General features: G+C 54.7%; 4 protein-coding genes and 1 non-coding gene across 18 annotated transcripts; 2 read left to right on the plus strand and 3 right to left on the minus strand.

Moving 5' to 3' along the window:
• The first annotated feature begins 10,817 nt into the window (after positions 1-10,817).
• On the plus strand, positions 10,818-37,570 carry RHBDF2 (rhomboid 5 homolog 2). Of its 7 annotated transcripts, none has more exons than XM_060133290.1 (19): positions 10,818-10,930; positions 23,368-23,569; positions 27,288-27,453; positions 28,462-28,589; positions 29,232-29,427; positions 29,511-29,717; positions 31,079-31,207; positions 31,555-31,673; positions 31,833-32,027; positions 32,979-33,090; positions 33,312-33,386; positions 33,570-33,731; positions 34,082-34,191; positions 34,340-34,403; positions 34,498-34,592; positions 34,822-34,897; positions 35,049-35,149; positions 35,328-35,481; positions 36,185-37,570. In XM_060133290.1, the coding sequence occupies exons 3-19, from the start codon at positions 27,310-27,312 to the stop codon at positions 36,602-36,604; spliced, it is 2,487 nt and encodes an 828-aa protein (XP_059989273.1). In that variant the 5' UTR covers positions 10,818-10,930; positions 23,368-23,569; positions 27,288-27,309; the 3' UTR covers positions 36,605-37,570. The 7 variants fall into 7 exon arrangements, with proteins under 7 accessions (XP_059989273.1, XP_059989278.1, XP_059989274.1 ...); XM_060133295.1 differs by having other exon boundaries at positions 10,903-10,926; XM_060133291.1 differs by lacking the exon at positions 10,818-10,930 and adding an exon at positions 11,334-11,423.
• An 870-nt stretch (positions 37,571-38,440) lies between these two features.
• Positions 38,441-40,137, minus strand: AANAT (aralkylamine N-acetyltransferase). Its single transcript, XM_060135758.1, is given in 7 exon segments — positions 38,441-38,499; positions 38,502-38,672; positions 38,675-38,738; positions 39,025-39,032; positions 39,131-39,283; positions 39,621-39,830; positions 40,080-40,137. Coding segments are annotated over 7 exon segments (723 nt in total).
• A 9,782-nt stretch (positions 40,138-49,919) lies between these two features.
• Positions 49,920-106,155, plus strand: UBE2O (ubiquitin conjugating enzyme E2 O). Of its 2 annotated transcripts, none has more exons than XM_060132871.1 (18): positions 49,920-50,426; positions 92,763-92,822; positions 92,950-93,060; positions 95,040-95,137; positions 95,879-95,942; positions 96,610-96,753; positions 97,086-97,195; positions 97,332-97,482; positions 97,703-98,175; positions 98,530-98,684; positions 98,933-99,045; positions 99,139-99,267; positions 99,884-99,973; positions 100,736-101,432; positions 101,671-101,807; positions 103,417-103,620; positions 103,718-103,775; positions 103,922-106,155. In XM_060132871.1, exons 1-18 carry the CDS (start codon positions 50,010-50,012, stop codon positions 104,590-104,592), a joined length of 3,882 nt encoding a protein of 1,293 aa, XP_059988854.1. In that variant the 5' UTR covers positions 49,920-50,009; the 3' UTR covers positions 104,593-106,155. The 2 variants fall into 2 exon arrangements, with proteins under 2 accessions (XP_059988854.1, XP_059988855.1); XM_060132872.1 differs by having other exon boundaries at positions 97,332-97,407.
• Positions 106,156-107,006: 851 nt separating this feature from the next.
• Positions 107,007-112,382, minus strand: SPHK1 (sphingosine kinase 1). Of its 7 annotated transcripts, none has more exons than XM_060135841.1 (6): positions 110,854-112,382; positions 109,265-109,468; positions 108,776-108,928; positions 108,580-108,674; positions 108,384-108,499; positions 107,007-108,085 (listed from the first exon to the last, which is right to left on the minus strand). In XM_060135841.1, the coding sequence occupies exons 2-6, from the start codon at positions 109,272-109,274 to the stop codon at positions 107,284-107,286; spliced, it is 1,176 nt and encodes a 391-aa protein (XP_059991824.1). In that variant the 5' UTR covers positions 109,275-109,468; positions 110,854-112,382; the 3' UTR covers positions 107,007-107,283. The 7 variants fall into 7 exon arrangements, with proteins under 7 accessions (XP_059991824.1, XP_059991826.1, XP_059991821.1 ...); XM_060135843.1 differs by lacking the exon at positions 110,854-112,382 and adding an exon at positions 110,422-110,444; XM_060135838.1 differs by lacking the exon at positions 110,854-112,382 and adding an exon at positions 110,171-110,388.
• Positions 112,383-119,205: 6,823 nt separating this feature from the next.
• On the minus strand, positions 119,206-119,278 carry TRNAR-UCU (transfer RNA arginine (anticodon UCU)). The gene has a single exon. It is a non-coding gene; the product is annotated as a tRNA-Arg (tRNA).
• Between the last annotated feature and the right edge of the window lie 12,434 nt (positions 119,279-131,712).

Raw genomic sequence — 131,712 nt, forward strand, 5'->3', positions numbered from 1 at the left:
TCACACCTGGAGTACATCACACCTGGCGTACATCACACCTGGCGTACATCACACCTGGAGTACATCACACCTGGCGTACATCACACCTGGAGTACATCACACCTGGCGTACATCACACCTGGAGTACATCACACCTGGCGTACATCACACCTGGCGTACATCACACCTGGCGTACATCACACCTGGAGTACATCACACCTGGCGTACATCACACCTGGCGTACATCACACCTGGCGTACATCACACCTGGCGTACATGTACTGCGTTTTTTATTAAGTTGGGATCATCTGGCACGTGTTTGCTTCACAGCAAGATCTCTTTGCTTACATGGAGCCTCCTGGAGCTCTTACCCAAGTAATGGTTTATGTCGGGGTCACACAGTGACAACAATGACAGCTGACTCCATGGTGGCACGTGTGCTAGACATGTTCCCAGGGATTCTGGCTGGTCCCCTGTTTGAAACGACCCAGGGAAGGAGCCCACCATCTCCTCCCAGGCAACCGCAAGGCCTTCTCTACAGCCTGCACCTTCCACTCCTGCCCCCTGCGTCCTCTTCTCCACTCAGCACCCAGCGGATGCTTTTACATGTGAATAAGATTGTGTCAGCCCTCTCCCCGCCCCATCAAAACCCTCCACAGTTTCCCACAGTCACACTCAAACAGAATGCAGAGTCCTGGCCTGGCCCACTGGGTGGCACGATTTAGCCCAGGGCCCATCTCTCCAGCCTCAGTTTCCTCTCTGTGCTCCAGCCGCACTTGCCTCCTTGCTGTTCCTGAGAGGCACGTGCACATTCCTGCCCCAGGGCCTTTGCATCTGCTGTTCCCTGTGCCAGAATGCTTTTCCCCTGCATCATCCCATGGCTCTGTCCCTCCCTTCACTCAGGTCTCTGCTCAAACATCACCTCCTTAGAGGAGCCTTCCCTGACCACCCCTCCAACACAACAGCCCTGTCTCATCCCTCTCTCTTTGCTCTGGTCTAGGTTTCCTGTGGCTCTGATCATGACCTGATATTGCACTTTTGGACTGTCCGCTTCCCTCATTAGCGCAGCCTGCCATGAAGGCGTGGACCTCGCCTGCCAGAGCTGGCCTAGGATGAGATGAGTGAGGCACTCGCCTCAGGGGCAAAGCTTACAGGGGCACCCCAAACCCCCAAGAATCAAGAGAAATCATATTTTAATGCAATTGTTTGGTTTGTTTTTGGCCTTGCCCCCTCGGCTTGTGGGATCTTAGTTCCACGACTGGGGATTGAACCAGCGCCCTCAGCAGTGAAAGCACGAAGTTCACTGGACCGCCAGGGAAGTCCCCCCTTTTTTTCTTTTAATTTTTGGCTGCGTCAGGTCTTCATTGCTGCACCCAGGCTTCCTCTAGTTGTGGCGAGTGGGGGCTACTCTTTGTCGCGGTGCGCGGGCTTCTCATTGCGGTGGCTTTTCTTGTTGCAGAGCACAGGCTCTAGGCGCGCGGGTTTCAGTAGTTGTGGCACGCGGGCTCAGTAGTTGTGGCTTGTGGGCTTAGTTGCTCCGCGGCATGTGGGATCTTCCCGGACCAGGGATGGAACCCGTGTCCCCTGCATTGGCAGGCGGATTCTTAACCACTGCGCCACCAGGGAAGTCCCAATATCTTTTAAAATAGAAATTAATGCCCACAAAATCCACGATGAAACAATATCAACATTTTTAATGAAGACAGCATCTGTCTTCCTTGCCCTTCTGTCCTGTTTAGAATCGTCCAGCCACAGCTGATGCTCGGAAACAGTCCCTGGATGAGTTAGGAACAGCAGGGGAGAAAACAGTGCTGGGTGAAAGCAAAAGACCAGAAGCAGGTGGGCAGAGGGAGGAGGGACAGAGAGGAGGGGTCTCCCCCGAGAGGGGCCAGGCTGGGAGTCCTGAGGAGCCCCCTGCCTGGGGAAGCAGTGGGGGGAAGAGGTCAGGTGGGTCCCTGAGAACAGGGCAGGGATAAGAGACAGTGAGTTTGTTACCCGAAAACTGGGTTCGCCTCTTTGTGGGTGTTGAGTCAGAAGATACAACCAAGTCAAACAGCAGGAGAAGGAAGGATTTATTACTTCCAGCAAGTAAGGAACACCAGGGATCTTTCCTAAAGCGCAAAATCGGGGAAGTTTTAAGCTAAGCGTTCATGCGTATTCATGAAGGGGGTTGGGTGGTGTATGCATATTCATGAAGGGGCTCGAGCGGAGAAGAATTAAAGCATCCAATGGGGGCAAAGGACAACAGAGTCCAAGCTTTAGTTGATTGAAGTCACCGGGGTCAGAAACGGACACCAGCATCATTCTTTAGGTTCTGGTTCATCTGGTGGCTGAGCGCTCCAGGTGGGTTAAATTCTGCAAAACAGCTCAAGAAAGTGCTGCAGGCTCATCTTTACCATTGGAACAGAACCGGGAGTCTTTACAACTGATTCATTTTCTTTGCTATTGTTACTTCTCTTGCCTGATAATGTTTTCCTGCATTCTTTTGTTCCCTTAAAATCATTACTTACTGAGACCCGTTGAAGCGCAAGCATCGTGGCCGGGCTTAGATCGCAAAATGGCGTAGGCCAAAAATGGCTTCTCTTCTGTCAAGAAAGCCATGCCTGGTTCTCTTTCTCCGGGGACCCCCTACCCTATCTGCTTATAAGTTGGGGTTCTTCCAGGAGAGCATGGAGCTCTGGTGAGGAAGGTCAGAGCTAGAGCCGGTGGTGGTTGGGAAATTTGAATTACTCATCATGTTGGTTTCCTGTAGCAGCTGGAACAAATTACCACAAACTGGGTGGCTTCAAACAGCAGAAACGTCTTCTCTTGCAGTTCTGGAGGCCAGAAGTCCGAAAACAAGGTGTGGACAGGGCCGCACTCCCTCTGATGGCGCTGGAGGAGAATCTGAATGTTGGGTCCCCCCCAAATCAGTATGTTGAAACCTAATCCCCACGGTGGGGGGACTTGGAGGTGGGGCCTTTGGGAGGTGATAAGTCATGAGAGTGGAGCCCTCATGATGGGACTAGTGTCCTTATCAAAGGGACTCCAGGAGCTGCCACCCGCTGCAGTCTGTCTCCGCCCAGCAGCCCAGCAACGATTTCTTAATCATGGCCGCAGCTCAGACCTGTCAATGGCCTCTGGGTCCTAGATGGGTCCTGGGACCCCACAAAAGAAGGACCCCACTTGGGACTTCTCTGGCAGTTCAGTGGTTAGGACTCCGCATTTCCACGGCAGGGGGCGTGGGTTCAATCGCTGGTGGGGGAACTAAGAGCCCACAAGCCATGGGGCGGGGCCAAAGAGGAAAAAGAAGGACCCCACAAAAGAAGCAGCTGATGGGGGAGGTTAAGGAAGTCGAGTAGGGACCTGGGATCTGAGAGCGAGGGGAGCTGGAGGGAGAGCGGGAGTGTTTCTAGACTTCACGTACACAGCTTCTTACTCCCGAACTGAGATCTGGGCCATGGTGGGGAGCCCAGGTGTTCACACACAGGAGGAGCAGTGGGTCCCAGCTCAGCTTCACTTCTACAGGAGAGGCCCGAGGCCACCCATTTCTGGGACCTGGAAAGGCCTTCGGGAGCCTTGAGACAGGAAAGCTCCTGGGAACAGTCTGTTTCTCAGGGCCAGATGGTGGGTGGTACCATTTCAGACCAGGGTCAGGGGAGGCAGGCTATTCCCGTCTCCCCTGACTTACTGTGCAACCGCGAGCAGGTCTCACCCTCAGTTAAGCCTCAGTTACCACGGTCGAAAGTGAGGGGCCAGATGACCACTGGGACCCTGCTGGCTCTTGAGTTGTTCCTTCTTCTGCTGAACCGAGTCTGCTCTGGGAGTTACTTCAAGAGGCCCCAGGGGGGCGCAGTGGTTAAGAATCATCCTGCCAATGCAGGGGACACAAGTTCGAGCTCTGGTCCGGGAAGATCCCACATGCCGCAGAGCAACTAAGCCCGTGCACCACAACTACTGAGCCTGAACTCTAGAGTCCTCGCGTCACAACTACTGAAGCCCGCGCACCTAGAGCCGGTGCTCCGCAAAAAGAGAAGCCACCGCAATGAGAAGCCCGCGCACCACAAAGGAGAGTAGCTCCTGCTCACCACACCTAGAGAAAGCCCACGCACAGCAACAAAGACCCAACGCGGCCAAAAATAAATAAATAAAAATTTTTAAAAAGTTATAAAATATAAAACTTTTTCCTGGTGTTTTTTATTTGCTATTTAATGTCATTTATGAATGCCATTTACTTTAAAACAAAAGTTTAGGGACTTCCTGGGCGGTCCAGTGGTTAAGACTGCACCTCCACTGCAGGGGGTGCAGGATAGATCCCTGGTCAGGGAACTAAGATCCTGTATGCTGCATGGCTTGGCCAAAAATTAAATAAAATAAAATAAAATAAAAGTTTAAATTATTAGCATGAATTTTAACAGTTCATCTTCATATTGTGCACTGCCAGGTTTTTTTTAGTCTTTTTTTTTTTTTTTTTGCGGTATGCGGGCCTCTCACTGTTGTGGCCTCTCCCATTGCAGAGCATAGGCTCTGGACGCGCAGGCTCAGTAATTGTGGCTCACGGGCCCAGTTGCTCCGTGGCATGTGGGATCTCCCCAGACCAGGGCTCGAACCCGTGTCCCCTGCATTGGCAGGCGGACTCTCAACCACTGCGCTACCAGGGAAGCCCTTTAATACTTATTTTATTTATTTGGTTGCACCAGCTCCATAGTTGTGGCATGCGCGTGGAATCTAGTTCCCTGACCAAGAATAGAACCCGGGCCCCCTGCATTGGGAGAGCGGAGTCCTATACACTGTGCCACCAGGGAGGTCCTCTACTGCCAGTTTTTAAATGCTACTGGAAGAGCACGAAACTCACCTGCAGAATCATCAAACTTACACAATTGGTAGCTCATAGTTTGATACATGCATATGACTGTGTGTCATTCTTACTAGAATGAATGGTGAAACACTGCACAGAACTAAATAAAGTGTTTTTTATTTCACGTTATTTTGTTTTTTGTTTTGTTTGGCCACACGGCATGTGGGATCTTAGTTCCCCCATCAGGGATCAAACCTGTGTCCCCTGCATTGGAAGAGCAGAGTCTTCACCACTGGACTGCCAGGTAAGTCCCTATTTCGCGTCTTGATGCTACTAAGACTCCGTATGGAAGCCGGCGGCTCCCTCAACACACCTTGTACTCATCAAGATATTGGTTTAGTAGCTGCCTCAATGGGGTCCCAAGACTTTCTCTGGATTTCTACTGTCGGAGTTCCTTAGGAGCACATGGCTTTTCATCAGCCTGATGTATTTCGATTGCCAACAATCATTTTTCTTTTTGAGCTTCAAATTGTTACAATTTGGCCAGTGGGACTCCCTTCCAGCTGGTTCCCGTGTCCTTCTGACATGACCCCATTAATCTTTGAAAGCTGCCTTGCTTTCTGCCCCAAACAAGATGTCCCAGGCTCCCCATGCACTTTCCCTGCCCCAGGCCTGGAGCAGCCATTTCTCCAGGGAGCCCTGGTTCCAACAGTGGCGCCTTCCTTCTAGACGCTGAGATCTGGATGCTAGGGGGCTCATCGTAGTTTTAATTGGTGTTTCCCTAATTACTGGTAAGGTTGGGCCTCTTCTCCTACCTTCATTGACCATTTTTACTGATTCTTCTATGAATTATCTGTTCCTAGGCTTTATGCACATTTCTCTTAGATTATTTTGCAATTTTAAGATTGACTTGTTGACCCATTTTTTTCGTTTCTAGATATTGGTCCTTTATCAGTTCCATGCAGTGGAAATATTTTCTCCCATATGCTTGGCTTTTAACTTTGTCTAGGGCGCCTTTTATGGCACAGAAGTTTGCAGTTTTTATGTCACCAGATCTGTCCATCTTTTCATTTATGGCTACTGGGTGGAGCTTCTGGGCAGGGTGTCTTCCTAGGGAGGCCTTGTTGCCTCAAGTTTAGGTAAACTGTCTAATGGCACAAGTCAAACAGCTAGTAAGTGGCGAGTTGGGTATACCTGAGTATTTCCACCAAAGCCAGTGCCCTTTCATCAGCCCACAGGGCCCTCCCAGGGGGGAGGGGGAGGGAAGATGCAGTAGCGATCCAAGGCCTGCAGATTGAGCCCTGCTGGGACGTGGGATGTAACATGGGCAATGGAGTAACATTCAAAGTCCATTCCCAAAGGTCAGTTGGAATGACCAAACCCTGGCTGAGACAAGGATAACCCAGAGGGTGACCCTGATGAGGGGTGAGAAGAGCATGTGCGTGGAGCAGGCTGCTGGGAGGGAGGTGGGGATTTCAAGGCTGCCATGGGGGAGGAGACGGCACCAGGAGGAGACAGCTGAAAAGTATCCCTGGGGCCCCAAGGCCTGACCACATCAGACCCTGGGACACTGGATGCCCCGGCGCTTCTTTTGGGTGGCAGGCAGCTCTCAGGGTGCCTGGGGTCTTGCAGCACCTGAGCGCCCCTATAGAGGGTCACATGATGACCTGAAAGGCAGGCAGGATGGCGGGGAGAAGAGTTACAGAGGCTGTAGCATCTTACTAAGACTCACAAGCCCTCTTAAGAGGGAGCCTGAGGGGCTTCCCTGGTGGCGCAGTGGTTGAGAGTCCGCCTGTCGAGGCAGGGAACACGGGTTCGTGCCCGGGTCCGGGAGGATCCCACATGCCGCGGAGAGGCAGGGCCCGTGAGCCGTGGCCGCTGGGCCTGCGCGTCCGGAGCCTGTGCTCTGCAACGGGAGAGGCCACAGCAGTGAGAGGCCCGTGTACCTCAAAAAACAAAACAAAACAAAACAAAAAAAAGAGTGAGCCCGAGGCCTTCTGCCTGTAACCTTTAGACGCGACTGCCAAGTTTTCTGCGGAGAAGGCAGGTAGAAGGAGGAAGAGGAAAAGTGGCTCCTCTGAGCTCTTGTGATCACAGGTGGCGTTCCTTGGTGCAGTACCCCTTATCGACACTAGGTGGCAACTCTGCACCATCAACGCCAGCTGCAGGTGAGCGGGAGATACCGGTTCCCTTCTCAGGAAAACCCCTCAGCTTCACCCCACCCAAGTCCGTTCTTTCCTGACTCTGTCCCGTGGAGCCCGTGGGTGAGAGGAGGTAAACCTGGAGCATAAATGGAAAGGAAATATGGGGTCTTGTGTCCACCAAATTCTGGAGAGAGGGGATGCCTTTCTCAACAGTCCTCACCATTTGGCTCTCCTGGCCCCCTCCTCCTGGCTGGGTCTCTGAACCCTTAGTAGCCTCTTCACTGGCCTCCCCATCTTCGTCCAAACCAGTCTGATATTGGATATGGTCCATGATGGCCGGAAAGAGGGTTGGCCTCGGGTCCCGCACCCGCCTCTGGGCTCCACCAGGTGTGTGGCCTTAGGCATAGCCCTAAACCTCTCTGAACCTTGACAAGAAAGTCAGCATCCCTTCATTCAATAGAACTTCATTGTGTTCTAAAAATTTTTAAATCTCAGCTAACAAAGAGACCCCTAATATTTTACTCCCCAGGACAAAAACAGGGACATCCTTGAAAGGTATGTCATCAGAGCCTTTTTGAGTTTGTGAACGTATGATTTCAGGGTCCTCTGCCCTTTTCTCTCGAGGGTCATGCTATCTCATCTTCTTGATCTGAATGTCACGAGGGGTCCTCGAGATTGCTCAGATATGAAAGGAAGCCTGTCATTCTGCAGAGCTGGGGAACCGGCCGGTGGCGGCTCCTCTCTGCTGCCTTCCTGCAAAGCAGTGCATACAAAGGACAAAGCTTCTCATTTTAAAACTGAGTGTGTGGCCTTTAGTCACAAAGCCTGTTTCCTCATTGTAAAACTCTCCCTACCTACCTTGCTGGATTGCTGTCAAGATTTAAAAATGTAATCATGTCTGACAAAGCACTTTTCACAGAGGGCTACATGAGTGTAAAAATATTAGGATGCAATTTCCCAGTTTAAAAAAACCCTCCATTGGGACTTCCCTGACGGTCCAGTGGTTAGGACTCCACACTTCCAATACATGGGGTGTGGGTTTGATCCCTGGTTGGAGAACGAAGATCCCACATGCCACGCAGCCAAAAAAAAAAACAACCAAAAAACAACCAAAAAATCTTCCATTACTTACAAGATAAAATAAAAACACCTTCCCCTGATCCATCAGAGCCTCCAGCACACGCCCACCTGCCTTCCCAGACTTGTCGCCGCCTGTCATCCTCCCAACACATCCTGTGAGGCAGCCAAACCGAGGGAGCAGACGTTTCCCTGCCGTAACCAGGGATTCCTCACTCCTGTGCCTTCCTTCTTGTTCTTTCCACCCGAAACTCCCTTTTCTCTTTCCTCTCTGTCAAGATCCTCCCTACAACTTCACACCTATTAAAAGAAGATTTTAGACTGTTTTTCAGTCAGTTATAAAAGTAATATGTGCACACGGTACGAAATAAAAAGCAAGTCTCTGTTTTTGTCTTCATCCTCCTCCTCCAAATGCGAGGTCATTGCACACACGTACTTCCAGAAAGTTTTTGTGGCTCTACCAGCATGTACATGTATATTCTCTTTAAACGTAGGTAAATGGAATTATACAGAACACACACTTGCTCTTTCCCACTTAACGTATCTTGGACGTATTCCAAATGAGCACAGAGAGAGTGGGCTCCCTGCTTTTAACAGCTGGGTGACATTAGTACAAATTATCCCCCTGCTCTATTTAGCACCCTTCTCTCGGGCTGGACAGGTGCTGTTGCAGCCAAGGCTGTGGTAAGCATCCCTCCACCCATGTGGCAGGGCAGTGTGCCATGTTCCTATGGGGAAAATCCATGACATCCCCCCCCACAGGAATCCCTCACCTCCTGGGCCTCCTACAGAGCTTTCCTTGGAGTTCCAGGGGTGAGCACAGAGCTCAGGTGTGTGGAACATTTGCCAGAGTCTACAGTCAGATGGTGGCTAGGTTTAAATCTCAGCTGCTCTCCCTACATCTCTCTCTGTCTCAGTTTTCTCATCCCTACAATGGAGATGATAATCATGGTATCACTTCTGGAGTTGTCTCAAGGATAACATGCGATAACCTATCACAGCACCTGGGTCACGGAAAGGACTCGGGATGGCTAGCTGCCTTAATCTTCCCGTCATAGTGCCTCCTGTACTCCATCTACCCTACAGAGTACCAGCTCTTTGCATGTGGGCCCTGGCCTTGTCCTCTCTGCGCCCCACAGCTTCCCGGGATGCGGATGCGGTGGGTGCACAATAAATGGTCCTTGCACGTGCTACAGAGGAGCAATCCTCCAGCTTTGCCCTTGGGGAGGGGAGGAGGCGAGATGCCTTTCTCTGGCTGTCCACAGCACTCCGGAGGCCCTCCCCCTCTTTCTGTTTCCTTACCTCCCACCCCCATCCAGGTCAGTGATGAACACCGGGAGGGTGGGGCGGCGGGGGTCTGGAGCTCCGTAAAGGGCCAGGGTCTTGACGCACCCTGAGACCAACACCACGGCCTGATTCTGGTCCCAACAGGTCCAGACCCTGTCCCCCTCCTGCCAGGCCTGAGTCTCACTCCAAATTCTGCTTCTCCAGGCCAGCCAGGCCTCCCCAAGGCTAGGGCGGGGGTGGGGGGAGATAAGAGCCTGCCCAGGGCTAAGAAAGGGGCATCTGGACCTTGGAGCTCACCCCAGGTCTCACCCCTCTGGCCCCCGCAATGGTTTTGTTCATCTAATCTGAAGCAGGAGGCTAGCAGGAGGGAGAAGGGGTCACCTGGGTAATCAGACCCCAGCCGAGTGGTGGGAAGGACAGAAGGACGGAATGATTGGGCATCAGCAGGGGTCAGCCAGGGCCCCACCCACCCAGCAGGTCCCAGTTAGGTGGGTCCTGTGGATAATGCCTTTGGGAGCAGGAAGGTGCAGGAAGGTGGCCCCGGCTGCTGGGCAGATGCTTGAGTGACACTACAGGGGTGGGCGCCTGGGGCCATGGGGACTATGCCTCTTCCCACCCCAGGGGAGCAGCAGGGCTAGGGGAGAGGCTGCAGCATAGGAGGGAGATCAGGAATCAAAGCTGAGCTTCTCTGGGCTGAGAGCAAGTAGAGAGACTGGCTCAAAGTTGAGGAGACATTAGGGTCCTCCTGTGATAATAGTAACAACAGCAGTAGTTACAATAGCAGCTGCTAACAGTTATGAGCCCGTGCCACGTGCCCTTCAAGGGGCTTCTTACAAGAGACAGGGCCTATTTTCACCCCCATTTTATTTATTTATTTGGTTTTGGCCGCTCTGTGCGGCATGCAGGATCTTAGCTCCCCGATCAGGCATCGAACCCAGGCCCCCAGCAGTGGGAGCACGGAGTCCTAACCACCGGACCGCCAGGAAATTCCCCTTACCCCCATTTTAAAGAGGAGGAAGCCTGAGGCCCAGGGAGGTTGAAGGATTTGTCCAAGGCCACATAGGTATTGATAGTAAGTGGCAGAGTCAGGATCTGAACTCAGCTCCGCTGGCTGTAGAGACCCCACCGCCCGTGATTTCACAGGTGAGAAGGCCGGACCTGGGTCACTACGTTGTTGAGAACTGCCTCAGACGGGCTAGGGCCTGAGCCAGGCGACCCCGTCCTGGAGGCTGACCCCGCAGCCGAGTCTCCAGATCTTGAGCGCTTTCCTCTGCGTCCGCTGCAGGCACCCGTGTGAACCAAGGTTCTGCCGCATCGGGAAGGTCTGTGTCGTGGGGACAGAGGCATCGCGGGTTTTTACCGGGTCTGCCCTAAAGGAGACTCCTGTAACTCCTCCAGAGACCCCGCCGCCCACACAGGCACTCAGTGAGGGCTTCTCCTAGTAGCAAAGCCTAGGCACCCTTCTGTCATCTGCGCCAGCTCTGCGCTTAGTGCCGAGGGCGGGTGGGGGCGGGGGAAGTTGAGCAATACCTGGGCTCAGCTTCGGAAGGAGCCTCCGCCTCGGGAGGATGCGGAGGAGGGAGCGTTCGCTGTAGAGGAGAGGCGAGGGCAGTGGCGGAGATCAGAGAAGGCGTCCCGGAGGCGGGAGCTGCAGCAGGACTTGTAGGTGAGACCCTCCAAATGTGTTTCAGGGAAAGGGTGAGGGCTAAAAGTTTTGAGGGAACAGGCCCGTTTGGCCTAAGGATGAAGGCTCTGGAGGGAGGGGTATGGAAGGTGGCTGTCATTTATTGGAGGGGTTCTTCTTGGGGGTTGACCTGATGATGGTACTTCAGACCTAGATTATACGCTTTGTCGGGGGAGGAGAGGACGGCGCCCGGAAGAGACCAGCTCCGGCGGAAAATAGGGCTCTGCCCAGTAGGGGACACCACTAGGCCGACCGCGGAAGGGCGGCGCGAGCCGGGAGCAGCAGAGCAGGACACTTGCGCCTGGGACCGAGCGGGGCCCCACGGGCCCCGCCCCCCGGCGCCAGGCCCCGCCCTCCCGCCCGCGCGCAGGTAGGGAAGAGGCGGAGCGCTGGGGCCCCGCCCCCAGGAGCCACCGCCCAGGCGCCAGCCGGCGCCGCTAGGAGCCGAGTCCCGGGAACTTGGGGCCGCAGGGAGGTGAGCGCGGGGCGACGGGCGAGGCCGGGTTCGCGGCAGCCGGACTCCGGGCCCCGGAGGGGCCGTGGGGTCGCGCCCGAGCATGCCCTGGGGCGGCGGTGCGCGGCCGGCGAAGGGGCCGGCGCTGCGGGGCACTCGGGCCCCACGTGGGCCGAGCCCGAGGCCAGAGGCCGGGGCTCTACTCGAACGGGGCCGCTGGACCGGGTCTCCCGGCCCCTGGGACTCAGCTCGGACAAGACGCCTCAGGGGTCCCTGGGCCACGGGTCACCAGAGGTGGGGGCATGCCGATTGGGCAGAAGTTTAAAGTCCCGGGAGGAAGAGAGGGGACCGCCCCAGGGCAGGACCGCGCAGTCCCGCCTTCCTCCCAGAAGCGCCTGGAATTCATACCTTCCCCTCCCCTCCCCTTTCTCCTGGGTGAGCCGCCGCGGTCGGGGCGGAGTTTGTCCCTTCAGTCTAGCTGAGGTGGAAACAGGTGCGGGAGGGTGGGCTCACAGCCAGGCTGGTCCAGAGCTCAGAAATTGGACCCAGGACTCCTGACTTCCGGACAGAGGGGCTTGGAAAAGCTGCCCCTCCTCCGTTCCCCCAGGGCACTGTGTTGGGTTAGAGAGGAGTATGTCCCTAGAGTATAAACCCACCACCCCAGAGCAGAGGGGAGCCCAGGTCTCAGCCTAACTGGGTGAAAGGCCAAGGGGGAGGCCTCGAATTGGAGCCCCTAAGAGGGAGTGTCTAAGGAGGGGAGGGCTTGCGGGTTTGACCCCACACGTGGACTGGCTTCTCTTTCCCAATGGCTATAGATTTAGGACCCTGTGTGGGTGGCATAATGAGCCCAGAGTCTGTGTTATGTTACTGTCACTTGCTGTAGGTAAAGCAGAGCAAAGAGTGGAAAGTGAAGCTTTTTTTTTTTTTTTTTTTTTTTTTTTTTTTTTTTGCGGTACGCGAGCCTCTCACTGTTGTGGCCTCTCCCGTTGCGGAGCGCAAGCTCAGCGGCCATGGCTCACGGGCCCAGCCGCTCTGCGCCATGTGGGATCTTCCCGGACCGGGGCACAAACCCGTGTCCCCTGCGTCGGCAGGCAGACTCTCAACCACTGCGCCACCAGGGAAGCCCGTGAAGCTTCTTTTAAAGCAGTGGTCCTCAGCAGGGGGTGACTTTTGCCTGCCAGGGGACATTCGGCAGTGTCTGGAGACATTTTGGTTGTCACAACTCCGCGGAGGGGGTCTAGGGTGTAGAGGCCAGGGATACTGCTAAACACCCCGCAGTGCATGGGGAAGCTCCCACCACGAAGAATTACTCAGCCCGAAGTGTCAGTAGTGCTGTGCTGAGGTTGAGCAACCCTGGCGCAGTACCCGGGCCACCAAGTTACTTCTCATTGACTGCCCCTCCCTGCCTCAGTTTCCCCAGGGGTTAGAGGAGGAACTTGGAATAAGCCTAAATGAGGTAAGCGGTAAGGAGGTGTGAGGGCAGTTACGCCCTAGCAGTAGGCCTCCCTTGGTGCCACAAGCCGGCCTCTTCCCTGCTTAAACCACGAGCCCTGCAGGAAGCAGTTCTCGGTGCTCTGGGGGAGGCACTGGGAACAGGGGCCCTCTCACAGCTCTGTCCTGGAGTGTTTCGCCCCTAGGGCACCTCCCACACAGGGTGAGCCAGGGCAACCCTGGAGGTCGAATACCCCTGTGGGGGGCCGGGGCGTGAGCTCTGTTCTCATAGGTTTTCCCAACGCTGGATTGCTAGGTGGGCCTGGACGCCTGACGCCATGTGACCAGCTGTAATTTTCCCTTCTGAACCCACACCTGACTCCTCAGTCACTTACACCAGGAAAATAACATCTGAGGAATAACAGGGCGCCTAATTCCTTGCAGCTCCCCAGTCTGCTTCCCTCCTGCAGTAGGAAGTTCCACCGTGGCTGTGGGAACCCTGGGTGAGACGAGAGGCCCGGGGTGGGCCCAGCTGCTGGTGGAGTGATGCGCCCCCTGCTCGTGGTGTTAGCTCAGCACCAGTGAGAGATGGAGGACAGCAGAGCCACAGGCCTGGGGTTCCCCCGGTAGGCATGACTTTGAATTATTTGGGTTGGACTCGAGGAGTATGCTCCCGCTTTGTAGGGAATTGGGGCGGGGGGCTGTCACAGAGGGGCAGGATGGGATGAAGCAGCCGTTCATGCCCAGGAGCCCAGGCCACCTCACTGCCCTCCCTTCCCACTTCCTGACAATATCCATCCCTCCTTCCCCCCACCACCCTGTTCACTTCTGGACCCTGGCCTCCTGACCTGGGAACCCTGGTGGGGTCAGAGGGCAGGTGGCAGTTTCTGGTTTGACTTTTGCTTTTGGGGGCTTCTTTTGGTCTTTTAAGTTTAAAAGGCTGGAGTGAGACTTTCATCTGTTCAGCTGAAAAAAAAAAAAACCCATAATAGTGACCCCCATCTGTTGTGTGCCTCTCAAGGCACAAAGCAGCATTCAGACTTGGACAGAGCTGTTCAGGAAGTAATTGTCAGGGCCTGACATTGAACCTGGGCTGTCTGTTCCCAGGCCCAGCCCTAAAACCTTCTGCCACCTACCAGCAAGAGTACCAGGTGACTCCTACCTGATGTGCTCATTTCTGAGCTGCAGCCATACCTGGTGTAACCCACACGCACATATGCACACAGGCACACGCTCATTGCCTAGATGGGGACTCCTGGCCCTCGAAGAGGAGGAATAATCACACCGGAAATGTACTGTGGGAGCAGCTGGGGTCCGAGCCCAGCTCTGGGTCAGTGGTGGTGTTTTCACTGTGGCCAGAGCTCTTCACAGGGTTCCTGTTGATTTGCTGTGCACACTTGTCCCCAGGCGAGACCCCAGATGAGAGCAGGAAGTCAGGGGTGTGTGTTTGTGCATGTGACTGGGATGAGCCACCTGGCGCCTCCCTTGGGGTCGGGATTGGGGTGGCCCCGGCCCCCTGCCTGCCACCTGGTGCAGCATCAGGGGAGATGTACTCTCCAGGTTGCGGTTCCCCTTGGGTCTCTGTGACACCCACTTTGGAGCAGGCCTCAGTTTTGCCCCGGCCAGTGGGGATTTCCAGAGTGAGCTCACGCCTCTGCTCCCAGTTTCCCATCCGGCTGGGCCAGGCCGGGGGCGGAGTGGCGGGGACGTCAGTGCAGGCTGACCTAGCGTGTGGGGACCCCGGCAGGGAGGCTGCCGTGCAAGGGCAGCTCTCAGGACTGGCATAAAGGAAACAGTTTCTTCTCAACTTCAGGGCAGTATAGACAGCCACTGTGTCCACATTCCCTCACGCGGTAAGTTTATCCAGGGACCCAGATGCAAGACTTGAGGTTTCAAAGCTACGGGAAGGCACATTCCAAGCCCCTCTAGGAAAGTGTTTGGAGCTAAGCGGGCAGGGCAGACGAGGTGGGCCATCAGGGTCGCTGGTCTGGAGGGTGAGGGGCAGCAGTGGGAGGGGGTGATTCCCAGCTTGGGGAGCCAGGCCCAAAGGCTGGCTGGCAGGCACCTGGGCTATGAGAGTGTGGTCGGTAGGATGGGGGTCACTTAAGTAGTCCGTACCTCAGTTTCCCCAGTGGGCTCACAGTAGTCTGCTTGGGAGGGTTGCTGTGAGGATTCCAGTGGTGACTCATGTAAAGCCTGGGCAGGTGCCCGGCTGCACTAAGAATGCAGTGGGCGAGCTGTCACAGTAACAGGGACGTGTCTGTGTGCCCCGGCACAGACTCACGGTGATGCCAGAGGTCTTACCTCGTCTCTTGAGCTGTTGGGAGGACGAGGTGAGAACACACTGCAGAACGGCAGCACTGCTGTTATCCTGCAGAAGTTGCTGTGTCTGGGGGGGAGGGGACCCCCAGCACCACGGAGGCCATGGGAACAGTGAGTGGGTTTCCATCTGGGAGTGGGGGATCAGGCTGTGAACTGCTGGCCCCCGCCCTCCAGCATGTGCGTCATGATGGTGGGGGTGGTGGTCGTGGAGGCCGTGTCCTTCAGCCCTTGCTCCCTCTGGCTGGGCTTCTTGGAGGTGGGAGCAGGGTAAGCTTGGTTTTCTCTGCCTCCCACGTGTGGCCCCGGAGCTTGTGGCGAGAGGGTCCTCAGGTGGTCCTGCCCGGCTGCCAGCAAGAAGCACCTTTTCCCCCTCCTGGTGGCTCTCCCCAGGTCATGCCTCTAGTGTGGGCCCCAAAGGCCTGGAAGAGAAGGTGGGAGAGCTGCCGTGGGACCGGGCAGAGGTAGGACTTGGAACTGCAGTCTGGCCTGAGCCCTGGCTGTTTAGCTCATGGCTTTATCAGCCAATGACAATCGTGAGATAAGGACAAGGGTGAGAGGATGCTTGTGAAAGTCCTTAGATAAGCTGGGAAGTGGCATCAGGCCTTAGGTGATGTCATTTCTGCTTGGCGGGCTGGGAGGGACTCGTGAGTCAAAGGCCTGTGCACCTAAAACTCGTCCGCAGCGCCTGAGTCACCACCCCACTGCCCGTTCTTTTGCCGCTTTGCCTGACCAGTTCCGAGGTGGCAGGAGGCCACAGCCCCACCACGTAACTATGTAACCTTGGACAGGGGACTTCACCTCTTTGAGCCTCAGTCTCCCCACCTGTCAAACAGAGATCTGTCACCTCTGGAACTCTTGGCTCAGATGTAGAAACCAAGTGAGCGATGGTGGCAGAGGTCAGCTGGGAATAATAGAAGCTACCAGTTACCAGCCACCAATTGTGTCCCAGGCACTGTTCACTCATGATCTCGTGTCATCCCTGGGGATGGGGGCTGCATCATATCATTTTGCAGCAGAGGAAACTGATGCTCAGAAGTGATAACTTGCCCAGTCTCCCAGCGGGTAGGTGGCCAAGCCAGGGTTTAAGCCCTGTCTCCAGCTCCCCAGCCCTCATTTCTCAACAAGAGAACCCATACAGCTCCAAAGCAAGATGGGGGGATGGGGTTAGTGACGTGTGTGGAGAGCTCCCTTGGTCTGAGTGGCCTGGATGGCCCACGTCCATGTACCCCGAAGCCCTCGCAGCAGCCTTTGGGGCTGGGGCCAGCCTCTTCCAGGGAAGGAGCAAAGCCCCAGGGCAGGATTCTGGGAAGTCTGGTTTATTAGCTCCTTAATGACTGTTTACAAGCTGAAAAGTGTTTGCCTGGCATGTTCCCTCCCTGCTGACAGCCGACCTGGGCCTCCAGCAGTGAGGGGCACCCAGCGCCCTGTCCTGAGTGTGTTGAGGTGAGGGACTCAGGGCCGCCCAGGGCCTGACTTCCGGCTGAGTGACGTTGCGTGAGGTGCTTACCTCTCTGTGAGATATGGCCAGACTTTGTCCCTCAGCTGCCTGTGCTCCCAGGGTGACCCCTGGCTAATGGTGACAAAGCCACCTAGATTTCAGACCCCTGGGAGGCTCCTTAGCGTCTTATGCATAAACACACTGAGGCTCAGAGATGCCAAGCGGCTTGCCCAAGATCACACAGCGGTCAGGGCTGGGACTCTGACCCTGTGCCTCCCCCAGCTGGACAGTGTTTTCATTGTCTGGAGCCAGGCCACGAGGAGTGGGTGGAAGTTGGGTGGACTCCACCCTTGCAAGCACGGGACAGAGGCCTGCTCTGTGTGCCGAGGTTAGTCGTGTCTGGAAACAGCCTGGTCGCACCTCGGGGTGTGGGAGCCCCAGCAGGAGTGAGGTGGGCCTCTCCTGCTCCCCCACCCATGCTGCACCCCATTCTCCCCCACCACTGAGCATGTGCTAAGCCTCTGCCTGTTCCAAGGTCCAGTGGAAACCCCACTCCCACTACTTCAAGATCCCAAGAGAGGCAAATCCTCATGAGTGTTTGGAGCAAAGCCTGGTTCACCTCACACCTGGGACAGCGTGGTGCCCAGAGGTGCTGATTCCTCTCCAGGATCCCTCCTGTGCCCTGGTGTCTGGCCTGGAAGGACCAGAGGCTTCTGGGCCCCTAGGGGCCACTTCTGACTCCTGTCCTTCACAGCAATGCTCAGGGAACAGCAGGGTTGGGACAGAATAGGCCACCTTCCCAAAGGAGGCCGGGCTGCTGGGTAGAAAATCCTAGGACCCGGCCGCTCTGCTCCCTTCCCGCTGTTGTCCTTAAGCTGCCATCGGCCCCCAGGCTCTGGAAGCCGCTACTGCCTGGGGTCTGGAAGGTCTCTGCTCAGCTGCTCTCCCCTGATCTGCTTCCATCAGCAGCTTCTGGAGTCCAGAGATTCCCAGAGGGGCCTCTGGGAGGGCAGCACGGTGGGCAGGGCCCAGCACTGTGGTCAGTTGGGGAGATCTGGTGCCGCTCCCACTTCCAATAATGCCTGTCCCTGTATGTTGCCAGCAGCTGCTACACCGTAGGCCGTGGGGACATGGGGCTCGGGCACTCCCAGCTGGGTTTCTGGAATTGGGGTCCCCACAGAATATGGGGGTATTCACATCGCCGCCAGCCCCGCTGACGTGTGGTCCTGAGAAAGCCTCCGGGCGGAACAGAGTGGGGCTGTGAACATGGCAACCCGTCCTCCTCGCACCCACACGCTCTTGGCGGACACTGGGCTCCAGGCTGCCACCAAGAGCATGTGCCCAGCTCCCACTTCCCGTGTCTGGGGTCGGCCGTGATGCCCAAGCCACTCTAACTGGGTCACGGGGAGCCCAGAGCCTGGGGTCTGATGGGGAAGGTCACCAGGTCCCTGAACCTGTCCCCAGGTTCTTTATCTTCTAGAGTTTGAGCAAAGCCGTTCAAGGTGGAGGAGAAATCGGGGCCTCCCCAGGCCGGGGCCCTCTGTGCGTGGGGCCTCTCCCTGCGGCTGGAGCACAAGCCCACAGGTGGTTTCATTTTTCCTCTCCATTGGGGGCAGCTGGGCTGAAGGGTGGGCGTGCGCTGGGGCAGCCTGTGAAGTGTGTCTGCCGACTGGCACCTCTAGGGAAGTGGCCGCTTGCCAGGAGGGAGAGCGGCCACAGGGACGGCTCCTGCCGGCTTCTGGAGATAGATAGGTGTCCCCTCCCCCCCTGCCTTCTCTAGCTCTGATGCTTGGGTCTGGCGCACTTTACTTCCCTCCCTCTTGGTCTGTCCGTTTTTTGTCTTCCTAATCCTGCGTGACCCCCAGCTGGGTGCCTTTGCTCCCTCCTGCCCGGCGCTCCTGTCCCCACCGGCTCTCGCCAGGGCAGGGAGGCGTCCTTGGTGAGTCACCGGCCGTGCCGGGCCAGCGGGTAGGGAGCCTGGGCGAGGTTGCAGTCTTTACATAAGCTGCTCCTGCCGGGCCTCGTGGCAGCCGGAGTGGCTCCGAGATCAGCAGAAACAGGGGTTCCGCTGGGGATTGCACCCTGGGCGAGGGCCAGCTTCCTCCTTGCTGCTTTCTAAAAATGACCCAGTTCCCAGAAGGGCTGTGGGGAGGGAAACATCGGGTTTCGGTTTCTGTGACAGGGAAGCCAGGGAGAGAGGCCACTTCCTTGCCCCCTGCCCTCACCCCGACATCCTGTGATTCAGCGGGGGACAGGCAGGTCCCAGCGGCCCTGGCCGCCTCCCTTCCCTGCAGACGGCCTGCCCACCGCCAGCTGGGCGGAACCTCTGGGCCAGGTGGTGGTTTCTTCCCTTCCTCTGTTCAGGGGGCCTGAGGCCCTCCCCGTGGGGGTCCCGTAAACTTCCTGACCATGTCTCGTGGTTCAGAAAGCCTGTTTCCCCTCCTCCAAGGACCCCTCCCTTCTCTCTGTCCCCATTTCTGACCACACGCAGGCTGAGTCCTCGTGTCAGTCGCCTGCTTCCGGCTCATGAGGTCCTCACAGCCGGGGGTATGGAGAATCCATCCACCGTTAGCCAGACCAGGGGAGCTTTCAGAAACCTGCTAGTGTGTCGGTGGCGGGCAGGTAGAGAGGGAAGGCGGGCGCCGGAGCCAGACTCCTCAGGACCGCGGAAGCACACGTGGGGGCAGGTGGGGAGGGGACAGTGGGCCCATGCAGCCTGGGGAGGGGGCACCCTGCCAGCGTGTGCCCTGGTAGTGCTCTGGCGGGGGACCCGCGGGGGAGGCCCGGCTCACCCTGGCCGTGGCTGCCGGGACGGGCTCAGCCGGCCGTGCCCAGCTCCACCCTCTGTGGGGAAACCGGCTTCCCCAGCGGCACCAGCCTGTAGTTTCTGAGTCTGCGTTTCTGCCACATGTGGCAGCTCCTGGCTGCTGCTAAAGGGGTTAGGCTACTGGGTGTGGGCATAGTGGTGGGTCAGACCCTGGGTCGGTCAACCCGTGGGTGCCTCGGGTGATGTGAACTCTCTACTGCACTGCTTCTTTGGATATGCACCCCTGCTACCCCATGCTGGACCCCCTCTCTCTACCCAGGGCCCTTTGGGGGTCTCCTAGGTATCCTGGGGCTGAAGGCTCTTTTCTGGGGAAGGCCCCACCGAAGCCAAAATTGTTGCGGGCAAGTGACAGTGGCCAGCCGGGTGGGCCAGGCCCTCAAACCCCGCCCCCCCGCCCACGGTCTGGGCGCCGCCGCAAGCCTGGGGGTCTCAGAGAGCAGCGGATGTGACTGGGCCAGGAGGAAGCCTGGTCCCAGGCTGTCACAGCTTCCTCTGCAGTGAGGAAGCACTTTGAGGGCGCGGGAGGTAAGGGCTGGGCGGGACGGTGCTCCCAGTGTTCCAGCACTTTTTCTGTCTGGTCTCTGCCGTCTGGGCTGCCCCATGCCCTGGACTTGGGTTACGCAGGTGCCCAGAGTGGGTCCGACGACCCCTGCATCTGCCCCGAGCACTTGCCGCCCCCTCCCCCTCCCTCCCTGAGCCCCGAGGCAGGGGCTGGGCTTCTGGTGCACCTGCCTACCATCTCTGCACAAGTTGGGGGCACGCGGCCTCAGGAGCAGGCCCTCCCGTCTGTGGTGGAGAGCGACTGGGGCAAAGTGGTGTGTTTTTGTGCATTTGTTTTTTGGCCGCGCCCTGCAGCATGCGGGATCTCAGTTCCCCAAACAGGGATCGAACTCGTGCCCCCTGCAATGGAAGCGCGGAGGCTTAACCACTGGACCACCAGGGAGGTCCCCAAAGTGGTGTTTTTATGCCAAATGTGTGGGCCTCACGTGTGTCAAAGCTGGGCCATCACCTCGTCCAATCCCTTCGCTTAACAGAGAAGGAAACTGAGGCTGTGCCGGTCATGCTGCTTACAGGCCAGGGCTCTCAGCACCGCCCTATGAAGATGGTTAAGTGGCTTCCCGGGAGAATGTGCCCCAGCCCTGCCTCTGCTCTCCAGGGCCGTGCCACTTCTCTTTGGGACCCCTAGGATTTCCCTGGGGTTGGTCCGGTCTCACCAGTCCTTTGGCCTTGGATTGAGTCTGCCCTTCTTCCCGTCAGAAGACTGGGACAGATGCCAGCAGCACGGCAAGTCCTGGGCTACGGGTCCCAGCCAGGGGTGGTATGGCCTTGGGATGGGAGGGCTAGTTGGGGAATCTGGGCTGTGCTGGAGAAGGGGGGAAACAGGAGGTCCTCTAGGGACTCATCCTGGGACAGCATCCTCCATCCTTGGCCGGGCAGTGGTCACAGAGCAGGGGTGGGGCAAGCAGCACTCGGTAGATCCTTCCAAAATGAGCCACTTCCTGGGCTGGCTGCAGGATTCCGGAAGACAGTTTCTGTTCAGGGTCAGTGTGGACTGACCATCTGCAGCTGTGCATGCGCCCACCCTCTCCCCCGCCTTCCATCCAGTTAGCCATTAACAGGGCTAACTGGGTTGTGGACCCTGTGTTGCCCAGGGGTGGGTGGGAGATACCTACATGTAGGCAGATCTCTGTAGGATGCTATGAGAAAGTGGTTGATTTTGGCTGGTGGTAACGCGACAGGCTCCCTGGAGGAGATGACACTTTACCCTCCTTAAAGCAGCTGGTAGGTGTTGGCCAGGCAGATGGGGTGGAGCCTGGTGGGCCAGGTGCAGGGCCTCAGATGAGAGGAAGCAGGAGCTTGGGGAGCTGTGGGGGATGTGGTGTGTCCAGTGGTGTGTGGGGCAGGTTTTGAAGGGCACTGGTGTTGACTGTGGGGAGATGTAATCAGCTGTGAGCTCCAAAAGGATCCTACCTGCTTGGTGACCTTACCCAAGCTCAAACCTGGCAGCTGCACGCTTACCACCAGCCTTCCTCCACTGCGTCCCTCCCTCCTTGGTGCCAGTTTCCAAGGGCAGTGCCCACCTGGTGCCTTCTCACCGTACCCGGGTCCCAGAGGAGGCCAAGCTGGAGAACTTTCTGTGCAGGCGTCCCAGGTGAGGCTGTTGTCTTGGAGCTGTCCACAGAGTGGTGCAGAGTGGCGTCCGAGGCGCCGGCCAGGCCAGCACCACGTCCTGTCTGTGATCTCCGAGTGGCTTCATCATCCACGGCCTGTCTGCCCCCTGGGATGAAGGGTCAGGACTCCCTGCACTAAGCGTAGAAGGGTGATGTCCAGGTCTTGCTCAGGCCTTAAGCAGGGAGCGTCCTGGGCCTCCAGCTCTGCCTCAGATCCCTCTCTGGCACCCCCTCCGCACCCAGAGTTCCTCTCACCTGTAGTTGGACGACTTCAGCAACCAAGTGAAAGACCCCGCTCTAATATGTAAAGCCAGAGGGGTGCTGCCCCATGGAATCAGAGGGGAGCCCAGACCCTCCCCCGGCCTCCAGTTCACCCCATGGCAGCCCCTTGGGCACCTCTGGGTAACCCCAGCCCGCTGAGGAACACAGTTTGCAAAGTGCTGAGATGCCCGACCAAGTTTCCCTCCAGGCTGGACTCTCTACTCTGTCTCCCTGATAGGAGGCTGTCCAGCCTGAAGTGTACCCCAGCTTTAAGGAGGGGGGGGCGCCTGTTTCCCGAGGAGACTTCAGGCCCTATAGCCAGAGCAGTTTGAGTCCCAGCTGCTCCCCTTCCTGGCTGTGTGAGCTTGGGCAAGTTACTCAACCCCTCTGAGCTTCCATTCTTTTTTTGTTTTGTTTTGGTTTTGGTTTTGTTTTTTTTACCATACGCAGGCCTCTCACTGTTGCGGCCTCTCCCGTTGCGGAGCACAGGCTCTGGACGCGCAGGCTCAGCGGCCATGGCTCACGGGCCCAGCCGCTCTGCGGCACGTGGGATCTTCCCGGACCGGGGCACGAACCCGTGTCCCCTGCATCGGCAGGCAGACTCTCAACCACGGCGCCACCAGGGAAGCCCTGAGCTTCCATTCTTATCCACAAAATGAAAGCGATGATAATGTCTATCTCGAAGGGTGTTTTGAGGACAAAGCGGGATAATGCACGCGAAGGGCCGAGGAAGGCCTGGCCCACCTGGGGCCCTGACCCTGTCCTGCCCCCGACGGCCCTCGGCGTTCTACCAAGCCGGGGCTGCCGAGTGCTCTGCTACACGGTAATGTCCCCTATGCGGGACTTCTCAAAAACAAAGGCTTGCCCTGGAGTTGTTCCCTTTTTTTGCACCAAGCTGCATATGTGGCATCTTAGTTCCCCGACTAGGGCTAGAACCCGTGCCCCCTGCCGTGGAAGCACAGTCTCTTAACCCCTGGACCGCCAGGGAAGTCCACAAGTTGTTCGCTTTTTAATCCTTACTTTTATGTTGTGTGGATTTTACCTTAAAAAAAATTAATTTAAAGAACCAAAACAACAGCAAAACATTTCCGAATCATTTGAACACTGCCTTGAATATTTGGCTTACTTTAATTGAAAACAGGTCTTAATCAGAAGATAGCCAATAATGCCTGCGTGTTTTAAAGTTAAATGTTTCTAGTAAAGTTCTGTAGAAACAGGAAAAGGAAGTAGGGACCATCTTGATTATGGTTCCCAGCCCAGAGCCCGGGTCTTTAGATGGTTTTATTAGGTAAATGCCCAGAGGCTGCTGGCCTCCAGGCACTCTGAGGCATCCAGCTCATCACCACAAGGGCCTTTACTCCAGGGGGAGGAGGAGGAGAATATATCTCTTAATCCCTCACCTATGAAGCTGGTGGAATTATCCCCATTTTATAGATGAGGAGACTGAGGTCAATAAGATCAAAAGGTGCAGTAGTCCTGACATGCACCCTTGAGCCTGCCCTCCCTTCCTTATAGGCTGTGAGCACCAAGGGAGCTGCCCTGCTTGACCTGGAGCCATCCGTCCATCTTTCCTTCTGTCTCTGCATCCATCCACCTCTCCGCAGAGCTGAGGCTTCACCCTAGAGCATCTGTGCAGAGTGAGGAAAGGACTAGAACATGCTCTAAAGCCCTCTGCAACAAGACCCAGGAAGGTGTGAGCTCAACCCAGACCCTGAAGGTAGGAATCTGGGTAGCCGAGTGGGCTGGACCCCAGGTACCAGCTGCTTTGCTTGCTTGCTTGCTTATCTGATTTTCAACAACTACGTCCTAATGCCGCATGGGGGCCAGCACTCTTCTGGCAGTGGAGATGCAGCGCGAATGAGTCAGAAAGAGGGCAGCGAGGGAGGTGAGCAGGGTGAAGTGATGGAGAGGCACATGGGGTAGAGGGGGAGCTGCCTCAGGCAGCCAGGGAGGGCTACTTGGAGGAGGTGGCGCTCAAGCTGGGACCAGAATGATGAGAAGGAGCTACGTGCTCTGCTGTGTGATGATCTTATCTGGGGAGGAAGGGACCAGCAGGGGCAGAGGCCCAACGTTTATGGAGCACCTGCTGGAGACTTTTTTTTAACCAGCTTTACTGAGATATAGTTCACATTTAACTTATGTAATTCACGTAAAACTCATCCATTTAAAGTGTACAGTTGAATGGTTTTTAGTATATTCACAGGTGTATGTAACCATCACCACTGTCAACTGTAGAACATTTTCATCATCTCAGAGTGAAACCCACGCCCCTTAGCTGTCATCCTCCAGCCCCCTCCCCCAGCCCTAAGCCACGACTCATCCTTCTGTCTCTATAGATTTGCCTCTTCTGGACTTGTACTTGGACCCCTGGAGTAAGTGGTCTCTTTGTGTCTGGCTTCTCTCACCTGGCGTAACATCCCCCAGGTTCATCCGTACTGTAGCCTGTCTCGGCGTAGCATTCCTGTTCGTGGCTGAGTAATTGTCCACTGTGTGGATTAACACATTTTTTTTAATCCATTTGTATGTTTTTTCCCACAGATTATAGTACACAAAAAAAATCTTAATATCATAGTTGATGTACAATGTGTTAGTTTCAGGTGTGCAGCAAAATGATTCAGCTATACGTGTACATTTATCTCTTCTTTTTCAGATTCTTTTCCTATATAGGTTATTACAGAATATTGAATAGAGTTCCCTGTGCTATACAGGAGGTCCTTGTTGATTATTTTATGCATAGTGGCCTGTGTATGTTAATCCCAACCTCCTGATTTATCCCTCCCCCCATCCATTTGTATGTCGGTGAGCATTTGGCTTGTTTATACCTTTGGGCCGCAATGAACAGGCCACTGTGAACATTCCTGAACAAGTTTCTGTGGCCATGCTGCCTGAGTGTGTGTCATGCGTACAGTCGTTTGATGCCCAGGACACCTCTCCGGCGGAGCGGGTTATTCCTCCCTCGTAAGGTGAGGACTTGGGTGACCCATGGTCAAGTGCAGGTCAAACTCTGGCCACCCGGCTCCAGTCTGTGCTTTTGACCACAAGCCCTCAGCACCTCCTCACAGAGGCTTGGCAGGTGCGGGGCGGTGAGGGGCCCAGGGTGGCCTGACGGGGTGGGGAAGGAGCAAGGAGGAGACAAAGCCACAAAGGGTCCAGAGGCCCCAGTGAGAAGTTTGGACTTTGCTTTAAGTGAGAGCTGGAGATCCTGGCCTAGCGTTGAGCAGGGAGTGACATGGTATGATTTGCACATTTCAAAGGTGGATTCTGCCGCCGTGTGGAAAATGGTCCCGGGGTGGGAGCTCGGGGGGCAGCAGGTAGAGGAATCTGGAGGCTGTGGTCCTTCAGATGAGAGGCAACGGTGGCTCTTCTAGGAGCTGGACAGAGAGTGGGGAGCGGACAGGCTGGGAACAGAGGTGGCTGCTGCCTTGCCCGGCCGTCCCACACCTCGGCGCCCGTCCCATGGCTGGAGGGCTCCTGTGTGACTCTCCCCTGAGTTGGCAGATGGATGTGAGATCCCTGGCCTTGTGCGAGGGGAGAGAAATCAAACCTGCCCCAGCAGCCTTGGGACGTGGGGAGAGGAAATAGTGAAGGGTTTTAGCAAGAAAAAAGTCACGTGCAGTGTGAGAGATGAAATGGAGAGCATAGATGAGGCGGAGGTGTTAGTTCTGGTGGGTCAAAGGGGGTGTGGGTGTCAGTGGCACCATGATGGCTATGGAAAAGCCCCAGGTGGAGGTAAACTGCTGCTTCCTCCTGGCTGGGCCATTTGGCAAGATCCATTGAAATTCAAGATGCAATTACTCTTCAATCCAGCAACTCCACTTCTAGAAGTTCGTCTTGAGATAATACCGGGACAAGTACACACGGTATAGGCAAGGGTGTTCGTTAACACTGGACATGAATCTAAACAACCATCAGTCTGGAATTAAGTAAATCTTGGTACATTCCACTCAGTGAAGCCTTTCCAGTCATCAAGAAAGATCAGGTAAAGCTATCTGTCTGCATTGACATGGAAGGATATCCACGCTATAGAAGAAAAGGTATGAGTGCGTGTAAAATGTTAAGTACACGTGTCCTTTTCCAAGTGCAGAGAGGCACCTGGAGAGGGGTGCACACCGAGCTCTTTCCTGGAACGTGGGGTGACAGGCGGGCCAGGAGTTCACTTTTCTGCTTTACAGTCTTCTGAGTCTTTTTTTTTTTTGGCAAGGTTCATATATCATCTTTATCATTAAGATATAATATTCTTCCTTTGTGAAAAGCAAAAAGTACCAGACAGGTGGCAGTTTCACTTTCCTTTGAAAGAGGAACCTGCCAACCCTGGGGGACAGGGACCAGTACGGTGGCTTTCTCATCTACCTGCGAATTAGGCTGAGCTGCTCCTTCCTTGCTCAAAGCCCAGGGATCTCTCCTCTGAGAACCACCTGCTCCCTGCACAGCTATGGGCCCCTTGTCTGTGGGCTGCCTGGAGCCTTTCCCCTTGTCCTCCCCCAAGCCCTGCCCCCAGGACGAAGGCAGGGCTCTTTGGCCAAGGAAGCTGCCTCCGGCCCCCTGGGCTGCTCTGGCCAGGCTGATGAGGTGGCCAAGATCACAGCAGCTCTGCATCCCTGGCCCTCAATGTTCCTTTCTGGGTGAGGTCCTTGCCTGAAGCAGAGAGACTGGAAATGGAACGAGGTGGTGAGCTGGGGACCTCCCAGACCCCTGCTGCCCTGGAATGCAAATGAAGGATGAAAATACACCTTCTCACCCTGCCCCACGCAGCCCAGAGTCAGTCTCTGCTTCATGGTTTAGTGTCCAGAGTTAGGTTTTTGTTCTGTTTTGTTCTTTCGTTGATATACTTTTATTTGGGAAAGTTTAAATCAATACAGAGAAACTAAATTTCAGAGACACTGAATATCATGAGTTTGGATATCATTACTTTATTGTAAAAGAAACACGGAAATTATTTACATGATGAAAGATTTCAGAACTTCAGTGGCAGCTTCACGTGATGACATTTCAATAGTGACTTATTTTAGTCGACGTATTTTCCAAGAATGTCACCATCTCTAAAGAAGAAATCATCCTTGTCGTCTAGAACTACTTTGGTGCCTTCATATTCTGGGAGAAGAGCTTTATCTCCCACTTTCACACTAACTGGTTGAATCTCTCCACCTTTTCCTTTAGAGCCGGATCCAACACTACTACCGTTGCTTGCAATACTTTTCCTTGTGATTTTTCTGGAAGCATAATGCCTCCTTTGGTTACAATTTCGGCTGCACTTCTTTCAACCTTCGCCTCCCTTCCCGGAAATCCAGAGTTAGGTTTGAACCAACTTTCTACAGGTTGTTCTCAGTCTGGGCTGCCTGCCCAGGCACCACCCTGACACCCTGGCCTGTCCCCGTGTCCCCTCCTGTCCTGCCGCCTCTTGACACACCTGTGCCCCCTCCCTGTTTCCATTCCAGCTGCCCCACCCCCCCGCCCACCATGGCCTCCGCTGACAAGAATGGCGAGAGCGTCTCCTCGGTGTCCAGTAGCCGCCTGCAGAGCCGGAAGCCACCCAACCTATCCATCGCCATCCCTCCGCCCGGGACCCCGGACCCCAGCGAGCAGGCCAGCATGCTGCCCCAGGTAAGGGAGCAGCTGGGCGCTCGGCGCCCTGCCGAGGGCCACCGCTGTGCTCCCATGACACCTTTCGGGCAGTTTCACTTCCCGGAGGAGGGCCTTCCGGAGCCACAGCTGCCCTGTGTCCCTGCTGTAGGCTGTACCCCGTCCTTCCTGACCCCACACTTCACGGGGCGTGGGCCCTGAGCTCAGTCTCTGTCTCATGGTGGGCCAGGGAAAATAAGAAACACTTGCCGGTTCCGCCTGGGAATTGGCTGTTTCCGTTCCCTTGCCCGAGCCCTGGCCCTTCTGCGGGCGGTGGGCTGCCTGTGACTTGGGGGAAGGGGCACAGCGCGCCTGCAGCACCAGCAGCTGGATCCCAGCGCCCAGCTCCTGCGGTGGAACGGGGGGGAATCAACGTTGCCAGCAGTCCGGTCCGGACCAGCGTTCCATAAAGAGCTCATTGAGAACTAGCTGCAAAGAGCGTGGGCTAAAAAAAAAAAAAAAAAAAAAAAAAAAAAGGGCTTCCCTGGTGGCGCAGTGGTTGAGAGTCCGCCTGCCGATGCAGGGGACACGGGTTCGTGCCCAGGTCCGGGAAGATCCCACATGCCGCGGAGCGGCTGGGCCCGTGAGCCATGGCCGCTGAGCCTGCGCGTCCGGAGCCTGTGCTCCGCAACAGGAGAGGCCACAACAGTGAGAGGCCCGTGTACCGCAGCCTGGGGCACCGGGGAGGCCGTCTCATGCCGCCCACTCATGCCAAGGGCTCTTTCAAACATGTAAAGCCAGGCGAGGCCAAGGCTTAGCCACGGCTAAGGCCTAAGGCAGGAGCGCTGGATAGGGAGCTAGGGAAGCGTGTGCTGGGAACGCCGAAGACACTAGAAAATGACGATTTGACCCTCGGAATGAAAGCAGCTTGGGGTAGACTCGGGTCGAGGTTTGTTCTGTCTGGGTCTTCACATTGGGAGTCAGAGCAGAGCCAGCCTGGGATCTGGGCTGCAGGCAGTCACAGCCCATGCTCCTGCCCGCTGTCCACAGAGGCCCAGGAACCCAGCCTTCCTGAAGAGCGTCAGCCTCCAGGAGCCGAGGGCACGATGGCAGGAGGGCAGCTCGGAGAAGCGCCCTGGCTTCCGCCGACAGGCCTCCCTGTCCCAGAGCATCCGCAGGTGAGCACGCCCGCCGTGTCCCCACCTCCTCCCCACCCACCCTGGGCCAGTCAACTCTTGGGACCTGGGCCCTGGGCCCTTCCCGGGAGGCACGGGCAGGCAGCCCATTGTCCAGGCGGGGAAACTGAGGCCCAGGCTGCTCTGTGCCTGGTAGGAAGCCACAGTGAGGAGGCTGAGGGGAGTCAGGGAGCTGGGGGTGGACCCCTGCCCTTCAGAGCAGCTCCCGGGGCCTTCCCAGCTCAGCCCTCAAGCTCTTGACTTGAATCCCCCTCTGCCCATCTGGTTCCTGGGCACCGAACCAGGTGTCAAGGGGAAGCTGATCTGCCCCTCCCACTGCGTACACACACACACGTGCCCCCTCACCTCCCCTGCACACACGCACATGCCCCGTCACCTCCCCTGTACACACGCACGTGCCCTGTCACCTCCCTTGTACACACACTTGTGCCCTGTCACCTCCCCTGCACACACACAGTGCCCCGTCACCTCCCACTGCACACACACACGTGCCCGTCACCTCCCCTGCACACACACGTGCCCTGTCACCTCTCTTGTCACCTCTCTGCGCACATGGCCTTTCTCTCACTGCGGTCGCTCCCCTGTCACACACCCGCCTGCTCCCCACCCCATCTGCTCCCGTAGGGGCACGGCCCAGTGGTTCGGGGTCAGCAGCGACTGGGAGCTGAAGCACCAGCACTGGCAGCGCAGGAGCCTGCGCCACTGCAGCGCCCGCTACGGCCGGCTCAAGCCCTCGTGCCAGCGGGACCTGGAGCTCCCCAGCCAAGAGGTGCCCTCCTTCCAGGGCGCCGAGTCTCCAAGACCCTGCAAGATGCCCAAGGTGGGCTCCAGCGGGGGTGCGGGGCGGCAGGCGACCTGGCCCAGGGCCCAGTTGACTCTGCTCACCACCTCCCTCCCGTCCAGATTGTGGATCCCCTGGCCCGAGGACGGGCGTTCCGCCACCCGGACGAGGTGGACCGGCCCCACGCCCCGCACCCACCCCTGACCCCTGGGGTCCTGTCCCTCACCTCCTTCACCAGCGTCCGCTCCGGCGGCTATTCCCACCTGCCCCACCGCAAGAGGATCTCTGTGGCCCACATGAGCTTTCAAGCTGCCACGGCCTTCCTCAAGGTAAAGACACCTCTGCCCAGCCTGCTCCCTCTCTCTCCCCAGAGTATCTCCCCAGGCATCTCTCTCCCCAGGGCATCTCTCTCTCCAGAGCATCTCTCTCCCCAGGGCATCTCTCTCTCCAGAGCATCTCTCTCCCCAGGCATCTCTCTCCCCAGAGCATCTCTCTCCCCAGGCATCTCTCTCCCCAGAGCATCTCTCTCCCCAGGCATCTCTCTCCCCAGAGCATCTCTCTCCCCAGGCATCTCTCTCCCCAAGCATCTCTCTCCCCAGAGCATCTCTCTCCCCAGAGCATCTCTCTCCCCAGAGCATCTCTCTCCCCAGGCATCTCTCTCCCCAGGCATCTCTCTCCCCAGAGCATCTCACTCCCCAGGCATCTCTCTCCCCAGAGCATCTCTCTCTCCAGAGCATCTCTCTCCCCAGGCATCTCTCTCCCCAGAGCATCTCTCTCCCCAGGCATCTCTCTCCCCAGAGCCTCTCTCTCCCCAGAGCCTCTCTCTCCCCAGGCATCTCTCTCCCCAGAGCATCTCTCTCTCCAGAGCACCTCTGTCCCCAGGCATCTTCCTCTGTGCCAAGGGCAGTGGTTGCTCCGGGATTCCTGGGCGCCAGACCCACATCCTTCTAGTGGTCCCACTAGAAGTGGTCCACTTCTAGTTGTCCCTAGTGTGGACAGCTGGTTTCTGCACTGACACATAAGGTGGAAAGTAGGAAGTGAAATGTGCAGGCACCACTCACTGACCTGTGTTTACTGAACCCCCTTATGTGCTGGGCACAGGGGCTACAGAGTGAGTTGAGCCAGTGTCACTGCCCTAGAGGAGCCCTCAGCTCGGGTGAGGGCAGGTGTCACCATTCAGTGTGATAAGTGCTGGGGCCCACCCATAGGAGAGGCTGGTGTCAGGGAAGGCACTTGAGAAATATAAGGAAAGGTTTGCCAGGAAGGGAACAGCATTGTCAGCAAGGGGAACGGCCTATGCAAAGGCCTGGAGGTAGGAGGGAGTAGCAGGTGGTTTTAGTGAAGGGTGTTTACAAGAGGAATGGCAGGAGATGGGATCAAAAGGTCAGCAGGGGCCTGGTGTGCCGTGCCAAGAAGCCCGTGGGAATAAGGGTGCAGGATGAGTGGTGGGGTGTCAGGTGCCCAAGCCAGAGGGCCGGAGGTCACCAGGGAGAAGTTAAGAGCCAACCATGTAGAGATTGCTGCAGTCAGGCTACGCAGGAGCCGGAGCCCGGTCCTGGCCTCTCTCGCAGATGCACATGCTCTGGGCAGGGTCCCACCTCCCCAGACGGATGGGCTTGACAGACTCCTTTGGTGTCAGGGGCAGGGGTACCTGACCTGGGCTTGACGCCCATGCTTCTGTCTGGCACAGGGGCGCTCGGTAATGGATGCCGCAGGGCAGCGGTGCTGGGTGGTCAAGCGCAGCTTTGCCTACCCCAGCTTCCTGGAGGAGGATGCGGTCGATGGAGCAGAGACATTCTACTCCTCATTTTTTAGTAAGGCAAGCATGGGGTGTGTGGGCCCTCGGGGTCGGGGGACCGGGGTGGGTGGGAGCCAGGAGAGGTCACCCGGCCTCAGTCATGCTCTGCTGGGAGTCCCTGGGATGTCCAAAGGCCCGTCGTGGGATGGGGGTGCGTCTTTCTGTCGGCAGGGCAAGGACCTGGGGTGAGGAAGGGTGCCAGCCGGGAAAGTCCCCATCAGGGCCCACAAACACGTGCCTTCTACCTCCCTTCCAAAGAGCCTGTCCGGCTTTGTCCTGCCCTTTGACTGAGCTACTGGGGGCAGTGCTGGAGACGGTGACTCCTCACGTTGTCTCCTTCTGTGTCCCCGACTCCACACCCACTCCAGGAAGAAATGAGCTCCGTGCCTGACGATGTGTTTGAGTCGCCCCCACTCTCTGCCAGCTACTTCCGGGGCATCCCACGCTCGGCCTCCCCGGTCTCCCCCGAAGAGATGCAGATCCCTCTGTGAGTTCTGGGCAATCCTCCAGGTGGAAGGAGGTGGCACTGTGGAGGAAGAGCCCAACGACCCTGCCAGGGGGCTTCCCTAGACCACAGGTCCCTCCGGACCCCCGTCATGGGATGTGGGAGGGGAGGACACCAGGCTGAGACCACCGTCCTCACCAGGAAGGAGTCTGACCGAGCCCCGGTGCCCGCGGCCAAACGTGGCAAGCGTATCGCATCCAAGGTGAAGCACTTTGCCTTCGACCGGAAGAAGCGGCACTACGGCCTGGGTGTTGTGGGCAACTGGCTGAACCGCAGCTACCGCCGCAGCATCAGTAGCACCGTGCAGCGCCAGCTGGAGAGCTTCGACAGCCACCGGTGAGCCACGCCGGCCTGGGGCCCCGCCCACTCTGTGACAGTGCGGGGAGAGCCACTCCCAGGCGTAGGCCCAGGGGAGAAGGGCTGAGAGCCATCCAGGAGGGCCTGGGAGCTTCCAGGTTCCCCTGGGGCCCCTCCCGAAGCTCCCCTTATTGTTCATCGAGTCTTTGGGTCAGGGGAGCAGGGACGGCCCCTAGGGTCACCCTACAATCATGCACGTCACCTGGGAAGGGTTGTCGGGTGTTGCTGCCTCTTCTCCACCCTCCCTGCTTTCTGGACCTGCTTCCTCTGCGGGGAGCAGGGCGGGCGGGGTAGGTCAGAGGGGCAGTTAGAAGCTGTGACCACGAGTGAAGGGACTGTGAAGAGGCCTGCACAGAGACCTTGGGGGAAGCCAGAGGATTGGGAAGAGGCCATTCTCAAAGAACGTACAATTAGCAGCAACCTGATAGACATTGGACCCTAAGTTTAAAAAAATTAAGTGATAGCAGGTGTGGTGAGTGTCCTGGAGAAGGAGGACAGAGAGTGGGAGTGAACAACTGGTGGGGGGCAGCGTCGTCAGGAGCAGCAGCAGTTAGCTGGGTGAAGAGAGACGGCAAGGGCATCCCAGGCAAAGGAAGCATCATGTGCAAAGGCCCTGGGGCTGCGGGGATTGGGGTTTGTTCTAGGAACTGCAGGAGGAGAGGAAGGAGGCAGGGAGGTGGGCAGACGTAGCAAGGCCTTGCAACCAGTGGGGAAGGAGCCATGTTAGACTTTATCCCCAGGGCAGCGAGAAGCCATGGAAAGCATTTAAGCTGGGAGAGACGCAGAGAGGTGCATTTTAAGAGTTGCTGTGGAGAAGGATGAGTTGGAGGGGAGTAGTGGAGGATAGGGAGCAGGTGCGAGCTGTTGGCGGCTGGGGCTGAGGGTTGGGATGTGACTTTGGCTCCGCTGACCCAAGGCCTCTGCCCGCAGGCCCTACTTCACCTACTGGCTGACCTTCGTCCACGTCATCATCACACTGCTGGTGATTTGCACGTACGGCATCGCGCCGGTGGGCTTCGCCCAGCACGTCACCACCCAGCTGGTGAGTGGGGCTAGGGAAGGGGGGCTCCGCCCTGGGGATCCTAGCCTCCCCCAAGAGGCGGCAGCATCTTGGGCCACCCAGGCCCTCCCACGGCAACAACCTGGCCCAAGCAGGAGGGTGCTCTGGGCTCACCACTGCTTTGCTTCTCAGCCCCTTCCCCGGAGGCCCTTTCCTGGGACAGAGAAACCCCTGACCCCCCCGTCCTTCCACCTCTGCACCAGGTACTCAGGAACAGAGGTGTGTACGAGAGCATGAAGTACATCCAGCAGGAGAACTTCTGGATTGGCCCCAGCTCGGTAAGGGGCCCAGGCAGGGACAGCATCTCAGCAGGGAGCCTCTGGCCTCTGCCACCCCCAGCTGAGCAGGAAGGGACTTGGCTTGCCTGGAAGCCCCCCTCATCAGGGGCCCCCAGGGGGAGACTCTCAACGGAGCAGCCAGGTCTGGACCCGAGCTCACTCCCCACCGCCCTCCGCCCCCAGATTGACTTGATCCATCTGGGAGCCAAGTTCTCACCCTGCATCCGGAAGGACCAGCAGATCGAGCAGCTGGTGCTGCGGGAGCGAGACCTGGAGCGGGACTCGGGCTGCTGTGTCCAGAATGACCACTCGGGCTGCATCCAGACGCTGCAGCAGGACTGCTCGGTGGGGGCAGAGGCCCTCCGACCCCTGCGAGCCCCACCCTGGTCCCCTGCACCATCTCCCAGCCTGGGGGAGGGGCCCTTCAAGGGCAGTGTCTACGTGGCCTCTGTCCTTCCTCTACCCTCCCTGGCATCACACACCCCTGCACGCAGCTCAGCACAGGGAGGGTGCCAACCTGCCCAGCCCCAGAGCGGTGAAAGCTGGGTCTTGGGAGTGTCAGTGGGGGTGGGGGTCTGGGAGATGAGCCTGAGCCCTGGACAGCAGGGCAAGAGCCCCGGCCCTGGAGGGGCCCTTGCCCACTCTGATGGTGGTGACCTTGTCCTAGCCGTGACCAGCCTGCCTCCATCCTCCAGGAGACTTTGGCTACTTTTGTCAAGTGGCAGGATGATACGGGGCCCCCCATGGACAAGTCCGCGCTGGGCCAAAAGCGGACATCGGGGGCTGTGTGCAACCAGGACCCCAGGTACAGTCCCGGGAGACCCACAGCTGAGCTGAGGAGATGGGGCTGAGCATCATGTGGTCTGTGCCACCCACGGGGATGTTGGCCAGTGGGCGTGGCAGGCTGGGGATGCCGTGGCCCCTCATTTTGCCCCTCCGACTTCTGCTTCCAGAACCTGCGAGGAGCCAGCCTCCAGTGGTGCCCACATCTGGCCCGATGACATCACCAAGTGGCCGGTGAGTGTCCAGGGGGGAGAGTGGTCCGGGAAGGGTGGGGAGGGCCTGCGTGCTGCTGCACAGCCCTAGCTGCTGCCTGTGCCCCTCCTGGCAGATCTGCACGGAGCAGGCCAAGAGTAACCGCTCGGGCTTCCCGCACATGGACTGCCAGATTCGGGGCCGCCCCTGCTGCATCGGCACCAAGGGCAGGTGAGCCGGCCTGGGCCCTGGGCCTGGAGCCCCTGTGCTCCCCCTCTGTCACCCACCGCCCAGCTGGCGTCCTCCCTCCCCACTCAGGGGCCGTCCGTGGTGTGGGCAGGTTCCTGCAGAGGGGCACCGCGTCCTGCCAGTGGCGCCTGCTGCGGCCGGGCACTGGGCACTAGGCGGGGCCGGGCAGGACTCAGGGCCCTGGCGTTCGCCTTGCCTCCCTGTCCCCCAGCTGTGAGGTCACCACTCGGGAATACTGCGAGTTCGTGCACGGCTATTTCCACGAAGAGGCCACGCTCTGCTCCCAGGTGAGGTGGGGTCTGGTGGGGCCCTGGGCGCGAGCAGCCAGGTGCAGCAGCCTGTATGCTCTCCTGCAGCGGGTATCTCGTCCTGCCCCCTACATCGGGGCCTCGGACCCAGCGGGATCCTAGGCGCTGACTGCCGTGCTCTCACCCCCAGGTGCACTGCTTGGACAAGGTGTGTGGGCTGCTGCCCTTCCTCAATCCTGAGGTCCCAGATCAGTTCTACAGGCTCTGGCTGTCTCTGTTCCTCCACGCTGGGTAAGAGGTGCCTCGCTGCCCACCCCCCAGACCCCTGTGGGCCCCGCCCACCTGGACTCCCGGAGGAGGGGCCCCTGGGCCAGGGCGCAGCCGGCACGACCTGCCAGACCCCGCTGCTCCCGAAGTCGCTGGCTGGCAGACGGGGCGGGGGGCTGATGCCCGGTGTGTCCCTGCCCAGCGTGGTGCACTGCCTCGTGTCTGTGATCTTCCAAATGACCATCCTACGGGACCTGGAGAAGCTGGCCGGCTGGCACCGCATCGCCATCATCTTCATTCTCAGCGGCATCACCGGCAACCTTGCCAGTGCCATCTTCCTCCCGTACCGCGCGGAGGTAGGGACCCAGGATGCGGCAGGGAGGGCTAGCTCTACTGCTTCCACGCCTCCCGCCTGGCTTGGCCTGAGGGACGCACAGCCCCTGCCACGTCAGGCTCAACAGCAGATGGACAGCTAAGCTGGGGGCTTCCTGGCCAATTCCTTAGTCCATCCCGAGGCGCGAGGGAGCAGTGATGCCCCTGGGTCACGTGTAGAGGTCACCTCCAGGAAGACCTGGACCCCGTCCCTCACTCTGCCTCTTTGCTTCATTTCTCTCCGTGACCATGACCACCGCCTGTAGCGCGTCCCATAGCTGTGAGTTGGGCCATATGAAGTTGCCCTCGTGCAACCGTTCTTGACCCAAAGAAACGGCAGTGTTTTGATCAGCCAGCCTCACGCTGTGGGCTTGTTCAGTGTCTGTCTGTCCCTCCCCACGTGCGCTGCCTGGAGCAGTCTGTCTTGCTTATGGCACTGGGTGTGCGCGTAGTAGGTGCTCAGTGTCGCAGAAAGGGTGGGTGGAACGAGCCAGCTTTGTTCCAGCAGCTCCAGCTGCACCTCTCCTGCCCCCCGGCCGTCAGGTTCGGGGTCCCCACTCTGGGAGGGGCTCACGGAGAGGATGACCCAGGTCCTGGGGCTCCAGCCCGGCTGTGCCCAGGCCTCCCCACAGGCTCCCACGTGGCACCCGGAAGTGACCCTGTCCCCTCCCCATCCACCCACCGCAGGTGGGCCCGGCAGGGTCGCAGTTCGGCCTCCTGGCCTGCCTCTTCGTGGAGCTCTTCCAGAGCTGGCAGCTGCTGGAGCGGCCCTGGAAGGCCTTCCTGAACCTGTCGGCCATCGTGCTCTTCCTGTTCATCTGCGGCCTCCTGCCCTGGATCGACAACATCGCCCACATCTTTGGCTTCCTCAGCGGCCTGCTGCTGGCCTTCGCCTTCCTGCCCTACATCACCTTCGGCACGAGCGACAAGTACCGCAAGCGCGCCCTCATCCTCGTGTCGCTGCTGGTCTTCGCCGGCCTCTTCGCCTCGCTGGTCATCTGGCTCTACGTCTACCCCATCCACTGGCCCTGGATCGAGTACCTCACCTGCTTCCCCTTCACCAGCCACTTCTGCGAGAAGTACGAGCTGGACCAGGTGCTGCACTGACCACCTGCCTGGCGGGGCTGGCACGGCTGCTCCCATGCAGCGCTGAGGACAGGGAGACTGCCCGGGCCAGGCTGCCTGCCTGCACAGCGCCCACCCCCGCTCCAGAGACCCTGTGGGGCCGGCCCTGCTCCCAGGAGCTCTGCCCCCAGGAGAGGCTGAGTCTGCGGGAGACGGTCATCAAGGGCGGCTCCTTGGGGGACTGAGGGCCCCCTTCCCCAGGCCTGGGCTGGGGGACACTCCGAACATGTGTTTCTCTGCAGCTCAGGGCCCAGGCCCTGACATCACCCTGCTCTCCTGCTGTCAGGACCACTTCCTGGGGGGTGGGCTCCTTTCTTCCCAAGGTCCTGGGCTGCTGCCCATCTCCCACCTCTGGCTCTGCTGGTACGTTCCCCCTCCCCGTTGCTGTGAGCCTGCCCTTCCTGGGGACCTGGCTGGGGTTCCCACCAGGTTCCCAGCCCTGCCTGGCCACGGCCCCTACCTGTTTCCCCTCCCATCTCTGCCCTGTGAATCCATGCCCTGCACTCATCCCTGGCCTGGTGAGCCTGCCCATGAGGCTCCGGGTCCAAACCTTCTGGGACAGGGTTTGGCAGTGGCCTGGGGCAGAGAAGGAGCAAAGAGACACAGACCGGCAATCCGAGAGCCTCCGCTGATCTCAGCAAACAGAGGCTGAACCTGCCCCGCACCCAGGCCCCCCAGCCCCTCCCAGCCCAGTCCCTTCCTTCAAGTCAGTGTTCTGCCTCCTGGGGCTAGACTGACGCCAGCCAGCCAACCATCCTTTGCCTCACTCCTGCCCAGGTGAGGGCAGGGCCACCCCAAGGACCCGTGTCCAGGGGTTGTCCAAGGTCAATCAGGCCTTTTTTTTTTTTTTTTTAACCAGTTTATATTATGGTCCTAATTTTTTTTAAAGTAACGCTAACTTTGTATGGACGATGTCTGAAATGTATTAAATGATATTCTTTAAGAAAGTATCGTCTTTTGACCTCCAGCCTCGCATAGAATAAAAACTGGAACTTTATTTTGGGAGTGGGGGGTGGCAGGGTCAGCCGTGAGGAGCTAGGGGGCAGGGGCTTGGCCCAAAGGGACAGTGGATGCCTGTGGGTCTTGTGGGAGATTTGGTTGGAGAAGAAGCCAGGTTGGGGTCACATGGAGGGGCTCAAGGGGGCCCTTGAGAAGGTGGTGTCAAATCTTTAGACCCCTGTGTTCCCCAAGCCCCATCAGGGGTCTGGCTGGGTGGAGGGGAGGGCCGTCCTGGCAGAAGCAGTGCGGTCCATTCACTGCGCCCCCCAGCCCTTCATCCCACACCCCGTGGGACAGAGGACCCACAGTAACCGTGGGTGCCCAGGGTGGGTGGGTGGGGAAGCTGGGAGGTGGCCCCTGCCCTTCCCTGCTCCCGGCTGCCTCCATTCCAGGGATGAGGATGGGAAGGGGCAGCCCTGGGCCTGGGGGAATAAGGGCCCCCTGGGCACCCGGCTCCTTTGGTGAGGGCGCTGAAGCAGGGCTGCAGGCCGCCTCCCACTGTCCCCAATTCACCCACCCAGCCACGTGTGGGCACAGTTTGGATGCAGGGGGTCCAGGAGGCCTCGCGTGGACAGACTGGAGGATACAGCACTCGTGCCCCAGCAGGGCAGCCTGGGCTGGGAGCAGCCGCCCCGCCCTCTCTTTATTTCACCCCCACCGCCCACCCCAGGACCCTCTGGGAATCACTGTCTCCCTTCGGGCTGAGCTGAGCTGAGCGACAGCAGGGCAGAGAAGGGGACAGCGAGACTGGGCAGGAGCCCCCAGCCGGCCTCCCCACACCCCTGGCACCCGTCCGTGGGCTCCCCGGGGGCGGCCAGTTCAGCAGTCGGTGTGCCTGTGTGGGGAGGCGTGGCCCCGCAGGGAGCGCTACATCTCCCGAAGGCGAGTGAGCCCACGGCACACGGGCCCACAGGGTGGAAGCCGGACCTCTGGTAGAAGGGCACCAGCCTGTCCTCGCACGTGAGCACAGCCAGGTGCACGCCCGGATGGCCGCCCAGGTGGTGCAGGTGGCGCCGGAGCAGGATGGAGCCCTTGCCCTGCCTCCGGAGGGGCGGTGCACGGCCAGCACGTGCAGGTGGGCCGTGCGGCCCCCGGGCCTGTGCGGTGTCAGCGACTCCTGGGGGCAAGAGACAGACACGAGTCCAGGTCACCTCTGTGGACACCTGCACCCCCAAACCACCCCCACCTGGGCCAAGGGCAGGTGCCCCTGAGTGCCTCTAATCAGGACCCCCCTCCTACCCAAGGAGACCCCAAATTGGGACCTACATTCCCAGCCCTATGGCGGTCCCTTCATGAGGGCCTTGAGACCGCAAAGGACTGGTCTTGCCCTGGAGAGGACCCACGTCTGTGCTCATCTCTTATCTCGGAGGAAGAAATCCCAGCCTCCAGGCTCCTCCCCCCACCTGGCTGCCTCTGTGAGCGCAGGAGGAGCTGGCATCATCGGGCAGTGGCCTCTCCCCTGGAGGCCCTCCTGGGGCTGGGCATCTCTGCCCCCAGCCCCTTCCTCACCAGAGTGTCTGTCCTCAGCCCACAGGGGGCCGACGATGAAGGCCACGAGGCAGCCCTCCACGAACCAGTCCAGGGACAGCTCAGGACACAGGGCCAGGAAGTGCCGGACCTGGTCCAGGTTCAGGGGGCAGATGCCTGAGACAGAGATGCAGGCTGTGGAGCCGGCCCTGGTGGTGACTCCGTGGTCACCGTGCCACATGCCCACTGTCCACTGAGCATCTGCTCGGATGCTGGGGGTGGGCTCCCTCAGCCCTCAGCCCTCCCCCACAGGAAAGCAGAGGATTCAGGACTGCTCTTCCCCCCACTTTGCTGAACACACATGTGCTCTTGCATACGCACAGAAACACCCAGAGTCAGATACTCTGGGGTCCCAACTGCCAAGGGCAGGAGACTCGAGGGTCTTCTCTCCAAGGGCAACAGCGACAGAGTTCAGCAGCGTCCTGGACCCTGTTGGGGGGTTACCCACCCTCTCACTCAATCTCAGACACGCCAGGATCATCCTCTGGGGTGAGGCAGCAAAACTCGGTGGGGAGTGTGTGGCGCCGCTGGTGACTTGGGGACTCTGGGATCCCAGGTGGCAGGCGCAGAGCCACAGGCTTCAGGTAGTGGATGCTCTGAGTGGACCTTCTGGCCGCTGCTGCTACCCTGGGGGGCTCCAGCTTCAGAAGTGGCCTCTGTGATGAGGAGGGCCCCTCTGCACCTGTTACGGAGCAGCGACGGTCAGGGGTCTGGTCCTCAACTCCTGGGGGGCCGTCCAGGGTGATGGTGCATCTTGCCTCTTTTGTAGGGGACCTGGAGTGGGGAGTCTGGGGGCTGGGGTGGAGAGGGCAAGCAGGGCGTGGACACTTCCTGCCCTGTCCCTGCTCACTGGGTCCCCGGGTCACTGTTTGTCTCTTTCCCTGACCGTCTGCTGATGTGCACTTCTTAGAGGTGGCCGTCCCTCCCTTACAAAGCCCCACGTCCTGCACGTCGCCCTGCCCTCCCTCCTCCACCTTCTCTCCCCACATCTCCAAGCCCCAAGCAGGGGACTCCCGTTCTTGAATTCTGGGAGCCCAGGGGCAGGGGTCCCACTTATCAGGACTGTGGGGCAGGGGCTCCAATGTTCCCCCCACAGAGCCAATCACCCCAGGGGCCATCCACAGGCTCAGGACCAGAAAAATCCAGACTCCTGGGTACACGGCTGTTGCAGCAAGTGTGGCCGGGCAGCACGTGACGTTGATCTCAGAGATTTCTAATCCCCCACCCGCCCCGCCTCCCTTTTACAGGAAGGTCGAAGTCAGCAGGGCTCCGGCCACCCTGCGCCTTGTCGCTGCGTGCTGAGGGTGAAACCTCAGATGGCACACGGTTGCAGAGGATTACAGTGGCTGGCTGAGGCCCCAGAGTCTTGGGGGAAGAGCACGGGGCTAACCTCATGGGTCCACTCTAATCCCTGCCTTGGTGCCAACTGGCTGGCACAGGCATTCACCCTCTGTCCCCTGGAAGCCTGGGCAAGCCCAGCTCTGAGGGTCCTTCCAGCTCTGGCAGCCTGAGTGTGCTATCATTTAGAGCACTTGCCTGGTGGCCAATTAGAACTGCAGACCCAGAGGGGAGGGGACAGTCCGGGTGCTGGATGTAAAGTCAACGTCATCAGATGTCCCGGTGTGGGGACGGCTCAGGGGCTTCTCTCCAGACCCCTGTTCGTAGGGTTTTGCTCTTTGTGCCACAGTCTCCCTCCAGCACCAGCTCCCTTGAGAGGGTCCTGCGACCACGGCTCCCCCAGCTCTGACTCTGCTCACCCTGCCCCCACTCTGCACTTCTTCTCCCCTTTAGGGGTCCCACCGTCACCCGCTCCAGCCTGGTCTCCTCTGGGGCCTCCTAGCCCGCCAGACAGGGATACACACATCTGGGCATCAGCTGTGGCTGGCTGCCAGGTCTCTCCTACAGGCTCTGTAGTCCCAGGCAAGTCCTGGGCTATGGCTGGGCTCCTGCTCCAGGGCTCCAGAACATTCTATGACAATGGGAGGCAGGTTGTCCAGGGCACATGGTGAACCCCAGAGGGCCATGGGACCTGACTGCCCACCTGCCCCAGCAGAGCCTGGCCTCTGATCCGGCTGAGCCCCCACCCCACTAATGCTCTATAGCGGTGGGGTGACAGGTACAGACTTGGCTGTCCTCACGACGGAGCGGACATCTGAGTCATAGTATGGGAAGAACGTTTTGAGGGACCGTGTGTCCCCACAGGGAAGCTGGGGCCCAAGCTTGGGGATGTTCTCTCTGGGTTGGAGGGGGGAACCATTAACAGGAAGAAAGATGAGGAAATGAGCAGACCCAGGATCAGGACACACCCCAGAACCCAAGGAGGGGGTGGCCAGCAGCATCTCATGCAGCCCAGAGTGGAGAAAAGATCTTAGATTCTCCTAACAAGGAGGCTTCTGATGGCCGTTAAGAGTCCTTCCAGGGCTTCCCTGGTGGCGCAGTGGTTGAGAGTCCGCCTGCTGATGCAGGGGACGCAGGTTCGTGCCCCGGTCCGGGAAGATCCCACATGCCGTGGAGCGGCTGGGCCCGTGAGCCATGGCCACTGAGCCTGCGCCTCCGGAGCCTGTGCTCCGCAACGGGAGAGGCCACAACAGTGAGAGGCCCGCGTACCGCAAAAAAAAATAAAAGTCCTTCCAGGACAGAGGGGTGGGGTGGGTGGGGACCAGATGCAGTGTTTTGGGGGGCCCCGAAACACTCTGATGATACCTCTGAGACCCCAGTTTTCCCAGCAGAGCAACCAAAAGGCCTGGACAGGCAGGGAAGGCAGCCCTCAGTTCAGGCACTTGGGCAACTAGTTGCATTTTCTGGTGGTTTTGAGGGTGGCATCATTTGCTCATTCCTCCCCTGCACTTAAGATAGGCTCTGCACACCTGGCACGGAGCACATGTTGCCTAATCATATTTACTTTTCCAACCATAATCTGTCACTAGCAGGTTCCCCAGGGGACAGAGGCTGAGATGGAGAATTGTGTGCAGGAGTTTCACTGGGCGAGCTCCCGGGAGTGTATAAACCTCTGGAAAACAGAAATTGTATTGAACGTGTGGCGATGTGCTAGATACAGAGACTAGGAGCCTATCAACTAGGTGGCGATTCTGTCGAGGAGGATGACACTTAGCTCGTTGATTTGCTGTGGATTTATTTTGAAGCCCCCTTTGCATAGATAGGCTGACATCACTGCAGGGCTGAACGTGGCCCCGTCCTTATTTAGGGTTCAAAATCTGCCATATTACACAGGCAGTTTCCTCAGGAACTTTCCAGACCCTTCTGCAACGGAGGTGTCAAAAGCAGGAAGAGTTCGCCACCTCCTGGAGAAAGAAGGGACCTACGGCTTCCTGAGCCTCTGGAGCCCGGCTCTCCAACGGAAAGATCCCGTGAGCCGCACATGTGATTTTCAATTTTCTAGTAGCCACACGAGAAAAAACCAAAAGAAACAGGTTAATTTGATTTTAAAAAAATATTGTATTTAACCCAATATATATAAAGTTATTGTCATTTCAACAAGGAATCAATATAAAAATTATTAGACATGTTTCATACTCTGGTTTTTTTTTCTTTTATACACTGAGTCTTCATAATCCAGTGTCAATTCAGACCAGCCACATCTCAAGTGCTCAAGACCTACAGGTGGCTAGGGGCCACGGCAGTGGGCAGTCCAGATCTAGAAACTGAAGTTTAAGGAGAGAGCAATGGTGGGGGGAGGCACATGTGTATGTGTGTGCACGTGTGTGTATACACGTGTATATGTACGTATGTGCACGTGGGGTGAATGTGCCTGTGTAGGGTGTGTGTCTAGGACAAATGGAGAACTTGGGACTTGAGCAAAGACAGAGGTGTCCCAGAGACCTGTTGGCACCATCGGGACCTTTGAGAGAAGTTGGTTTGTTTTGTTCAATCATTCAACATAATTTGTTTAAAATTGACATATAGTTGATTTACAATGTTGTGTTAATTTCTGCTGTATAGCAAAGTGATTCAGTTATACATATATATACAGTCTTTTTCATATATTTTCCGTTATGGTTTATCACAGGATATTGAATATAGTTCCCTGGGCTGTGCAGTAGGACCTTGTTGTTTATCCATTCTATATATAATAGTTTGCATCTGCTAACCCCAAACTCCTAATCCATCCCTTCCCCACCCCCTTCCCCTCTGACAACCGCAAGTCTGTTTTCTATGTCTGTGAGTCTTTTTCTCAACAAAAATCTTTTGAGTACCTACTATGAATCAGAACTATGCTGGATGCTGGAATACAAAGGTACAAAGAAGATACGGTCCCACAGGAGAGACAGGCATGCAAATAAATGGTTGTAATAGAGGGAAATAAATGCAATCAGACAGGTATGACCAGGTAAGTGGGGGAATAAGTGGGGAAAATAGGGCTCTTGGAAGACTTCATAGATAAGAAGCCCCAAGCTGGGGCTTCCCTGGTGGCGCAGTGGTTAAGAATATGCCTGCCAATGTAGGACACACGGGTTTGAGCCCTGGTCCGGGAAGATCCCACATGCTGCGGAGCAATAAAGCCCATGCACCACAACTGCTGAGCCTGCGCTCTAGAGCCCGCAAGCCACAAGTACTGGAGCCCATGCGCCGCATCAAGAGAAGCCACTGCAATGAGAAGGCTGCACACCGCAATGAAGAGTAGCCCCTGCTCTCAGCAACTAGAGAAGGCCCGTGCGCAGCAACAAAGACGCAACTCAGCCATAAATAAATAAATAGATAGATAGATAGATAGATAGATAGAATAAAAAGAAGCCCCAAGCTGAGTATTGTAAGATGAAAAGGAGTTCTTTAGGTAAAACCATGGGTTGAAGTAGAGGAATAAAAAATTACAAGCAGGGCTGCCCTGGTGGAGCAGTGGTTGAGAGTCTGCCTGCCGATGCAGGGGACATGGCATGGGTTCGTGCCCTGGTCTGGGAAGATCCCACATGCCACGGAGCGGCTGGGCCCGTGAGCCATGGCCGCTGAGCCTGCAGGTCCGGAGCCTGTGCTCCGCCACGGGAGAGGCCACAACAGTGAGAGGGCCGTGTACCCCCCCCCCAAAAAAAAAGAAAAAAAAGAAAAAATTACAAGCAGATGGTGAAGCAAGTGCAAAGGCATGGTGGCCCCAAAACGTTGGGATCCTGGCGTGAGCAGCTGAGGCCAGAGCGTGGACTGTGTGCACTGGGGTGCAGAGCTGGAAGGCGGGGTGGGAGGTAGGTGGAAGGAACCAATTCATGAAGGGGCCCTTGTGCCATTCTCTGGTGGACCATGGAAAGCCACAGAAAGACGCTAAACAAAGAAGTCGAATGATCATGTTTATATTTTCAATCTCCTGGGAACAAGGTGGTGAGGCAACTACAGCAATGGCGTAGGCAAGGGATGGAGATGAATTAATAGCAGCAGGTAACATTGATCAAGCGCCTACATTTGCAGGCAGGTGCAAAGCACCTCCCATTCATCATGTCAGTTAAATTCTCAATAGCCCTATCTAGTAGGTACTGTTATTATTCCCATTTTACAGAAAGGAAACCAAGGCTCAGAGAAGTAAAATAAGCTGCCCAAGGTCACATAGTGAGTCAGCGGCAGCACAAGCTTCAAACCCACGTTCATCGAATGGCAGAACCCCAGCCTTAGCCACTGGACCATCCCATCACCACTCCCGCACCAGCCCCCGTGGAGCTGCCCTCCGCGGAGCAGCTCTGGATTTGGGGTTGTGAAAAGGGGGTAGAGGGACCATGACCTGGGCTTTGATGACTTACGGAGCTCAATATCGAGGGCTGACCCTCAGGTGGCCAACTTGGTACCCAGGTAAGTGACCCTGCCATCAACCTGGATGAGGACTCTGGGAAAAGGAAGGGGTTTGGGGAGAAGATGCCACTTGGCACCCGTGGCTGGTCATCCAGGAAACACCCACGTGTTGGTGCTGGGGTGTCGGTGGTGAAGAGCATGGCCTGATTAAGCCACTGCAGCCCTGTTGCTCTGCAAGCTGGTCTGGTGGATTTGCTGTCTTTGGCCCTTGTATCCTCAAGAAGGAGGGAAGCAGGATGAGCCTGTCAAGCCTGGGCTCTCACTATGGCTCAGCCTTCCCACTGTTGCCCTCAGCACAAAGTGTTTCACGGAGTGGATTGCAACCCATCCTCAGAGTCAGGAGTGAGAATGGCCAAAGGCCAGCTGGTCTGGGTCCTGATTCTGACGGTACTGCAGGGTGACCTTGGGCAGACCCCACACTTGGTTCTCCCAGGGCATCAATGCAAGGAGAGGTGAGGCTCCAGGGACAAGAAGAGCCCCTTTAACTCCAAGAGCCCGTGATTCTAGAGCAACACACAGCTGGATCTCAGAGGCGTTTCTCCAGCCAGCCACTGAGGTGTGGGAGGACTCTCCAGGGCAGCTCCCCTCCCGTCCCACTTTCTGAACTAAAGCCCCCAGTGCTGAAGCCAGCCTAGAGCCCCCAAACACTCATTGCAGGGTAGAAGGACCTCTCCGAGCCCGTCTGAATTTGCTACTACATGGAGGTTTGGAGAGGCCGGGCAGGGTAAGGCACCCCCAGCGGGCGGTGTGGGGCCCATGCACACTTCATGCATGGGTCTGGAGAGGCAGCCAGTGGCCAGTTAAGATAGGGACAAGACACGGCCTGCTTCCCAGAGATCAGCTCACTTTGCTGTCAGCTCTGCTGCCTCCTGCACCTGGCCAGCTCCTTAGCAAGGGGAGTGGCCAGGCTAGCTCAGTTTCTGGCAGGCACATTTGTAAATAAGCAAAATTCTCCAAGAAGCATCTCTATTCGCCAAGAAGGGCTAGGTGTTGGGGCCATGAGAGAAGGGGGTTTCTCCATTGGGGAATAAAGGGTTTTTTTCATTCAACAATTATGAAAATAAAAATCAGGCAGTCGCTTCCATCCAGGCTCACCCCACTTGCCAGCCTGGATGTAAAGAGACACTGTCTGGGGGTTTGGGAAGGAGTCAAGACTCAAACCTCGTCCAGGGCATCTCAGGTCTGAGTGAGGGCACTGAAGGTCACCACGAGGTGGGGAGGAATGCACTGAGCTTCTCTCTGTAAAAGGGCTCGGATGAAGCTCAAACTGGGGATGATAGAAAGGGCTTTGAGGGACTTCCCTGGTGGTCCAGTGCCTAAGACTCTGCCTTCCTAATGCAGGGGGCCCGGGTTTGACCTTTGGTTGGGGAACTAGATCCCACATGCTGCAACTAAGAGTTCGCATGCCACAACTAAAAGATCCCGCATGCCGCAACAAATATCGCGCACGTGGCAACAAAGATCCTGCGTGTAGCAACAAAGACCCGGCGCAGCCAAATAAATAAAATAGAAAAAAAGAGAAGAAAGGGCTTTGAGGGAGCATGGGCAGGAGAGGGCTAGAGAGTGCTGCTCTCCCCCACCCCAGCTTCAACTCCTCAGGTATACAGAGGAGAGGCTGGGAAACGGGCCAAGTGGAAGGACAGAAACCTCAGACGGTACCCACCAAGATGTTACATTATTGCGTGTCAGTGCTGTGCCAGGCACTTACTAGGCACCAGGGTTACACATATAAATACAAGAGGATCCACGTGCTCAGAACAGGTTTAGCAAGGGAGGGGTCAGCATTTGAAATCTAGGTCTCTTGCCTGCAGCCTAGAACGTTCTTGGTAGTGGTGCGGGAGCGGGGCACAGCACAGTCTGGCCCAGTGCTTCACAAAGTAGGGGCTCATACTTCCTCCCTCACAGGCAGATCATCTATGTAAAGGTGGGTAATCTATGTAAGCACTTATCATAGTACCTGGCATTAAGTTACAGCTCAATAAATGGTTGCTATTATTAGCTGTTATTATAAGAAGCCACAGAATAAACACGGCACATCTTCCTGGAGTGCTAATTTTACTCAACGATTAGGGAAAAAAGGACATTCTTTTTATATTAAAACAAACACTGGCATAAGCTGGAGTAGAACGCAAAGCTCACTTGGATTTTTTACCTCAAACAAAGATTTCGGGCGTTCATTGCCCTGCCCCTCCTAACGACTTGCTCACCCCCCATCCCTTGATGGACACAGGACTAGAAAAGCCCCTGCAGGGACTTCCCTGGCGGTCCAGTGGTTAGGACTCCATGCTCTCACTGCCGAGGGCCCGGGGTTGGATTCAATCCCTGGTTGGGGAACTAACATCCCACAAGCCACGTGGCGTGGACAAAAAAAAAAGACCCTGCACTTGAGTCAGGAAACCTGGGTTCCAACCTGGCTCTGCCAGTTACTACCTTGTGACCTTAGGCGCTGAATTCCTTGGGTTCTGTTTCCTCACTGGTACAAGAGGGTTAGTTACGCCTATATTCCAGATTGTGATAACAAACAAGATAATGTATGTGAATGTGCCTGGCAAAGTGCCTGGTCAATAATAGGTGATCAATAAATAAATGTTAGGTGATCGGGGCCAAGGAGACAGAGCTAAAGGGACATGGTAGATGGAATAGAAGTTACTATGTCACTGCTACTAAGCCTCCCAGGTCTTTATGGGGAAGGGAGTGGGGAACTGTGTCCTTACAGCAATGATACCAGATGGCCATTCTGCACTGTGGTCTGTGATGGGAAGCCGATGATTTGGGAACCCAGCTGTGGCCCTGAATCATATACTGATTCCCCTTAAGCTCTTTTTCTATATCTTAGTATGTGAGTTTTCTAAGATACAGGTCCATATTGGGCCCCCCCCCACCCCAAGCCCAATAATTACCAATATTACTTATTACTCAATAAGTACTTGGCTCAGGGCATCTCATGTACTCAGATTGCCATCTGTGCTTCACGCATGTTCTTCTTCTTCTTTTTTCTATTTTTTTAAAAATGTTTTTTCTTTCATGAGTGTTCTTATAACTTTTCCATGAGTGTAGTCTGTATCCTCAGCAGTCTATAAAGTACCCAATGACTTTCTGGAAGAAACTAAATACTGTAATATTGAATCATCTTACTAATCTTCCATTGATGGTCTTGCAGAAAATTGTGGGAAAAGAAAAAAGATTTTAACTGAGAAAGGTGAGGGCTATAGCTTGATTATTCCTAATTTCCTTTCAACAACCCATTATGAATCTGTCTGCTGAGAATACATCTAAATCATTTGGAACTTACTTAGGAGACACATTAGTATAATTACTTTTTATATTTTAAAATGGCAATCTGGAGCAGATCATAGGTCTAAGAGTTCTTCCAATCTAGAATTTTAGTCTAGGCAGGGGGCTTGAAATATTATAATAATGTAATATTATAAAAAAAGTTCCTTTATTGAGGGAACTATATGCCAGGCACTGGTCTATTTCACTTAATCCTCTCAAATGCCAGATGAGACGGGTACTGCTATTACCTCCCCAATTTTACAGATGAGAAAATTAAGGTGAAAACAAGTTTATCAGCTTGCCAACTTTATAAGACTAGTAAATGGCAGTGCTGAAAATTGGAATCAAACTCTTCTTGTTCGTTATGCGGGCTTTCTCTAGTTGTGGTGAGCGGGGGCTAGTCTTCCTTGGGGCACGCAGGCTTCTCATTGTGGTGGCTTCTATTGTTGCGGAACACGGGCTCTAGGTGCGCGGGCTCAGTGCCTCCACAGCATGTGGGATCTTCCCGGGCCTGGGATTGAACTCATGTACCCTGCATTGTCAGGCAGATTCTCACACTGCGCCACCGGGGAATCCCCTATGGCTTCTACTCTTAAATACCTCACTATCCTACCTCTTGCCATGCATAAACCTCAACGAGCTTTGAACTCATTTAGATGTATTTAAAGCCAAACCACAGGGGCCACTAACACTTGCTTACCTTTCTTATTTATTTAATTTTATTTATTTTTGGCTGCGTGGGGTCTTCGTTGTTGCGCGCGGGCTTTCTCTAGTTGCGGCGAGCGGGGGCTACTCTTCATTGTGGTGCACGGGCTTCTCATTGCGGTGGCTTCTCTTGTTGCGGAGCACGGGCTCTAGGCACTCAAGCTTCAGTAGTTTCGGCGCGCGGGCTCAGTAGTTGTGGCTCTCGGGCTCTAAAGCGCAGGCTCAACAGTTGTGGTGCACGGGCTTGGTTGTTCTGCGGCATGTGGATGGTTGCTCTGCGGCATGTGGGATCTTCCCGGACCAGGGCTCGAACCCGTGTCCCCTGCATTGGCAGGCGGATTCTAAACCACTGTGCCACCAGGGAAGCCCAACTTGCTTACCTTTCTGATCTTTCTCTGGGACTCCTTCACCAACCCCTTGACCAATCCCTGAGGGGTCATAACCTTCCAGGCTGTGCACGGAATTCCCTAACGCAATACACTCTAGATACACTCTCTATGTGGCCTTGCTTACAAGCTGCCTTGGAGCTGCTTTTAAGCTATTTAATGTGTACAGTACATGTTTTGCCTCCCCAACTAGATTGTAAACACCTAGAGGACAGAAACTGTACCTTGTTCTTTCTGTATCCCTCTCAGTGCCTATGACTAGACTGGAGACGCCAGGGGAGCTCATTAAGTGTTGTTGACACTCTTCGGACCATCCTCCGTCCCACTTCGGCCACTCCCCTTTTCCTCGGTGACCACTCTACTTCCTCCTCCTGGGTCCCCACCCCTGCCCGCTCCCTCTACTTTTATCCCCTCTAGCCCCGCTCGCCCTCGTGGAGTTCATCCGTTCCCACCACGTCCCCCGCCCCAGGCAGAATCTCCAGCGTCCCCTAGCGACAAGGCGGTAGCCCCTAGCAACCGCATCTCGGTTTCCTGACGACGACGGCACGTAAGGTCACGTCAGTGCGCCGTGGTTCCGCCCCCGGCGCCGGCTGGCCCCGCCTGCCCGCGCCTCTTTCGTCGCCGCCGCTGCTGCCGTTTCTGCTGCCGCTGCTGCTGCCGCCGCCGCCGCCGCCGCCGCCGCCGCCCGAGACTCGCGCAGAGCAGTTATGGCGGATCCAGCAGCACCCGCGCCCGCAGTCTCGGCTCCCGCCCAGGTCCCAGACACGGCCCCGGACGAGACCTCGGCCCCGGACGCAGCCCCCGCCCCGGCCCCGGCGCCCGCCCCGGACTCGGCCTCCGGGCCGTCCTCGGACTCCGGTCCCGAAGCCGGCTCGCAGCGGCTGCTCTTCTCTCACGACCTGGTGTCGGGCCGTTACCGCGGCTCGGTGCACTTCGGGCTGGTGCGCCTCATCCACGGCGAGGACTCGGACTCGGAGGGCGAGGAGGAGGGCCGCGGGAGCTCGGGCTGCTCCGAGGCGGGGGGCGCGGGCCACGAGGAGGGCCGGGCCAGCCCGCTGCGCCGCGGCTACGTGCGCGTCCAGTGGTACCCGGAGGGCGTCAAGCAGCACGTGAAGGAGACCAAGGTGCGGCTGGGCGGCGGGCCGGCGGGCGGGGGCCGGGGCCGGGGCCGGGGGCCGACGGAGGACCGAGTTGGCAGCTAGAGCCCTAGGGTAGGAGTGGAGACGTGCGGGTCGCTGCCCGGAATGGTGCAACTGCAGTGGGCCGAGGTGGGAGGACAAGCCTCAGCGGAGGGGACGCTCCGGTGCAAAGTCATTGCACCAGCCCTGGGCCACCGGGCCCCGGGCTTCCGCACACGGAGGACTCCCAAGCCGTACTAGGCTGCGGTGTCGGCCTCAAGATTGTGTATGTGGACCCACTCTAGTGGGGGGAACTCCTGGGGCTCTCGGGCACGCTCGGCTTTACACCGGTGCGGCGTTTTGCTGACCCCCAAGGAGCTACATGCTGCATTGTGCATCCAGAAAGGAAGGCCGTGCCGGTCCGGTCCGTGCAGGGAGGGGTTGTGGCATTCCAAAACAAAGATAGAGGTGAAAATCGCGGCCGACATAAAACCCCGAGAAGTTCACTAGATTACAGAATGCGTTATTATGGGTGAAGAAAACCAACTCCTTTGTGTTTTACCTTGTTGTCTCGTTTTAATTGCTGCAGGGAACTTTGAGTAAATCATTAACAATCAGAGCTGTGATATTAATAGTACTGGGGGAGCAGGGAGGGATGTGACAGCTGCTGACTGGGATTGATGACTCTTAAGTACAGTTGGACTAATTGAAAAAAAAAAAAACTATAGGACTATGGATGGAGGAGAGCCACCCATTTGGAAACCTGAAGGGTTTTTTTTTTTTTTTTACCTGAGGCCATTAAGGAAACGTCAGACTCCCTTATGATGTTGGTGAATACTGCAGTTTTACAAAACTGCAAAAAGCATTCATTGTCATAAACCTGAAACTGTGAACCAAGGTTGGTTTGGTGGTTTTTATGACTTGTTTTCTTGAGTGCGAATTCCTATCAGTGATTCAGACAGACACACACGCCCCCTGTATTTTTCACCCCTTCTTCATCTCCTCCTCCTTCTCTCCTTCAAGAAAACATTTCGAATGCTTCTTAAAAATTACCACCAGTATTGCTGTGTTGGGAAGCAGGAATCAGGCCTGGGCTGGTTTAGCTGCCTGGGATGTTGAGTGGTGTGATTTCAGGGGAGGGCACTTTAGAAGTTAATCTGGGTTTCTCACACCCTGGGAGACAAAGGTGACCTGCACAAGGGGTCTGTGATGACAGCTCAGGCGGGGAAAAAGGCCCCACTCCCAGGAAGAGCCTATGATCCATTTCCTAGTGGCAGAAGTGACTGCTGATACCAGCAAGGTCTTTTTCCTGGCCAGCGCACGGGCATCCACAGACATAGAAATCTGCACACAGGACCCCTGGCTTCCCCTCAGAGAAATACAAATCAGGCGGTAGCTTCTCTGACTCGGAGAGAAAACAATAAGTTCATGCAAAAGTATGTGGAAAAGATTACTTTTTGCAGCAGAATGCTTCTTAAAAATTACCACCAGTGTTGCCGTGTTGGGAAGGGAAGATTTTTGCTCTTTACGCTGTGTTTGTGCATTGTCACACTAGCAAATGGTTGCTAGCGTTTTCCCGTGGGTTCTTAAAAAATGTTTTTCCCTAACCATCTTCTCTAAAGGTTTGTGACTTTGGAACGGAACTCGTTTTACTCTGTCATGGCCTCCTGCCCTGGGACTCAGGGAGGCAGGCCTAGCTCACTGCCGGGAGCTGCCATGTTTATCAGTTGTTGTTCCTGTTCATCTTGACACTGGTGGTTAACTTTGTTTACAGTTATGTTCAGTCTGCCTCCCTCCACCATGTGTAATTATACGAAGTTTGACTTAAAATACCTATTTTAGAATCTAGTAGAAAGTAGCTTCAAGGCACCAGCTTGGATATATTTTGAAGCTGCCGTCTTGACTTGCTTTGAATTTGTTGGAATCCATCGTGGCTCCACTGGTGATGTTTTCTTTGCCATTGTAGTTTCTGCAGCTTCTGAGCTTGGCAGAAGCTAAGGGATATAAGAATTCTAGGAAGTGGTGACATGTAGTGTCTATTCATGGATGGCAGGACCCACTGCTGCTTTTAGGATTTGAGAGTAGGCTTACTGGGGAGGGAGAGGCGAGTTTATACCTGATAGGCACCTCTCTGTTACCCAGAGCCGTAGGCACAGATGACCCTGGTCAGCTGAATGTCTCTCTTGCTTTGCTCCTGACCACCCACTAGGGTGACGGGGTGGGTCCTGGGACCTTGCAGCATTGTGGTTTAGGAAGATTTTCCTTCTCACCTCCCACTCCTTATAAATCCATTGAGATGACGGTGTGCTGTAAAGGAAAGACCGTTAGACCAAGGCTGAGCATTTAGGTGCTGATTCCTAGTCCCGCACTAATCTGGTTATGAGATTTGAGAACCCAGTTATTGATAGAATAAACTAGTGACAATCTTGGGAAACTTCTTTCTTTTTAAAGCTGCCACCTATTGGCATTTTGTAAGTAGTGTCCTGTTAGTGTGGGTTGTTTAGTAGGCTGTGGAGTGTTTTCGTAGTTTTCGTGTTAGTACGGTAGACAATGAGTAATCTTAGTCTCTTAATTTCTTTTAAGTTTTTAATGAACAAATTCAGAAAATTCAGAGAGAGAGATGAAGGGGCTGGCCAACAAGTCCTATCCCCTCCTGGCCACTACCATGAAAATTATCAACAGAAATAAAATAAGGAGTTCTTCCTAGAAACTGGAATTTATGGTCCAGCGCCTGAGGCTTCAAGCAGCCAAAGTTACGCTTCTTCAGGACGTAAAAGAAGCGCGCGGTTCGTGCTCCTTCCTTTCCCTGAGCCCCTGACCCCTTCAGCGTGGGAGCTGATTTATCTACTTGAAACTTTTCCCATTTGGCCAGGGATCTCCTATGCGGAGATTTGCCCCATCCCCATCAGCGGTCATCCTTTGAGTAAATGTTTGGAATAAAGCCAAATGCCGATAGCCTCTTCCCCTTCTCGAGCATTGGCTAGACGTGGTGGGTCTTTCTGGTCTCCACGTGAGATGGTTGGACAGAGTGGCCCCTATAAGGAAGAGAGCTAATTGCTGTCTGTCCAGGTTTAGGGCCTTCCTGTTTACACTGCTTTAGCTTTCCTTTGCTTTCCCATCTCTCGTGCGTTGTCTTTTGCTCTCAGTTGCCACAACTTTCAGGGTCTTACCTGGCTTGAAATTTCATGTCTAAATTAAAGCTGTCTGTTCGTGATCATCCTGCTTTTGTGAGATGTTTTGTGTGGGGGGTGTGTGTGTGTGTAGCATCCCTGATGTCAGGAATTGGCTTTTCAGTCTATTTTTGTCTCCTACTCAGGCCATCATTTCCATGGGGAAAGCTATTTAAGTGTCGCATCACAGCCTGCGAAGTTTGCTTCCTTCTCTTGTCCAGGTGCTGGGCTCATTAAAAGCAGTTGTGCTTAGTGATGTAAGGTTAAGCAAGATGCAGGACTAAGTGCATCTAATTGCATTTTATTCAGGTAGGATCACAGCGCTTGTGGCATCTCACCGTTGTTCTGTGATTTTAGTCTTCGCCCCTTGGCTTCTGGTTTCTAACTCCTAGGCCTCAGTGCCTTCGTGGTGCCTCTGTCTGGCTCGCCACCTGACTCAAGGGCACTTTCACCAGATGAAGGGCGTGTGTTTGTGTCCCGTGATTGGAAGTCAAAACCCTTGGGTGCTCTTCCTGTCTGTCACCTACTCTGAATGACCTTGGCCTTGTCACTGCCTCATTTTGTCTCTCTGCAATAAAATACGAGGTCTGTCTTTCTAGCCCCTGAAATGAGCCTGCACAGGTGGAATAACCAGAAGTGTTGCCAGGTGGTGCCCGTAGCAGCCACTTGGCTCTTAGCAGACACCATCCTGATGTCCATCAGACAGAGCCAGCCCCGTCCCTGCAGGAGATCACGTCCATGTGTCATAGGGTGATGCCACTCGAAAGAGAAGCAAAAGGTGCACCACAGGGGTTTGTTTCAGGGGTGTAGGAATTCCTGTTTGATGATGTTGTTGCTTGTGACCTGGTGGATTATAGATTTGATTTCTTTATTAAGCCTTTTCTATAAATACTCATGATCTTCACTCCTCTGTTACTTTATAAGAAATTCAGTAGTGCACGTTTAAAGTAACGTCTGCTGAAGTCCACCAACCTCCAGGAGGGGGAGGGAATGAATATGTATGTATGTTATGTATATCTTCCAGAATCCAGGAGGCATCTTTTGAAATTCCCAAAAGACAGGTAACGGGATTATGAATTATAGGGATGACAGAGTATTGCTTTTGTACTTAAAGATTACATAATGTTTGTTCTTCTCATTATTGTGGTACTACGTGCTGGGCACTCCATAAGTGCTTTATGTGTATTGCTCACTTAATGCTTGCAGTACCCCTGTGAATTAGGTACTGTTATCATCCCTGTATTTCAGAGGAGGAAACTTAGGAACAGAGAAGTTGAGTAACTTGTCCAATGTCACACTGCTAATAAGTGGAGGAACCCAAATACAAATGGAAGTAAATATAGTTTGCTGTCATCTGAGAATTCACAGGTCGTTAATATATCGAGTTCCCTAATCAAACATGAGTCACAAACCCTGTGATTGGCATTAATCATCCAGTCTTTGCACACTTAGAAGTCATAGTGGAGTAGGCGGGAAGCGCAGGTGAGGAGAAAGGGCAGGGCATTGGGATGGGTGGGAGGTGGACCAGCGGCCGCAAGGGAGGGGATCATGGCTGGGAGCAGGCGTGTGGGGGAAACACCATGTTGGCGCTGCAGGGCGCTTCTCTTCTACAGTTGTCATTCCCTGGCCCCTCGGTCGTTATCAAAATAATGGTCAGAAAACACATTTTATTTCCGGAGAACTTGTGAACACCCCTAGATGTTGAGTGTAAGGAACCTTTGTAAGTCTGATTCCCCACCTGCATCTCCCATAGCAGAGCAGGTCTGAGTAACTGGTCTTTCTGTGTTGTCTTAGAAAAGGTTGGTGTTAGGAAATCCAGCCTGACCTCGTGCCCCCTCTCCTGCTGCTGTTGTCACCCTCCGGCTGGGAATGCTGAGTCACGAGTCAGGTTCAGGTTCGGAAGGACTCCTCGGAGAGAGGCTGAGTTCCGCTCAGTTCCAGTCCCTTCTCCTGTCAGTTTCCCGGCAGACTCTGCTCCCCACCTGTTTTGGCTTTAGGACATTGAAGGTCTTTTAGTGCTTTCCCCATCCCCACATCACTGGTATTCCTACTTTTTTCTTTGTCATTTTCCTGTTCCATTGAAAGGAACTTTTTCTCTTTTTTACTCTTTTCCCCAGGGGCCTCATGGAATCCAGTGGAACATCTATGGGGCCAGTACTTTACAAGAGGGGTGCAGGTATAGTGTGTGACGTGAATTGCCGTCACAACAATGCTGGACCCGTGATCAGTGTTAGCTGACCCTGTGGTCCCCTCAGAGTTGAATTTAGGGCGATTTCGGTGATGAGTGGGTTCTCTCTTAAAAAGCCTTAACCCTTGGAAGACGTAATCTGTGCTTCTATTCCGATTGAAAGAACTTTCGGAGTTAGGCAGCTTCTGGATCGGGGTGGGAGGGTGCTCAAAAGGGGGAAATGGCCATCAGGACCGTTAACAAAGTGCTTTTCAGTTTACAAGGTGCTGTCACTTGTACTTACTAGCAGTTTGGTGTTTTTAACTGTAGCTCCTCCCTGAGGCTTCACTGGCCTGGCGGCTCGATGCTAAGCCCTGAGAAAGTCGAGGTTTTCACGCAGCTGTGTCCACAGTGGCAGCTCTTACTGAGCAGGGACACACGTTCAGAATTTCTTCTCTTGCTGACATTTCCCCCGGCCTCGGGGGGCTTTATTAGGAGCCACCTGACGTGTGGTTACAGACAGAGAAGAGCAAAACGCTTACTGGAATTTTTTGTAGTTCAGAATAGGACTGAATCATGTTAATGGGAGCCCTCTGCGTTTATCTACTCCAAGCTTCTTTGCCCTTGTTTTGCTCTTCAGCTGCACTCTGCGGTTGAGGATTTCGTGTCCTTCAGTGCAGGCGGACTGTGTTGAATGGATCTTTTGGTCAGTTTTGTCCGCAGGTATACTGTGTTCTTAAGCAGGATTGTGAAAAAGTTTTTATGATTTAAACATTGAGGCAAATGATACACTGTTCAGGAGTATTCAGCTAGGCAGTAAGTGCTGGAATGCATGTCCTTTTTGGGTTAAATCCAGTTGACTGGCTGAGGGGTTTTTGGTTTGCATATTTTGAGAGACGGAAACCTTTTATTTTCTGCAGCGAGGTCAAAGGAATGAGACACTTACCAGGTCACTTCTGGTTTAAATTGATAGCATAACTATATCTGGTAAAAATTCATTCTAACTGTGACAATCTGAGCAGTTAAAAAAATTTAACTGAGTAGTGCTTTAAAAAAAAAAAAGGAAAAAGCAGTCAATCCTATTCAGCAATAAAATGAACCACCCCCCAGCTGCTGGAGAGAGTTCCTGCAGTATTAAGAGCGTTCTTCATTTGCATCCTGCAAGCGAGAGCTGGTCTTTCACACTCCGCAGCTCTGATGAGGTTCTTCCTCCTTGTTTTAATTTTGATCCTCTTTGTGGGAGATGCTGCTGTGATGAGGGCTAGTGAAGCCGTCTTGACAGGCATATCCACAGGACTGTCCTTGCCGGCCCCCTGTAAGTACAGGCGGGCAGGAATACAGACACACACACTCTCTGTCTCTTGCGTGGCTCCTGGCAGCATCAGGACGTGACATACTCCGTGTTGAAAGCATCCTATTTGTCTGCTCTGTGTAATTACTTAAGGGAGTTCGAGGGCCCTGAAGGCTGATGATATCACCTTCAGGGTGAGGAAGGAAGAGCGTCTCGCCCACCCTGGTGTGCTTTGGGGGGCGCCCCAGCACCCCGTGATGAGAAGGGGGTGTGCCTCCGTTTCCTTGTGACTGGCACACCCCAAGCCTTTCTTCTTCTGGCCTCACACCCCTGGGTGTGAACAGCTCTTCTGAAGGACCAGTGAATTCCTGGTCACTGTACTCACTGATTTTTTCTCAGCTCCTGTCCTTTTGACCTGCCAGCCTTGTTAATATGGTCCGTCACCCTCCTACTGGAACCTTTCTTCCACTGGGTTCCACTATACTGGCTGTAGTGAATTTTTCTCTCTTTTACCTTTTTCCTCTTAACCTCTCTCAGAGGTTCTCCTCTCCTCCTGTCTTTTCTTCAGTGCTGTCATCTGCTCCTGCAGTGCAGCTGGTATCTGCATTTACACGACTTCCACGTCCACAGCGCGTTCCCAACTGCTTCCTTGCTAGCCCTGTCCTGTCATCTAGAGCCTCAGACTTCTCACGTGTAACTGCCCTCCCCACCCCAAATCTATGGAATTTAAAAAATTCCTTTTCCCAACTTTTTATTATGAAAAAATTTCAAACATACAGAAAAGTTGGACGACTAGTCCAGTGATTACTAATTACCAACAACCATCTTGAGTCAGCAGTTAACCTTCTGCCAAGTTTGCTTTATCTGTGTGTGTGAGAGTATGCGAATGTTTCCTCCTGAGCCATTGGTAAGTTAGTAGCAGACATGGTGACAGTCACCTCTAAATACTCAAGTGTACATCTTCTAAAAATCAGAACATTTCGGATCATTTTAAATTTACCTTTCTGGGCTCCCATTCTAATTTTTTTTCCCTATTATGAATAATGCTGCTATGAAAATGGGTGTACAAATATTTCTTTGTGATCCTGTTTTCAGTTCTTTTGGGATATACTCAGAAGTGGAATTGCTGGATCATATAGTAATTCCATTTTTACTTTTTTGAGCAACTGCCACACTGTTTTTCCATAGCAGTGATACCATTTTACATTCCCACCAACAGGGCACAAGGGTCCCAATTTCTCCATATCCTAGTTTGTTATTTTTATTTATTTATTTTTTGATCATAGCCATCCTGCTGGGTGTGAGGTAATATCTCATTGTAGTTTTGATTTGCATTTCCCAGATGATAAGCGATGTTGGGCATCTTTTCATGTGCTTATTGGTCACTTGTATATCTTCTTTGAAGAACCTTTTATTCCAAGTCATTTGCCCATGTTTGAATTGGGTTGTTTGTTTTTTCGTTGTTGTTGAGTTTTAGGAGTTCTCTCTGTATTCTGGATATTAATCCTTTATCAGATATGTGATTTGCAAACATTTTCCCCCATTCTCTGGGTTGCCTTTTTACTCTGTTGGTAATGTCTTGACGCATACAGTTTTAAAATTTCCATGAAGCCCAAATTTGTCTGTTTTTTCTTTTGTTGTCTGTAGCTTTGGTGTCAGGCCCCCATTCTAATTTGTCATTAAATCTTTGTTTGAAACGCCTCTTGCATCCTCTGCATGTCCTTTCTGCTGGACTGGTTCGCTCTCTGGTTGCCTCGTGTCCAGACTCCTCTCCTGGTCTCCCTGCCTCCAGACCCAGGACCCGAGGCTGACCCCCAGCCGCTTGTCATGCCTTAGCTTGTCTTCAAGGCTCCTCACCTATGTTTCACATGGCCTCCAGCCTCTTCAGGTGACTCCAGCTAATCTGTTTCCCCAAATCAGTTGCACTGTTCCCTGCATCTCAAGCCCTGTGGCACTTAGACGACACACTTGGGTTCTCTCCCTGGGTTGGACGCTTCTTGAGAAAGAGAGCTTTCTGTGAAAGCTTATATTCTGAGTGACTCACGTGTAGGAGTGAGTAACTCCTTCAATTAAAAATGGATCTGGGGGCTACCCTGGTGGCGCAGTGGTTGAGAGTCCGCCTGCCGATGTAGGGGACGCGGGTTCGTGCCCTGGTCCGGGAAGATCCCACATGCTGCGGAGCGGCTGGGCCCGTGAGCCATGGTCGCTGAGCCTGCGCGTCCAGAGCCTGTGCTCCGCAATGGGAGAGGCCACAGCGGTGAGATGCCCGCGAACCGCAAAAAAAAAAAAAAAAAAAAAAAAAAAAAGGATCTAACCATTCCTGTTTATCAGTGGTGGGGGAGTGGGGAAAGCGTGGGTAAATGATATCTGATCGGCACTTGTAAAGGCTGATTGCATGGAATCACCTGGCTCTTGTTAATGCAGATTCTTCTGAAACAGACTGGGGTGGGTGGGCCTGAGGACCTGCACGTCTAATATGCTCCCTGTGATGCAGGTTCTGCTTGATGGGACTAACTACCCTTTGAATTGGACTGATACGTAGGTCCTTAAAAGCCCTGTTGATGTCAATAGTTTCAGTTTTTAATCTACCCCCTATCCCAAGTTTTAAGCATATACAGCTGGTTTGAGGTTTTTGTCACCCTTCTGCTTAGTCTTCTAGTAGCAGTGTTAATGCCAGAAATTGTCAAAAGATGGGGCCACAGGAGGGAAGGGAAATTAAGTTGCCTTTAAAAACCAGGCAGTGCTTTCAGGTCATAGTGGTAGAAAGACCTGTTTTCTTCCCCACTACCCTTTTGCCTACTGACCAATATTAGTACACAGCTGTCGCTGAGACGTTTCATTGGACTTAATTTCTTTTTAGGGTGAAAATATATGACAGTTGTCATGAGTATAATGCAACCAGTCCAAGAGAAAAATGATGGAAATTGCTGTCCTTCAGCCAGCCAGTACCGGCGGGGTGCCTGCCGTGTGCCAGGAAGTGTAATGCTTGCTTTGCGTGTGTCATCTTTCTCTTTCCCTAAAGTGGCCAGTGTCCCCATTTTAGAGAGGAAGAGATTAAAACCGAGAGGATGCCTGTAACTCACTCAAGGTACACAACTAGTGAGGGGCTGGCCTGGGATGTTTGTGCTGCCAAAGCTCGGGCTCTTTTCTCTTTCTTTCTTTCTTTTTTAATTAATTAATTAATGTATTTATTTTTGGCTGTGTCGGGTCTTGCCGCACGCGGGATCTTTCGTGGCTCTTTCGTCGCTGTGCGTGGGCTTAGTTGCCCCAAGGCATGTGGGATCTTAGTTCCCCTTGAACCGAGTCCCCTGCATTGGAAGTGGATTCTTAGCCACTGGACCGCCAGGGAAATCCCTTGGGCTCTTTGCACTGGGTACACAGCTGCCCCTGCAACTGCTGGGTGCTGTGGAAGGTGGAGACCCCCCCAGACCCTGCCCTCTAGATCAGGGGCCAGCAGACTTCCATAAAGGGCCAGGTAGAAATATTTTCGGCTTAGCAGGCTATACTGTCTCCTTCACATCTACTCACCTTTGCTGAGGCAGTGTGAAAACATTCAGAGACAGTAAGCAAACAACTGGGCATGGGCTGTGTTCCAATAAGATTTTACTTTAAAAAAGAGGCAGTGGGGCTTCCCTGGTGGCGCAGTGGTTGAGAGTCCGCCTGCCGATGCAGGGGACGTGGGTTCGTGCCCCGGTCTGGGAAGATCCCACATGCCGCGGAGCGGCTGGGCCCGTGAGCCATGGCCGCTGAGCCTATGCGTCCAGAGCCTGTGCTCCGTCCACAGCGGGAGAGGCCACAACAGTGAGAGGCCCGCATACCACACACACACAAAAAAAGAGACAGCAGGCTGGATTTGGCCTGTAAGCCACAGTTGGCCAGCCTGTGCTCTGGAAGGGTCCTGAGCAATGGACATATGATGTAAGCCAGGTCTCGTAATTTTAACCTTAATAAGGAACCACATTTGAAAAGAAAATAGAAAACAGGTGAAATTAATTGTAATGTATTTTAATCCAATGTATCAAAAATATCATGCCAACGTGTAATCAGTATAAAAATTACTGTTGAAATATTTGACATTCTCCTTTCTCTAACGGCTACTGTATTGGATAGCACTGCTCGAGAAACTGAGTCTGACAGGAGAGAACAGCAGCCCTCTAACCCCTTCGAGCCCTTTATTTTCTTCATAGCACCTGCAGTCTCTGAGATTTTATTACTTCATTTCCTTCTTTGCTGTCTCCCCCACCAGAAAGGAAGGGGTCAGAAACGTCTCTGCTCTCAGTGCCTAGAACAGGACTGGCCCAAAGCAGCACTGATGTTTGTTTCATGAGTGAATGAAGGAGTGCACATAAGGTTCCATCTGAAGGTGCAGTGAACACTCAAAAGAGAGTTTGGTAGGAGAGCATTAGGAAAAGCTTTCCTGGAGGCAGGTTTTGGGCTAGCTCTTGAAAGGTAAGAATTTGGAATCACAGTGCTGGGAGCGAAGGGTGTCCTAAGTGGGAAGACCAATGTGAACAAAGACAAGAGAGGCCGGAAGTTTGGGCAACATTCCGGAGCGATAGTTCACTTGGCCTTAGAGCTCCTTTAGACTTAAAAATTATTGAGGCCCCCAGTGAGCTTTCATTTATATGGGTTGTATTGATATTTACCATATAAGAAATTTAAACAAAATTTAAAACTCAGGAATACCCAGGCACACATTCTGTTAGCCATCAGAACAGTGACATCATCACATCATGTCGCCTATGGAAAATTCCACCATAGACTTGTGAGAGGACGAGAGTGAACAGAGCAAGTAACACCTTAATAGTATTTTGAGGAAGTTTTGACTTTGGACCTCCTTAAAGGGCCTCAGGGATCCCTAGGCCACATTTTGAGAACTGCTGAGCTAGAGGTGGGGGTGAGGAGAAGGCAGGTGAGAGAGAGAGTGCCAGCAAATGTGCTTGAATCTGATTGCAAATAATAACAGTCAACGTTTATCGTGCACCTGCTACGTTCTAGGCACTGTCCCTGTGAAACAGGTGTTATTATTTAACAGATGAGGACGGGTCTGAGGCTGCCCAAGGTCACGTAGTAAGTGGAAGAGCTTGGGTTAAACCAGGCAGTTGCCCCTCAAAGACTGCATCACACTTGCTCTGTGTTTATAAAGGTCTTTGAGTGATAGACTCAGGAGTTTGGTTTTTTTGTTTCCGGTTTTGTTTTGTGGGTTTTTTTTTAACATAATGAGGAGCCACTTCAAAGTTTGCAGTGAATGAGTGAATGATCTGGCAGCAGCTCACAAGATGGATTAGGTGGGGGAGCTGGGGATCCTGGAGATCATAGGGGAGCTGGGGACCCTGGAGACCAGTTAGGAGGCTTTTACATACAGGGCAAGTGAGTTGTGTCTTCTGTACGTTGAATTTGCACATACATATATATATGCATGGCTCACGCAGAGTGTTGAAAGTACTGATTTTTCAAACAAAATGGCCCTAAGTGTAACCCAAGGACTTCAGAGGGAAAGCTGGTGTGTTGGACTTAGTGATGGCGTCAGGAAGTTTTCAAGGATAATTTTGATGGTGCTCAGTTTGACCTGGGGACCTAACTCCCAAGTGAAATTAGGACTCTGTTGAATCTGAGACAGCAGTCGTAAAGCTTTGAGTTAGGGTCATGGGGTTAGAGAGGTGGAGGGGTGTTGGGGAAGCTTTGCTCAGCGGGGCACAAAGGCAGGAAAGGCTTCTGGGGAGTAAGAAGCAGAGCACATGTAGCACTGACAGGGCTGCAGCAGTGGGCGTCGGCAGGCCAGGTGCCGGGATGATCAGGAGGGAGTCGAGGAGCCATTACGTTTCTTGTTTTTTATTGTGGCAAAGTATGCGTAACATAAAATTTACCATTTTTAAGTGTACAGTTCAGTGGCATTAAGTATAGTCACGTTTTTGTGCGACCTTCTCCACCATCCATCTCCAGGACATTTTCGTCTCCCCAAACTGAAGCTCTGTCCTCATTAAACGGTAACCATTTGCAAGAGTAATAGCCATTCACTGCAGATATGTGGTCCCCCAGCGTTCAGGGAGTGAGGGGACATGTGGCAGAGACCCGGGCTTCCCAAGGGCACGACCAGGTGATGTCCCTCCAGTAATAGCGATGGGAACAGAGGGTGAGGACTCTGTTTTGGATGTGCTGATACCTGCCTTGGAAATATGTGTTCAGTCTGTCCCCCATCTTTCTTTTTTTTTTTTTTTTCCCGGTATGCAGGCCTCTCTCTTTTTTTTTTTTTTTTTTCGGTATGCAGGCCTCTCACTGTTGTGGCCTCTCCCGTTGCGGAGCACAGGCTCCAGACACACAGGCTCAGCGGCCATGGCTCACGGGCCCAGCTGCTCCACGGCATGTGGGATCTTCCCGGACCGGGGCACGAACCCGCGTCCCCTGCATCGGCAGGCGGACTCTCAACCGCTGCGCCACCAAGGAAGCCCCCCCATCTTTCTTTCATTCTTATTGTTGTCCTATTTCATGCCCTCATAATTGCATTTTAAAAATAAACACTGGGTTTCCCTGGTGGCACAGTGGTTGAGAGTCCGCCTGCCGATGCAGGGGACACGGGTTCGTGCCCCAGTCCGGCTAGGCCCATGAGCCATGGCCACTGAGCCTGTGTGTCCGTAGCCTGTGCTCCGCAACGGGAGAGGCCACAACAGTGAGAAGCCCGTGTACCACAAAAAAAAGAAGAAAAAAAAAAACGACACTATTTAGATTTACAGAAAAGTTGCAAAGATCCTGGTATACCCTTCACCCAGCTTCCCCCCAATGTTAACATCTTATGTAACACGGTATATTTGTCAAAAGCAAGAAGCTAACATTGGTTCCACACGATTAGCTAAACTACACACTTCTACTTGGATTAGTTTTCCACTAATGTCTTTTTTCTGTTCCAGGGTCCAAATCTATGGTACCACATTGCATTTAGCATAATTGCCTTTCAAATGTTGGAAAAACCCTTCTAATTGATCTTTCTTTACCTAAGCCACACTTCATCCTCTTCCCTAAGAGTTATCTTACTGAAGAACTTTGTTCAACAGCTTTTGATGCCAGAGATAAGGGGTCAAGCAAGATGCTCTCTGAGAGAAGGGTGTCGGAAGCCACCTGTAACCATGGAGAGCACTTGTGGAGAGTAGAGGGCAGCCGCTGGCAGAAAGAGCGGCAGTGGGTAGACAGGTGAACGCGGAGGGCGTGGGAGTGTAGGCACCCAGGGTCAGGGACGTAGGGAAAGTGCAGACTTAACATCCTGTTGTTCAGTCTCTGTGGTCCAACACTGAAGAAAAATTGGTGGGATTATTCTCTTATTTGTCTTAGATTGATAGCTTTTTTATTTTTTCTGATTGCAAGTTATATTAAGTTACTTATCCATACTTGATACAAAATTGCAAGAACATACAAAAAGTAGGTTAAAAAAAGTCTCCTATGATTCCACCACTCAAGTGTAACTGCTTTTTATCATTTCAGTGGATGGTTATTCTAGTCTTCCATGAACATATAACTATTTGTTTTCGCAAATACATGCTGTGCTTAATCCCTCCTCCTGTCCCACACCACTTAACAAACGTAAACTGGACCGTTTGCAAGTGTCCAGGAGGAGTTCAAGTTTGCAGTACCCACGTGTATTTCCACAGAACAGTGGAAGCTTTAAACCCAGACAGTCTGCTTCCCTTTGCTGGTCAGTGTTCTAAAACGCACGTTTCCCACGACAGTGTCATCTGCGTCGGAACTCTGTCAGATTTGTTGCTGTGCAGGCGACTCCTCATGCTTTGATGCACACTGATTCTCTTGGGCTCGAGTCTAAAGACTTATTCCCAGATTGTCTTTCAGAAACAAAGAACACCAATAACAAAAACCTTTGCCACTTTTACCTTGCCTCGGCTTTCGGGTCTCAGGTCCGAGCCTTCTGCTGAACCCACAGCAGACATTGGCTGAGGAGGTGCCCGGGTCTTGGGTCTTTGCACCCATCCGTCCCTCTTCCTCAGAAAGGCCAGCACTGTGGGCACCTCACAGGGGTTTGCTCAGCCCTTCAGGATCATTTCCTCTGTTGATCAGCTCATCCCATAAACTACTCTTCAAGTACGATTCATCATGCTCTTTCTGCGTTCTCTTTATTGGAATTGTCATCTGTAACCTTGGGAGCCTGCATATTCAAGTTCTTTTAACAGCAGCTGTGGTGCCCACTGCCTTTGCTCTTTTCGGATGTGATGGGATTAGCGTTTGTGGAACACATGCAGACTCACTGCAGGCACAGTCGGAAAGGCCGAGTAGGACTGTTTGCTTTCTGGAATGTGGCTTTGGGCCTGTCTACAGTGTTCCGAAGTTGGGTGTTCAGAGGTGGAGGTGTTTCTATTTCGTAACAGTTTCTCCCCATTTCAAAAAAAATTTTTGAGGTGGCGCAGTGGTTAAGACTCCGAGCTCCCAATGCAGGGGCCCGGATTCGATCCCTAGTCAGGGATCTAGATCCCACATGCATGCCACAGCTAAGACCCGGTGCAACCAAATTAAATAAATAAATAAATACTAAAACCAAAATTTTTTTTGACAGCGTGATTTTTAATGAATTCCCGTAATTCCATCAGATGGATGAAACCAGTTCTTTAACCAGTCTCTTTTGACAAGCTAGTTCGTTGCCTGTTTTTCACAGTTTTAAATGATGGGACTAACATCTTATACTACTTTTTTTTCTATCTTGTTAAGTTTCTTAGGATAACTTCCTAAATGAAATTACTGGTCAAGGGATAGGAGTACATTTTTTTAATATTTATTTATTTACTTATTTATATATTTATTTAGGCTGCGCCGGGTCTTCTTTGCAGCAACATGGGATCTTTGTTTCAGCACGCAGTGTTGCGGCATGCGGACTCTTAGTTGCGCCATGCGTGTGGGATCTAGTTCCCCGATCAGGGGTCGATTCCAGGCCCGCTGCATTGGGAGCACGGAGTCTTAACCACTGGACCACCAGGGAAGTCCCAGAATGTTTTTTTTTTTTTTTTTTTTTTTTTTTTTGCGGTACGCGGGCCTCTCACTGTTGTGGCCTCTCCCGTGGCGACGCGCAGGCTGAGCGGCCATGGCTCATGGGCCCAGCCGCTCCGCGGCATGTGGGATCTTCCCAGACCGGGGCACGAACCCGCGTCCCCTGCATCGGCAGGCGGACTCTCAACCACTGCGCCACCAGGGAAGCCCCCCAGAACATATTTTTAAGATTTGATTCACTTTGCTAAGTGTCACGCCCCCCCCAAGTGGTACCCACTTACACTTCCATCTTAGAACGCCTATTTCCCAGCACAATGGTGAGGCTTTTTGTGACTTATGCAGGAGTACCCAGCTAGTTGGCAGCATCTCGAGGACTAGAGCTCAGGTTAGCTGACTGGGCCTTTTTGTGGCCGCGCCCCTGTTGCCAAGAAGTAAGCCCTTCTTGTGCCAGGGGGTTTCCCTGAGCCCTGCAGGATGGGCAGGCCGGTCTGTTGTGCCTTCAGCTCAGGGCGTGTGCATTCCCCAGGCAGAGGGCTGGACGAGGAGGCAGTGAGTAAGCTGGGGTGGGAAGGCGGAGGGACAGGAGGTGTTCAGACACAGGGCTTGGCGTCAGCATGTAGACCTGCAATTGCTGTGTCCACAGCCAGACCCGTAGACAGCATCTTGTACAGTTGCTGGGAATTGGATGAGATCACCCTGAGCACCGCTCAGCATAGCGCTGGCCAGCAGTTACTACTAACGGGGAATCGTTTATCTCTGCTTCAGTTTCTTCATCATGTTTGGGAGCCCGCACAGTACGTATGATTGCAGGTTTAGGGGAATATTGCTAATTAGCTTGTCTGCCCTGTAAGACTGACTTTAAATTGAAATCTTAAGGCGTGTGTGTGTGTGTGTGTGTGTGTGTGTGTGTGTGTGTTTAAATAGATAATATATGCAGATGGAACAACATTCAAGAGGTTTAAAAGAGTATGTAATGAAATGTTTGTTTCCTTCCTACCATTTCCACCACTATGACCAGATATAGTCTATTCTGTGCATATATATATATAATTTTTTTTACGAGACTAGGCATATTTTAACACCCTGTTTAGAATTTCTCTGTGATGGTTCTGCTGTGAGACTGAATTAGATTTTTTTAAACTATTAACATAGAAAAATGATATTGAAAATTTGCCTCTGCTTTTCCCCCCAGTTTTATTGAGGTATAATTGACATACAGCACTGTATAAATTTAAGGTGTGCAGCACAATGATTTGACTTAAATATATCATGAAATGATGACCACAGTAGGTTTAGTGAACATCCATCATCTCATAGATACAAAATAAAAGAAAAAATACTGTTTTCCTTGTGATGAGGACTCTTAGGATTCACTCTCAACTTTCCTATATAACATACGGCAGTGTTAATTGTATTTATCATGTTGTACGTTACATCCTTAGTGCTTATTTACCTTATAACTGAAAGTTGATACCTTTGACCACCTTCCTGCAGTTCCCCCTCCACCCCACCGGCTGCCTCTGGTAACCACAAATCTGACCTCTTTTTCTGTGAGGTGTTTTTTTCTTCTTCTTCTTCTTCAGTACGCGGGCCTCTCACTGTTGTGGCCTCTCCCGTGGCGACGCGCAGGCTCAGCCGCCATGGCTCACGGGCCCAGCCGCTCCGCGGCATGTGGGATCCTCCCGGACCGGGGCACGAACCCGCGTCCCCTGCATTGGCAGGTGGACTCTCAACCACTGCGCCACCAGGGAAGCCCCCTTTTGGCTATTTTGAATAGTGCTCCTACGTGCATTTGTGTGCTGTACAAGTTTTTCTGTGGACATATATATTTCAGTTCTCTTGGGTACTATACCCAGGAGTAGGATTGCTGGGTTGTGTTTATTCTTTTGAGCACCTGCCAAACTGTTTTTCAGAGTGGCTGCACCATTTTACATTTCCACCAACAGTGTTTGAGGGTTCCAGTTTTTCCACATCCTCACCAACACTTGTTATTATCAGTCTTTTGATTATAGCCATCCTAGTGCAGTGGTATCACATTGTGATGCGATGTGCATTATGCTAATGATGTTGAGTGTCTTTTCATGTGCTTGTTAGCCATTTGTATATTTTCTTTGGAGAAATGTCTATTCACATAAATCCTATGTCTATTTTTTTATTTTTTATTTTTTGCGGTACATGGACCTCTCACTGTTGTGGCCTCTCCCGTCGTGGAGCACAGGCTCTGGACGCACAGGCTCAGTGGCCATGGCTCACGGGCCCAGCCGCTCTGTGGCATGTGGGATCTTCCCGGACCGAGGCACGAACCCGTGTCCCCTGCATCGGCAGGCTCAACCACTGCGCCACCAGGGAAGCCCACCTTGAAATATTTTTAATCTCGTTTTTTTTCTTTTCTTCTTCAGTACGCGGGCCTCTCACTGTTGTGGCCTCTCCCGTCGTTGCGGAGCGCAGGCTCAGCAGCCATGGCTCACGGGCCCAGCCGCTCTGTGGCATGTGGGATCTTCCCGGACCGGGGCACGAACCCATGTCCCCTGCATCGGCAGGCGGACTCTCAACCACTGCGCCACCAGGGAAGCCCCTGATGTCTATTTTTCTAATTGGGTTATGTGTTGGCTTGCCTCTGAGACCCTGCATTTGGGTGTTCTTTAGACTCTAAAAGGTCTGTGGTAGGTGCCCTGTGCATGGCGTAGGGGTCTGTGCCAGGTGTCTTGCATTACATTGAGATTTAACCTCCTTTCCTACTTAAATATGCTCTAGAGGATTTGAGACCCTTATAAACTGAAAGGTCTTTAAGTTCTAAATCTTTCTAAGAACTGAGTTCTGATTGTTTTCCATCTGTTGCTCCACAGTCACTCTAGAATAAGAAAGGGGTTGTTGAATAGGGCTTCTTGGACAGTGGGGCAGCATTTCACATACGTACCAGTCACATGAACTATGCATGGTATGCCATTTACAGTTGAAGTTTCTCAAAGGCAGAGGCTATACCATCTTTTTTTGTTTTTCTTGGCTCGTTCTCGCAGTACGGATTATAATATTTCTTATGCAGTAGATGATGAAATGCTTGTTGCTTGACATGAATGTACTTTGGTAACTGCGTCGTTTCTGTAGCCCTTCGGCAGGTTGAAGGCATGGTTGTGCTGAAACAGTGAGAGGATGCCTGTGTGTGACAAACAGCGCTTGGTTCCCAGAGGCCCTTGGCTTTCCGAGTGTGTCTTGGCTGCCGCTGCTTCACAGATCCTCCCTCCTTAAGCAGCATGACTGTCTGCCGAGGGGCACGTGTACTGCTATTTATGTCCTGTGACTTTCTCAGCGATTGTTTTTAGGTTAGCATTTAAGAGTCTCATTTAATTTTGTAAGTGTGTAAAGTGTTGATTACTCGTGCCTGTTGCTCTACACTGACAGTGAGTCTCTCCCACCTGGAGCCCAGCTTTGTCCTGGATCAGTTCTGACTGTCATGGTTGAATCACAGCGATCTATGGAATTTAAAGTTTCTCCGACATCTGAAACAAAAAGCTATTTGTAGGGGCAGACAGGTGGCCTTTTCAGGTGATTGGGGCACTTTCTAAGGGAGTTGTGCTCTCTTTTCCCTTCCCACCATTTCGAATCTTGGAGCAGCAATACTGGAAGAGCCCTTCAAAGATACACTGGTGTCTAGTAGGTAGTGTGCAAATACTTGTAAGTGATTGTCGAAACTGAGGATTTCTCATTTTTGAATTTGTGATTTCTTGTTTCTGTTGACACATTACCGTCTCTCCGTCTTCAAATGTGTCCCATGGTTATGTGTAAGTACTTTGGAAAATTAAGGTTAAAGAGCTCTGGTTGGCATGGTATATTTAGGTAAACAGGGGCGATTGAACACATTTATTTCCACTTCCTCCAGAAGCCCTTCTAAAATGACAGTAAAAGGATTTTTTAGGGCTTCCCACGTGGTGCAGTGGTTAAGAATCCGCCTGCCAGTGCAGGGGACATGGGATGAGCCTTGGCCCAGGATGATCCCACGTGCTGCAGAGCAACTAAGCCCGTGCGCCACAACTACTGAGCCTGCGCTCTAGAGCCCGCGTACCACAGCTACTGAAGCCCACGCGCCTAGATCCTGTGCTCCACAATAAGAGAAGCCACTGCGATGAGAAGCCGGCGCACTGCAACAAAGGGTAGCCCCCGCTCACCGCAACCAGAGAAAGCCCACGCACAGCAAGGAAGACCCAATGCAGCCAAAAATAAATAAATAAATACAATTTATTAAAAAAAAAAAGAACTTAAAAAATGTCTAAGCCCACGAGGAGAAAGAATGCGAGAGAAGACAATTGACAGTAGGTTTCAAGTTGTGGATGATGGACGGTGACTGCAGCAGCAGAGCAGGAGCTGAAATGTTTGGTGCCTCAGAGACACGGCCCAGGGAGGAGCAGTGTGGGAAGCCTGGTGTCCTCGAGGTGGGAGTGCGGTCTGGGCCTAAAGACAGAGGGATTAACTGAGAGTCTGTATAGGGAGAAATTCAATTCCCCAAGTTACCTGCCCACTAGTACAAACAGAGAATACTTATCCCCTCCGCCCACGCGAGCGCAGAGGTTGATGTTCCGGAGAAATCAAACCGGAGACTCTAGATGAGGAGCCTCAGGTGGAGCGAAGGGGTCAGTGTAACCCTGGGCTTAAAGGGGGATTCATGGACGTCTGTATGCTCAAGGGGAAATCCCGTAGCCTGAGATCAGGCCAGGCGCGGGGTTGGAGGACTTCCCTCTGGAGAAGGAACAGTGTCGGAGACAGGCCAGCAGTTGTTAGTGTTTGGCAGTCCCTCAAAGCAAAAGCTAGATGCTACCCCAGCTAATATGATCAGTACTAGTCCAAAGGCTTGCTGTGTCCACAAAGCTTCCATCATCTTTTTATTACCTCAACTTTTATGTATGTATGTATGTGTGTGTGTGTGTGTGTGTGTGTGTGTATATATATATATATATATATTTTTTTTTTTTTTTTTTTTTGCGGTACACGGGCCTCTCACTGTTGCAGCCTCTCCCGTTGAGGAGCACAGGCTCCAGATGCACAGGCTCAGCGGCCATGGCTCACGGGCCCAGCTGCTCCCAGCGGCATGTGGGATCTTCCCAGACTGGGGCACGAACCCGGGTCCCCTGCATCGACAGGCGGACTCTCAACCACTGCGCCACCAGGGAAGCCCCTACTTTTATATTTTTTATTTTGAAATAATTATAGATTCATAAGAAGTTGCAAAAATGATACAGAGAGGTCCCCTGCACCTTTCATCCAGTTTCCCCCAATGGTTACATTGTACATAACCACAGACAATAGCAAAACCAGGAAATTGACATGTATACGATGTGTGTACAGTTCTATGCCATTTTATCACATGCAGCTTCATGTAACCACCTCAGCAGTCGAGGTACATGACTGTACCATCACCACAAAGATTTCCCTGATGACTCATTTTAAAATAGGAATGGACAGCCAAGGATCACAGCATATTCAGAAAGCTCCCAGCATGAAGGGTAGAGGCTAGAACAAACAAGAGAAAGATGTGTCGGAGGAAGCAGTTGATACTGCGGACAGAAGAAACCCTCAGAACACATAGTGAATAGCCTGAAATAAGAGTCAATATTTTGTCAATGAAATAAAACAGGATGCTATAAAAATCAGAACAAGAAATAATTCTTGGAAATTACAAACATAATATTAGAAGAAAAGAGTTGACAAAGACTCCCAGCAAATACAATAAAGTATCTGACATCTAGGAGATCTATAAAGAGAGAAAGGGAAAATGAAGGGCAGAAATGGATCAAGGAAATCGGAAATGTTTCCAGAATTGAAGATCACAAGGTTCCAGGATGGTGCATGGAAAAAGTCCTGGCTGGCACATTGTGTGATTCCAGAACACTGGGGATAAAGCTTCCGAAGAGAGAAAACAGTCGCATAAAAAAGATTGGGAATGAAGATGCATCGGATTTTCAACCTCCTGGGAAGCCGGAGGCAGTGGAGTAGTAGGTTTCCAATCTGACATGGTAGATTGAGCTAACGTAGAACCACTCTTACTACAGTTACTTAGAAGTGCTATTAAAATATAACAAACATTTTAAATGTAGCTAAGCATATAAGAAAGAAAAGGGATAACAGGACACCAGAATCAAAGAGGGAACCTAAAACCAGAGCAGAATAGGCTGCTGATGTCATAGCAGCCCTGAGGGGTGTTTATTGGGCCCTAAAACAGGCCCTAACAACAATAGAAGTCTGGATTTTAATGAAAATGTATCGAATTGAAATAGAAATCCCCTCAAAGGACTATTCCCTGGTAAAAGGGAAAAAAAAAAAGATGTGACAGAATCTCCCCCATGAAGCCAGAGAAATGGCGAGGACGTTTATCACTGCCCCACACCGTGAGGTGTTAGGGGAAGTCTCCCATGAGCGATTGAAACATCTGAGTTTGAGGTCTGTATTTATAATACCCACTTTCAGGAATCCCCAAGCCAGCACCAGGCTGGTGATGCTCCTGGAGGTCCTTGCAGAAAGAAAAGCAAAACTTCTGTAGAATGACCCTTCCACAACGCAGGCCACTTGGAATCCTGTGATTTCCACAAATGATGAGCTCGTGCTGAGAAATTACTAAACATACAGAAAAATCATAAGGAAGAGTCAGCTGTCACAACAAACAGGAGGATTTCCAGCATTTTAAAACTTCAGATAATGAGATTAAATGTAACGTTTAAAGTGATTGAAGGGCTTAAAGAAAGAATAGAAATCAAGGAAAGAATAAGATACAGTACGTTTTAGAGACTGTTTTTTAAAAGAGCCAAATAAAATCTCTACAATGAAAACTCTAATCGTTGCATCTAGAACCCAGTGGAAATGTTAAATAGCAGAATAGACACACCACAAGAGAGAATTATATGAACTGGAAAATAGATCTGAAGAAGCGAAGTAGAATTAGCACAGAGATCCAGAGAGATGGTGTAGATGGTATTGAGGGAAGGGAAGTGCCAAGCTCAGAGGGTGGGAGGAGGGGCCCAGGCAGAGTCGGATGGAGTTCCCAGAGGAATCAAGAGCATCTTAAAAGCAGCTTGAGAGGAAAAGACGGATTGCTCCCGAGGTTCAGCAGTGATGCTCAGCAGATGTCTAAGTAGTAACAGTGAGGCCAGACCACGATGGAATAAAATCTTCAGTGCGCCGAGGAAAATGAGCTTAGTTTTCAGTGACCAGCTTATCATTCTATAGTTTAGTGAGAACAAAATACAGGCATTTTTCACAGAAAGAAAAACTAAGTTCATTCACTCACAGACCTTCATTGTACTTCAGGAAGAAGGAAACTAAACCCAGGAGAGAGAGACAAAAAGAAATGGCGTACAGATACGGCAGAAACGTGCGGTAGAGCTAAATCATCATTAACTTATAAAACGGTGATCATTACTGACTTGAGGAGAGTTAAAAACTGAAATCCTGACAAACAATCAATGGAAATGAGAGAGGGGATTATCTGAAAATTAACGCTTTCTAAGATCTTTGAACTGTTTGGCAAGAGTGGGAGGGATACTGATTTGCTTTAGATCGTCTGAGTCAAGTAGACATATTAAAATGTTAAGGATAGAAATAGGATTGGAAGCCTTCAAACCAATAGAGGGAAAATATCCAGAATTATAAAAACTAGGTCATTTCACCAGAAAAAAGAGCAAAGAAAAAGCGTGGTAGGCAGAAAGCCCTAAAGGTAACAAATAAATCCGCAGGGATCACAGTGAATATAAACAGAGCAAAAGTGCCAGTTAACGACAGGCCTCGGGGTGGAGGACAAGAGCTAAGCCCTCGATGTTCTCTGGGAGTTTCACATCCGGCCAGTTACCTGACGAGTATTTCTTCTCAGGCCTGCAAGGACTGGAAAAATGTGCCTCCCGTGGACCTTCCTCCAGAAGCTGGTGGGAGGTGTGCTTCACCAAGACAAGGGAGTTTTCTGGCATCCAGAAAACGAGATTCCCCCACAGGCAGGCTGTTGGAGAGGCAGGCTGGAATTCTGCAGGAGAGAGATGTCCAAGGAAGAGAGACAGAACCCAGAGTCACCTGATGGATTGTGTGAGCATGTTTGGAAAAGTTAGGGATAGCTACTTGATAGAGTTCTCAATCCGTACACAGGTTGTGTGTATCCACAGAGCACACTCAGTCCAGCTGTGAGCCGCGTTTACTCCATTCCAGCACTCCATTCAGGTTGTTTCTGTCAAAGCTGCAGAACTGTCGGAAGGATGGACTCAAGGTAAGGGGTTGTCACGGGACGGGTAAGAAACAGGAGGTCCCTAGGTAATGTCCACAGTTAATAACTTAGGAATTAGAGGTGCAAGCATATTGTTTATGTATATGGGTAAATACTCAAACTGCTAAGAAATTAGAAAGTGGTTTTCTCAGGGGAGCGCTATTGAGACAGTAAGACAGGGCGTTGCTGTTTTGTGTTGTTAAGCCCTTTGGAACTCTTTGTTTTTTTTTTTTTTTTTTAAAGAATTTACTGGTTTCAACCAACGCTGTTCAATAGAAAGTGGTCTCACTTTCTATTGAAAGTCTTTTTTCTAATGGCCTCAATTCTTTAAATGTAAAAAGGAGCAGGTGAAATTAATTGTAATATATTTTATTTAAGCCAGTATAGAGCCAAGACATTGTTTGAACATATAACGGATGTAAAAAACATTCATGAGGTAGTTTGCATTCTTCGTAGTAAGTCTTTGTAATCCTCTCTGTGTTCCAGCACATCCTGATTCAGACATCACATTTCAAGCGCTCAGTCGCCAGATGAGGCTGGTGGCTGCCCCGCTGGGCAGGGCGGGTCTGACCCAGGAAGGATGGAGGGGGTCTGCTCCGTGAGGGTCTTTAACGATATGCAGATCGACATTCCGGAAGCCCGTTCTGGAGAGTAATTTCTGACCCTGGTTTCTTCCTTTAGCCCAGCCACTCCTACTTTAAATTCTCCACTGACATTTAGAATTGTTCCATATTCCCAGGAAAGTCATAGACTTGACGGCAGAAATTACAGTCCTGGGCTTCTCTCCTGGAAGTTGTTTCCCTCTTTCCTCATAGATACTGTTTCTAGCACTGCTCTGAACCTTCTCAGACTTCTCCACATTCTCTAGTGCAGTGATCAAAACTGGACTTAATATTGTCGAAAGGCTGGCTGACTCAAAACAACAGCGGGACGGTCGGCCTCACCTTGCTTGTTCTTGCTGCTTCTCCGAAGTAGTGTCGTTTTTGCTTGTCGGGTCACTGTCATCTGTGTGGAGCAGCTCTTTTTCTGAAATGCTTCCTTCTCTTGGCTTTGTGAGCATCAGGAACTTGGGGTGTTAAGAGTAAAGGTTGAAATATTACTGTTTTAAAGTCTGTTTCTTAAGTGGTTATTCTACCTGGATTTCTGGAACTCAACCCTCAGATTTCAGTCAGTGGAAAGCTGTGAACGGTTTTGTTGTTGTTTTTATTTTTGGCTGCATTGGGTCTTCGTCCTGTGGGCGGGCTTTCTCTGGTTGTGGCGAGCGGGGGCTACTCTTCGTTGCGGTGCGTGGGCTTCTCACTGCAGTGGCTTTTCTTGTTGCGGAGCACGGGCTCTAGGCGCACGGGCTTCAGTAGTTGTAGCACATGGGCTCGGTAGTTGTGGCTTGTGGGCTCTAGAGCGCAGGCTCAGTAGTTGTGGCGCACGGGCTTAGTTGCTCTGCGGCATGTGGGATCTTCCCGGACCAGGGCTCGAACCCGTGTCCCTGCCAGTCCCCTGCATTGGCAGGTGATTCTTAACCACTGCGCCACCAGGGAAGCCCGAAGATTTTTTTTTTTTTTTAAGGGTGCTAAGATTGATTTGTGTTTTGAAGCTATTGGTAATCCCCTCCCTCCCATTTCTTTTATTATCCTATTTTTTAATATAACTCTCCTGAGAATCAGGAAAGCTCTGTAGAATCAGTGGGTTTTTCCACTACACACACACACGCACACGCACGCACGCGCGCCCCCCCCTTGCCCTTTTCTTTGCTTCTCTTCCCGCTTCCCACCCCTTCCAAAAAAGACTCCGTTTTCATAAAAGCCACCGTTGTGTAAGCCTAGTCTTAAAGCTCTGTTAAAGCTTGAAGTGAAGGAAACACATCAGGGTGATAACAAGCAGGGAAGGGCAGGCGTCTCCCCATCCTCCAGCCTGCTGCTGGGTCTCCATCCCACTCCTCCAAGACCCTGGGAAAGGCCCCGGCCTGCGGGCCCTGAGCACCACCACTGGCGGTGTCTGCGCCTGTGGACGTTGGTCACCCCCGGAACTGTCATTTTAGACCGGGGGGGGGCTGAGCCTCTGGGCCAGGCTGATGACTGCAGTCCGTGTGTGCAGACTTGTGTGTGATGGGACCCTGCCCTTGAGCCGCGGGTGGTCTGCTTGGGGGAGCAGCTCACATATGTGGAGGCGGCTGCCAGACGAGGGTCTCTTGCGGGGAACTGGCTGCTCATGACGTTTGGGGCTGAAGGGAGGCGGGCGCAGTGGGAGCAGAAGCTGGGCCCTGCAGCCTGCCTGCGCCTGGAGAGGGCGGCGGGGGTGGCCTGGCGGCCGGACTCCAGGGTGCCCGTGGGACACCAGCCTCGTGGAGTTGCCAGGCTCTGGCTCTCGCACGGCCGGGCTGGAGGCATCTCCCTGGGTACCTCGCAGCCTGGACTCTCCAGACTGCCCCTCAGCCGCCGCCGCCACACCTAACTTTAAAGTCTCCAAAAGAGGCCCTTGCCCAGCCTGCGTCCCCTCCACCTGCCTCTTCCTTTCTCCTCCCGCCAGCCTCTCTGGTCCCTGCTTCCTGGGTGGCCAGTTGTCCTCCAGAGTGGGCGTTGCTGACCACTGCTTTCGGCCACCTGTCCCCGTTCCTGCGGGTCCCCCTGCAGCCTCTCCCCTGGGGGACGCGTTTGAGTGCTGTCTGTTTCCCAGGCGCTGTGCTGGGGCCGCCCCGTGCCAGGCGGGGCTGGTGAGCAGGGAGCAGCAGCGCTGGACAGGCGGTCAGAGAGGGGCTTCCTGAGGGGTGGCGTCTGGACAGAGGCTTGAGTCAGCTGTCTGGGCAAACGTGAAGGCCGTGGTTGTTGCCGCAGCGGCTCCTCGTGTGTAGCTGCTTGTTGCACTTCCGCCCCCCCTCCTCTTGGCTCCTCATGGCCTGGTGTCTTGCTAGCACCAGGCCCAGCGTTTGGCGTCCTGGTAGGTATGCAGACTGTTGAATGAGTGGGTAGAAGGATGGATGATCCACTGTCGATGGAGTGAGCAGCGGATGACAGATGTCAAAGGAAGCAAACCCAGACTTTCTACAGGGCGGGCTCTGTCCCCGCCGAGCCCGAGAGAGGAGGGGCAGGTCTGAAGCCCAGGCCTGAGGAAAGCCAGGTTCAGGTTAAACACCTTCTGGCATGCCCTCTCCCTGTGTGGTTCATTTCACAGCTTCGTATATTACCTGCTGTTTCAGGCTAGTTCAAACTACTGATGGGTGAAGTAAACTCTGAAATTGCTGGGAGAGCGTAAGCGGGGTGGGCGTGGGAGGGCAAGAGAACGACTATTTCCATTACTTACCACGTGCCACATACGTCCTGGGGCTTAGATCTCAAAACCATCTCCACAGGCCTACTGTCACCTTCACGTGGCTTGGTTGGACCTTGAAGGATGGACCGTAGCAGAGTCCTTGGGGGCGTCTGGATACACCTGCGGGAGTGGGAAGGATTCTTCAGATATGCCAGTCTGGGGTTGTCTTCTGGTTCTGCTTTAGATTTCTGGTCCAGCAGACTGTTGGCCAGCTCTGAGGCCCCAGGGATTAGAGAAATAGGGACAACCCAGGTAGGAGAGATAGGAAGGCTGAGATGTTTATAGTAAAAGGTGTACTGCGGGCTTCCCTGGTGACGCAGTGGTTAAGAATCCGCCTGCCAATGCAGGGGACATGGGTTCAAGACCTGGTCTGGGAAGATCCCACATGCCGCGGAGCAACAAAGCCCGTGCACCACAACTACTGAGCCTGTGCTCTAGAGCCCGCGAGCCACAACTACTGAGCCCATGAGCCACGACTGCTGAGCCCGCGCGCCTATAGCCTGTGCCTTGCAACAAGAGAAGCCACCGCAATGAGAAGCCCGCGCACCGCAACGAAGAGTAGCCCCTGCTCGCAGCAACAGGAGAAAGCCCGCGCGCAGCAACGAAGACCCAACGCAGCCAAAACTAAATTTTAAAAAGAAAAAAAAAAGGTGTACTGCGTACTCCTGGCAAGTCTCCAGCCCTCCTCAAGCAGGGGTGCTCGCACCCTAGTGCGTCCATTGTAATGTGGTGCTGATTACTGCCATCCTTAGGAGAGCAGAACATGGTCACCTTCCATGCTCTGGTGGCTTAGATGACGACGACGCTGGCGTTTCAGTCTTTGGAGGGGTTGTGACCGTGCAGGCCCGAGCTGGGTCTACAGTGCCAGTAGGTGTTTCCTCCTCACCTCTCTCCAGTGGGTGGTGGTGAGTCCTTTCCACTTTCCCAGCCATGCCAGTTACCACGACTCAGCCCAGAAGCCGACTGCTAAGTATTTGTGCTTCATTTTGTTAGAAATCTTTGCTCAGAAGGCTGGCTACCTGATCCCTTCCTGACCTAATTCTAGTGACATGGGGTGACTGAGAAAAGGAAGATGTGACTGTCGAGGTTGGCACTGGGGAGTGGCGGGGCCAGCCTGTCTGCGTGGCTCTCAGTGGCTGTGGCATCCACGGTGGGGATCAGGCAGGTCCAGAGGGCTGTCAGCAGTTTGGGACCAGCTGGCTGTTAAGACCATCACTCGGTGATGCGAGACCCTGGCTCGCTCTCCATCCCAGGGGTCTCGTGTCTCTTCCTTCTTGGCTTCCTGTGCCTTTGTCAAGCTCCTGCTTCCGGGGTGGGGGGCGGGCAGGGGATGTTTGCAGCACCCACCCCGGTTTGTCTCGGAAAGATGTAGTTTTGGAATTGAGGAAAGCAGAGGACCAGCATGGTTCTGACATGGTCATTCTGGGGAGGGTCGTGAAGCTCCCGCCCCTCTGGTGTGGATCCCCCTTACCTGCCTGGGGGTGGCTCAGGGAACGGGTGGGGTGGGGGCTCTGGGCCCACAGGTATGATGAAAACAGCCGCGTGGGGAGATGAGCCACCCTGCTCCCACAGCCCACCTCGGTGAGAACCTGACCCCTGAGCAAGGACTCGGCCTCGGACCAGGGGTCTGGTGTGTTATTTGTACTGTCTTTTCCTCCCATATTTGCATTTTTAAAAATAGCAGTGCTGAGTGGATCCCTTTCAGTGTGAGTCAGCTTCAGAAGGTGGGGTGCGTTCTGCAGAGAGTGTGCCCATTGATTAGCAGCTGATTCTCAGTTTGGGAGCGTGGACCGCGGGAGCCGCAGACGTTCTGGGTGGAGATAAGGCTCGGCGTCGTGAGCCACTGCGGGAATGAGTCCCCAGCTCTCTGCTGACGAGAGGTGACATCGTTTTGAAGACGCTGTCATTTTTCTGTGGGTGTGAAGAGAGGAAGGTGAAGAACAGGGAGCGGGAGCGTCTGTGAGCCGAGGTCCTCGTGGTCGTCTTGGAGGATGTGCATCAGGCAGTGACTCGCCTTCCTGCCAGGGCAGTTCTTTCTCAGACTCGGAGTTCTTACAGGAGAGAAGAGCCACATTTGATGCTCCAGCTCCGTCCCGTCCAGTAACCCAGCTCTAAAAATCAGTTTCTTGTGGCCGCAGCATGGGCCTAGGAGCTGCCTTCCTGCCTGGAAGTCTTTATGGTGGGAAAGCCGTGTCCCCCAGGTGTCCGGGGATGTGTACTGGCAGGTTCTGCTCTTTGCCACCTAGGCAGCAGCTGGCCTGGGTCAGGTCATAGGGCTGTTGGTCAGCAGGGTCTGGGGCTTTGTTCTTGGTGTCTGTCTGGAAGCTGACCTAGACCAGGGTCTGGACCACCTGAGCAGAGGTCAGAGTTGGGGCCACATCGTTTAGGGGACCTGGTGCCTGTGTGTCTGTTCAAGGGCTGAACCGCAGGAGGAGTGTGTCAGGGATACTGAGGGCTGGGTATGAGCTGGACCTCACTTTGTTCATTATTTTAATCCACCTTGCTTTTTTGCATCTTGATCCCCAGATTTTTATCTTTAAATTTTTAAAAAATTAAAAACAAATGTCCCGAGGCTTCCCTGGTGGCGCAGTGGTTAAGAATCCGCCTGCCAATGCAGGGGACACGGGTTTGAGCCCGGGTCCGGGAAGGTCGCACATGCCGCGGAGCATCTAAGCCCGTGCGCCACAACTACTGAGCCTGCGCTCTAGAGCCCACATGCCGCAGCTACTGAAACCCACGCACCTAGAGCCCGTGCCCCGCAACAACAGAAGCCACAGCAATGAGAAGCCCGCACACCGCAACGAAGAGTAGTCCCCGCTCTCCGCAACTAGAGAAAGCCCGCGTGCAGCAATGAAGACCCAAAGCAGCCAAAAATGAATAAATAAAATTAAAACAAAGAAAAAACAACAGAAAAACCAAATGTCCCTAGTAGTCCTATTTTGTTTTAGAAGAGAGGGAAGCATACTGGTTGAAGTAGAGCTATTTTAACCAGGCTGGTTATCTGACTCGCCCAGCGAATGTTAAGAAATAGATTACTGGCTTCACCCAGAGATTCGTTCAGTAGGTTTGGGGTTAAAAAAAAAAAAATCAGGAATGTGTTTTGTTTTTTGTTTTTTTGCGGTACGCGGGCCTCTCACTGTTGTGGCCTCTCCCGTTGCGGAGCACAGGCTCCGGACGCGCAGGCTCAGCGGCCATGGCTCACGGGCCCAGCCGCTCCGCAGCATGTGGGATCTTCCCGGACCGGGGCACGAACCCGTGTCCCCTGCATCGGCAGGCAGCCTCTCAGCCACTGCGCCACCAGGGAAGTCCAGGAATGTGTATTTTTGAAAGAGTTCTGAGGGTTCTGATAGTTGCCGTAAAGCCTAGTCCTCCTCCCAAGGAGCCTGTCGAGGCTGCCTCCGTTCTTCTTCATAATCTTTTGCTGTTTCCACACTGATGAGTTACATATCTAGACTCCTCCACTCTGTCTTTATGGGGCCATTGGGTGGTTTCCATCAGTTGCCCTTCAAGACCAAACATAGTGGTGTGTGTCGGCCAAAACGCTACCTTGCAGTTGCTGATTTCAGGGCTTGGTGTCTAGAGGTGGGCGTCCAATAGTTCAAATACATTTTGATCTCTCACTTTCAGGAAGTGTGTCCTCCTTCAGATTTGTGATAATATGAATTCTGCCTGAGAAGTCCTTCTATGTCGGACCTAGAGGAGCCCGGAGGAAGGAAGGAAGGAAGGAATGAAGTTTCATGCTTAATCGTACAGAAAAGAGAATCAGGCCAGGGTCTTGCGTGCTGGTGTCTGTTCACTGATCACCCCCTCTCCTCAGATGGCTCAGGGGCACCGTGGGGCAGCGAGGCTGGCCTGGTGCCAGGAGGCGGACTGGGGAGAGGCTCACTTGGTGCGTCCAGCCCTGTGCCCACTCCCGGCACATCGTTTCGAGGACCCTCCTCCTGAGGGGGCTGTGAGGCCCAGATGAAGTCTGTGAGGCGCTCGGACACTCCTTACCCTTCCCTCCCTACCTCCCTCCAGGCTCACCCGGGCCTGAGAATACCTCCTGCTGGCCCCCTGGCCCGTGCGGTGCCACCTCCTCTGATCGCACCTCCTCCAGGCAGGCACCTTAGTGCCACCCCGCCATCCAGCTGAGCGCACCCTCTCCCACGCGCTCTGGTTCTCTCTTGGCTGTATCTGCTCATCGCTGAGGTGGGTGTGTCTGCAGTCATTAAGAGGGGAGGAGAATTTTGGCCATATAAGAAGGTGGTAATTTGCATACTATAAGATTTCCTGTGGGTTTTCTTGAAATAGCTCCCCGATTCTAAAATCCTTTCAATTTGTAAAAGACTTTTTAGTAATGACATCTAGCTCAAGAGGCACCTGTATGTTAATTTTTTAAAAATAAATTTATTTATTTGTTTTTATATTTGGCTGCATTGGGTCTTCGTTGCTGTGCGCGGGCTTTCTCTGGTTGCGGCGAGCAGGGCCTACTCTTGGTTGCAGTGTGCGGGCTTCTCATTGCGGTGGCTTCTCTTGTTGCAGAGCACGGGCTCTAGGCACGCAGGCTTCAGTAGTTGTGGCATGTGGGCTCAGTAGTTGTGGCGCACGGGCTTAGTTGCTCCGAGGCATGTGGTATCTTCCAGGACCATGGCTCGAACCCGTGTCCCTTGCATTGGCAGGCGGATTCTTAACCACTGCGCCACCAGGGGAGCCCTGTACGTTAATTTTTGCATCTTGTTTCTGTCTTTGTAGATGTTATTTTGTGTACTTGTTTTCTCCAGCTGAGCTCTAAGTTCCTGGGGAGAGAAACTGTCAGGGGCCTCGTCCAGGCTTTGCCCTGGTGCTCCTGTCCCGGGGCCTTCTCAGGCCGTGTGCACCAGCGCCATCTTTTCCTTTCAGCCACCCCCCTTGGGGGTCTGTGGGGATTCACTCTGCAAATGGAATACCCACGTGGCCCCTCGGCAGGGACAGGTGCTGGGCAGGTAGACTCCAGGGCTTCTGGAGACGTTGCAGGGGATGAGCTCTGGAGCTGGAAGGGCTGCCCATGCCAGATGATGCCCAGGGAGGTGACAGGACTTAGCGCATGCAGCTGGGGAGCGGCAGCACCGTGGCCTCTGCAGGGCCTGGCTGTTGGGCTGTATGGCCAGCCGCAGCCTCGTCTCACTGTGCCTGTGGGAATGGAGCGATGCTTCCTCCCCGCCTCAGGGATTCTGCTTTTTCATGGTCAGTCAGGTTTTTAGGACTTAAGGGTCAAACCAAGAGGTACTCGCGGCCCCCAGGAGCCATGTGGTCTGTGCCAGAGTTGCCAGGCCAGTTGGTGCCCGAGTGACACCCTGTGCCCCAGGGTGGGGATCCATTTCATGCCTTGAAGTAGTCACCACAGGTGTTTGAGGGACACGCAGAGGTTGGTGTGGGTTCCGGGAGGCTGTGTTTCTTCCTCATGGGGTCCCTTATAGTTGAGAGTGGGCGTGACCTGCCCCACTGGACTCAGATATAGTCCCTTTTAGCTATTTCTCCTCCTCCCTTACTGCCTTTAAAATGCCAGTCAGAATAACCAGGATTTGGAGATATGTATCAAAATCCCTTTAGGAACTTTTTCAGAATGCCTGTTTTCAGAATACCATCCTGGGGACTGTGGGCAGTGAGCCTGGGATGGGGCCCTCCTTCCATCTTGATGCCCGTCTGTTAAGAGCCCCTGTTACGTGAGGACGAGGTGATGTGCACGTGGGGCACCTGGAGACCTTGTTAACCGTGGATTCTAAGGCAGCTGGGCTGGGGCCTGGGAGTCTGCATTTTAAGCGAGATCCAGGACGATGCCCTGGAGTAGAAAGGGCCGTGCAGAGGGTCACGCCCGCCAGATGAGGAAGGACACGAGCAGATCCAGGGCTCTGGAATCCTGGCGCCAGGTGGCCTGGGGCAGGTCACTTAGCTCTCCGAGCCTCCAGCCTCCTCTGTGGCACGAGAGCTACCAGAGCAGTACCTCCATGTGGGGCTTTTCCCTGCACAGTGCGGGCTCCATAAAGGTCTATTCGTGGGATTACCAGCCTGGGTCATTGTTCTGTGAACTCACCTGCCATCAGACACGTGGGGCTTAGGGTGGGGGTCTGGAAGGCAGCGTTGGGCTCTATCTGCACCTGGACCGTGGGCTTGCTCTCTGCTTACTCCCGGGGATGGATGCCCGGCAGCCCGGCCATGAGAACAGACAGGACGTCATGCTGTTTACTTTCTACCTTTTAGTCATGCCTCTTGAGGAGGGAGGCCTTCTCAGTCTAAAGCTGCCTGTCTGTACCCTCCTTTCTCATCCGGGAGTCCTGGGCTGTTTTGTCCTTTTTAGAGCCAGGTTGATAAGCCTGGGGCCAAGACACTGGGTGTAGTGCTGGGTTCTTTCTCCACGCCAGCTCTTGCCACTGGAACGCATGTGCTGCACCCCAAACACTGCAGCATCTGCAGAGACCCAGCTCTGCTGCCTGGGCTCCAGCTGGCCTGGCGCCAGGCACAGCTCCCCGGTCCTTCCCCCTCACTGAGCAGGCAGTTGGACTCAGTCCCCTTTCTCTGTCCCCTTGGGCAGGCTGTGCCCCTGGACCATTTCAGCAAGCTGGCAAGCCGCAGCTGCAGTTTCCAAGCAGGGATGCAGTCATGCTGCATTGCCGGCCCTGATGACAGGCTTCGGGACTGTGGTGTGCCGTCGGAGAGAGGGGCCCCTGGAGACAGGGCTACCCCTGGGGGTTGAGAGTACAGAGGCCTAGCCAGTTGTCATCTGCAGGGGGCGGGGGGTGGCATCCCTTGCCTGCGTCTCTGATACACATTTCCTTTGCAGCCTGGCCCTTCCCGCCTTCCCCCACCTGCCATTTGGAAACAGGAATCTTTGTCTCTCTACTCAGCTCGGCAGTGTATTTACTTGTATAAATGTTTTCAGGTATTTTCATTTTGTCTCCCCCATCTAAATGTAAGTTCTGTAAAGCCAGGACACGTACCTATGTGTTTGTATTCTTGTCTCATTCTGAATCTATGGAAAACACTAAAGAACTATTGAATTGATTGACCCCAGTCTTTGGTTTTAGCAGAGCTTCTGTTGAATGGTTTCTGTAGCGCGTGATTGACAGAATTTTCCAGTTAGGGGCACCGGCGTTTGTCTTTTCTTCCACTGCCCAGCCATTTCCAGCTCTCCTCCTCCCCCCGGCATGTGAGGCCCTCTGGCCATTGGTGTTTGCTGGTAAAACCTTCGATCCTCAGGTGGGCAGTTTGCTGATGGCTGGATTTTTAGGGACTCAGTCACATGATGGTCAACTGCTCTGAGAAAGTCATTACACTGGCATTCGCTAGACTCACTGGCCAGTCATATCCCCAAATCCATTCAGAACTGGAAGCTGGAAGAGGAGCCCAGCTCCAACCCACAGTTAGTACCATTTCCTGCCACTCCCAGGTTCACTCTTCTGAAGGCCAACTTACTGACATTTTAGGTAATGTCAGAAAGAGTTAAAAGTTCCCCACTCCCACGGTATCTGTGTGTGAACGTTTAGATCCTAGGGTTTTTGATTGTTTTCTTGTTTGGGGCTAGATCTAGACCAGCTTCTGACGAGAAGAGAGGTCTCGCTCTGCTTGTAACTGGCTGAAACCCTAGCCAGAGGGAGCCAGCAGAGCAGGTAGGCAGGGTGGGGCCCTCAGACTTCTTGAAAGTGACCTGCCACAGAACATATTACATACATCGTGACCCAGGCCACATGTATGTTATATACGCACCTGGAAAAGTGTTCTCAGAACAGTACCTCAGGGCTTCCCTGGTGGCGCAGTGGTTGGGAACCCGCCTGCCAATGCAGGGGACACGGGTTCGAGCCCTGGTCTCGAAGATCCCACATGCCGCAGAGCAACTAAGCCCATGTGCCACGACTACTGAGCCTGCGCTCTAGAGCCTGCGAGCCACAACTACTGAAGTCCACTTGCCACAACTACTGAAGCCTGCGCACCTAGAGCCTGAGCTCTGCAACAAGAGAAACCACCGCAGTAAGAAGCCCACGCGCCGCAACGAAGAGTAGCCTGCCGCAACGGGAGAAAGCCTGCGTGCAGCAACGAAGACCCAACGACGAAGACCCAATGCAACCAAAAATAAAATAAATTTAAAAAACGGTACCTAGCCTTCCTGTGTGTGAAGTGTTGGCCACGACCCACTAAATTGATCTCATAACCCGCTAATGGGTCACAGCCCTCAGTTTGAAAAACGCTGCTTGGGAATTGCGTGATGGTCCAGTGGTTGGGATTCTGCAGTTTCACTGCCGAGGGCCTGGGTTCAATCCCTGGTCGGGGAACTGGGATCCCTCTGGCCGACCGGCACGGCAAAAAGAAAAACAAAAGAAAGAAGGAAAAACACTGCTCTAGGGAGCATTCCATTCTAGGATTTCCAAGGCTTTTTCAGAATTCTGCACTGTGGGATAAACTTCCCAGTCTGGCATCTTAGCTTCTCTGGCCTCCAAATTGTATTTGCGTCGTCGGAGGGAGGGAGTTAATATGCCTGGGCCTGCCCTTCCCCTTCCCCACCCGTCTCTGTGCCAGCCTTCTAAATCCCTTAAAGACTGTGTACATTCCTCATTTTACATTTGTATTCTTCTCTAGCCTTGAATCTATAGGAAGCACTAAAAAAAATTTCCATGACCTCAGTCCTAGGATTAGCAAAGTTCCTATTGAATGGCTTCCTCTATTCTCACCCCCTAGACTGAGCTGGGCTTCTCAGCCAGTGACTGGCATGTCCCCCATTCCATCCTGGCTTGGAGTGCAGCTGGGTGGCCACCGCAGTGAGCTGGGGTGCTTGCAGCCAAGCAGACCCGGGGGCCGCGGGACTGGGGCCTTCTTCAGCATCTGCGACCTCGGCTGAGGGAGTGAGAGGGGCTGGTTAGGAGGCGCTGAAGTCTCCCCACCCCACCCCACGTTGACCACTGTCCCAGCTCTAGCTGTATGAGAGGTGGGAGGCATGGTGTTTCTCAGATTCTTTTTACCCCTTGGGAAGTAGCAGGCCTTTAGAAATTTCCAGCACTGGCCTCACCTCATTACATTCCTTTCAGGAATCTGTTCTTTGAGTCCTGGCCTAGGTAAACAGCCTCATCTCCCGAGTGTCTGCTGGCCCTGGCACTCCTCTCTCCTCTCCCTCCCCAGGAAGGGCCTGGCTCAGGCCACTGGACACTGCCCAAACCGGGGGCCACAGCAAGCCGTCCCCCATCGCCCACTCACTTCCCAGGGGCACGGTGTGGGACTGGCAGACAGCTCGTCCTTGCGACCTGAGGCTGTGGGTGCTGGTACGCCCATTGTCAGTCGAGGGTCTGGTACAGCTCGTGTCACTCACCCCCAGGGAAGACTGTGCGGCTTTCTTGCTGTGGGTCCCAAGGACACCCGCCTCTCCTCCCCTGTGTTTTGGCCTTGCCGGAGTTTGACAGGAGATGGCAGTGGCGGGCGGGTGGCTTCCAGCCTTGACGCAGACGCTCGGCCCCTTTAATGGCCCTCCTTTGCCCATTGTTGGACTTCCTGCCTCTTCCCCCCTCACACTGGGAGCCCTGTTAGTGGATACTAATCTTAGGGACCAGGTGTGAAGCCTGCTTTTTTCCTGAGGTGGGTGCTCAGCCCCCACTGAGCAGGCCAGCCCTTAGGGCCACCCAGTCCTACAGGATGTGATGTTCAAATCCACTTTAAAGTAACTTCTTGTTTCAGCTTCCTTGTACTTTGAACCAGTTGATCAGCCTCAGTTTGCCTTTTTCTATCCTTGGAACATTTTTATATGGTGCATTAGGTTCAGTGGAGAGCAGTGTTGGGAATGAGGGTCTAAGAGCAGGAGCTGCGGGACCAGCTCGTCGTTCCTGCTGTGCCGTCAGTGCTAGGCGTCAGAGCTGCAGCTCAGGGAAGCAGTGTGCGCCTCGGGCAGCCCGGGGGGGCAAGGGGCAGAGAGTGGGCCTCCTGGCCGGGGCAGAGCTCCTTGGAGCTCAAATGGGGGTGGGACGGAAGTGCTCGGCCCCCCTGCCATGTTGCCTTCCCCCAGCAGTGTCCCCCCTCCTCCCTTTGCCACTGAATTGCTTTCCCACTTGGAGCACCTCCTTAGCTCAAACTTCAGAAAGGGTCTGGAGAGTGATCCTTTCACCCTCCTCTGGTCTCAGCACCACCAGGCTCTCCTGGGAACAGCCTCAGGGCTCCTCAGCCTCAGCACTGCTGATGCTCTGGGCCGGATCGGTCTCTGCTGTGGGGGGCTGTCCTGAGCACTGTTGGATGTTTAACAGTGTCCCTGGCCTCTAACCACCAGGAACCGGCCCCCACCCCCCAGCTGTGACAGCCAGGCGTGTCTCCAGACATTACAGATGTCCTCTGGGGGGCAGAGTTGCCCCCAGTTGAGAACCACTGGGCTACCTGGTCACCCTGCCCTGCTCAACAGCCAGATGACGCTTTTAACGTGACCCCCCGCCCCGCTCAGAGACCTGCAGGAGCTCCCGTCACTCAGGACGGACTCTCAGGTCCTTCCCTGGTGCTTTTTCTCTGAGGCCTGAGACGCCTGGCCTCGCCTCCTGTTCCTTGCTGCTCTGTCGCAGCCCTGCTGGCCTCTGCTGGGCGTCGAACATCCAGGGTCGTCAGGGCGGCTCTTCTGTCTGCTTGGAAAGCTCACTCCCTTAATACACTCAGATCTCTGGTCACATGTCACCTTGGAGCGGCCTTTCCTGGTCACCCTCTCAAAATAAATAACTTGCTCCCCTCCCGTTTCCAGCCTGTCCCCCACACACCCTGGGTAGTGCCTTGGTTTTCTGTATGGCACATAGCACCACCTGACCTCTGTGTGTGTGTGTGTGTGTGTGTGTGTCTGTGTGTGTCTGTGTGTGTGCGCGCGCGCGCGTGCCTGTCTGTCTGTTTCTCTGCTGCACTAGAATGGAGGCTGAGTCAGAGCGGGACTTATCTCACCAGTGCCTGTCCTCCCTGAAGCCTGGCTCTCTTCCTCCAGAGCAGGTGCGGGAATCCTCGCCATGCGGGGCAGGTGTGTTGTTTGCTACTCCTGTTTCCAGAGGAGGCAGTGGAAGCAAAGGATGTGGGTTCTCGGATTCCACCAGGCACGTCCCGCAGACATGTCACAAAAGTGTCCAAGCACAGGGAGTTATACCCAATCTCTTGTAATAACCTGTAACGGAATATAATCTGCAAAGAACCCACAAAAACAAATCGCTGTGCTGTACACTTGAAACTAACACAATATTGTAAATCAACTATACGTCAATTTAAAAACATGTTAAAAGTCTCCAAAGTAATGCATGTTCGTTTTTTGTTTTTTTTTTGCGGTACGTGGGCCTCTCACTGTTGTGGCCTCTCCCGCTGCGGAGCACAGGCTCCGGACGCGCAGGCTCAGCGGCCATGGCTCACGGGCCCAGCCGCTCCGCGGCATGTGGGATCTTCCCGGACTGGGGCACGAACCCGTGTCCCCTGCATCGGCAGGCGGACTCCCAACCACTGTGCCACCAGGGAAGCCCGATGTTTGTTTTTAAAACCACCTGTAGCCCCTCTTCACTCAGACACTTTAACATTTTGGTGTGTTACCTTTCTTGTCTTGCTTTTTTTTGTTATTCAGAAACCTCTGATAGCTACAGCTCTCCCTCAAGAAATGTTAAACAACAGTTCACCACCTCAGAGGTTGCTCAGAATTCTAGAACCAATAATGACAGTTAAAATCTATCCACCTTCCACCTCAGATCCCACGCTGGTAACAATTTTTTAAAAACTGCGTCCAGGGTGCGCCTAACAAAAAACGTGGCTCCGTTTCATGACTTAGTTTCACTTTACAATCTGGCGTTTTCCTGGAGCAGGCACAGCGCCCTCTGGTGTTAGCCTCCAGTGTCTGGTGCCTGTGATCTGGGTGCCTGATCTCTCAAGGGTGGGAGGAGCAGAGGCGGGCGGGCTGCTGAGACCCGGTGGTGTCTCCCACCTGGCGGCCTCGGCGGGCGCTCAGGGCCCTGATCCGCAGGCAGCGGCCACCACAGCCGCCTGCCATGTGCCCCAGAAGTGAATAGAGCAGTTGTTGCTTTTATAACCAGGAGAAGAATTGCTGTCTTTCAGAGGGTGTGGACCTGCCAGAAATGTGTTTTACTCTGTCCCTATCTCTGCTGCTCTGGGGAGGAGGAGCTTTTTCTGTGGTTAAGCGAATGGACTTGAGCTAGACTGCCTGAGTTGAAGTCCCAGCGGCACCACTTAGGAGCCGTGTGACCATGAACACGTGACTTATTTCCTCTTTGTCTCAGTTTACTTATCTGTAAAGACAATGACAGTATGCTTATTTCGTGGAGTTGAGGATTTCTCCGGTTAAAACACGTGAAGTGCTAGAAAACTGCATGGAGTGTAATACACACCAGCTGTGCTGTCGCTGTGAGGAGAGGCTTCCAGAGCAGGGGTTCTGAAAGCCTTCGAGATGCAGGGAGCATGTGTCTGGAACAGGGAGAGGCGAGGAGGACGTGGGTAAGCGCTGTCGTGTGGGAGATGCTCAGCTGGAGCGGCTGGCGGATGTGAAAGGAGCAGTGCCCAGTGTGGTGGGACATGGGCACCTGGGAGGGAAGCTTGTGAAAGAGCATGAAGAGGCTTGCAAGTCATCCTTGCCCTCCCAGGCGTCTTGTTCTCATTTTCTGGAATTCCCAAGGAAAAGAAATGTAGCCAGAGGAACTTCCCTGGTGGCGCAGTGGTTAAGAATCCGCCTGCCAATGCAGGGGACACGGGTTCTATCCCTGTCCGGGAAAATCCCACATGCCGTGGAGCAACTAAGCCCATGCGCCACAACTACTGAGCCTGCGCTCTAGAGCCCGCGAGCCGCGACTACTGAGCCCACGTGCCTAGAGCCCATGCTCCACAGCAAGAGAAGCCACCGCAATGAGAAGCCCGTGCATCGCAATGAAGAGTAGCCCCCGCTCGCCGCGGCTAGAGAAAGTCCGTGTGCAGCAACGAAGACCCAACGCAGCCAAAACAAATTAATTAATAAATTAAAAGAAAAAAAAAAAGAATGTAGCCAGAATAGTGGCCCCTGCACCCCTCCGTCCTCCCTGCCACACCGCTCTGCTCTACACTGTCATTGTCATTGTCATGCGAGATCAGAAGAGCCTGGAGACCCAGCTTCAGGGTGGAAGGGAGTCAGGCTCGGGCAAGAGGCCAAGCGCAGGTCAGGAGAGCCACATCCGGGGACACGCTGGCTCACCAGGCCCCCTCCCGGGAACTCGGGGACCTGCCTGCCCCACAGCCTCGCAGAGGTTCTACAGAGGGAGGAGGGAGAAAACCCACCCCTGTCCCTGCCGTGACAGCTTTCACTGGCTGTGTTGTTCCTGCTTCGGCCTCAGAGCAGGGGCCTCAGTTTCCCGTACCCCCTTGGGGGCAGCGAGGCTGGGCTGTGTCCCATCAAAGACTGTGCTGATTTAGGGTCTGCACTTGGGCCACTCCCTTCCTTTCCTGGCAGCTCTCTCGGGGACTGACACAGACGCCGAGGTTGGGATGATGTGCAGACTCAACTTGGGTCTCTCCTCAGGGTCCCTGAGCCCGCGAGGCAGCCTGTGCCCGCAGCCGCAGCTGCTCCAAGCATGGCGTCACCTCCCGCCCCATGCAGCACTGTCCATCTCCCAGTGGATTTCCCCTCACTGCAACTTCTGGTTTCCATGGCAACTTGGAAAGACCTGCAGTTGTGGCTTTTGGAAGTCTAAAATGAGAGCAGAGGTTTGAGATAGGGTGGGACAGCACTGAAAATACCTGTCCCACCCAGGGATTTGGGCCCAGAGGGTTACAGGATGGGAGGTTCTTTGAATTAGAAAAATGGCACTATCATCCCAGCACACCCTTAGCAGAGCTCCACGTGGCCCCTTGCAGCCTCCTGGGATCTTGGATCCTGAGCTCAGGGTCTTCAGCCTGCGCCTAGGGGGCAGCGGAGGCAGGTGGAGTGATCACAGCACTTAGCGTTGGCTGAGCCCTTACTGTGGGCCAGGCGCCTGGTGGCCGTCTGTGCTTTCACTGCCTCGTTAATCCTCTGAGCCACTCATCCCACCTTCTACACGAGCGCTTCACGAGGCTGCTTTGCAAGGCTGCAGCGCCAGCGCAGGTGAGTGTCCGGTGTGCTTAACTCCGGGGCTCCCTCTCATCTGGAACACGGGCTTGTGTCCCTGGAGGAGCATCTCTGTCACCTGTTGATGGCGGGCCCATTGCTTCCCCTTTACTTTTTTTTAAAGTCACATCCCACTAATAGCAGGGTTTGCTTTAGTCGTTGCCAGGATTTCGGTGCCCTTAAGCGCGTGTCTCCCTTCTCAGTTCTCCTCCCGTGAGGTCGCCATTCCAGGCCCCACGTTCTGCGGTGGAGTCACCTTGAGTGTTCGGTTGGGTGTCTGAGGGAGCAGCTCTTCCATCCCCCTAGTTTGGGGTCTTGGAGGTGCCTGAGCCAGGGAGGTGGGCAGCCACACAGAGATGCGCCGGTTCCCAGGACTCAGTGAAGAACCGCAGGGGAGCGGCCCCAGGTTTGGGGAGCCAGCAAGGAAGGTGCACTGGCCCAGTGGAGAAGCGTCTCCCGCCTGGGCTGCTGTGGGGCATCTGGTACCCGGCAGGGGGAGGGCCTTTGTCATGGAGGGATGGGTCAGTGCTTGCTGCGCGGTTGGCCAGGCTCCAGAAGCCGGCGTCCCAAGAGTCCAGAGTCGGTTACTCAGCAGCTTGCAGTCCTCTGCGGGGCAGTCGATAACGAGCAGGCTGTGACTGGCGGGGCAGGATGGCCCAGATTAGAAGGTGGTGAGGCTGATAGCGGCTTCAGGGTGACCCTCGGCCCAGTGTCACACTCCTCCTGCAACCCATCCTGCTCAGCACTCGGCAGCAGGGGTGCAGGGCAGGCAGAAGCTGGAAAAAGGATTCCACTCACAGCAAAATGTTTGGCTCTCTGCAGAATGGGCTGTTAAATCTTTCATTTACAATGAGGCCTTACGTGGTTTGTCATGTAGCCACTTTTCAGCGTGACCAGAGTTACCGCTGGTGAGCACGGTGTTTGCCTTTGGTGCGGGAGGTCGCACCTGGCGTGCTGTCTGCTGATCCAGGTGCTGTTGGAGGGGCGCGTGGGGTTTGGCAAAGCCGAGCTCTGGGCTTAGGGTTTGTGCGCTTAGCTATACGTATGCTATGCTTCACTAAGAGGTAGGGAGGAGACTGTATCCTGTAGGTGATTTTGGGGGCCGTGCTCTGACACCTGTGCTCTCTGTTCCAGTTGAAACTAGAGGACCGCTCCGTGGTGCCCCGGGATGTGGTCCGGCACATGCGCTCCACTGTGAGTCCCGCGTCCCACTTGGTGGGGCAGGGTTGGGGGCGGGGGTGGCCTGGGGCATGTCCTGGCCGGGTCTGCCGGGTGGCCCCGCGGGGCGCCTGCCGGGACCTGGATGCCTTCTCCCCCGCAGGACAGCCAGTGTGGCACGGTGATCGACGTGAACATCGACTGCGCCGTGAAGCTCATTGGCACCAACTGCATCGTCTATCCCGTCAACAGCAAGGACCTGCAGCACATCTGGGTGAGCCCGCCCCGCCTGCCACCCCTGCTGACCTCCCCTCTCGGGGCTCTGGTTCTCTCCGCGGCACCTTCCCAGGCCGGGCGGCCAAGCCCAGCAGTCAGCTCGCTCCCTGCAGCCTGACCATGCTTCTTGTGAGTCAGCCATTGAGACGCGAGGTCAGGACACAGCTTTACGTCTCCAGCGGACTGCTGGTTTCCCTTCTCCTCTAATGCTTTTTTTTGGAACAAATTTCTTTTCAGCTTACTTTTTTAATGATCTCAAACTTACTGAAAAGTTGTAGGTACCTTTATCCCCTGCAACATCCAGGCTCCTTAGCTGGTGACGCTTCGCTGCATTAGCTCCAGCGCCTTTCCTCCCTCCTTCCCCACCTCTCTGTACTCCTCTGTCGCTCTCTCTTTCTCACTCCCCCCACTGCCTTCTCTCCCTCTCTCTCTCCCCTCCCCTTTTCTGAAACGTTTGAAAGCAAACTACAGGTATGATGCTATATGACCCCTAAGTACTACAATGTGCATTTCCCCAAAACAGAAACACTCTGCTGTTTAACCACCATTCAAAGCCCCAAGCAAGGACTTTGACCCAATACTGTCCAATCCACAGACCTCATTCAGTTGTCCCAACAATCTCCTTTTTCCCCTCTGACCCAGGATTCCATCAGGAGCACACACAAGAATTGTCAGCTCTTTGATCTCCCCCAGTCTGGAGAGGTTCCCCACTCTTGCTTTGTCTTCCTTATCCCGGGTGACCCTGAGCGTGGGGCCATCTGACAGTGCCCGTGACCAGCCTGGGGCCCTGCGTTCTTGGCAGAACTGCCACGGAAGTGCCGCTGAGCTCTTCGCTGGCCCGGAACGTCCCGCGGCCGCAGGTGGGGACATTCCGTTTGCTCCCCAGTCGTCTGGGGCTCTGCCATGCCTCCCCACCGTAAAGTCAGCATTCACCCCGTTGGAAGCGATTGTATCAGCTTTGTGGGGAGATATTCCGGGGTTGTGTCAATAACCCGGTACTTCTCAAACCCCCGTACATCAGCCTTAGCTTCCATTAACAATTCCCAGCTGAATCGGCCAGCGCTCCGGTGGCTGCTAAATGGGGATTTTATGACTCCATCGTTGCCTACTTGTTTTTATCAGTTTGGCATCTGCTGTATGGAAGAGCTGTACTTTCTGTCCCATTTATTTATTCATTTTTTACATCAGTATGGATGCAGAGATTCCTGTTTTATTCAGTTGGTGATAACCTATTACTGTCATTATTTGTTTTGTTGCTTGAATGATCCCACGTTTGGCCAGTCGGATCCCCTTCAAGCTGACGTGTGTGTCCTTTTGACATATCCCCACCATTTTTTTTTAAACACTTTCTTTCCATCTTGTATTTTTTCTCATCCAGCCTAGAGTCAGCTGTTTCTTCAGGGAGCCCTGGTTCCTTTCAGAAAATGGTATTTCAAAAGCCAAGGTCTGGATGCACGCTGGGTGTGCTAACCGCTGCTAGGCCCTATTCAGGGCAACACGGGGGAATACATGTATGTGTACATAGGTAGACATACACACACGTCTAAATACGTCCGTGCCTGTTCTGTGTGTGTAAGATGTATGGGTTCGTCTTGATCCTTCCAGCCCCAGTCCAGCTCCTCAGGTCCCTCCTCTCTTGCCCTCCCTGTTCCTGTATTAGTGAGTGCCGTCCCCAGTAGTGAGAGACTTGGCTCTCGATATCCTCAGTTGAGTTATTTATTTGCTTAAATCACTTTACTTATTCGTCTGTATGACCACCCTCCCCAGCCCGCTCTCACTTACGTGTCCTGTGTCCCTGGGACGCCGTCAAGCTTCTGCCTCTGCGTGGGAGGGGAGCTGGGGTGCAGCTGGACCCTCGGGGGAAAGCCTGCTGCAGCAGCTGTTAGGTCGGACCTGTCTGTGCGGCCAAGAGGAACTGGTGCCCTGGACACCAGTGTCATCGGCCACCTCTCACGGCCCTGTCCCCCTGATCTGCAGCCCTTCATGTATGGGGACTACATCGCCTATGACTGCTGGCTGGGGAAGGTCTACGACCTGAAGAACCAGATCATCCTCAAGCTGTCCAACGGCGCCAGGTGCGGATCTCCCCGCGGAGGAGCCCGTCCGGGAGGAGCCCGTCCGGCGGGGCGGCCCGGGAAGGGGGGCAGGGGCTGTTGACCTCCCTGCGGAGGAGCCCGTCCGGTGGGGCGGCCCGGGAAGGGGGGCAGGGTCTGTTGACCTCCCTGCAGAGGAGCCCGTCCGGGAGGAGCCCGTCCGGCGGGGCGGCCCAGGAAGGGGGGCAGGGGCTGTTGATCTCCCCGCGGAGGAGCCCGTCTGGTGGGGTGGCCCGCGAAGGGGGGCAGCCCGGGAAGGGGGGCAGGGGCTGTTGTCTCACCTCCTCGAGGGCCGTGCCAGGGCCTGCAGGCTTTTGGGGCCCCGAGTCTCAGGACCTGACCCTGGGCTGGTCTCCTTGTCAGCCCGGCCTGATTCTCTGGCTCAGTTTCTGGTCTAGGCTGTACCGTGGCTTCGGGAGAGCTGCACTATCATTTAGGACACGCGAGAGGAGCTGATGCTTTATTTTAGGCACCTTAATGGTGGTGAACGCTCAGATCTGGGGGTAGAGTCTTGTTCGTTTTAGGAGAGTTCCTTGTACCAGTGCAGGGGCTGAGGTGTGGGCGGAGGATGAATTGCCTATTTTGGGGGGGGCGGACGTATTGACACCTCTGGACAAGCCCTTTAGATCCTGACCGGCACCACAAGGGGTCCTGGCTGCCTCGCCTCCCCTAAGACTCAGGCACTGTGTCGGGTGCCAACCAAGCCCCTGTGCCCTGTTGCAGGTGCTCCATGAACACAGAGGATGGTGCCAAGCTCTACGATGTCTGCCCGCACGTCAGCGACTCTGTACGTTGGCTCCACCCAAGGATCCTGGGGGGTGGGGGGCCCCTCATCTCATGTTCCTCAGCCCCTGGGCTGTGCAGGAGGGACTTCTCAGCAGAGAGCTTGGAGCTGACCCAGGCTAACCACTGCTTCTACGCCGTTGCTTTCCTAGAAAAGGGGCGGTGTGTATCCAAAGGTATAGAAGTTTGGGTGTGGGCAGAAAGCAGTAGGACCTTTCTTTGCATTTTGCTAACTTTGTATCTCATCCTTTTTAAATCTCCTGTTTTCTTAGAGCGTATGCAGTATTTTACTGCAGTTGACATCTTAGAACAGTAGTACATGACACAGTTTGTCAATAAGAATACTAGGGGAGTGTGTGTGATTAAGCAGGTTTGGGGACCCCTGTCCTCTGGAGCTTCAGTCCTTAAAGTGCCTCCCCTGCACCAGCAGCATTGTTGTGGCCTGAGGGCTTGGAAGCAGAATGGGTCAGACGTGCATTTCAGTAAGATCCCTGGTGACTTGTATGCACCTGAGGTCTGGGAGGTGCTGCTCCAGAGCCTTAGGGGCTGTGGAGCTGGAGGTGCGGGGCCAGCGGGAGCCAGGCACAGAGCAGGGGGTGCGGGTATGGAGAGCGCCCTCCCCTGAGGAGGCAGTGCTCACGGGGACTTTTCTCTGGCCCCCAATCCTGCAGGGTCTCTTCTTTGATGATTCCTACGGCTTCTACCCAGGCCAGGTGCTCATTGGCCCTGCCAAGATCTTCTCCAGTGTCCAGTGGCTGTCAGGGGTCAAGCCCGTGCTCAGCACGAAGAGCAAGTTCCGCGTGTTGGTCGAAGAGGTAGGGGTGGGGGCGGGACGGGGGGGGGAAGGCCCTGGATCTCCCGCCCCCGCTGGCTCATCTGGGGCGGGGCTGCTCTGAGGACCAAGGGAACCCGGGCCGAGCAAGGTGGGAGGGTGGAGAGTGGCAGGTCCTCTGGGCCCTGACTGGAGGTGAGGAGGCCGCAGTGAGTGACCCCTGGGGTGGGCCTGTTCTGGGGGTGTCCACACTTGGTGCTGTCCCGTGATGAGGACCTGCTTCCTGCTCTGGGGGCAGGTGGGCTCCGGACAGCTGCTTAAAGAGAGGGCATTAGAGCCTGCTGACCGTGGCCCTGTCCCGCCCGCCACCCCCAGGTGCAGGTTGTGGAGCTGAAGGTCACGTGGATTACCAAGAGCTTCTGTCCAGGGGGCACGGACAGCGTCAGCCCCCCGCCCTCTGTCATCACCCAGGAAAACCTAGGCAGGTGAGCGGCTCCAGTGCGCCACCCGCTCCAGCGCCCCCAGGGGCGGTCCCCAAGCAAGTCTCTGGGCCGCGGGCACGGGTGCGCGGGGCTGAGAAACCCCTGGCCCAGCCCCTGCCTCTCCTCCCTCCCCTCCCAGGGTGAAGCGTCTCGGATGCTTTGACCATGCTCAGCGGCAGCTCGGGGAGCGCTGTCTGTATGTCTTCCCAGCCAAGGTAGAGCCGGCCAGGATTGCCTGTGAATGTCCAGAAAAACACTGCGCCCAGGGGGAGGGCTCTGTGGCCAAGAAGGTATGTCCTCGGGCTTGGGGCTTGGCGGGCGTTTGAGGAACTGGCCTGGAGCCATTTCCACGGCAGGAAGGTCTGTGCTTTAGGCCTTGGGGGCAGCCCTGATGACCCTTGCAGGCCAGTTAGGTGTGCACAGCTGTCACCCCTCAGACCGAGCTGCCTGGGGTCCGGCCGCGTCAGCCGGCTCTCCACAGCGCCCGCCCTCCCCGTTCCTTCCCCGCAGGTGAAGCGCCTCCTGAAGAAGCAGGTTGTGAGGATCATGTCCTGCTCCCCAGACTCCCGGTGCTCCAGGGACCATTCCGTGGAGGACACAGGCAAGAAGGGGGCGGCCAAAGCCAAGAGCGAAGCAGGGTCCGCCAGCCCCGAGGAGACGCCCGATGGGTCTGCCAGCCCCGTGGAGATGCAGGACGAGGGCCCTGAAGAGGCCCACGAGGGGGGCGAGCAGCTGCCCCCCTTCCTGCTGAAGGAGGGCGGGGACGACCGGCTGCACTCGGCCGAGCAGGACGCCGATGACGAGGCCGCCGACGACACAGACGACAGCAGCTCGGTGACCTCCTCCGCCAGCTCCACCACCTCCTCCCAGAGCGGCAGCGGCGCAGGTCGCAAGAAGAGCATCCCCTTGTCCATCAAGAACTTAAAGCGGAAACACAAGAGGAAGAAGAATAAGATCAGTCGGGACTTCAAGCCGGGGGACAGGTGAGCTCAGGGGCGCCTCCCTTTCCCGGCCGGGTGTCCTGCCCCCGCCCCGCCCCCACACGCATGCACACCCAGGCTCGCGTGCTCGTGGGCGCGCTCGTGGTCTGCAGGCCCCACGAAGGCTCAGGGGCGCCCAGCCGAGATGACCTGGGTGCCTGGGCTTGGCCGGGTGGGAAGGAGGGATCTGGGAGTGGGAGAGGGCGGGACGGGGGCCCCTTCCCGGAGGAGATGCCTGGTGGGGAGACTGTTTCTTCCCTGCTGCCTGATGCTCAGGGTTTCAGGTTACCAAGCCCGCGAGGTGGGGCGGTGGGTAGAGAGCGTAGCTGCCCTTTCCTCACTGGTCCTGCCCTGCAGGGTGGCGGTGGAGGTGGTGACCACGATGACCTCAGCAGACGTGATGTGGCAGGACGGCTCCGTGGAGTGCAACGTCCGATCCAATGACCTCTTCCCTGTGCACCACCTGGACAACAATGAGTTCTGCCCTGGAGACTTCGTGGTGGACAAGCGAGGTAGCGCCGGGTGGGCCTTGGGAAGAAGGGGCGAGAGGTCTGGGCATCAAGGACACTCCCCTTGGATGGTGGCTCACTCTTCTGAAGACTCGGGGAGCCTTTCTGGCCTGCACTGACCGAGCCAGGGAAGCAGTGGGTTCTGGGCCCCGTTGTGGTTGACGTGCAGTGGGTGGGTGGGTGGGTGGCAGGTGGCACCACCAGGGTGCCTTAGCTAGTCATGCGCCCCCCCCTCCCCGCTGGGTCCCCAGTCCAGAGCTGTCCGGACCCTGCTGTCTACGGCGTGGTGCAGTCTGGGGACCACGTGGGCCGCACCTGCATGGTGAAGTGGTTCAAGCTGCGGCCGAGTGGGGACGACGTGGAGGTGAGCGGGTGCTGCCCCCACGTTTCCTTCAGGGTGGGCTCTGGTGGGCTGGATGTAGGGCCCCTGGGCTCACGACCACCCATCCTTTCCCAGCTGATTGGAGAGGAGGAAGATGTGAGCGTCTACGACATTGCCGATCACCCTGACTTTCGGTTCCGCACGACCGATATTGTTATCCGAATTGGCAACACTGAGGATGGAGGGCCTCACAGGGAGGATGAGGTACGTGCCCCCTGGCCTGTGCGTCAGCTGCAGTACATGATGGTGCCACCAGGTGGCACCAGGAGCCAAGACCTGCAAGTCCTTTGGGCTGCGTGTCCACCCCAAGCGCCTTCCCCAGGAGAGCGGCTGCCGGCAGTGGGGCCGCTCAGTCCGAGCACCTGCACGAGGACTCACCTGCCTGCCGGGCTCAGGCCTCGTTCACACAGCTGCTCCCTGGGCCTATTAGAGAAGCCCATTCCTGTCCTCCGCGCCACGAGCGTGGTGTCAGGCGCTACAGGAGCACAGGAGAGGCCTGGGGAGGTGGCGTCTGAGCTGCGCCCTGGAGCCCAAGTGGGGACACGGGGTGGGGTTGGGCAGATTCCAGGCAGAGGAAGAGTGGGGACGAGAGTCCCGAGACTGGAAGCCCGGAGAGACCAGGGTGCTGTGAGCAGGAAGGGAGTGAGTGGGGGGCTCAGTGGACAGTGAGCATTGGGGGTGTTTCAACCAAAGGGTCCCGTGCTCGAGGTACTCACGGTGGTCTCTGGCTGGTGCCCACATCCCTTCTGTTCTCATGGCCTTGCCCCTGCCCTCACCCTTGGGGAGCTGCACCTTTGACCCTGTCCCATTTGCCCTGCAGCCGTCGGTCGGCCAGGTCGCCCGCGTGGACGTCAGCAGCAAGGTGGAGGTGGTGTGGGCTGATAACTCAAAGACCATCATCCTGCCCCAGGTGAGCCCCTGCAGAGCCCGCCTCGCGGCTCCAGACCGTGGCAGCCGGGCCGGGAGCTCAGATCTTCCTGGCCAGGGAGTCTGCTTTGCGGGAGGAAGGTCTCAGGGAAAGGAAAGGCAGTGTTACACCCAGAGCCCTGGGGTGAGAGAGTCGGGAAAGCAGAGAGGCAGCCTACAGCTGGATTGCCAGTCGTGTGTAGATTTTCTCAGACCTCCCAGATCTGCCTGGATCCCCGTCCACTGTGGTAAGAAAACACAGGTTGCTTCCTTTAAGAAACAGAGCCTTCACACCAACACTTCTAGGAAAACTTTCACAGATCAGGGAGAGAAAGCAGATGGGTTCTGAGCGGCAGGGCTGTTTTTGACGCTGTTTCTTCGCTCCCTTGTTTGAGCTGATGCTCACACCCCAGCTCCCCTCTCCTGGCACCAACGTGGGGTGGGGAAGGGGCTCACCCCTCGTCCAGGAGGCCATTCCAGGGGCGGGAACAGGCTGTGACACGGCCGCGCTGACCAAGTGCACTCAGCGGCCAGGAGGCTGGAACAGGCCTTGGCTGGGCCTTGGGCCCGTGGGTGGGGCTGGGGCAGCGGAGGTGCCTCTCAGGGGCCTAGGGCCCACCAAGCACAGAGGCCCAGCTGCGGAGGCCAGAGCAGGAAAGGGAGGAAGGGTGGCGTGGCTGCCGAGGCCTCAGGGCGCCATCAGCTCTGAGGGTTGGGGTCCTGGCAGAGCGCCCCTGAATGGCCCGCGCCCCATCTCCCCCACCAGCACCTGTACAACATCGAGTCTGAGATCGAGGAGTCAGACTATGACTCGGTGGAAGGCAGCACCAGTGGGGCGTCCTCGGATGAGTGGGAGGATGACAGTGACAGCTGGGAGACGGACAATGGGCTGGTGGAGGACGAGCACCCCAAGATAGAGGAGCCCCCCATCCCAGCCACCGAGCAGCCAGCGGCCCCCGAGGAGGACAAGGGAGTGGTGATCAGCGAGGAGGCTGCCACGGCCGCCATCCAGGGAGCCGTGGCCATGGCCACCCCTGTGGCTGGGCTGATGGAGAAGGCGGGCAAGGATGGGCCCCCGAAGAGCTTCCGGGAGTTGAAAGAGGCCATCAAGATCCTGGAGAGCCTCAAGAACATGACCGTGGAGCAGCTTCTGACGGGCTCGCCCACCTCCCCCACGGCGGAGCCGGAGAAGCCGACGCGGGAGAAGAAGTTTCTGGACGACATCAAGAAGCTGCAGGAAAACCTCAAGAAGACCCTGGACAACGTGGCCATCGCAGAGGAGGAGAAGATGGAGGCGGTGCCAGACACTGAGCGCAAGGAGGACAAGCCCGAGGGGCAGTCGCCTGTGAAGGCCGAGTGGCCCAGCGAGACCCCGGTGCTCTGCCAGCAGTGCGGCGGCAAGCCCGGGGTCACCTTCACCAGCGCCAAGGGCGAGGTCTTCTCGGTGCTGGAGTTTGCGCCCTGTGAGTTCGCCCCGTGTGTGTTCCAGATCTGGAGGCCAGGTGGCTGGCCCCTGGCTGCCGCCCAGGGCGGGGGAGCCGTTTCCCTGGCCTGGGCACCAGTCCCCATGCCAGAAGAGGAGGGCAGGGAGCATGTGGGTTCATCCACCTGTTGGGGGAGCGCTCCCAGCGGCCGCCGCACCTCCAGGTGGAGTTCCCAGGCCTCGCCCTGAGGAACTGACCACTCTCTTTCCCCCTCTAGCAAATCACTCTTTTAAGAAAATTGAGTTCCAGCCTCCAGAAGCCAAGAAGTTCTTCAGCACGGTGCGGAAGGAGATGGCCCTGCTGGCCACCTCGCTGCCCGACGGCATCATGGTCAAGACCTTCGAGGACAGAATGGCAAGTAGCCGGGTGCGGGCCGGGCCTGGGGACCGCCGGGCGCCCGAGAGGCTGCAGCCTCGGCGACTCCCTACGGGGCAGGACAGGCTCCGCCGGGGGAGCCGCACGGCTGGCAAGAGTCCCACGCGTGCGTCTAGACCAGATGGTCGTCCTTTTAAAAGTTAGCTTAAGATTGTAATGATCACCTGACTCTTCTCTCGTTTTTTGAAAAATTAGAACATTTTAGAAAAAGTCATAGTGGCCTTTGACCAATCCTCACCCTGCCCCCAGGGGCCATGACTTCAGGAGTTTCATGGGTCTCCTTCTTGGTGATCTACTTCTGTGTTTACGTGTTCGTGCATCGCCATAAACCAGCCTATCTTGTAGGATTTCTTCTACACGAATAGCACATCATCATACGCATCATCTATAACTTGTTTTTTTTTCAGTCAACAGGGTAATTTTTGAGACCTACTGATGTAGGTCATTGCTTTTTAGCTACAGGACAGTATAGCCTCCCGTGGCCACGTCACACTCCATTTGCCACTTCTCTGTGACCTGGGCCCCGTGTTTTGAGTCATGCTGGTGGAGGCGTGTGAGCGCCTCCTTGTTTGTTCCAGGAATGAGCGAGCGTGGTCCATCTGCCACCTTATTGTTCAGCAGACCTTCACTGGGCCTTGCTGTGTGCCAGGCACCATGTGCGACACTGAATTTGGGTCCGAGTGAGGCCTCAGCTCCAGCCCATGCCTGGAGGAAGGGGCCAAAGGAAAGGGACCACAAAGAGAGGCACTGTTGAAATGGGCCTGCAGGTGGCCAGAAACCCCAGGGCAGGGCCAGGAGCACGTGCGTGGTCAGGGCTGCTCGAGGTTCTTGATGATGCTTTTAGTTTTCCTTGGGTTTTAGTAAAATTCCTTTTGAAAATTCCAGCCCATCTCAGCTCTGCTGGTGGAAGAACTCTTTTGTTCGCTTTCTACCCAAATCTCACTCCGAGGGAAAGGGAAATCGTGTGTTATCTTGAGGCCCACAGAGTGGCTCCAGTCCCAAGCACACGCGAGGATTCCGTCACCAGCTCGTCCTGGGCCCTAGCCGGCTCTCAGCTCGTCGCTCACCCGGCACGTTGCCCTGGCGATGGTCCCCCCAACCCCGACAGTCAGTGTGGATCTCTGGTGTCTGTGGAGAGTCTCCTCGATGACTTACAGCCTGAGTTTCTAGTGGTCTCCCAGCATTTTCCCCGACTTCAGTTCCTCTGATCCTTCTAGTTCCCTAAAAGCAAGTGCAGCCTTGCCATCCTGGAATGTTCTTTCATCTTCTGATGGGTTGTAATTGTTGCTTGCTTCACTGGGGGTGGGGGGCTGTTTTGAGGACTGCAACTTACAAGTAATGATTTATAAGGAAAAAACCTGGTAGGATACAAACTGGTTTGGAAAATTCTTTTTGTGCCGGGAGTTAAAAGATGCCAAGCAGCTCTGCACAGAGATGTTTGCGTTTAGCTTCTCTGTTGCGGGCAGTGTCTGGAGTCCCAGGGGGCTGCTCCTGCTGGAGCCGCACAGCGCCCTGGAAAAGATCACATCCAGCTGCCCCGTGTGGAAGCCCGCCGCCAACCTCAGCCTTCCCTCCCTCCCTCCTCTAGGACCTCTTCTCGGCCCTGATCAAGGGCCCCACTCGCACCCCCTACGAGGACGGCCTCTACCTGTTTGACATCCAGCTCCCCAACATCTACCCAGCCGTGCCCCCCCACTTCTGCTACCTCTCCCAGTGCAGTGGCCGTCTGAACCCCAACCTGTATGACAATGGGAAGGTGTGCGTCAGCCTCCTGGGCACCTGGATTGGAAAGGTGGGTCCGGTGCCGGCACCTGGTCAGGACTGGGGGAGGCCAGTCTGGACAAGTGTCTGGGACAGAGTTGATCGATGGCACTGTGTGTGTGTTTTAGGGGACAGAGAGGTGGACGAGCAAATCCAGCCTTCTCCAGGTGCTCATCTCCATCCAAGGTACGGTGGGCGGGGCCGGGGGTGGTGACAGGGCTGCCGGAGGGCACAGTGACTCTGGCTTTTGCGTCCCCCACCTCCTGTCTGTAGCTCTGGCCTCCTCTCGGGGGTTGAGGTCGGGCGGGCCTGATGGGCTTCTCCTCCCACAGGTCTAATCCTGGTGAATGAACCGTACTACAACGAAGCCGGCTTTGACAGCGACCGCGGCCTACAGGAGGGCTATGAGAACAGTCGCTGCTACAACGAGATGGCGCTCATCCGCGTGGTGCAGTCCATGACCCAGCTGGTGCGGCGGCCGCCCGAGGTCTTCGAGCAGGAGATCCGGCAGCACTTCGGTACTGGCGGCTGGCGGCTGGTGAACCGCATTGAGTCCTGGCTGGAAACCCACGCCCTGCTGGAGAGGGCCCAAGCGCTGCCCAACGGGCTTCCCAAGGACAGTAGCTCGCCAGAGCCGCCAGCTGTGGCCGAGCTCTCAGACTACGGCCGAGAAGAACCTGAGGACGGAGGGCTGGCCCCTGGAGAGGCCTCCCAGGGCTCAGACTCGGAGGGCGGCGCGCAGGGCCCGGCCTCAGCCAGCAGGGACCGCACAGACCAGACTTCGGAGGCAGCGCCTGACGCCTCAGTGCCACCCAGTGTCAAACCAAAGAAGCGGAGAAAGAGCTACCGGAGCTTCTTGCCTGAGAAGAGTGGCTACCCTGACATCGGCTTCCCCCTCTTCCCGCTGTCTAAGGGTTTCATCAAGAGCATCCGGGGGGTCCTGACGCAGTTCCGGGCCGCTCTGATGGAGGCGGGCATGCCCGAGAGCCTGGAGGACAAGTAGTCAGCCAGCCCTGGAGGAAGGAGCGCCGCCGCGGGGAGAGGCCAGCTGCTGCCTGCTCACTCCCTCCCCTGGAACCTCCCCTCTTCCCTTTCCTCCTCTGTCCCCAGTGCAAGCCCCGCCCATTGCCCTTTTCTTCCCAAGGTGAGTTTGATGCTGAAGTGCAGGAAGTTTCTTGAGATGCTGCCATTTCTGTTCCCAAGCAATCTTCCAGCAAGCGGGGTCCGCGTGGCAAAGAAAATCTGAACCCTGTTGCTGATTTTCCACTTGTCACCCCAGGCAGGGTGTCCCAGCACTTCCTCCCTCGCCATCTCCACCTCAGGTCGGAGGTGGGCCTTTCGTGGGGGCTGACGCGGGAGAACTCGGGGCCCAGGTGTGTGCGGACCCGCGGGGCCGGACCCGTGGGACGAGTGGATGTGCCTTGCATGAAGTGTGGGTTGCTCCAGCGGTGCCCCGGTCCCCTTTGTCCTCCTCAGTCCCACTGTAGCTTCCTAGTGTCCCAGGCCCTCCTGCTGCCACCACCAACCGCCTCCTCCCTCGTGTCCCAGCGCCAACACTCTCCCTTGGGAGTTGTAGCTGCCGTCACAGACTCCTGGCTCTGCTCTGGCCCATTTGCACAGGAGAGCCTTCGGGCCTGTTGAACTCGCTCTCTAAGAGAGGTTGGGACCAGGCTGGGTTCGGGGTGACCCCCAGGAGAGGTGGTGGCCCTCACACGCTGACATGGAGTGAGGACCAGGGAGCTGCTGGGAAGGAAACAGCTGTAGGTGCCTTGCTCTTCCTGTCCCACGGGGCCTTGCGCATCTGCTCCCCCGCTCAGCCCCATCCCAGGGCCCCCGGAGGCAGCAGCACAGACAAGGCCAGGGCAAGTGCGAGGGCCCCTCCTGTAGACTGTGCCCCTCCCACTATCAAATGCTAACGCTGGGAGGCGGCATATAGCTCCCTGAACACAGCGAGCCAGCCCTCTCTCCCGGAGGATGAGAGCGAGGCCTGTCAGCCCTTCACTTACAAGCTGCAGGCTCAATGCGGGAGAGAGGCGGCCCGCAGGCTCCTCCCTCGCAGAGACGGGCCCAGAGGTTTACAAGTTTTCTAAGCGTTTGATAATGTGAAGCTCCAGTTGAGTAGGATGCTGTTGAGCACATCGCAGCTGTGTAATTTTGGTGTATGTATGTAATATTTAAGATTGAAAGAAAATAAATCTCAAAAGCAAAGATATTAACTCTTACTAGAAAAAAAAGACAAAATAAGAAGCCAAAGCATGATGCGTCTTGTCCGCCTTACGCTGGCTCCACACCTGCGCTGCCGCAACCGCGCGGGCGGCCGGCAGCAGCGCGGGGAAGGGCGGGGCCGGAGCCGGTGTCTTGTTCGAGGATCACCCGGGGTGACTGCCGCCGGGGCTGCGCTTCCCCGGTGCGTTGTTCATGTGGAGATGTGAATGCCTACTGCTTAAGATACCTGTATAAAGTGCGGTGTGATTAAACTTTTTTTTTACTTGCATTTTTTTTTTGTTTGGCTCATTACAATGTACAAAAAAGACAAGGTGGCACCATTAAACCTGCCTCTGCCATCCATCCGGCTCTGTCGCCTTTCTTCCCCTCGGGGGCACCTCACACACCCTCCCCAGGGGAAGGAAAGATCCCTGTTGCTGGGGAGGCTCGAGGCAGCGGCACCTTCCCCTCCCAGCCTGCTTCTGCGCCTCCGCGCCGCCCGTCCGGGGGACTCACGGGGGCCGGGAGATGAGGGTCTAGAAGTTCAGTGGGTCGGTGCTCTCGCCTCCGAGCAGGGCCCATGTCCTGTTCCTCAAGAGCTGCCTTTCAGCAGTGCGTCAGCGGTAGCCGTGGCCCCCAGGGGCCCGTGACTGACCAGTTGCACCGGTTCAGCTCCTTCCAGGTGCTGGGGGAGCTGACTCGGCAGCACCTGGCCTGGGCTTGAAGCCAAAAGGGTGCCCCGCTTTGAGCGGGTAGCATCTGCCCCTCCCTGCTGCTTCCTTTTAACCCCCCGCCCACCACTCCCCCACAAGGACGGGTTCCTCCAGCTGCCTGCCATTTGGACCTCTGTTGCTCCTTGCCCGTTCTCCCCAGTGCGCCTAACTCGGAGGCATTTTCTCTTTCCGCTGAGACTCGTTGGCCGTGTGGCCCTAGGTAAGACACGCTCGCTCTGAGCCTCAGTCTTCCTGCTTGTGCGAAGAGGCAGTTGGCTCCAGGCCAGATGTGGCACAGTCATCACTGGGGCAGGGCCCCACCCCTACAAAAGCAGCCGGGACCAGCTCTGATCCTGCGCCCACCACCAAAATGACCTCCCAGGGGCCAGTAGCATGTGCACTGCCCCATCCAGGAGGGACCGTTGGGCATCATGTTAAATTCTAGAGCCCTGGAAGAAGCAAGACCCCACTCTCCCCAACCCCTAGGATAAGACCAGTAGGCTGGGAAAGTTGCTTTATTTGGATTTGATTCAGGGGGTGGGGCTCCCGGGGCTCCCAAAACCAAACACGGTGGCCTCCACGCTCCTAGCCCAGCACCTCGTCCTGGCCTTTGGTGGGCAGAGCCATCCTTCCCAGCCTTCTCCAGGAGTCTTCCTCCTCCTCCCGACCGGCCACGTGAGCTGTGGACAGGCCCTCCGGTCCCTGGGGTGGGAGGGAGGGGCCTAAGCTCAGAGTAAACCAAGTAGACAGACTAAGGCACGGCAAGGCCCGCGGAGTCATAAGTGCTCCGCTGGAGGTGGCCTCCGGCTGGGTGAGGCCTGTGGCTCCAGAGAGGGTGGGGACTCCCTGCAGCCACTGACCATCCAGAAGTAGTTTGGGTGCACCTGGCCCTGCACAGCCTCACTGATCATCAGTTCCCCGTCCACAGCAAACACACCCTTCCTGTCCTTGGGCTCCAGGCGGAAAGCAACCACGGGCACGTACACCAAGTGGGGACAGTCACACTCCATGTGCCTGCCTTTCTCCATGGCCAGGAAGAGGCGCAGCAGTGTGGCCCGAGACACACCTGCCCGCACGTAGAACAAATGCATAGCGCCGGCCGCACAGCGGCCCATGGGTGCAGCCAACATCTCACTGCCCAGGTGTGAGTGCAGCAGTGCTAGCACCAGCACGAAGTCCTGCTCCGGCACCACCGTCCAGTGAGAGGGCACTGCCTCCTCCAGGGGCACCAGGTGGGCGTCCACAGGGCCCTGCTGGGCCTGCTGGTCCCGAGCGGGGCAGGGGGGCATCTTGGAGACCACCGTTTCTACAGGGAGGTAGGCCAGGGAGCCCTGGTAGGTGCGCAGGGCCGCCAGGCGCAGGAAGGTGCCCAGAGTGAAGCGCATCTCACCCAGGTGCCGAAACTTCTCACTCTCCAGATCCACGTCAGCGATGAAACCCCAAGCCAGGCTGAGCACGGAGAAGAGGCGCTGCCCGGAGGCTGTCTGCAGGGACAGCAGATCCATGGGCGCCAGCAGCCGGTGGCACAGCAGCCGGGTGCAGTTGGTCAGGAGGTCTTCATTAGTCACCTGCTCGAACCTGCAGAGGGAGAAGTCAGATGGGGAGGGCAGGAGCCCTCACACGTCCTCCCCTTCCTCCTCCTGGGGAGTTGGGGCGGGCGAAGTGACACTGAGTCCCTAGGGAGTTGGCAGGAGTGACAGATGGAGCAGGTGGAGGCAGCAGGTGGAGTCACGGAGAGGGCCCCAGATGGAGGGGCCGAGGCTCCAGAGAAGAGGGCATGGAAGTTACCCCCGGGCGTGGTAACTTACAAAAGAAAGCCTGGCAGTAGGGCGGCACTAAGGGGAAACTGAGGGCCACTGTGGCCTTGGGCTCTCACCCGGCATAATGGTTCACAGAAGCGGCCAGTGCATTGCCAGAGCCGGCTGGGAGGCTACACAGGGGCTTCTGGATGGCGGTCTCCCAGTCAGGCCGCTCCATGAGCCCGTTCACCACCTGTTGGAGCGCAGGTGGCCTCAGCCTGGGAAGCACCCCACCCCCACGACCCAGGCCCAGCCTCCCGGTGCGGGCCTCACCTCATGCATCAACCCGTCTCCAGACATGACCACCAGCGCGTCCCAACGCCTCAGGTCCTCCGCCCGCACCAGCTCCCGGGCGTGGTTCCGCCGCTCTGCGGAGAGACCAGCGCGGCTATCACGGCGGGGGCTGCGGTGGGGGGTGGGGGGTCCCTGTCTGGGGATGCTCCCTGCATCCCCGCGGGGAGACACTCACCAGTGAGCGTCAGCGTGAAGGAGACATCGGCCTGGGCCAGCAGGGGCTGCACGTGGCTCCGGAAGAGCTGCAGGGCTTTGCCCTTGCCCCCGCGCGGATTTAACAGCACCAGCACTCGGCAGGGCCTGGGGAGCGGGTTCCGGGAGCCGCCCGCTGTAAAGACAAACCCGAACCGGCCACTAGGGGGCTGACGATCACAGCAGGGAGACTGGGGTGGAAACGCTGTGCCTGAAACCCACGGGTAACTGATCCCACAGAGTCTGACCAGAGGCAGCGGCCTCCAGCGGTGGGGAGCTCCGGCGGCAGCCCCGCGCTCCTCACCCGGCCAGCTTGGCTCGGCTCAGGCTCGGCCCGCTTCCGGTCTCGTCGGGAAAAGTGCTTCTCTCGGGCGTCCCCAGCCTCTTTTGTTCAGCTGACTCGGGCCAACCTTCCTCTCGAGAGAGAGAAGGGATCCCCGCTACAGGCCTTCCCCGCCAAGCCCCCACAAACCTGCATCCATAACCTCGACCCGTGGCCCCCGCTGCCAGGGGGTCCCCGGCGCTGTCGGGGCGCTGTCCGCGGCGGCGGCTCCTGCCTTCAGCTCCTTATCGGTGCTGCCCAGGCGGGCGTCTCGGTGCCGGCTGTGGGGCTCGCCCTCCCCGCCCGGAGCCGGGGCTGTAGGGGCACCCGCGTCATTCCCTGCGGTTGCCGGATCTGGGGGAGAGGAGACACCGCTGGTGGAGTCCGCAGCGGCCCCCTGAGGTGGGGGGCGCCCTGCTAGGTCCTGGGACCACGCGCGGGGAGCCGCGCCTCCGGCATCGCCTAGTTTTCCGAGAGGTCCTGAGAGCCGAGGTCCAGTGCCACCAAGGGCGCTCCCGTCCTAGAACTGAGCTCCCACCCCCAGAGGCAAAGGGTCTCTTCCTGAGGGGCTTTCTTTCCTGGGGCCTCGGGTTCCGGCCCGACGATGAGTCAGAGCCCCGTGGCTCTCTCCGGGGGATCAGGTCCTCACCCCCCGGGCGCTGCCAGGAGGAGGGGAGTCCAGTTGCGTGAAAATCCCAGAACGTGAGTGGACATCGCAGGGCGCGAAGTTCGGGGCGAGCGATCCCCGCCCCGAAACAGCCGGGTCGCCGTGTCCTCTACCCTGAGCTCCGGAGCGGCCGGAGTCGCCGCGCGCGCCTCTAAGGACCAGGCTCTGCGGCGCCGCGCGCAGCGCTCGTGGGAGCAGCGCCGGAGTCGCGCAAGAGCTGAGCCGGAGCCCGGCCGCCAGCCGCCGCCTCCCTCGGCCGCAGCCGAGTGGGCGCGGAGGCCATGCGGTGCACGGCAGTTCCCCCGACCTCCCAGGAGCCACGCACGGCGAGAGGACAGGGCGGGCGGCCAGCCCTACCCAGTCGGTCCGCTTTGCTGGGGAAGCGCCACCTCCGTTCCCCACAGTGGCCTAGGGCTGAACGCAGCTCGTCCCTGGCTCAGCCTCGCATCTGAGGGACAACTGGAGCGCCGGGCAAACGCTGACCGCACGGCCTCGCTGTCTCCAGCCTCAAACTTTTGTCTCAACTTCGGGGAGGGACCTGTGCCTCGCCCCCGGGCCTGGCCACGCCCCGCGCTCCCCGCGTTTGCGGGGGAGGACCCCGCGCCCTGCATAGCTGGAGCCCGCCTGTCCCCGGCCTCACCGCGCCGCCCCCCGCACGGTCAGCGCCCACGGCTCGGCCACGCGCAGCCCTTTGCCTGGGTCCCGGGACGCTGGGAGTAGGCGACCGGCGGAAGGCGGCGCCGCGGCCCGGCAGGAGAGGCGGAGGCCGTTGGCGAGGCGCGGAGCCCCAGGCCCGGCCACGAGCGGCGCGCCGCGAGCGCAGCGTCCCGGGCGCGCGACGGTGAACGCGCAGCGCAGGCCGAGGCGCGGGCCTCACGCGATCTCGCCTCGGCGCCCAAAGTCGGAGCTGCCCCCGGGTGGGACTCCGGGCACGCGTGGCTCAGGGCTCCGGGCAGACCCTCGGCTGTCCCTGGACGCTGCGACCTTCCGCCCTGGAGTCTCCTGGCAGAACTGGCCCCGCTGCCGGCTCCGGGCAAGCAGCGCCCGCTTCGCGCGCTCCGCCCCATCCCACCCGGATTTCGAGGCCCACCCAGATCCCGCCGGGTGCCCCCCGCTCCGTGCCGGGGCGTCTCTCCAGCCGCTCCAGTTCTCCCCCAGAGTTATTTTTAGCCTCCCGACCAGGCAGCTCTGCAGCGCAGCCACCGAGCCTGAGGCAGCCAGGCGAGCGGTCCCGGGGAAGGCTGGCGACCTGCGCGGGGGGATGCGGTCCAGAGGAGGGATCCTTGTCAAGAACCTCGAAAGTTGGATCTTTTGCACAGAGGACATCGAGGCTCGCCTAGGCCAGAGAAGCTGCTCCGCAGCGGGCGATCCAGGCCCACGCACCCGAGAGGAGCTCGGCGGTGTAAACAGGCCTAGGGGTCCCCATCCGCATTGGGCAGCCAAGCATCGGGGGCGTGTCCTCCGCCGCCTCCACTGGCTCAGTGGGAAGATGCAAACGGGCCCGGGACTCGTGTATCGGTGCTTGTGTGATAAACATATCACCGGCAAGTAAAGTGTCTGACCTGAACTTGTCCGCGACCAACTCGAGTAAACTCCCTGGGGGGCTGTTGGCGGCGACCCAGAGGAGGAAGTTACCAAGGCGGACTTGGCGACCTGACCAGGTAGGGCCAAAGTTAGGAAAAACCAAACCGCTGTAGGAGGCTGAGGTGGTACAGGCCCAGGCTGCAAAGTGCTCACGCGCCCACACCTGCCCCCACCGACACCCGCTCACAACTCTCTTCCCATCGCCTCAAGTCGAGAAGAGGCAGGTCTCTGCGGCCCCGGTAACTCGGGCGCGCCTCCGCCGCATCTCCTCTTACAGAGGACCCAGGCGGCCCGGCCCCGTTTCCCAACACCTGGGAGGGGAGGAGGGCGGGGCCCAAGTGTCCCCACGTAGAGGGGAGGCTCAGGCTGGGACGCGTTGGCCTGGCACGCGTCCGGGTGGTGGCCACCTCCGTCCTGCGTGGCCCCCGGGCAGCCCTGGCTGGGTCCTGAGCGTCCCGAGCGTGTTCCGGGAAGGTGACTCAGCGACGCTTTCACGGGTCGAGAAACTATGCGAAACTAGGAACCGGGCGAGGAAGCGGGGGCGGGGCGGCATCGCCCTCTCGCAGGGCCGCGGCGGGTGTCCGCTGAGGTCTGATCTTGAACCTACAGGCCCCCACCCGCAACCCCCAGGAATCCGGCGCCAGGAGGGGAGCGCGGCGCTGCAGCCGCAGTGCCGCGGTCACGCGACGCGGAGACTCAAGCGCCTGCGGGAGGAGGGGGCTCCTTGCGGGAGCCGGGGCTCGATCCCTCTCCTCCCCCTTCGCCTGCCTTCTCCTCCTGCCAGGACTCCGGTCAAAGTCGGGGCTTTGGCGCCTAGAAGACGCGGGACGCGGGCGGGGTGCTCCCCGAGATCTCAGTCTTGGAGGGAGGGTGCTGCGGAGACCGCCAGGGCAGCCTCCCCCTTCTCCCCCGCTCGGGAAGGCACTTCCATCAGTCCTGAAAAGCCGCTGCCTTAAACCTTGGAGTCTCTTGGGAAACTGAGGCCCTCGGGAAAGGAAGACCTGGCTGTGCACGAGTCCGCAGGGAGAAAGCCCACCTGCCACTGGGCCCCTCCGCCTCCCAGCGCCCCGGGCTGGAGCCCTTGGGGTCTTGGGGCCGGACGGGGGCGGGGTTGACTGGAAACCGAGCGACGAGGGAGGCGGAGCAGCCTGCTGGGTTCATTATCCGGCCTCCGGGGGCCCAGCAGGAGGGAGGTGAAGGGCCGAGCCCTCTGGCCCCGGTTCCAGTCTGCACAATGGCTGCTCTGTCCTCCCAGCGGCCTCGCCCCCGCCCCCACGGTCCCCGCTCTGCCCTCCTCATTCTTGTCGGTCACCTCCCCCCTCCAGGCTGCCTCCCTCCAGGCCCACACCGCCCTCCAGCCCCTCTCTAAAGAGCTTTATTTCATCTCCAGAAACACTCATCAGCGTCCCTGGCCCAAGAGACAAGATTGAGCAAAAGCAAGATGCTTTGCCCCTTTGATAACGGGGAACTGAAACCCTGAGAGGTGAAGGGTCTCGCCTAAGCCACGGAACCAGTTCCCGACAGAGCTGAGAAGCAAACACAGGTCCCAACCCCCAGGCTGAGAGGCCCAGCTGACCCCAGGCTTCTAGCTGATCTCTGAGTATCTGTCGGCCGGGTGGGTTGCTTGCCACAGAGCTGCCCCAGTAACCCAGCTGCTGGGTCTCCCTGGGAAAGAGGAAGCAACCCGAAGCCCTCTCCAGGCTTCATCATCCAGGTTCTGATTAAGCAACTAGCTGCTGTGGCCAAGGGCCTCTGGAGTCAGGCTTGATCTGTGCTGATCGCCAACCGCAGGTAACACCTGTCTCCCAGGTGAAAGAGACTGCCTTTCCATCTCCCCCAGGCACCCTCCTTCCTCCTTGAGGGCAGCCTTCCCAGGTGGACACACCTGAGAACCCCCTTTTTTTTTCTTCTTCAGAGAAAGAAAGCAGGCATTCACGGGGCCTGGCCCGGCTCTCTGGAAACTTGGAGCCAAGGCCGCCAGACGGCAAATGACTTGCTTTTATTAGGAGAGGCTTCCTGTCATCTCACCTGTTCCTGAGGTTTTCAGCTCCCAAGTTGAACTGGAGGACCTCGAGGCTTCCCTTGACCTCAAGTCCTTTCTGCCTGGGAGGCTGCAAGGGCAGGGGAAGGGAGGTATCCAGCCCTGCAAACTGTGTTGTTGTTGTTTTTTTAATGTATTTTTTTGTTCGGTTGGTTTTGGTTGTTGTTGTTTTAGCCGCGCCGCGCGGCATGTGGGATCTTAGCCCCCCGACCAGGGATCGAACCCCTGTCCCCTGCTTTGGAAGCGTGGGGTCTTAACCACCGGCCCGCAGTTTGCAGGGATGTCCTGCAAACTGTTTTTAAGACTTGTGTTCTGGGACAGCCCCAGATGTGGTTTTCCATTCTGAGATCCCGGTGACCGTGCCAGGCATTGAGGAGTGTGCCACACATGGGTATCCAGGAGAGCAGACCGGTCACACAAGATTCTTGGCTACTCACAGGGAATGTTACGGGTTTCTGTCCCTGCGGCGGTTCAGCCACCCTGGGTGTGGTGGAGGGAGCCTAACTCGACCTCTTGCGTGGCCTACTTCTCCTCACGGGTGTCCTCGCCAGGGCTGGGAACCAAAGTCTCTTCTGGGCCTCTGGGCTCTGCCTGCCACACACCCCCACCCGCAGGCCTGCTGAGAGGGACACATCCCTCTCAGGGGAATTCGCGGGCACAGCCCTCCCCGTGGGAGCCTGCGAGCCTCACCCGCTTCACTCATTTCAGATGCTTGCCCGGCATCTGAAGGCATGTTTGTATTAGTTTCCTGGGATCATCGCAACAAAGTGCCACAAACTGGGTGGCTTAACAGAAATTTACTGTGTCACTGTTCTCAAGAAATCCAAGATGAAGATGTTGGTAGGGTCGGTTCCTTTGGAGGGCTGTGAGGGGGAGTCTGTCCCAGGCTGCTCTCCTAACTTCTGGTGGTTGGCTGGCAAACTTCGGTGTTCCTTGACCTGTACGTGCGTCACCCAGACTCTGCCCTCATCGTCACACGGCCCTCTTCCCTTGTGAAAGGTCTGGCTGAGATGTGTTCTTTTAGGGTCTGCCTTCTCTTCTGTCGGGCATGTTCTTTTTCGAAAGCAAATTACTCTGGGAGGGAAAACCAATAAGTTATCAGGACTCTAGTGTGAATGGAGGTATCCATTTTAAACTAAAAAAATCTAACAATACTAGGTGTCCCCAAAGAGGACAACAGTGCACGCTCGTGTGGGTGTCGCAGGAAAGGTGTCTGGGAGCTGGACCTGCCCGCCTCCGCTGTTGGGAGGAATTGTTTATATCTGCGCTGGCTGCCGGGTGGCTTTGCCCAGGCTTGCACACTGCCCCGGCTACCTTGACTTTCAGATCTTACCTCACACCTTGGCTTATGGCATCTCTGGCATCCTGAGCAGGTGCGTTTATTCCCCAGGCCTCGGAAGAACAAAGCTGAGTTTTGTGTTAGTGCACCGGGTTCCTGTCGCTGCACCACTTTATTATCCTGCAGTACTGAAGGTCAGAAGTTGAAAACGGATTGACGGGGCTGTGCTGTCTTCCTGCTCTAGCTTCTAGAGACCTGCATTCCTCGGTTCAGGACCCCCTCCTTCACCTCCGAAGGCGGCAGCTCAGCATCTTCAGGTCTCTGTCTGACTTCTGCTTCTGCTGTCACATCTCTGACTTTGACCTTTCTCCCTCCCTCTTACAGGGTCTCCTGTCTGTGATGACATTGGCCCCACCTGGCTAACCCAGGATCATCTCCCCATTCAAGAGCCGTAACTTAATAGCGTCTGCAAAATCCCTTTTGCCATATAAGGTAACACATTCATGGGTCCCAAGGATTATGACGCAGCCGTCTTTGGGGGGCTGTTATTTTGCTAACCACAGCTGGGTAGGAAAAGTCTGGGAACCGTGTCCTTACTTGGCTACAGGACCTTCGTTCTAGCATTCCTTACCTCCCCAGTGCTACCAACTGAACACATACCAGGAACTTAGTTTCCCCCAGATTAGCATTTGTCGTGGTGGGACCGAAAACACTCTTGCTGAGGTCATCGACACCTGATACTGTAGACTTTTTGGTCTTTGGCTCATCCGGCAGGGGCCCCTGCAAAGAAAGCTGGTTTCCATTTTTTAAAATTACCCAGGAGGGAAAAAACAAATTACCCAAAAGAGAGAAATTGACATCTTCACTAAATAGAGTAATTATAGGTTTGCAAAGGACTTTTCACCTGAGGAAGGGCTGGGGAGCAGACCAGCCCATCCATTTCCAGCCTGGCAGGAAGGGCTTACCACAGGGCGCAGCCTGCTGGGTATTACACAAAATGTGCGGTCCGCTCAGCTCCTGTCATGTGACCCGACAGTCCAGCTACTTCTGTCCTCTGTGGTAAGTCTGGACCAGGCCAGCCACATGGAGAACCGTGGCTAGGAACCTTCCACAGGCTCCCGCTGACACCAGCTCTGGTTTGGGCCCAGCGTGGGCTCTGGCCTGGTCTCCAGCGCCCTATCCCCCATCCTGGGTACTTGTGAGGGGAGAGATGATCCCCTTCTGAGGCTGCAGCCAGTCCCCACCCCACCCACCTGTGCTTTGTAATCACTTACTCGTTTATACTGGCTTCTACTGGTTCGGAGACACTGTGTAACTGGTGAACGTTCTCATTCAAGGGAAGAGAAGCCATCAGCCACGTGTCAAACTGCTTTGGGTGCTTTGGGTGATTCCCAAAAGGAGAACTTCTGGGAAGCGGGAAGAGGGGCCTGGCCCCTCTACAGTCGGTCGGGCAGCAGGAGAGCCGAGCCGCTTTTATCTGGGAGTAGCCTGGCGTCCAGGCCGAGGGGATGGGTGTGTCACAGTTTTCCGGGGGCTTTTTGTTGTGCAATGTTTTCCACTTTCACATCTCTCTGAAGCTAAGCTATGTCCTTGGGTTGTTCCCAAAGCAAACAGACAGCGGGCTGGACACAGTGCGTTAGCGCTAATGATCTAGGGTGGTTTCCTGGTACCTGCGGATGGATCCCTTCCTCCGAGCAAAGGTGAAGTCCTAGCTCACCCCCTCCGGAGATGCTCACTCTGCCTTGGGAACGCCCTTTCGAGGCGCCCTGCTGGCCCCTGGTGGCCACCTGGGGATGCGTCCCTCTCTCGTCTTTTATCTAAACGGTGCAGCCACTCAGGCCTCCTCCACAGAAGCCAATTTGTTGGAGGCAAAAGAGGGGCCGGCGCGCTTCTTTGCCAAGCTGCAGAGAGGGAGGCTGGAGTGGGCTTGCCTGCCGGAGGCTTATTATCCACATCCTGAGAATAGAAATTCCCCTTTCCTGGAGGCTGGCCTCCTGAAGGTCAAACCCTTCGATTCTTTCCAGACACAACCTTGGTAGTTTAAGTAATGAGTATACAGGACGGGCTGGACAGGGGTCGAGGAGAGGGGCCCGGGGCAAGGGACACCGTAACCTCATTCCACACGTGTGCCCCCAAGGCTTTGTGCAGCCAAGGGAGTGATGCTGTGCTGATCCGACAGGAGAACCATTTCCAAAAGCGGCTCGTTGTTCTTTTTGCTCATTGCCCGAAAGCACTGACCACAGCAACGTGACCGGCATCTTGAAGATGAGTTGAGATGTCATTTCTCCTTCAAGGCACCATCAGATGATCCTAGCAGCCTCCTCTGAAACTCCCCGTTTCAAAACAGAATGGGGAACCTAGTGATTACCTGTCAAAGCTTACAGACTAAGGAGTGAAATTATTTTTAAAAAACAAACAAAAGATGGAATGGGCTTGGAGAGCGCTCCTGAGCTGTGAGGAGCGTATAGGTGGGGGCTGAAGAACATATCCTTTCTTTGCTCTTGCTGTCTCCTTCCTAGAGCTGCAGTCGTTGCGGTTCTGTACACAGAAGTCCTCGAGAGAAATGCTTGTGGGCTGCTCTCCCAACCGCATCCCTCTGGCGGATCCAGGGGAGGGAGCCCAGGAAGGGCACAGTCCAACACCCCACCTCCTCCTGGCTCCGCGCAGCAGGCTGATGGGTCCGGGGAGGGAGGGACAGACAGACGGCTCTGATGCAGAGTTAGAAGGACAAATCCATCTTCCTGACTCGGCATGACCTAGAAAAATCCACAGCATCAGAACTTGGTATTTGCAAACAAGCACAAGGATCCTGTCTTTTTTTTTTTTTTTTTTTTTAAGGATCCTATCATTTTAAGCTGAGGTTCCAGTTGCCATGTGACAAGTATCTGTGACCACTCGGTTCTCAGACTGAGAACTTTGAGCACTTAAGGAGGGAAGACAGTCTAACTGCAAAATATGTTTAGCGTGGAATCGGATCTGCCGCCTTCATCTCTTGGCAGGGGTAAGTGTTATCCTAAGGGGAGAGGTGTGTTGAGTCCTCAGGGGTGCATCTGTTACCCCGATTTGCAGCCATTAGTGGTGCAGGAGCTACACAGGCTGGGGAGAGGCTGAGTGGCGGCCCGGAGACAAGCAAACCCCAGGACACTGAAGACCAGGTCTCTGAGGTCTCAGGCATTTCTGAAACGCTGAGGACCCTGAGTGGAATAGCAGAAGCCTAATTCTAATTCTAAACCAAGACTTGGATATCTGTGTGTGCTTAACAATGACTAGCAGCTCGCCCGTGAAGAAATGGTCCTAAGAGATGTGGAAGACAAATCTGGAATACCCACCAGCCCTTGAGAAAAATATCTTAAAAATTTTTTTTATTGACGTGTAGTTGATTTACAATGTTGTATTAGTTTCAGGTGTATAGCAAAGCGATTCAGTTATCCATACACCTATATTCTTTTTCAGAGTCTTTTCCATTATAGGTTATTACAAGATATTGAATATAGTTCCCTGTGCTATACAGTAGGTCTTTGTTTTTCTATTTTATATATAGTGATGTGTATCTGTTAATTCCAAATTCCTAACTGAACCTCCTCCCTACCCCCAAGAAAAATATCTTGTTTTCTTTCCTTTGGGCTGAGCCACATGGCTTGTGGGATCCCGAGCCCTCGGCAGTGAAAGCGTGGAGTCCTAAACACTGAACGTCAGGGAATTCCTGAAAAATATCTTTTAGAAAGGAGAGCCTTGGGACTTCCCTGGCAATCCAGCGCTTAAAGACTCTGAGCTTCCACTGCAGGGTGTGCGGGGTCTATCCCTGGTTGGGGAGCTAAGATCCCGCATGCCACGTGGCAGGGCCCCCCAAAAAAAAAGGAGCGACGCAAGGTTCCTCAAAAAGTTAAACATAGAGTTACTGCATGACCCAGCAATTTCACTCCTGGGTACTTACCCAAGAGAACTGAGAACATGTGTCCACACAAAAACTTGTACACGAATGTTCATAGCAGCTCTATTCACAATAACCGAAAGGTAGAAACAACCCAAGTGTCCATCAACAGAGGAATGGGTAAAAGAAATGTGGCGTATCCACACTCAGGAATAGCATCTGGCCGTAAGAAGTAAGGAAGTCCTGATCTATGCTACGGTGTGGATGAACCACATGAACATTATGTGAAAGAAGTGACAGAAGCCATATACAAAAGGCCACATATTGTGGGATTCCATTTAAAGGAAACGTCCAGAATAGGTAGACAGAAAGCAGGCTGGTGGTTGGCCGGGGTATGGGGAGACACTGCTTAATGGATGTGGGCTGTATTTTGGGTGATTTTATTTTAGGGTGATAGTTTTATTATGGGTTTTGTTTTGGAACTAGTTAGAGGTCACGGTTACACAACATTGTGAATGTGCTACATGCCACTGACTTGTTTATTTTATGTTATGTGCATTCATCCGAATTTTTTTTTAAATGTTCGTTTACTTTATTTATTTATTCCTTTTTTTTTAATTTGGCCACGCCTTGGCTTGCGGGATCTTAGTTCCCTGACCAGGAATTGAACCTGCGCCCTCGGCAATAGAAGTGCAGAGTCCTAACCATTGGACCTCCAGGGAATTCCCAAATTTTATTTTATTTTTTTTCAATGAGGGACTTGAACCAGCCTTGACCCTTTCAGGATCATTCTTTTGTGATGCACAAAAAGTCCATTTCTAAGGATGCAGTTGAAATTCTGATTTGGGTGGTGGTAGATATTTATTCCAGGCATTTGTTAAAGAAGGGGAAGGAGGACTTCTTCAGGACCATCTTGATGGGGGCAGGGACCACTCCCTGGGGTCTTGAAGCGGTGGGGGAGGGAGTAGAGATTGGGCTCAACTGTGAATATAAGGAAAGGTGGGAATGTGTAGCCAGGGAGCAGATCGGGGTCAGTGGATGGAAGACTACTAAGAGGAAACATCAGGGGAAAGGGGAGATTTTTGCTAAACTGACCTACCTGGACTTGCCAAAGGCAGGCCAGGGGGCTCAGACATCACCCCAGGGTGGTGGAGGATGGGGAACCTCAACAGATATTGAAGGTGACCAGACACGGAGGATGGGGGATTCTGGCTAAACTGACTTGGCAGGATTCTTGCTAGAACTGGACTCTGCAAAGCAGGACACAGAAGCCCAGGGTTTGAGACCTAGTCAGAAGAGGGCTCAGATGAGCCCGATTAGATCAAAGAGAGAATCTTTCTCCTTGTCACTAAATTATTCGGAGTCCAGTAATGTCAGCCTCATGGAACCATTCAGAGGCTCCTTCCCTCTTCTCTCAGGGGTGAGGGGTGGCCGCCAGTGCTTTGGTGGCATTATTTGGAGGGACTTATCTTGTCTCAAAAGTAGTGTCACCTTGTGGGGGCCCTAAATGCCAATCTTTGGTCACTGTTATTTTCTTTTCATTTCTCTGTATTTCCCTCCATAGTTATGCAATATGTGTGGGGTTTGTTTTTTTTTAAGAATGTGTATGTGTGTGTGTGTGTGTGTGTGTGTGTGTGTGTGTGTGTATGTATAACTGAAGCACTTTGCTGTGTGGAGTTTTTATTGAAGTATAAATATATACAGGAAAGCACACAGATCATAAACTATGAATTTATGCACTAACACACCTGCATTAATAAAAGAGCACATCCTAGAAACCCCTGGTGCGCCCTCCCAGCCACTCGCCGCCCCGCACAAGATAACCACTCATGCAGTGTATTTTTATACTTGGGAAGAAATACTTAAAATTTAAACAAAGTGAAAATACATTAGAGATGGAAAAATTTTAAATCCAGCCCTTTTTATTTGTGAAGGCTCTTCCAAATGGCTCAGACGTGGTAAGGGCTGAGGGCTCTAAGTGGGTTTGGCCTCGGGATATTCCTAAAGGACAGCAGGAGGCAGCTGGCAATAGCCACGGGATCAGCTGATGGACCCATCTCCTTTCTGGGTCATTTGGCACCTGGGCTCCCAAACTAGCCAGCACATTGGAACCCCCTGGTGGAGCTTCAGTACTACAGATACCTGGGTCCCACCCCCAGAGATTGTGATTTAACTGGTCTGCAGTGTGGCCCGAGCTTCAGAGTTTTTCAAAGCTCTGAAGTGATCCTAATATGCAGACAGGGCTTCCCCGGCAGTCCAGCAGTTAAGACTCTGTGCTTCCAATACAGGGAACGCAGGTTTGATCCCTGGTCGGGGATCCCACATCCTGTGCAGCGAGGCCAAAAAATTTAAAAATTAAAAATAGATAAATAAAAAAATATGCAGACAAATGTGGGAAGTACTGACTTAGCATAAAAGGAAGATCTGAAGCCTGTTTTCCAAGCAGGCAGGCAAACTCAGAGGCCTCCCAGAGATTCTGTAACTGCCACAAAAAACTTTCTTATTCAGGAGGATCATGAATTGTCACGGTCCCACTGACTGTTTCACGTCTGGAAATGAGTCAGGCATACTACAGAAATGACACATACTATTACAGCCTCTCCCCACATCCTCCCAGACACTGGCTTGGGAATGTGGGAATAGTGACAAAGCTGGCTACCACCCAGGCTCCAGGAAAATGGGGGGAGGGGAGGCTCTGCAGTTATTACAGTCACTCCCACTAGGTGTGTCAAAGCAGATGCTCTGTGAATTAAAAAAAACTCAATTAAATCTTATTTCCCTGTTGGACAGTAATATAATTTTGAAAATGCTCTTTCTTAATATCGAATTGGTATTTAATTACCGGGGGATTCGACCTTCCCTGAAAGGCAGATGCAGTTACCTTCCCACCATGAGGACTCTCACCCTGAGGGTCAGCCTTGGAAGTTCCTGCCCCCTCCACCTCATCACACTGTACCTTCATGATATAGGTCAGATTTCTAAGAACCTGTGTTTCTATGGTGGTTGTGTGGAATAGTGGTTTAAAATTTACGGAAGGGGCTTCCCTGGTGGCGCAGTGGTTGAGAGTCACCTGCCGATGCAGGGGACACGGGTTTGTGCCCCGGTCTGGGAAGATCCCATGTGCCACGGAGCGGTTAGGCCCGTGAGCCATGGCCGCTGAGCCTGTGCGTCTGTAGCCTGTGCTCTGCAATGGGAGAGGCCACAACAGTGAGAGGCCCGCGTACTGCAAATAAATAAATAAATAAATAAAATAAAATAAAATTTACGAAAGAATGGGAAAGGAGTGACAGGAGGAAGAAATGGGCAGGTGGGGGAGGACGGGGAGGGGGGTGCGGGGGGAGCTGGAATGCTTTCGTGTCAAGGGTTACCCAGCTTGTGAGCTGGTACTGAGCCTAGGCTAGAACTTGGGCTTGGAATGGTGTTTGACCTGTATCTTTCCACCAGCCCAGATAGCCCACTTGTGCAAACCCTTCTTGGACAATCACTAGAAAGACAAGTAAGTTTTCATCCAAGAAAGCACCATATGTTTCTTCAGAAACCTTTCAAGTACTTGACTCCCTAGGGAAGTGTTCTAATTATCTGTTTCCGAGTGAGAAACCACCCTAAGATGTAGTGGCTTGAAGCAATAATTTATTGGGTCCATCGTGGGTTGATTGGGCTCAGTCAGGTGGTTCTCACTTGGGGACTCATGTGATTACAACGTCAGTGGGCTGAACATCTGAGATGGGCCCCTCCCGTGGAACCATTGAGGCAGGCTGTCAGCTGGTTCAGCTGGGGCTGTCAGCCAGAGTGCCTGTGTGGACTCTCCATGTGACATGGCAGCTAGGTTCCCAGAGGGAAGGTCTCAAGAGCATCATTCCAGGACACCCAGCGGAAGCTGTGTGGCTTCTCACGCCCTGGTTTTGGAAGTCCCAGGCCATCCCTTGTGCCACATTCCACAGCTCAAGCAAGTCACTAAGGCCAGCCCAGATTCCAGGGAATGGAACCAGGGTCCTTCCCCCATGGTCGGGGAGGAGGGACTGATGGAGGCCATATTTAGGGGCTCTCAGTTACTTACCTTAGGAATTGAGAATTGGGACAAATTTAGGGAACTGCTTCACCCTTAAGGAAACTAGTTTGTAGCTTAAGAACAAGATTCCTTCAAATATATTTTCAGGAACCCCAGCGCCGTGTTGATCAATGCCCCAGCTTCCTTGGGTCTCCTTGCTTTTACTGAAACCAGCTACCCTGCCTGACGGCGTTCATCCTTAAGGCTTCTCTCTACCCCCGGAAGCTGCTGCTTTTCCACTTCCTTCTTAATACAAGTGCTGACATTCATCACGCTCTTATTTTGTGCCACTGTGCTGAGCAATGCATACACTTAGCCCGTTTCATTAGGAAGACTTGTCTTGTTGAAGTGCCCATTGAGAAAAGGTTGATTGTTTGTTTGTTTCCAGTAACTACCGCCAGCTGTGCTCTGTCCAAACCCCCTTTGTTACTGGCTGAAAGACTCCCCATTAAGGCCCCTCAATCTGATTCCACTGATCCAGTCACTTTTTTTTGTTATTAAGGCAGCCCCACTTGGGAGTTTAAGACTGGTCCATTTAGGAACTCAAACTTGGGAATTCCCTGGTGGTCCAGGGGTTAGGACCCAGCACTTTCACTACAGGGGCCCCGGGTTTGATTACCTGGTACCGCAAGCCGTGGGCATGGCCAAAAAAAAAAAAAAAAAGAAAGAAAGTGAAACTTATCTCAAGCACAGGCTCCAGCACTGAAGCAGGGACAAGGCCTATCTCTCACAAGCCGCCCGCTGCTCTGTGCTTACTTCGTGAGGTTGAGGCGGAGGGGAGAGAAATAGAAAACAGATGTGTTTCCTGTGGTGACTAGCTGGGGGCGGTGATGTGGCTGTCCTGTGCCCTGGGTCTTTACTGCTGACCCAACTCATTCTCTAGAGCAGGGTTTCTCATCCTCAGCACTATTGACACTGGGGGCTGGATTATCCTCTGTTGTGGGAACCTGTCCTGTGCATTGTTTAGCAATATCCCTGGCCTCTGCCCACTAGATGCCAGGAGTACTTCCCAAGTTGTGCAACCAAAAATGTCTCCAGTCATTGCCAATGTCCCCTGGGAGCAACCTTGCCCTGGCCGAGAACCAGCGCTCCTTAGACTTGGTGTGGACAAGTGGGCGCCCCACAGGACGGCCAGCGGAGACTCTCTCCCAAGGGGCTCCCCTGGTTCCACATTCTTGCTGACCTTTGGAGGTGGCCTCATGCCATATTTATTGCTCTGAGGAGGTTCCCCAATCCCAAATTCCCGAATCTGCAATTCCATCCACACTCTGGATCCGACTCTGGGGCTGTGGGGTTGCACCCATCTTCTGAGGGGATGGGTGGATCCAGGCCTTTGCCTCCTGGCTGACTGCCCACCATGCCAGCTCCTCTGGGCACTGTCCAAACTGCAGGAGCCCCAGGGCAGATGCACCAGCCCACGGCCAAGTGGACAGCCAAGTGGGAGACAAGATGTTCCTCTCTACTGTCCCACACACTTTACAGCGACTCCACTGTGTCCCCAACCCCCCCCCCACCTGGTTTCCAGAAAAGCCAGTCTTCATGAAGAAGCAGCCTCTCACCCTTCCTCTCTCCCTTTTTCTTGAGGCAGGATGCCATGACACCGACTACCCATGGTTGGGCCAAACTTCACAGGTTAAGACCACCATCCTCCACAAGACCGTCCAGACACCAGCAGCAAGTTCGGGGGTCCCCTGGCCACACTCACTTTTGACCAGCTGGCTACAAATTCGGGGGTTCCCACTACCCCCTCAGGTTCAATAATTCTCTAGAATGGCTCACAGAACTCAGGAAAGCGCTGTACTTGCTATTACAGTTTAATGCTAGCAAAAGGATGCAAATCTGAACCAGCCACAGGGAGAGACACCTAGGGTGAGGTCGTGGGGTGGGGAGGTACCAAACTTGAAGCTTCTGGCGTCCTCAGGGACACGTTACCCTGTTGGCAGAGCACTGCCAACCAAGGAAGCTCACCGAGCTTGGGTGTCTAGAGGGTTTCATTATGTAGGCACAATTGATTAAGTCATTGACCATTGATTGAACTCAATCTCTAGCTCCCCTTCCTTCCCCAGAGGTTGAGCTAATATCACGTGGTTTATCCTAAACTATCAGAATTGGAGGGGCCCACCATGAATAACTGACCCTCCTATCTCTCAGGAAATTCCAAGGATTTAGAGGTGACCTCCCAGGGACCAGACAAAGGCCAGCCACATGCTGGATTACACACAGGATTGAAAGAGTCAGTGCTGCATGGCATCTCCCAGCCAGCTCCCGGCTGGTAGTTCTCTGAACGTAGAATGTGGGGTGCATTTTAATTCTTGGCAGTAGGCTCCGGCAATTCTTGGAAAGCAGGAAAGATCCTGCCAGGCACCTCCCTCCACCTTGTCACACATGCATCATCTCATTTAGTCCTCACCACCACCCCCAGGCAGGTATTATTGTGATCACCGTTCCACAGATGAAGAAACGTAGGTACAGGTTGACGGACTCCCCCAGGTGAACCAGCAGAACAGGACTGAGTCCAGGGCTGTCTGACTCCAGAGCTGCCCCCGCATGGGCGACGGAGCCCTGCCTCCTGCCCCCCCCACTGGTGTAGTCCTACCAGCTCCTCAGGCGGCCTCCAGAACACCTCTCTTCCTCCTGCAAAGCCCTTCCTGTTCTGACCCTCTGCTACCGGGCTCACCACTCTGAACACCCCCTCTGCTGTTGCCCACTCCTGACGTCTCTGTTCCCTGCTCACCATCTTCTTGGCTCCAAGTTCTGAGAACGCGTAAACATTAGGTTCTGGGAGTTGGACGCCTGCCATAATCTCTCTCCGACCTAGAATGATCTTCATCCGCGTCTGACCTCATCCCCGGCTCTCGCGGTCGCGGCCGAACCACCACCCCTTCTCCCATGCTAAAACCCACATGCCAGCCTGCCCTGCTTTCTCCCTCTTGTGGCCACACTGTCATTCAGGCTTGCCTCTAAACCTCTGGCCTTGAGCACCCCACCCTCTTCCTCCTCCAATCCGCTGTCCTGAGGCTGTGGGGAAGGAGAGGAGGGGCAGTGCTTCGAGTGGGGACCACACGCAGCTCCGTGATGCTGCTGGGATTCTGCGAAGCCCGTTTCTCCTCCGCGGCCGCTCCCTTCCAGCCTCTGCCGCCAGGGGCGCTAGTGGGGCTCGCACGGCTGGAAGGGGAGAAAGGGCCGCTGCTTCCTGTCTGCTCTGCTTGGTCACCCGAGCATCACCCTGGCAATGGTGACATCTGGCTCCAGGCCCCAGTGTCCCTGCGCTCCCAGAACCTGCCTCTGTGCCTCTCAGAGGTACCGCACCAGCTGGGCAGTGCCTCCTCGCCGGAGATCCGAGTGGCATCTCCGTGGGACCCCTCCTCCAGGCTTCTAGAATCCCATAATCCCAACCTGTCCTCTTGGTTCCCCATTCATGGGGGTGGGGTAGCTGCTTCCTGTGGTCTCCCAGTGTCGGCTTTCTGCCGCTTCTATCTTGCAATACCCATTTAACCAATTCTCTATATTAAATTCTTTGTTAAAATAATGAATGTGCTGGGAATTCCCTGGCGGTCCAGTGGTTAGGCCTCTGCGCTTTCGCTGCGGAGGGCGAGGGTTCAATGCCTGGTCAGGGAACTAAGATCCCACAAGCTGCTAGGCGCGGCCAAAAAAAAAAAAAAAAAGAAAGAACGTGGTTTGTTTTCCTGGTTGTCTCTGACCTAATAAATATGTATAAACATTTCCCATCTCCCTTCACCTAATAGCTCATACGTGCCAGACCTTGTTCGGTGTGACATGTATTAACTCACTAATTATTATTATCCCCACTTTACAGGGGAGAAAACTGAGGCAAAGGGAGACATAATTGTTTGCTCAGGATCACACAGCTGTTAAGAGTGGACTCCAAGAGCCTGGCTCCCGAGATAACACTCATCTACACACGCTGCAGCGTCTCACTGCAGACAGTGAGTTGGTGTAGCTGGGGCATTAAGTGACCACATAGTGTTCCCATTTATGGATGGACGAAAGCTATTTTTGGATATCTGTATCATGTGGGGGTTTAGCTATTAGAGAGCCTGGATCCCCTTGAACCTGACACACTTAGGTCACTTGAACCAGGAACCTTACAACTTTCTGAATTATTTTGGTCCATGATTTGTTGTAACCTGTCTCCTTAATGTTTAACCTTCTATCTTCTCAGCCCCGAGTCCCCGTAGCCTATTTCCTCCTTCCATGTCTTTCCCTGTGAGCCTACCTTGCCAGTGTGCTGCTGTAAATCTGGAGATACGGGCGAGGAGACATCTCCTGTTTGGCAGACTCTAGAAGGTACTAGGAGGCACTATGGTCTCACCTTGAATCAGAGTCTTCAACGAGGTATGGGTATTGGTGATACCCTGAAATGCCTCCAAAGGCCTCCACCAAGAGTTCCTGAAAACCCCATGACAGAAGAGGTTCTGTCCTACTGAGACTCTATGCTGGATTCCATTTCAGACTTTCCAGCGGCCGGCAGGGCAGCTGCTCTCTACCACTGCCCTTGCTGAAGCTGGGAAGGGTCACTCCCAGCGCGCTCGGCTCTGTCTGCCCAGTATTTTGCCCTCGCCCCCAGCATGGTTTCTGGTGTCCTATGGAGAGAATCAGCTTAGAGATCCAAGTCGGTATTATTTTTAGAACTAAAGATCATTCAGTCTCAGCTTGCTTCGGCCTGTTCAGGCAACGAGAACAGGGAAAAGTCTCACATTTTTCCAAAGTTCATGTCGGAGTAGTGCAACATGGAAGCAACACTTCTGAATCATTGCCTAAAGTGTTCTCCTTTGTTGCAAAGACTGACCTTGTCTTCCAAATAATTCATTCCCTGGGGACAAGGCTGAGCCATTCTGAACACACCCCTCTTTGTCTTCTCTGCTCATTCTTGGACAATTCTTCGTGCCAAATCTGAACCTGTGCTTTCTCTTCCAGTTTTTAGAAGAGAGGAGATTATATTTCCATAATTCATGCTGAACCTGCAGCCCAGTTAGCAACAGGATTTTTTTTTTTTATAACTTGAAAACTGAAATTGGGTTGAATATGGAAATGTCAACTTGCACTGAGCAGAGCTGTCTTTGTTTTTGCAGGAAATGTCCAGCAGGTTTGGAGCCTCAAGGATCAGCCTGTTTTATAGAGAAACATTAAAACAACAACAACAACAGAAAAAAAACTGGAACTGAGCAAGAGAAGTCTCACTTCAAACTGCAAAAAACACATTCTTTGCAAAATGAGCAGAAGTGTCTTTCTACTCAGTCCAGACCCTGTATTGGTCAGAATTCTCCAGAAAAGAAACAGAACCAGCATGATATCTATCTATTTAGAAAGCAAATGTTGAAGAGCTAAAAGGAAAAATAAAAAACTCCACAATCAGAGAACAAGCAGATGAAAAATAATTAAGGTAATAGAGAATTTGACTACAACTAACAAACGATCTAACCAACAGACGTAAAACACGCACGCCCAAACTGTAGAACACATATTCTTTTCAGGTGCATATAGGGCATTTACCTACATAGATCACATGCCGGGCCACCAAGTGTGTCTCAACACATAGCAGAGGATTGAATTCACTTAGGGTGTGTTCTCTCACAAAGTGGAATTAAATTAGAAATCAATAATAGATCTCTAGAAATTTCCCAAAGTTTAGAAATCATGCAGCACACTTCTAACAATTCACAGGACAAAGAAGAAATCACAGTGAGAATTACAAAGATTCTCAGACATAAAAACCCATGTCGGGACTTCCCTGGTGGTCCGGTGGTTAAGACTCCGCGCTTCCACTACAGGGGCACGGGTTTAATCCCTGGTGGGGGAACTAAGATGCCGCATGGCGCGGCCAAAAAAAACAAAACAAAACAAAGCCGTGTCATTTTCAGCAAATGGCAAACAGCTCAGAAAGCCACAGACCTAGGGCGTGGCCTGGAGAAAGCAGGGAGATGGAGAGGGAGACTCAGGCCGTATCAGGCTAAGGAGTTTGGGCTTATAAACTGTGGAAAGCCCTGGAGGCTTTTAACCAGGGGATCTGCTCTGTGGATGTAGAGGGTGGACTAGAGATACTGGAGGGAAACAAGGACGGAACGTGAAAGAATGAGGCCAGTTGGGAGACCCCTGCCTGAGATACGAGATCAATAGCTGTTCTCTGGGTCTTCCCTGGTGGCGCAGTGGTTAAGAATCCGCCTGCCAATGCAGGGGACACAGGTTCGAGCCCTGGTCCGTGAAGATCCCACATGCCGCGGAGCCACTAAGCCCGTGCGCTGCAACGACTGAGCCTGAGCTCTAGAGCCCGTGAACCACAGCTACTGAGCCCACGAGCTACTGAGGCCCGTGTGCCTATAGCCTGTGCTCCGCAACAAGAGAAGCCACTGCAATGAGTAAGCCCACACACCACAACGAAGAGTAGCCCTGGCTCGCTGCAACTAGAGAAAGCCTGCACTCAGCAACAAAGACCCAACGCAGGCAAAAATAAATAAAGAAATAAAAATAATAAATTATATTAAAAAAATAGCTGTTCTCTATGTCACTCGTTGGGTCCACGGATACGAGTAGAGCCCCTACCACGTGCCAGGCACCAGGAGGCCACTAGGGCTTCCTTCTCCCAGATACATTTTGTGAGCCATCCCAGCGCCACACAGATTGTTATACATAGGTCATAAAGTGGGAAAACTTCCAACAGTGTAATCTAAATGTTCATTTTTTATGAAGCTTCATGTTAAAACAGAGCATGGTTCTGCAGTTCTTTTTTTTTTTTTGTGGTACGCGGGCCTCTCACTGCTGTGGCCTCTCCCGTGGCGGAGCACAGGCTCCGGACGCGCAGGCTCAGCGGCCATGGCTCACGGGCCCAGCCGCTCCGCGGCATGCGGGATCCTCCCGGACCGGGGCACGAACCCGCGTCCCCTGCATCGGCAGGCGGACTCTCAACCACTGCGCCACCAGGGACGCCCCGGTGCTGTCGTTCTTGATGCCAGGCTGAGATTAAATGCCTAGCCTGAGGGCGCTTCCCATGACATTCTGTGCCTAAATCCCAGCCTCCTCCCTCCACGCCTGAGCCAGTCTGTGAGGGCAGCTGTTTCTCATAAGTAGCTCCCAAATGGTTATCCCAAATTCATCTTTTATGACCCTTCTTCCCTATCTTATCAGTGGAGAAATAAGGTAAGTTTGTAGGAACTTAGACATTGAGGCTTGGGGAAGGTACTTCCAATCTTAAATTTTGTGATTTCTTGTCAGAGAAATTGATTATTAATCCTAGTGAGAGACCCACAGCAGGGTGAAGAAGGTGGGAGGACTTATTATTAAAAACCACATGGGCTTCCCTGGTGGCGCAGTGGTTGAGAGTCCGCCTGCCGATGCAGGGGACACGGGATCGTGCCCCGGTCTGGGAAGATCCCACATGCCGCAGAGCGGCTGGGCCCATGAGCCATGGCCGCTACGCTTGCGTGTTCAGAGCCTGTGCTCCGCAATGGGAGAGGCCACAACAGTGAGAGGCCCACGTACCGCCAAAAAACAAAAAAAACCACAAAAGTTTTTTTTTAATAAAATTTATTTATTTTCGGCTGTGTTGGGTCTTCGTTTCTGTGCGAGGGCTTTCTCTAGTTGCAGTGAGCGGGGGCCACTCTTCATGGCGGTGCGCGGGCCTCTCACTGTCGCGGCCTCTCCTGTTGCGGAGCACAGGCTCCAGACGCTCAGGCTCAGTGGCTGTGGCTCACGGGTCTAGTTGCTCCGCGGCATGTGGGATCCTCCCAGACCAGGGCTTGAACCCGTGTCCCCTGCGTTGGCAGGCAGATTCTCAACCACTGTGCCACCAGGGAAGCCCCCACAAAAGCTTTTAATAAGAGGGAGGCAAGAGTGTCAGAGTGGGTAAGGATATGTGAATGGAAGCAAAGATCAGAGAGAGAGAGGTTTGAGGACGCTAGGCTGCTGGTTTTGAAGATGGAGTATGGGGACCAGTAGCCAAGGAGAGAAGTGGCCTCTAGAGAGAGGAAAAGGCAAGGAAATGGATTCTCTTCCAGAACATCCGGAGGGAAATCAGCCTGCCAACACCTTGATTTTAGGACTTTCGACCTCCAGAACTAAGATTGTGTAAGCTTGTGTTGTTTTAAGCCACTTGGTGGTAATTTGTTACCACAGCAATAGGAAACAAATACAACTTCTAACACACTACATAATTTACTCAATTATTATGTTTATTTAAACATTGCTCTCCCCCCTGCTAGGTGTACCTCTCCAGGGTAGGAATTTTTGTCTTTTTTTTTTTTTTCCTCTAAAGTATCCCAAACAGCTAAAAAGGGCCTGGCAAACAGTAGATGCTCAGTAAATGTTAATAGATGGATAAATGGGTAGATGTAGAAAGCGAGAGAAAGGAAAGAGTCAAGGATTCTCCTGAGACTTACTGACTGGGAACCTCACGTTATGTTTACTCAGAAGGAATAGAGGAGCAGGTGCGGTTTGGAGAGAACTGAGAAAATGAAGATGGGTTTAGTTTGGGGTATATTAAGGTTTGAGGGGTTCTGTAGGATATATATATGGAAAAAATATATCTATATGGAAAATGTGAAGGGAAGTGGTTTCCTTTAGTTTTAGAAGGTAACGTGGCTTATGGCTGGGTCCATCGGCTGAACTTGTGTGCAGGTAAATAATTTGGTCTAAGCTATTTACCCCATAGCCCATTTGCTTTTTCCCTTTCCTTCTTTCTTTTCTTTCTTTTTCTCTTTCACCTGCTCTAGGAGAGAGGGGGTGGGTGCATCAGTAATTCTGGAGAGCCAGCTGGAATGTGGGTCAGGCTGCTACAGGCCCTGGGGCAGTTCAAGTTCCAAATCCTGAAGCTGCAGGCTTCGGAGGCTTCGTGACACGAGAGTCACAATCAATTGCTCCCTCAGGCCCAATGTCACAACAGGCAGAGTCCTCAGAAGATGGAGAAGCAGGAGATCAGCTTCCCTCCCCAATCCTGAGGCAACTGATAACTAGTGACTCAAATGCTTCCCTGCCCTTTACTTTCTTCTTGGACCTCATTCAACAGGTATTGATTGCGTGCCTCTGGAACCCATCTCACTGCCCTGGACACTGGGAAATACGAAGAACTAAGTGACATACGATCTTGCCCTAGGA

This window comes from Lagenorhynchus albirostris, chromosome 20 (assembly GCF_949774975.1).
Source record: "Lagenorhynchus albirostris chromosome 20, mLagAlb1.1, whole genome shotgun sequence".
NCBI lineage: Eukaryota > Metazoa > Chordata > Mammalia > Artiodactyla > Delphinidae > Lagenorhynchus > Lagenorhynchus albirostris.

Bases quoted from the DNA above. Each gene is read 5' to 3' on its own strand.
- SPHK1 (XM_060135844.1), bottom strand. From the start codon at position 109,828: ATGTCCACTCACGTTCTGGGATTTTCACGCAACTGGACTCCCCTCCTC. The intron at 108,929-109,264 runs GTTTGTGGGGGC...TTGTCTTTACAG, and splicing joins GGTCGAGGTTATGGATGCAG to CGGGCGGCTCCCGGAACCCG. The intron at 108,086-108,383 runs GTGAGAGCCCAA...CTCCCTCTGCAG, and splicing joins TCTGTGAACCATTATGCCGG to GTTCGAGCAGGTGACTAATG.
- UBE2O (XM_060132871.1), top strand. From the start codon at position 50,010: ATGGCGGATCCAGCAGCACCCGCGCCCGCAGTCTCGGCTCCCGCCCAG. The intron at 96,754-97,085 runs GTAGGGGTGGGG...CGCCACCCCCAG, and splicing joins TCCGCGTGTTGGTCGAAGAG to GTGCAGGTTGTGGAGCTGAA. The intron at 101,433-101,670 runs GTGAGTTCGCCC...TTCCCCCTCTAG, and splicing joins GGTGCTGGAGTTTGCGCCCT to CAAATCACTCTTTTAAGAAA.
- RHBDF2 (XM_060133290.1), top strand. From the start codon at position 27,310: ATGGCCTCCGCTGACAAGAATGGCGAGAGCGTCTCCTCGGTGTCCAGT. The intron at 32,028-32,978 runs GTGAGCCACGCC...CTCTGCCCGCAG, and splicing joins GAGAGCTTCGACAGCCACCG to GCCCTACTTCACCTACTGGC. The intron at 35,150-35,327 runs GTAAGAGGTGCC...GTCCCTGCCCAG, and splicing joins TCTCTGTTCCTCCACGCTGG to CGTGGTGCACTGCCTCGTGT.